General features: G+C 42.2%; 9 protein-coding genes across 15 annotated transcripts; 4 read left to right on the top strand and 5 right to left on the bottom strand.

The window, feature by feature from the left end:
- Positions 1-25,110: 25,110 nt before the first annotated feature.
- Positions 25,111-42,153, bottom strand: LOC108923479 (coagulation factor XIII A chain-like). Its single transcript, XM_029254822.1, has 14 exons — positions 42,012-42,153; positions 33,626-33,805; positions 33,098-33,343; positions 32,538-32,656; positions 32,041-32,148; positions 31,326-31,500; positions 30,495-30,633; positions 29,740-29,843; positions 29,071-29,159; positions 28,785-28,938; positions 28,160-28,435; positions 27,545-27,705; positions 25,955-26,091; positions 25,111-25,252 (listed from the first exon to the last, which is right to left on the bottom strand). Exons 1-14 carry the CDS (start codon positions 42,151-42,153, stop codon positions 25,111-25,113), a joined length of 2,172 nt encoding a protein of 723 aa, XP_029110655.1.
- Positions 42,154-44,905: 2,752 nt separating this feature from the next.
- pcsk9 (proprotein convertase subtilisin/kexin type 9) lies at positions 44,906-51,965 on the bottom strand. Its single transcript, XM_029255013.1, has 12 exons — positions 51,641-51,965; positions 50,826-51,017; positions 50,140-50,263; positions 49,455-49,588; positions 48,191-48,332; positions 47,875-48,074; positions 47,604-47,787; positions 46,694-46,864; positions 46,424-46,572; positions 46,006-46,171; positions 45,650-45,822; positions 44,906-45,378 (listed from the first exon to the last, which is right to left on the bottom strand). Exons 1-12 carry the CDS (start codon positions 51,800-51,802, stop codon positions 45,208-45,210), a joined length of 1,968 nt encoding a protein of 655 aa, XP_029110846.1. The 5' UTR covers positions 51,803-51,965; the 3' UTR covers positions 44,906-45,207.
- A 3,683-nt stretch (positions 51,966-55,648) lies between these two features.
- On the bottom strand, positions 55,649-58,213 carry bsnd (barttin CLCNK type accessory subunit beta). Its single transcript, XM_018734246.1, has 3 exons — positions 58,037-58,213; positions 57,245-57,330; positions 55,649-56,129 (listed from the first exon to the last, which is right to left on the bottom strand). Exons 1-3 carry the CDS (start codon positions 58,211-58,213, stop codon positions 55,739-55,741), a joined length of 654 nt encoding a protein of 217 aa, XP_018589762.1. The 3' UTR covers positions 55,649-55,738.
- A 19,464-nt stretch (positions 58,214-77,677) lies between these two features.
- LOC108923495 (transmembrane protein 205) lies at positions 77,678-86,745 on the top strand. 3 transcript variants are annotated; one of them, XM_018734265.2, is made up of 4 exons: positions 77,678-77,938; positions 84,442-84,654; positions 85,081-85,244; positions 85,501-86,745. In XM_018734265.2, exons 2-4 carry the CDS (start codon positions 84,534-84,536, stop codon positions 85,801-85,803), a joined length of 588 nt encoding a protein of 195 aa, XP_018589781.1. In that variant the 5' UTR covers positions 77,678-77,938; positions 84,442-84,533; the 3' UTR covers positions 85,804-86,745. The 3 variants fall into 3 exon arrangements, with proteins under 3 accessions (XP_018589781.1, XP_018589780.1, XP_018589782.1); XM_018734264.2 differs by lacking the exon at positions 77,678-77,938 and adding an exon at positions 83,255-83,298; XM_018734266.2 differs by lacking the exon at positions 77,678-77,938 and adding an exon at positions 83,393-83,497.
- Positions 86,746-95,542: 8,797 nt separating this feature from the next.
- On the bottom strand, positions 95,543-100,909 carry LOC114911275 (lymphocyte expansion molecule-like; the record flags this gene model as incomplete). The annotated part of the gene is made up of 10 exons (XM_029254821.1): positions 100,860-100,909; positions 100,498-100,582; positions 100,068-100,238; positions 99,686-99,808; positions 97,594-97,716; positions 97,180-97,320; positions 96,712-96,834; positions 96,065-96,238; positions 95,717-95,845; positions 95,543-95,605 (listed from the first exon to the last, which is right to left on the bottom strand). Coding segments are annotated over exons 1-10 (1,182 nt in total), but the record flags the coding sequence as incomplete, so codon positions are not given.
- Positions 100,910-103,953: 3,044 nt separating this feature from the next.
- pars2 (prolyl-tRNA synthetase 2, mitochondrial) lies at positions 103,954-107,613 on the top strand. Of its 3 annotated transcripts, XR_001965233.2 has the most exons (4): positions 103,954-104,124; positions 104,483-105,075; positions 105,182-106,757; positions 107,547-107,613. XR_001965233.2 is itself a non-coding variant. In XM_018734325.2 (3 exons), the coding sequence occupies exons 2-3, from the start codon at positions 104,722-104,724 to the stop codon at positions 106,058-106,060; spliced, it is 1,233 nt and encodes a 410-aa protein (XP_018589841.2). In that variant the 5' UTR covers positions 103,954-104,124; positions 104,668-104,721; the 3' UTR covers positions 106,061-106,988. The 3 variants fall into 3 exon arrangements, 2 of the variants coding, with proteins under 2 accessions (XP_018589841.2, XP_018589840.2); XM_018734325.2 differs by lacking the exon at positions 107,547-107,613 and having other exon boundaries at positions 104,668-105,075; positions 105,182-106,988; XM_018734324.2 differs by lacking the exon at positions 107,547-107,613 and having other exon boundaries at positions 105,182-106,988.
- A 52-nt stretch (positions 107,614-107,665) lies between these two features.
- Positions 107,666-116,036, top strand: ttc4 (tetratricopeptide repeat domain 4). The gene is made up of 10 exons (XM_018734326.2): positions 107,666-108,082; positions 108,257-108,374; positions 109,267-109,428; positions 112,388-112,465; positions 112,778-112,902; positions 113,161-113,247; positions 114,257-114,498; positions 114,755-114,839; positions 114,981-115,060; positions 115,182-116,036. Exons 1-10 carry the CDS (start codon positions 107,975-107,977, stop codon positions 115,282-115,284), a joined length of 1,188 nt encoding a protein of 395 aa, XP_018589842.1. The 5' UTR covers positions 107,666-107,974; the 3' UTR covers positions 115,285-116,036.
- Positions 116,037-116,425: 389 nt separating this feature from the next.
- On the bottom strand, positions 116,426-124,283 carry ttc22 (tetratricopeptide repeat domain 22). The gene is made up of 7 exons (XM_018734260.2): positions 123,695-124,283; positions 123,407-123,462; positions 123,061-123,176; positions 122,220-122,338; positions 121,330-121,491; positions 118,797-118,949; positions 116,426-118,613 (listed from the first exon to the last, which is right to left on the bottom strand). Exons 1-7 carry the CDS (start codon positions 124,259-124,261, stop codon positions 118,080-118,082), a joined length of 1,707 nt encoding a protein of 568 aa, XP_018589776.2. The 5' UTR covers positions 124,262-124,283; the 3' UTR covers positions 116,426-118,079.
- Positions 124,284-129,678: 5,395 nt separating this feature from the next.
- On the top strand, positions 129,679-141,561 carry LOC114911243 (leucine rich adaptor protein 1). Of its 3 annotated transcripts, none has more exons than XM_029254595.1 (3): positions 129,679-130,083; positions 130,444-130,697; positions 140,748-141,561. In XM_029254595.1, exons 1-3 carry the CDS (start codon positions 130,005-130,007, stop codon positions 141,429-141,431), a joined length of 1,017 nt encoding a protein of 338 aa, XP_029110428.1. In that variant the 5' UTR covers positions 129,679-130,004; the 3' UTR covers positions 141,432-141,561. The 3 variants fall into 3 exon arrangements, with proteins under 3 accessions (XP_029110428.1, XP_029110429.1, XP_029110430.1); XM_029254597.1 differs by lacking the exon at positions 129,679-130,083 and adding an exon at positions 130,244-130,249; XM_029254596.1 differs by having other exon boundaries at positions 130,006-130,697.
- The last annotated feature ends 936 nt before the right edge of the window (positions 141,562-142,497 follow it).

Here is a 142,497-nt window from a genome sequence, read left to right as displayed (position 1 = left end):
AGCATTTTTCTTTCTCACAAAAAGGGGTTTGCAAGCTTCTCCACTTTAAACTTCAAAGATGCTTGTAAATATATTATCATAAGCATAGAAAATAAGTGGTGAATTTAATCACAAATTAAGTGTACTTTTAAGTCATTATAATATGAAATATTAGACCATATTTTTGCATTTTTATGCATTCAAGATAATAATATATTTTTTAAATTAGCTCTTTATCTCTGTACTACTGTCTCAGTAACAACAATATGTTTCAGACCAGTCACATAAACTTTATATCATACTGCAGTTGTGAGCAGAACATCAAGGAGAAGGGTGAAGAATTATAAGGGTTCATGTCCCACATAAGAAAAGGTGTGAGGAGGGTTTGCCATGATATTTTGCCATTCAAGGCTGAGTACCATGAGTTTAGTCTTCCTGTTTTCTTGTTTCAGAATGTTTGAATGGTTTAGGTCTGATGTTACTTGTTTCTAAAGTCACTGTATAAGTTACTGATGGAAAGGTTGAAGGTGACAGAATTAATTATGGTTTGACGGGGAGTGGGTGGAGGTCTCATTTCTTTTGGTGCAAAGATAACTCCACCACACTTGAACCGTCACCGCATGGACATATCTCAAATATCTCTCATATCTCAAAGCACATGTGTCTGTCTGTTACCACAACATCTAAACCTCAAGTGTCAGCTACTTCTGGCTTATGGTTTTTCATATTGCTGAAGAGTGCCAGTACTCTTGGTGATATGTATGCTCTTATATCTACTCTTCAAGGAAAATGTTATGTTTCTACCTAGGGGGCAGCTGAGCTGCGAGGGCCGTTTGGAAACATGAAGCAAGATTTCTCAGGTTACCTGCGTAACCAGGGTAACATCTGTCAACATTAAAATGGTCAAAATTGAACTATAAAGTATAATTCTAAAATTGTACCTTCTGGAAATCCAGATTTTTCTCTGAATTCTGAATTTTCATGGCTTGGCTTTGCGAATGAAGATTTAGGAAGGGGGCTGTCCACGTCTGTTGAAGGCTCGCTGGTGGCTGGCAAGGCAGGTCCGGCTGCAGCAACTGCAAGGGAAAGTCTGTTCTGAGTCTGGTGCTCCAGCGTCACCCTTCTTCCTCAATCTCCTCTTGTCCTCAAGACCAGCCCTGCGTGCGTTCTCAATGAAGGAGACAGCCTGGTGAATGGTGTGTCTCCAGGCCTCGCAATCGGAGGCTACAGAAGGATTTCTTCAGAGAGTCCTTGTACCTCTTCTATGATGCCCCTCTGTCACGGTGACCAGTGGTGAGTTCACCACACAATACAATCTTGGGCAGGCGATGGTCCTCCATCCTGGAGATGCGCCCTGCCCAGCACAGCTGCGTCTTCAACAGCATGGCCTGTTTGAGGATTTCAGTGTTGATGATGAAGTCATTGCAGTGGATGTTGAGGATGGTGCGGAGGCAGCACTGGTGGAAGCACTCAAGGAGTTGCAGGTGGTGATGTAGGTGACCCACGACTCAGAGCTGTACAAGAGGGTGGTCAGTACAACGGCTCTGTACACACTGATGTTTTGCCTTTCTTCAAATGTTTGTTGTTCCTGACTCTTTTGTACAGTTTACCGAATGCATTGTTTGCCTTTGCCAGTCTGTTGTCAATCTCTTTGTCGACCTTGGCGTCCAAGGAGATGATGCATCCTGGGTAGCTGAACTGGTGGACTGTCTTCAGCTCTGACTTGCCAGTGAAGATGCGGGGAGGGTGGTAATCTTCCTGAGGTGCCGGCTGGAGGAGAACTTCTGTCTTCCTCAAGCTGACTTCTAGACCGAAGAGCTTGGCAGCCTCTGCAAAGCAGGATGTTATATACTGCAGAGCTGTCACCATGTGGGAAACAAGGGCAGCATCATGTGCAAAGAGTAGCCCTTCGATGAGATGCTCCATTGTCTTGGTGTGGGCCTTTAGTCGCCTAAGGTTGAACCAGCTGCCATTGGTGCGGTATCAGATGTAGACACTGCTCTTGTCATCAAGGTCTACTGTGGCCCTTTGGAACATCATGCTGAAAAAGATTGTAAAGAGAGTCGGCGCGAGGATGCAGCCTTGCTTTACACTATTGCCTGTTGGGAAGGGCTCTGACAGGTCGTTGCTGTGTCTGACTTGGCCACGCTGTCTTCATGTAGCTGGATGATCATGTTGAAGAACTGTGAAGGACATCCTAGGCGTTCCTTGATTTGCCACAGACCTTTTCTGCTCACAGTATCGAACGCTTTGGTAAGGTCAACAAACATTATTTACAGTTCCTTGTTCTGTCCCCTACGTTTCTCTTGGAGCGGTCTGAGAACAAATACCATGTCGGTTGGCATTGAAGAGAGTCTGAAAATGTTCCGACCGCTGGTTCAAAATGGACGCCTTGTCTGTGAAGAGCGTTTGGCTGTCTGTACTCCACAAGAGACTGTGGACCTGGTGCGAAGGGCTATATAATGCCTTCAGGGCTTCATAAAACCCTCTGTAGTCACCAATGTCTGTGCAAAGCTGAGTTCTCTCTGTGAGGTTGGTCACCAATACTGAATTTTATTCTCCGATTAGTTGGATAACTGATTGCTCATTTACTTTCACTCACCTAATATCAACAACTATTTATCCTAAGGCAGAGCTGCAGAGGTCTTAACCTGCTCGAGAAGTATAGGGTTCTCAGCGAGGCAGGGTATACCCTGATTAGGACCACAGTCAATTGCATTGTTCCATTATTGTTATTGTTGTTGCCATTGTTGTGTTGTTATTATTATTATCATTATTATTATTGTATGAATTAGCAAATTTTGAGGTTCATGTTATTTTATAGACATTATTCATTATTTATTTGGTCAACAACATAATTTCTTTTGCAGTTTCATATATTCTACAAAAGGGGGTGCAGTGGCGCAGTGGGTTGGGCCACAGTCCTGCTTTCCAGTGGGTCTGGGGTTCGAGTCCCGCTTGGGGTGCCTTGCGATGGACTGGCGTCCTGTCCTGGGTATGTCCCCTCCCCCTCCGGCCTTACGCCCTGTGTCACCGGGTAGGCTCCGGTTCCCCGTGACCCCGTATGGGACAAGCGGTTCTGAAAATGTGTGTGTGTGTGTATATTCTACAATGAGTAAGTCTATAAATATCTTAATTTTATTACAGTGCCCCAAGTATTAAGATGTTCCCTTTGACCAGGGGGTCTGCTTCAAGAAGCTAAAAAACTTAAAAAAAAAAAAAAAAAAAACTGAATACTGCAGAATTAAATTGATCTACTATGGACGGATACTTTTCTCTCTTTCCACGACATACCATACACTCAAATTGCAGTCGGAAGCATCCCTCTGGAAGTTCTGGGGGCCGAGGGGATGCCGGGTTCTCTAAACAAGCTAACGTCTCCTTATCAAAGACCAGCCCTTGTGCACTGCGGGGAGGGACTGTGGGGGTGCTGTGCGAATCTCTCTTCGTGCTGCAGCAAAACAACAGGTGTGCCGTGCAGGCCTCTACTTTTAAACACTGACAGCGCATTGTCAGAGTGGCCGCAGGGACACTGCACCATTTTTATAGTTCATAAACCATCATTTGTTTACACAGGCACTCCTCTGCGTTTCCTCTGCCTCTTCTGGTTCTCCTCACCATGAACACCTCTAAAGCCTTGTTTTCTGGAGACAGCGCACCTCCCACAGCACAGCTGGAGGCCGTTTCCTATGAACTAGTGGGAGTTTGAGTTCAGGTGAGGGGGGGGTCTGCATACAGACTAATAGGTACATCTGACAAAACTGTGACATTCATTCTAACATCAACTGCCTTGTCCATTGAGAAGCATGCCTTGTGTTTTTAAGTTTTTGTCAACAAAAAGCACTCAAATTTCTTATTTAGGCAACTTTCTTTCCCAGCTAATTAAAATCAAGTTATAAAGAAAATAATGGCTAGTGGTATTATAGTATCTGCCATAGAGAGTTTCTATCTATCTAAAGAATTGTGAAATAAAGCTGGCCAGTGCCTAGTCTGCTAGTCACTGATTTGTATTTAGCAGCCTCTTTTTTCACAACACCATTGTTGCAGCGAAAAGAGAACATGTCTTCTGTAACAGGAAAATTTCCACTGAAATATTCCCTTGCTGTTCAGCGCAAGTAACCGCTGCAAACATAAAAAGTCTGTGTAGTGACATGTTTGTCACAACTGTGACCATCCTTTCCCAAACACAAAAGCAGCGCAGCAAAGCAGGAGGCAAACATAATTCTCCTACTTCTCCATTCTCTTTGGTTTCAAGCTTCAGATGAATCACTGCGTTAAATAAAGTGATTTGTTACAATGATAAAATGTTGCTCTTATTTTTCCGTACGGTTTTTGGAAAAAGTGTCAGAAATACTCAGCTTAGCAAAATCATGAAGTGAAAGGAATGTCGCATTTAAAAAAAAATTGAAATATATCTGTTTGTGTACCGGATAAGAACTGGCAGCAGGAGAGGTAATACTGTGACCTAGATGGTAAACTGGGTTGAAAGCAAGCAGGACCAGCTTGGGCTGCCCCTTGATCTCATTAAGAGAAAGCAGCTTGGTTCCGACCATGCCAGGTCCTCAGCAGGTTCCTATTACAGGCCAGTTCTCTGATCTTCTCTCCTGGCTCCACAGCACAGGAATGTCCCACAGCTCGCCAGTCCTCCTGCTCTCCCTTTATTGTGATACATGACAGGGCTGTTATCAAAAGCAACTTAGATTTTTACACTTGATTCTTTTTAGAAAAGGTTAAATGCCATGGTTTGAGGTTGCTAACAGCAGGGCTCTCCTTCATCTGGGACCTGAACAAGTTACTCATCCAGGAATTTAACCTTGACACTGCCTTTGGCTCTCGGCTCTGAAGATCACATGGTGGATTGTGTTGGTCATACCAGCCATCGGATGTGTCAGCTTTTATTACCAATCCTCCGCTATTAGAAAACTTAAAAATACTGCACACCTGACTGTTGTTATTACACTGCTGTCCTTATTTCCTCTTTTTGTGAAGCCTGCTGTCCATAGATCTGTGACTCATGCAGTAAATGCCAAGCTGTTAAGTTCTCTGCGGTGTGAATTGTTAGCTCCAGGAGAGCTCCCGGAGCACAATAGGGGCCAGCACTCTGTGTGGCAGCCAGCAGGGTCCAGGGTCCAGGGTCCTGGGGCTGGGACAGAAAGCATGGAAAAATCCAGCGGAAGGCTGCTGCCCTATTATCATGTGCTTTGGGACTCTACGATAGTCAAAGAGGTGATCATCGAAACACACTCTGTTATAATTGTGGTAGTGCTTTTTCCTCTTGGTTATGACACATTTCGTACATGTTCCTGTCTTTTATTTTATGCAAGCCCATTCTTTCAAATTGAAGAAATAAAGATTTTTTTTGGGATACAAGCTGTTTAACGGTTCTTGACTGAAAAATTTCTTACAAATATACAGTGCTTATTAGGAATGTGAAAAAGGTTCTTAGTAATTTTAGGATACTTTATTGCCTATGTGTAAGCAATAGGCCTAAATCTGAGTCAAAAGTAAATGGTTTTAAAAAGAGCACTGGACTTATTGCTAAGTAACATCTAGTGGTGGTGCAGATGGTTGGGGGGCGCATTTGTGCATTTCTTCAAGAACCTGCTCCTGGACAAATAACCGCCCTACGAATTCATTGACTGTATATGGACATCCAAATGGATTTTGGTGTTAATGTGACTTGCAGACATCTTCTTTTTTGTTGTCTGTTTGGGAGTGTGGCAGTGTACATGGGTCCAGGAGAGTCTGCCCCTGGACACGGACTATGGGTTCCTTCTGAGTGGAGGAAGACAGGGGCCCCTCCTTGTGGATCCCGTGCTGATAGACCCACACAGCCTGTGTCAGAGGGACCCGACACACCAAAGGGGATAGACACGGCTTGCTGGTGAGTTTTAGGTGTGCTAATGATCTCAGTATGTGGAAAGAAAACAGCCCCTGCCAGCAGGGTTGGGTAATGCTGGGAAAGGGACCCAAGGCACCAGTCCAGTTTTAACTAACATTCAGGGAAAGCTTTACAGCCTGTCACCCTTTTTGAAGAGCTCTGTGTTCCAGTTAATGAAAAAAGGTATTTAACAATGAAAAGGACCCACAAAATAAATACTATGAAAGGCTGATCACACTGGAATAATTGTGTGACTGAACTTTGCATACACAACGTCTGTTTGTGAACTTCACAGAGCGAATAATACTGATAGCTTCAGTAGAGCTTCATTCTTTAGGCATATTCTGGATATACGATACATGCTACAGAGGAAGCGGGTGGTTTAGCCTTTCTGCAGTGATGTTTATTGTCAGCAATCTGCTCTGATGTTGGAACAGTGTCTGCAAGACAGTCAAGGACAACATTCGGTACCAGGTGCAAGAAGGAAGTGTGCAGAAGTGAGACATGCTTAGTCCACAATTAAAAGGAAAGCTATAGGATATTTAGCAGTGAGCATTACTGGTAGGAAACATTGTAAAATCTGATTGTTTTGGAAAACCAATAGATGCAATAAAGCATGTTAATGACTTGTTAACCAAAAACACAATCCATGCCTAATTAGATTTCAACATCTCTGGAACAAGCAGAATAAACAAGATGCACATTAACACGTTGTTTGATGTTAATTATGGTTGCTGTGAAAACCTTATTTTCACCAGTCATGAGCTGCAGGACATAGCTGTAGAATCTAGCTTGAAACTTATTACTTCTTACTATTCTTTTCAGTAATATCTCGGGCAATTTCTGATTCAGTCCCCAAGGACTGCATGTTGCTTTGAATAATACTGAATAATTTAATATTAATATTCCTAAAACTAGGGGTTAACTTTGTTTTGCTGTGGAAGCGTTAAACTACTCTTCAGAAATAATTTAGACCCGTTGAGATATCAACTACATATCATCACTGCTTAAAGTAAATGTTCATTTATTATAGGTCCATCACTACAGTAACTACAGTATGTAGTAACAGACAGTATATTGAAGTTTGTACTAAATGTGCTGGAGTAGAATAAACCAGCTCTGCCTAGTGACTGTCACGCCCACGACATCGGACAGGACGAGCACACTTGCAGCACAACAGGAAGATGAGACATTAAAGGGCTGCTCGGACGCACCGGATCACAGAACCTCACCTGAGCCACGGCGGATGTAGCGAATACTCACCATGCTCCTCAACTCCCTGTTGCCTCGTTTCCTGTCTCACTGTTCTTCCCTTGTACCCTTCAGATTGGTTCTTCTGGCTCTCTGACATTCGGCACTGTTTCACGGACTCCGACTCTGGTTTTCCCCCCGTTACTGTGTCTGCCCTCTGGTGACCTCTGCCTGTTTCAACTTCGCCTCTGTCTGCCCCTTTGGTTTTCAATGCTACAATAAACACCTGCAATTGGGTCCGACGACTCCCCTCCTTGTGTTCAAATATGACAGCGATGAGCTCAAATCTGTCAAATTCTGCTTGCTTCCCTGCCCTAGCACTGCCAAGAAACTTAAGCTGACTATATCCATGAATGTAAAAGTTGTTTTTTTTTAAAACCAAACTAACAGATCTAGTTGGTAACATAGTGGTTAGAGCTCCTGCCTTTGTAGCTGAAGGTTGCAAGTTTAAATCTTGCTTCCTACTCTAGTACCCTTGAGGAAGGTACTTACCCTCAGTTTCTCCAGTAAAGTTACCCAATTGTGTTAATGGATAAATAATTGTAAGTAAAGCTGGAAAAAAACATGAGCTAAATGAGTAAATACAACACTTTAAAAACACCTTCTTGCCATAAAATGGTCCACCTTCTCCCAACATATAAGACTACTGCAACAGAGTGAACAAGTAACATCTTTTGTTTGCCTGCATTTATTATATTTCTTCAGCATTTTGTCACAAACAAATAAAAGGTTTATAGTGAAAGAATGGATGTAATGGCTTTGCTGAAGAGGGCATGGAGGAGTTAATGCCCTTTCGAAACAGGGGGATGTCTCTCTGCAAGCGTGCTCAGTTCTGGGGCAGAGCTGGGCCCACAGTGCCAAACACAACACTCCGCACTGATGGGCCCTAAGAACAAGGTTTTAGGGTGTCAAAACAAGTCAACCACCCGAAGGGCTGATCATATGTTCTCACAGAGGATGTTTACAGACAAATCGTAGCTGTTCTCTGCCTCAATAACCATTGTCCTGTAGACCTCAGGATATGATTTATTCCCTTGTGCTTGGATTGCCAGTTTGTTAAATGCAGGATATACAATATATTGTGCATCCAGAGCTTTGGAGATGTGTAGGTCTTTTACTGAGACCTTTGCTAAGAGCCTCTTTAAGTCAGTTAGAGAATACATCAATGCTGTACCGTTGCTGTGCCATATCATTTATTTTATCAGGGTTTTGACATTGTTTTCTTTCTCTTTTTTTATCTTACTTGGCTCCATATACTGAACTGCATCCCTATACACCTAATGTTTCAACTATGTTAAAGGGAAAGATTGTAATTACAAATATCTTCTTGGATATGCAGTGGACACACAGTGTCACTTCAGACCTCTCATTAATAAATGAAGTGGTAAAAACACAAGTGTGGACAAGTGATGTGTAAAAACTGCAAAATATACATTTTGGTGTATATTAAGTTCTTGTATATTTCACTTTCTGTAAAGTTCTATATGCTATCATTAAAAATGTAATGGAGTATAGCAACTTTTGATATTCAACCATCAAAGTACACTTACTTGTTAAGAGTCAGTTTATTTCCAATGAAGTAATTTTTTTCTTCTGAAGTTGAAAAAAAAAAAAAAAAGAACTTTGAATAAAACTGGAATCTCTAAATTCTCTAAAGGCAAAATAATACCATGAATTTCTCAGTCAGAGAAGTGTGTTTGTCTTTGTGATTAACATGAAACAAACCACATAAAATGTCTGGCCTGTCTGTGGACTGTGGAAGATAAATGAACTGGATTGTGTTTTAATGACACTTCCTTGAAACTGCAGAGGAATCGTTTATTAAAACAGAGAAAATTATGCAGCTGAAGAAGACCATGAGGTAGATATTACAAATGTTTGAAGAAAGAAAGAAGCAAAGTCTCATCTGGACCCAAGAAGGTGTGATTGCTCCCTTTCACTGAGAATGATGAACACCTGCCCTTAGTGTTAATTCATTCAAAAATGTGCATCTCTGAGTATTTGTTAATTCAATCTTCACTCATTTAGCAGTGGTTTGGTTAGGCAATTTGCACACACCACCTCAGCAATAATGTTCACCTCTGCCAAAGAAAAAAGGGTGATAACATTCACGTACACAGTAAAAACAAGCCATTACATACACTTCTTTTTAGGTAAGTGTATGTAGTTTTTTTCTCTGCAATAAACAATATTGTCCTCCTTAGAGGGGCGTAGTGGTGTGGCAGGTTTGATCACTACCTGCTGTGTGACGGTCTGGGGTTAGGGCCTTGCTTGGGGTATCTTGCGACAAACTGGTGTCCTATCCAGGGTGTGTCTCGCCCTCCTTCAGCTTTGCACCCTGTGTTGCCAGGAAGGCTCTGGCTCATTGCGACCCTACTCGGGACAAGCGGCTATAGACATTGGTTGGTTGGTTCTCGTTAGAGATTAATTAGAGATTGTGGATTAAAGAAAATATTTTTGATGTTTTATTAATATTTTACAGATATTTGCTTAACTCTGACAAGACATCACTAATCACCTGAATTTCTGCCTTCCATAAAACCTTTAATCCTCACACATGACCCCAAAATCTTGTTGCTCCATTTCAGATCACTTCCACATTGACGTGAAAATTTTTTTAAGTGTACTTCCCAGTTACACTTAAGAAAGCGCCGTCATCCAGTGATATCATGGCCATTAGGTATGGCAGCTCTTGAACTCATACAATTCCACATATGAAAGTGATTTACTGCCTTAAGAGCCCAGAGCCAAGTTTACAGCAAAACTACAGTAAGTGTGTGCCATCTAACAGGCGAGAAGGAAAGAATGAAAACTAAATATAACCATCTCTTTCCTGGAAAAAAAGTATTTTTCATCCACATCAGCCATCCAAGAAGAACCAAGCGGGGGGCCTACAGACGTTAACTATTATAAATTCAACCAACTGAAGACTTGCATAAGCACAAATCCGAATCATGTAGCTTATAAGAAATTGAGAAACAACATGTGGGCACTGAAGGGACTGCAATTATTTCCTAAAGATGGGTCTCTTGTGCATCTAGAATAAAGCGACCTGGTGCATTTATCTCATTAAACACAACTGTACTGCAAACTGGTTTCCCTAACAAAATGTATTTAAGTTTCAACTTAACTGTTTTTAAGGAATGTGAGCTCACAGTTGTGTTACCATATACGTTACTGTTAAAACTGGAAATTGCAGGAAAATATAGAAAGTTCATATTACCCAGCTTGAAATATGAGGTTGGGTTGAGAGTGGCTAAGGTCTTTGTAGGTTAAAAAAAAACTCACACAAAGTAAAGAAGCTGACCCGTGAAACTTCTTGAAAACTATTGCACAATTATTTTCCAAAATACACTTATCTGAGTTACGAGAATCTTGGTGCCACGCCCAGACCACGGGAGCAACGAGGCACACCTGGGGCTCAGCAAGGATGGAGGCATGAAAGGCTGTGGCAGAGCCTCGGTTGACGCGAAACCTTGTTTGCCTAGTGCTCGCTCACCTTGGAAGTCAGCAATCTTGTTCTTCCCGTCCTTGTCCCAGTTGCCTGCTCCTCACCCCATCCTGATCTGTTCTCCTGACTTCTCCTGTTCTGAACTCTCACCTGTCCCACGACCTCGCCCTTTGGATCTCCCTCATGACAATGAACGTACTTCGAAGACCCACGCCTGCCTACGGCCATGTTTCTAGGAACATCCCCAAAATAAAAGCCGGTTCAACCTGCGCTTGGGTCTGTCGGATCATTTCCGGAACGGAACATGGCACTTAGTTTTAACATGCCAAATTTGACTAAGCATTTCTTTGTGTTTACAAGGAATTTCAGAGTTGTGGGGGGGTGGAGGGGTATTTATATGTATTTTTATTCTGTGCATATTGGTGTTTTTGTGGTTTCTTCTTTAAATTTATGATGATTACAACATTTTTACTAACATGTTCAGTATTATATGTTTAATTAATTTTTGTGTAAATGTAGGTTTTCTGTAGCATATTCAATAAGATTCATGTGCTGACAGCATTCAACATGGGTTTTGTCTTTATGTACGGTGTCAGCAGAGCAATGTAACTGTCATGGTCGCGTCAGAGGGAAGCGGCGGACCCAAGTGCAGAGCGGTAATCGTGGTGTCTTCGGGGAAATCCAAGAGAGGAGGTCAGAGGACGGGCAAAGGGTCTTCGAGGTGCGAACGTCGTAACAGGGAGGATCCAAAAGGCGAGGTCAGTGTGCAGGCAAGAGGTCGATAATCCGAAGGAGGCAGTAGATCGGGGGAACAAGGGACGGGTTTGGGGAAGGCGTTCAGGAACAGGAAATGGCTGGAGAAGGTCGCTAATGAGGAGGCAGATCAAGGTTCCGCATCAGCTGGTTGTCCGACGCAGCCTTTTATGCTGCGGTCTGCGTTGGGTCACAGGTGTTCCGTGTTGGTCCGAAGGTGTGGGGGTGGCAGTAACACACACACAATGGGCAATTTAGAGTCACCAGTCCACCTGAAACACATGTCTTTGGACTGTGGAAGGAAACAAGCACCCAGAAAAAAAATCCATGTTTCATTAAGTGTAACATATGTAATAACTATAAAAGAGATGAAAGAGTGCAGGTAGACAGCCATCCAGTGTTAGAGTAATTATATGAATAATATGAATTAATACAATAATTGTTATGTTATGATAACTACCATTAACTTTTGAACTAACTGTCTATTTGAGTGGGATTTGGTGATGTTTTAGCCTAAATGGATGTTATTTTGGAGGCCCCTCCTCCTTCAGCCTTATGCCCTGTGTTGCCCAGTTAGGCTCTGGCTCCCCGCAACCCCATATGGGACAAGTGGTCTCAGATGGTGTGTGTGTAAATATCCTCATAAAGGGGAGAAAATACATAATGAAATATAAATTGTGTCAAAGCTAAACTGTGAGGCATAACAAAAATTGGAATCCCTATATTAAGCTGACCATGGTATCTGCGCTAGGTATTGGATGAGTGCCTTCAGTAGATCTATTAAATACCTATAGTTTTGGATTCCCAACAGCAACATATGTACTTTTGCTGGTGTTTTACATTGCACTGTCTCAAGCATAATGTGAAAAAAAAGCCCCTGGAGTGGCAGAGAGGCTATGTCAGAGGTTAAGATCTTGTTCTACAGATAGCCTGCAGGCATGGGGGAAATGCAGGTCACTGAATCTCATACTGGAATGGAAATAATTGAGTTGTGGTGAAAATGAAGGCAGATATTTGAGTACGGGAATTTCTAGATGAAATTCACTGCAGAGCAGATGGTTTCTCACACACTCTGTTTCACCCATTGTGAATGGGGTACTCAGCATGAAAAAGCTAGCCTTTACAATTAAATGTCACTGTTGGAGGTGTGGGCGTCAATGGGTCATCGTGTGGGTATCGTCGTTCCTGACTGTTTATTTTATGTTCTCCATAAAGAGCATCTGTGTGGCAGAATCTGCTGGGAGCTGAGGGCTTGAAAGGCAACCACCTGCCTGGTTCTCAGAAAGCCCTGTCTTTGAAGGGCATTGTCACCACGATTTATTGGTGACTCATCAAAGCCATCTCATCTACCACAGACCCAACTCAATGGCTTATCCAAACCACAGTGACATCTTTTCTGCCTGATTAGGTAATGGGGCACCGAAGACCTTCTGAAGAAGCTGGATTCCCCTGCAAGGGTTTCTAACAAAGGTCATTTCTGCAGTTAAACAGTTTAGACACAGAAAAAAACAACAGACCATTTCTGAATTGCAACTCTCATTCAAACACTTCACTGAGTTTTCAGTGTTTGTCTCCTTTTTGGTTTAATGTATGCAGCATCTGTGTTTATGTCAGAGAGGAGTGCTATTGCCCTTAAAGGGGAAGGTGTTTTAAGCATCAGAATTCTTTATTTAGCTGTTGCATGTGTCCAAAGTGACTTGCAATGTTTAGATGGTTTGCATGTTGTATTTTAATGGTTAAACAAAAAGACCTTGGTTTCATGATTGCTTGTCAGAATTAGTTTTGTGAGCATAAAAGACACTGCTGCTGAAATGTCTACTATCCCAAAGGCAGGATATTATGTACTGCCATTGTTAAGTATTCAGTAAATGCTCATTTAGTGCATGCTAGTTGAAGATGTACAAAATCAGGATTTGGACTGAGGTTGAGAAGATTATGTAATGTTGCATTTCCTTGTTTTGTGTCATTATGATAGATGACGGTTCTGAATGTTAACAAAACACTCAGTAAAAAGCATAGAAAGAGGGTTGCAGAATATCGTGTCGTGGAAAGGATATTTCCATACATGTCCTATGCACTGAGCTGCACAGTTGTGAACTGTTAAATTATTTGAAAAATCTTATATCAACTTTTAATGCCAGAATAAGTCAGATTTAAAAAAGATCACATATCCACTTCCTGATGTCAATCTTGCATATCAAAACAAATTAAAATGTTGTTCTTCACAGAAGAAAATGCAGTGTTTCAACATATGATGATGTTTACAGACTCCTGTTAACTACTTTAACCAGGAAGAAAACCTTGTAGAACTCCACGATTTGGTCAACACCCTTCCCCTCTTCGTTCCCTTGGGAGATCTTAATGATTTCATGTGAAGCAGACTTGCATTTGTTTATGTATGCTCACTTGAAGGGTTAAAGGCTCAAGATGAATCTCAAAAGTTATTAGCTTGTAATCCTACAAGCCACAACAATGAGTGCAATGTTAGGGGAATCATCACATGAGATACTCATTTACTGTCAGCAAATAAAAGTGACCTTTGTTCATTCTCACTGGCTTTCTCTGAGAAAAAGCAAGTCTCCGGATATACGTGTTGAATGTATATAGATGTTCAACAGATTTCCTTTAGAATCTGGTTATATAAACATAATCAAAACATAAAAACTATCCACATGCTACCTGACAGCCTCATTTCACACACACACTTTCTGAACCGCTTGTCCCTTACGGGGTCGCGGGGGACCGGAGCCTACCCGGCAACTCAGGGCGTAAGCCGGAGGGGACACACCCAGGACGGGACACCAGTCCATCACAAGGCACCCCAAGTGGGATTCAAACCCCAGACCCACTGGAGAGCAGGACCCGGTTCAACTCACTGCGCCACCGCACCCCCAGCCTCATTTCAATAAACCACAATTTTCTTGTTAAAACTTGTAAGCCTTTTGAATTCATCTTGTTGGAACTGGACTTAAAATTGAATCTTTGTCATATTCTCTACCTTCGCTTTCCCTGTCATACTGTGTTCTTTTGCCATTGCTACTGACGGCCCTCTGTCCCTCATCTTTAAACCAAATAGGCTGACACTGGTTCTTTCACGAGTCATTAAGTCATGTACATTTACTGTAAAATGAAAAATAAAGGTTGACAAAAGAGAAAGATAGGCCCAAATATATATGGCTGGTCATATTTTTCTTGGGTTAAGCAATGTGCAAGCCAGTTAATGTACAGAGGTGTTTTTTTGGAAACACTGCGAAATGTCAGCGTAAGATCATAGTTATGCTGATATTTGTAGAAGTCCTTGCAGTTACTATTGTATTACTTGAACTGGAATAAAAAAATTAAGCAAATATGCAACACTTTTCTTCAAGAAAAAACATACATGTGTAACAAAACCCATGAAGAATTTTGTACTGCTCTTTTACATGCACATGTATGATGTTACAAAATTACTGCAGCTGATTTCAGGAACTGCGCAGTTTTTGCAGACAAGAGAACCTTCGGATTCTTATGATTTTGTCAAATCGGAGAAATGAACATGAAACTTTTCTGCCTTTTTTTTAACCTCACAGTTCAGTTTTAGCAGTTCCAGAAAAATCAACTTGAGCTTTCAAAACAGGCTCAGCAGCATCATTTAGCCCTAAACTAAACCAGGTGCCCAGCACTGGGCCAAAAGTTTGTTTGACGAATAACAGTCTGTAAATGGATATGTGAGCCAGATCAAAAATGATCTATTACTGCACTGACTGTACAGCCATAGCAGTGCAACAGGAAGAATCAGGGGACAGGAGGTTGACATAAAGAACACAAAATCCCAACTGGTTAACATACAAATGTGTCCAGTGTAGCTGTAGTTTTCAAGAGAGCGCAACTAGAGGTAAAGACGTTGAGTGGTGTAATGATACGACTCGGGCTGGGAGGGAGGAGGCCACAGCTCACACCTACTTTGTTGAGAACGCGGTGTAGGAAGACTGTTTAGGAAAATATCAGGAAAGGCAAGACTGGGAGGCGACAAAAACAGTTAACTTAAGTACTGGCTGCCATAAGAAAGCACATAATAATAGCCTCCATAGTAGTACATTAGTAAAATTGCCATGTGTACTACAGTATGGATTCAAGTTTGAATCCCTACCATTTTAATCTGTAGTAAACTTCAGTGGCAAAGGGACCCAAAAATCATAAATATGGTCCTTGTTTCCTTGGGTTTTCCCCCTTGTTACTCACAATGACACCTTTTAGCCAGTTAGCTATGAGAATGCAGGTGGAACTGAGGAGGTTTCTTTTTTTCCTAAGGCTGCTGAGTCACCCAATGAGTCCTGCAGATGAACTGAGCAAAAAGAAACAGGTAGCTTGCTGTATGCACAATGGGAAAGGTGTGGACCTCTGTTCACAAGTGACTGGCATTGGTGTCTGCAGCAAAAATAAGACTTAACATTGGGTAATTGGCTACAACTAAATTGGGAGGAAAAGGCAAACTCCAAAGTGTGTGATCTAAAAAAAGCATTATGTCTGCTACCAGACTGAAGGTTGCCATTCTGTCCAGACCTTACGGCTAAATGGTAATGAGTGAATAGCAGGGTGTGATAGGTAAACTCTAACACTTTAAATACAAATGCCTGTGTTTTCAGATCATGATGAGATTTGGAGATCGGAGATTAGAGGTCATTGCTTGGAGATTGCCAGTTATTTTGGCAAAACTGACAAATGACAGATGAGGTTAGCAAGTAGGCAGACTAAAGAGGCCTATCTAGTTCTGATTGCAGGATTGCAAGTTTCAAAATCAAAAGGCTGCCTTTGCATGTGTGGCCAAGTTTACTCCAACATCTCAGACCAACCTCTGATTTTATTTTGCTGTTAGCAAATATGCCAGCTCAAGAGCCAAAAGCAATTGCTATATCCTTAGTAAAGAAACCCACGAAGATTCCTGCAGCGCTAACCCAACTGTGCTAATGATGCTATAGAAATACCCCCTGGGACTTAACACATTGACTATAAGCACCAATGGGTATGATGCCATTGACATTTTAACAACATGCGGCTAACACATGATTTTGTGTAATTGTTTGCAGGCTGTAGTTAAAGAGATTTCCGCCTCTGCAGAATTTCCTACCCCATGCACCTTTAAGAAGCCGGCTACTTATGTCCTCCAAAGTTAAACTTGTGTTCATGGCAAAGCACAAGTGCCAAACTTGGAAGTACAGGGTGTTCATGATTCTGTATATTGGCTATCAGTTGCATGAGCTTTAACTGGTACACATGAAGTTATAACATCCCTTGACGTGTTTGCCTGTAATAAATATCTTTCCTTGGTAATATAGTAATTGCTGACCTCTAGCCTCCCCTGTCCGGCCTGCTGTGGGCCCCCCAGGTTCAGCATGCCTGGGAAGTGATCGAGGAGTTAATCGGGCCAGGTCACGCCTAGCAGGGGAGACTACAGCAAGTCCATGCAGAATGGGAGACTGGAGAGGGAGATGTGTCACCCAGGGACATGTCCTCTATTAGCACTGCCGGCATCATGGTAAATGGTTGGAGGGAGATCCTTTTGTGTGAGGTGCTGACACAGTTATCGGCACCTAATTGATGTCAGGCCTGTGTCACCTTGTTAATGTTTGGTTTTACAAAAGATTTCAGAGTGAAAAGGAACCCAGCATGAAGCTTCTTGGTTTCACTGTGAAAGCCAGGCTCAGCAAGACAAGTTGTGTTTTCGGTCCCGTCGAAAGCGCTCTTTCCATCATGCCAAAGGCATCATTTCAATAAAGATAATTTAAGGCCAGATACTATGGCTAGTGTGTGGGAGCAGCTCTAGCAGCAAAAGAGACACAATTTAATTTTCAGTATTTACTGTAAAGGTGCAATAAATGTTAACAGCAATACATATTGGCCCGAATGATGGTGACAGTACTGTTTATCTGGACTGGACCCTTACAGACACTCTTAAGATGTTTTCTTGCACAGAACCGCATTCATCTGTATCCATTTCAAACACACTAATAAAGGGAAAAAATATGCATGGGGTTGTGTGGGGCGGCTAGGACCATAGCAGTTGGAGCTACTGACTTAGAACCCAAAGATCACAGAGCTGAATCCCACCTGCTGTTGTAGTACCCTTGAGCAAGGTACTTACACTAAATTGCTCACCTGATTAAATGGGTAGATAACTGTAAGTTGTTTTGGAGAAAAGCATCAGCTAAATTAAATTATGTTCAGAGTTAAAAACAGCAGTATTTGCATATTTCTTTCTAACTACATTATTTAGACTATTTAAATATATTTAAATAAACACCTCTCCTGGGTGTATTTAAATTTGGTTTTTTTGTGGTGTTGTCAGTCACCACCCATAGAATAAACACATGTCATATTGTTTAGAAAGCTCAGAATTTTCTTGTCCATCCTTGGGTAATGATGGCAGAGGCTCCAGACCCTCTGAGCCACATTTCGGTGTTAAGACACAGCTGTTCTGTTCACGGTGTTCTGGTGATTGATGAGGATAGAAGATTGTCCAGTGGCATGTGTTGGAGATAAAATGTTTGTTTTTTTTTCCTTTTTTGTATATGTTGGCTTGCCAGACACATAATCATGATTATTTTTCCCCCACATATTATAAACGACAAATCACATGCCCTACAACTGCTGTCAAAAGGGGATAAAAATCTTTACAAGAAAAGCACTGAAAAAAATAAGGAACTATATAGGGAACACATTGGATAAATTAAATAAATTTATGGTGCTTTTTAAATTTTGGGTTTTTGTTTCATTGTTTAATGTTGTCTTGAAAACACAGCTTCCTATACATGGATCATATAGTACATATTTTTTACTGGCAAGTTTTTTTCCTCTAAAGAAAATACACACACACACACACACACTTTCAGAACCGCTTGTCCCATACGGGGTCGCGGGGAACCAGAGCCTACCCGGTGACACAGGGCGTAAGGCTGGAGGGGGAGGGGACACACCCAGGACGGTACGCCAGTCCATCACAAGGCACCCCAAGCAGGACTCGAACCCCAGACCCACCGGAAAGCAGGACTGTGGTCCAACCCACTGCGCCACTGCGCCACTGCACCCCCTCCTAAAGAAAATATATTTTTAAATTTAAATTTAAATGCAAAAGATGAGATTTAAGGAGTTATATATTACTTCTTTACTAAAATGTTATTTCAGGTTGCATTTGACTTCATATAATTCTAAATCTGTGAGCAGAAAAGCACCGATTGAGTAGAATGTAATAGTTAAACTAAAGACAACACACCACAATGCTGTTATCTGTATTTTCAGCAGCTTTAACTGATATTTTATGTGGTGTGTTAGGTGGAAAAGGTGAAGAAACTCCAAACTGAATAAGCAATGTAACAAACAGAAGGCGTGGAGGGGTCGACTTGCTCCATGATGTAATGCTGCCACCTTTTGGTCTCATCTTCTCTGGTATTTTCTAAAAATCTCTGCCTTGCTCCACTTATATTGTGAGAGCTTGCTCTCCTGCCGCAACCCCTGCCTTTGACTTTGTAAGCAGACGCACAGTAGATCCTCAAATTACTTACACATTCAAAAACGTAGAAAACTTCATACATCATTTTGTACTGGAGTCATTTTGACCAGTAACAATCAACAGCTTAACAATACAGACATCCCTTGTATTGATTTATGGGTTAACATTTGTTTAAGCCTTGAATAGCCACAATAACTATAAAATTAACCGTGAAAGCCTTTTAAATTATTTGTTCTGTTTTTTCAACACCTCCAGCTGTGTTAAAATTAAAAATAATTTAAAACATTATCTCCATAAACTCCTGTTCATCCCCAAGTGTTGACAGTTGTCATCCTTTTATTGATCACCAAAAGAAACACAAGACGACAGCTATAAATCAGGTAGCTTCTCTGTATTACAATAATAATTTTTAGAAATTATATGTAATACACACACACACACACACACTTTCAGAACCGCTTGTCCCACACAGGGTCATGGGGAACCGGAGCCTACCCGGTGACACAGGGCGTAAGGCCAGAGGGGGAGGGGACACACCCAGGACGGGATGCCAGTCCGTCACAAGGCACCCCAAGCGGGACTCGAACCCCAAACCCACCGGAGAGCAGGACTGTGGTCCAACCCACTGCACCACCACACCCCCCATTATATGTAATAAGAAATGTTTAAAATGTGATTTATAAAGTATACTGCAGAGAGCATGGCTTTGGATTCCAACAGGGTAAAGAACGATGCACAAGAATTGTTCATGATTGACCATTCATTGTAACACTGGAACCAGCAACAGATAGGTACAGGTTCAGAAACAAATAATACTTCCGGTGCAGACTTTGATCTTAGTCAACAGACTGAAAAGTGATCCAGACCACTCCTCTTTTCTATTATCTACTTCTGCAATCAGCCTGATTCATCAACCTACAAATGCTAACCCCTTCCAGTTCCTCACAAACTCCTCCACGGTTGCACAGATATTTACATTTCCCATAATTCTTGAATTACACACATTTTTTTTCAGAACCGCTTGTCCCATACGGGGTTGCGGGGAACCGGAGCCTACCCGGCAACTCAGGGCGTAAGGCCAGAGGAGGAGGGGACACACCCAGGACGGGACGCCAGTCCGTCGCAAGGCACCCCAAGCGGGACTCAAACCCCAGACCCACTGGAGAGCAGGACCTGGTCCAACCCACTGTGCCACTGCGCCCCCCCAGAGATGTACAATTCCATGTCCCATACTCACTACAAGGGGGCTCAATTCAGTAGCTCAGGATGCCAGAATACTGAAAAAAAATTAAACTTTAAACATATTTAACTTTGTTGTTCACAGCTGATGCAGTCTGTGTACTAGTTTTCTTGAAATCTGGGTATTTTTGAAAATTAGCATTTCTCCTTAAGTGCTACAAATACTGTAAAATTAAAGTTTTGAAAATAAAAAACATAGCATTAATGTGATTCTTACCCGCAGTGTTCAAACAAGCAAAATGTTTATATTTCTTATTGTTTATATTTCTGTATAAGTCATTTAATACTTATTTTTTGTCACTACCAATACTTGGTGAGATATGGGGAGGACAGCGAACTGTAACCATGCACAGTTAATGTCACCACTATCGAGTGCTGCAAGGTGGACATAAGTGAGAAGTGCCACTACACCACTGTAAACCAATTCTCAGTTTTTCAGTTTGTCACACTTTCTATGAGCTCGGGGGGCTTTTTACTCTGTACTGTGTTTTGGCCTGACACCATGACCATGATAAGGACACATCAGTCTGTTCAGGTAGCACTTTGTCGTCATGGTTCTCTACGCCTTTGAATTGCCCAAAATGGGCTTGTTACCTTCCCTGAACTCCGCAGGGTTAAAAGCAGTGGTAACAGTTTCCTTCTTTGGTCACCATTAACCCCCACCCTCTTCCTACAGGAAAAGTCTACTTACCAGACCCATCGGGTTCCGGGAATGGAAGTGCGAATGAGTCTGAAATAACACTGAAAATGACTGTCTCGTGTTACAGACACACCTGAACCAATCATGCCCACTTCCTTTACAGCCACTTCAAAAACTATGAATATTTCCAAACTTACAGGTGTCACTGGGTGTGGAAGAATGTCTGTCACTGAGGAATTTCTCTACTTATTTTACGCATGCAATTAAAACAAAGCCATATTTTTTAGAAGAAGGATCTGTGGAAATTTCCACGGCATGAATGGCCTCTGAGCCTCTGAGTGCAGGCATTTTGAAAGCATGTTTTTCTCATCTTCTGTATAAAAACACATTTGCATAATTCCGACTCCCCAAGTCCCACTCAAATAAATAGGACAACGAAAAGAACATTTTTTCTCACAAAACAGAAATTTCTTTCCTTTTTAGTTTATGTATACTAACACATATATTCCTGGAGGGCCTGCAGGTATCATTGTTAAAGATACAGTATGTATATGTAAAAGCAGTATCATTGTTAAGAAAAAGCACTTATCCCTTGGTTGCTACTTTATTCGGGTTTAAAGTACTGAAATTCAGATAAGATTTTAATCTATTTTTGTTTCCATTTAACCTCAGCAATTATAATCATTGGCAGTGGCTTCAGAAATCATTTTGAGCTCTTCCTGGATGACACTGAAGAAGTTTTGCAGTATATAGAGTTCTGGTCTTGTCTATGTCAGTCCTCCATACTCGTGTCCTGTGTCCCAGTCTTGTTTAAGTCACATTTCTGTGTTCTAGTTCAGTTCCACTTATTGTCCTTATGAGAACACTCCGTGCGTCTCTGTGTTCCATGCTCTTCATAGCACACCAGTACTTAATTCTTCTTTGCACTATGCACTTGTGTGTGTGTGTGTGTGTGTGTGTGTGTGCGCATCCACTCCGCACTTTCAAATTTCACCCTTTTTGTCCATATTTAGACATCGCATTAGTACAAGTCCGTGTCTGTGTTACCGTCGGATATGACAATTATTTGGTGAACTGGAGTATACATGTTCTCGTTTTGAGGTAGATACTGTATGTACCTTAGCTTTTGGCTGCATAATAATGCAATTTTTAAGGAGGTTAAGCTGTTTCATTTCAAATTACAGTGCCGTACACCGCTGTTTCCTGTGATGTGAATCACTATAACCATCAATAGAGAATTTATTGTCTCCTTCTGTGTCTCAGACCTTAATACTGTATCTTTAATGACGGCAGACATGCTAATAAGCTCAGTCAAATTAGGTCTCTTAAATGTGAACTGTGTGACAAGCAAAATTTCTCTTTAGCAGTAAACTGCTATAACTATTCGAACTTGCACTGCCTCTGCTCCAAGTGTACACATGTGCCGTAAGTACAGCAAATGAAGAGTAAAGCCATAAAAATACAGCCCGAAATATCTGTCTACCCCGGCAATACAGGGCGTAAGGCCGGAGGGGAGGGGACACACCCAGGACGGGATGCCAGTCCATCACAAGGCACCCCAAGCAGGACTTGAACCCCAGACTCACTAGAGAGCAGGACCCGGTCAATCCCACTGTGTCACCACGCCCCCCTGTGTACATGTATTTACGCATTATCAGGAGCAAGGACAACCTAGCAAAATTATATAGAGGGTGCTGGCATTAATAACATGGTGTATAAGTAACTTAACTGGTGCTTTATACATCTAGTGATAGGCTTTAGGCTAGATTCTGTATATCACCTGTAACATGTCAGAGCACACGGTGGCATAACAAGTAGCATTGTTGTCTCATAGCACCTAGACCGGGGTCGGCAACCCACGGCTCCGGAGCCGCGTGCGGCTCTTTCATCTCTCTGCTGTGGCTCCCCGCGGCTTTGATAAAATAATGTGAATAAATGGCTATTTTATTTAAATTCTTTTGTTATTTAGTTAGTTTTATCAATGTAATAGTTATTATTTTGGAGATTAAGGTGATCTTGTAGCATTAAAATAAAACGTTGTAATATTTTGTCGATCAAAATTTGCGTCCCAGCTCTGTATTGGTTGATACCATTGTATGCATCACCTGTCGCCGCCCGGCAAGTGACGTGTCTTGAACTTTTGACCCCCTCAAGGACGACAGCTTGAAATCCTGCGTGAAGATCAAAGTGACGTCTTACAGCCCTGATATTAATCAGCTGTGCAGTGAGGTTCAGGAGCAGAGGTCACATTAACCAAGTGTACGAAATCATTTAATGAGTTATTATTTTGCAAATATATATTTTTATATTGGACCCTGAACTGATGTAGTTATGTTTTATGTTCAGGTTGGCGGTTGACTGCTGTAGCTACGCGACTGAGGAAATCAACCGATGACGGCGACCTTTAGAATAAACTGGCATTTTTTTTGTTTGCTCTTTTGATTTCTTTTAAAAAAATCCACAAATAAGGGATAAATAAACTTATACATGCCAGTGTCTTTTTTTTAAGAGTTCAATAGAATTTGTTGTTTTGGTTGTTACAAATAATTTAGAAAGAAAATGTCAGTCGTTTTCTCTTTGTAGTTCCTTTATTTCATAAATGTAACAAATCATAGTCTTTATATACATAGAATAAGTGTGATGAAACTATATATGCTGTGTGTTCTTCATTTTAGGGATCAAACTGGGTTTGCGGCTTCAGATGGGTTTTATTTGGTGGGAAACAGGCCAAAATGGCTCTTTTAATACGGAAGGTTGCCGACCCCTGACCTAGACCATACAAGAGGACACGGGTTCAACCCCACTGCATCTATGCTGAGTTTATGTGTTCTCCTTGTGTTCATGTGGGTTTCTTACCAGAGTCCAAAGACACGTGTCTGAAAGGATTTGCTCACTCTAGGTGTCAGACCCTGTGTGTGTGGATGAATGAATGACTGCAGGCAGTGTATTGCAATGAATCTTTTACTGTAAGTCACCTTGGGTGGAAAAGGTGTCAGCTAAAAACTGTACAGTATTCACTGTAAGTTGTTTTGGAGAAAAATATTTGCTAAATGAATAAAAGTAATGTGAGTCTTGATGTATTGTACTATGTAAAATGTGATTCCACTGACCTTACTGATCTGACTCTTTTCACCATTGGGTGTGAGAGCGATGGCTCTGCTTTTTCAAAATCATTGACTACTGTAACTTTTGTTACCAGGACCTTGGATATTGTACTAGAGCAATTCAGACTTATTATTGCACCATATTCCTTGAAGGAAATATCACAGAAAACATTCTTTCATTATGCTATGTCATATCGGATCATCTGCATGTTTAAAATTAATAATGAGATCCTCACAATCAAGTCAGATATGCTTCTGTGATTTTTTTAATGTTAGTCAAAATTTCTCAAAAGCAAAGCTCAGCATTATTATCTTACGCACGCCTGTTGACAGAGAAAAAAAAAATGGTGATTAAATTGTATGGCAAAATACCAGTAATCATGGTGGTTTGTCAACATAATATAGACCCTCTTTCACAGTATGGCCATGGTAGGGAACAAGATGTTATCCAGTTATCCTTTATATTTAAATATTAGTAATGTGTTTTCTTCCAGAAACTAATAGAGAACTGAAAGGATACATTTACACTGAATCACACACACACAGTTTCAGAACCGCTTGTCCCATACGGGGTCGTGGGGAACCGGAGCCTAACCTGGCAACACAGGGCGTAAGGCCAGAGGGGGAGGGGACACACCCAGGACGGGACGCCAGTCCGTCGCAAGACACCCCAAGCAGGACTTGAACCCCAGACCCACTGGAGAGCAGGACTGTGGTCCAACCCACTGCGCTACCGCACCCCCCTCCACACTGAATCAACCTTATCAAAAGTTTCAGAGACCTAAAATTTATTTGACATAATGACTTTTTTTAATTTCATTTTGTTATAATGTCTCAAGGGTGGCGCAGTGGGTTGGACCGGGTCCTGCTCTCCGGTGGGTCTGGGGTTCGAATCCCGCTTGGGGTGCCTTGCGACGGACTGGCGTCCCGTCCTGGGTGTGTCCCCTCCCCCTCTGGCCTTACGCCCTGTGTTACCAGGTAGGCTCCGGTTCCCTGCGACCCCGTATGGGACAAGCGGTTCTGAAAGTGTGTGTGTGTGTGTGTATATATATATATATAATGTCTCATCAGATTTGCTTAAAAATACTTCAGATTATAGAGCTATAAACTTTCAGGCAGCACTGCACAGCTACTTTTAAAAAATCTAACAAAAGTATGTAGCTCACTGATTCTGATATATATTGAATGTGCAATAAAAATAATTTTGTGGAGAATTCATGTATATTTTAGGTGGGAAAAATTACTGTGTGACCAGTGATCAAATAAAAATAAAATAAGGAATACAGCGAAAGCAATGCTGTTTGCACATGACTTGCTAGCTGAAACTCAAACATTAATGTAGACACTCGCCGTGCCGCAGACCTGCCTCAAGTATTCGCAGTCCAGGCAGGCCATCAGCATCTTTAGCCCTGGATCCATTGGGATGAAGGACTGAGTCCAGGTGATGGTTGAGGCTGGAGCAATTGAGCTGCAGTGCAAAGAAAAAGGTGTGTATAGGACTATATCCAGCTGCATTGCAATACCAAGAAACACTGTACTTAGGGATGCTCAGTGACAGACTCATGGTATGTTCTTAGATTATGGTATGTGCATAAATGATAAAAAGTGCATGATGCAATACATAACACAACATGATAATAAGAACACTTCAAGTTATCGAATTGAAAATGTAAAAAAAATGTTGACTGTGCTTATGGCATGGCATCAGTTTTAGCTAGGTTCCAAAATTAAGAGAATTTATCATTTAAATGTAAAGTTTTTGGTCAATTCCTTTTAAGTTTAATTGTCTGTGAAGACATATTAAGCTGGCCTCCAGGTGTGATTGTTAAGGAATCAACCAAAGTACTTTTCAGCAATGAATAGAATATAACTCTAAGCTAAGAAGGTTTTCTTTTTTTCAGTTTGGTGTAGTATGCACTTTGTGCACTTTGGCTACAGTTGTTTCTTCAGCAAAGTGTGGGTCATATAATCCTTTCAGATGAAGACAGGAAACAGCACAAGAGATCACAAGCATTTAGAATTGGTGGACACCCCTTCTGCAAATACAGGCATTAACATAAATTAAGAAAGTTTAGAGAATTAGAAAAATCTAAATTTAAGTAAACATGTGAAACACTTTTGGAGTACACCTTAATGTGCTGGCGTTTGAATTTCATCTATAATGTTTTACCTGTATGTTTTAGTCTTGGGTGGTAGAACCCATGTTCCTTCCACAGTTAGGGTAACATCCTTCAGACTGAATCCAAAATTGTTTGTAAATTCCACTGTAACAAACATTCTCTGATTGACCTGCGGAACCCCAGTCACCTGTATAAAAAAAAATTATACATTTACATTTACATTTATTCATTTAACAGATGCTTTTCTACAAAGCAACATACATCTCATAGAAAATACAATTTGTGAATTACATTAGGAGAAAGAGGCATAGTTGCAGACATGTGATTCTTAAGTTAACTTAGGTTGTTTCTTTCCTCTTTATGCACTGATGTTCATCGCAATACAGGAGTAGCAGCTGTGTAAAGACTTATCTGGGCATGATGATAAAGTTACTATGCATTTACACCATACATGAGTTTAAGAGATCATTGGCGAAGTGAGTTCGGAAAAGATGAGTTTTCAGACCCTTATTGAATATAGGCAGAGATTCAGCAGTTCTCAGTGATAGGGGAGCCAGAACTGAGAACCTCTGCGCTTTACCTTTCGTTTAGATACATTGTACTGCATTTCAACAGCTTTTTTGACATTGAGTTTGATCAAAGTACTTATTCTAGTAGTATGTATATGAGAAAGAAGAAATGTCAGAAATATTGTTCTTATTTTCATTTTGCCCAATACTAAATGCAGAACTCTAATCATAAGGTGTCAAATTGCCATTATACTCCAAATTTAATGAAAATAATTAAGGGAGTAATTAAGATAATCTTTTTCTTTTTAAATAAACATTCAGGCCCAATTTAGGAGCCCTGATTCATATAATACAGTATTTGCCAACTTTTGCCAATTTTTTAAAAAGTCAAATTTCCAAAACACAACTCCTTAGAGGTGCAGAAGTCTTGAAAACCTCTGAAGAACAGTTGCTGAAGGCTATGGGTTTGGAAAGGGTCACAGAGCCAGTCTTAAGGTTCCAAACCTCAACCAAACCATGGTGAGAGCCATGTTTTTGACAGTGGTGAGTCTACCTAGTAGTGTCTGTGCTGCCAAAACTCTCCACAAGCAAGGCATAATGATGTCAATAGATTCCTCGATCATAATGCAATAAGGTGTAACGTTCTTTTCTCAACTAAAATCAGGGATCATGACTCAAAAATAAAAAATACACTGTGCAAAATGAGATCCATGGGAATGTAAGATGGTGAAAAGTGGAACCACTGCTGAATTCAAAAACCTGAAAAATCAACCCTCGTTTGCAAGTATCTAGATGACTTTCAGGACTCCCAGAAGAATGTTCTGTGGACCAATGACTCAAAAGTGGATTTTTTCGGCCAAATGGGCCATGTTATATCTACAACACACCATTTCACACTTTGAACCTCCTATCAAAAATGAAGCATTCTGGTGATAGAATGATGGTCTGATGATGTTTTGGTACCTCAGATCCTGCATTGTAACATCAGTAGCTTTTACAGTTCTCTGTACCTGCAGAACTGGCATAGCATGTGCAACTGAGAGGTAAGTCCTTACACCATTTCAATATATTTTATTAACCACCATTTGTTGTCTAAGAAAAATCACCATACATGAGAACAATTGCTCTGACCTTAACCGTAAGCTGGGGGCTGATCAGGCTAACTGGGTGCATGATGTTGAGCATATGGCCTGTTTCTTTTACTTTTCCTGTGATGAAGAAATGCAGATTCCCATGACCGAACAGCTTGTTCATGTATTCTTCAGAACGCACATCCACGGTAGCTGTTGTTTCTGCAAGACATCAAGTGTTTATCAATTAACAGAGTCCGCATCTGTATCTCTAGCTGGAAGGCACTTTTGTTTTCTCTGAGTTGTACATTGCTTTGGGTGCAAGGGTCTCCTAAATGAATAAACATAAGTGTAAATATAACAGAGCGGAGAGGCCCAAGACTAAGATATAGGACATTTCTGTTTTAAACCTAAAATATAGCTGGAAATTGACGTAAGAGCTATGAACACCAAATTTTCAGGCATTATATAGAAGATACACACACACACACACACACACACACACACACACACAGAGAGAGAAACTGTTTGTCCCAAAAGTATATATATAACTTTTTAAATTGCTTTTTTATGTACATCGGCATCTTGATTTTCATGATTGCTGGAAGTGAGAACCTGAATATTTGTGAAGTAGAGAGAATCAGATTTGCATCATTTGTTGTTGATTCCTACTTACGCCTTGAAGGATCCACCTGCACCTGTAAGGTAGTGGACATGAATTCAGGACCAGAGACACCTGTGTAGTACATCACATTGCCAGAGACAAAGACATCAACGTTGTAGAGGGATCTGCCCAAGCTCTGGAAAATCAAGACTAGCTGAAAGTCTTCTCCCAATGTCACGGGTTTTACTGTGACTTTCATCTCCACATCCACTTTCGGCAGAACCGATCGATCCTTCTCAGTACCATAGGATTCTGCCATTTGAAGGGCCAGGCGCTCCTGCATGGTCCCTGCATTGGAACAATGATTCATATACAACAGTCTAAGATTGTAGTTCAGGCATGTGGTTGAGGAGACAAATATCTTTCTGATGCACTAATACTGTATAATTGACAATATGCCCAGTACAGACCCATTTTGTTCACTTATAGGATAGAGCTGCTGAAGCATATAACAATTTAGAAATGTTACATTTATTTTGTTGTCAGTGTAAAATGTTTAAAATGAAAGGATGCAACTCTTCAATGCCTCTTCACCTCTTTTTATTGATATAGATGGTGGACAATTTGATTTTTAACAAGTTCATTGAATGATATTTACATATGTTGCTTAGAGTACACTGAACCCCTTCAAACTTACCTTCTGGAAATTTGTACAATTCAGTGATGTTTATTGGCACATCCTGACCAATCGCTTTGGTCAGCAACATTTTGCCCACATACGTCTCATTTACAGACACTTTTGTCAGTTTTCCGTACTTGTCCCTTTTGTAAAAGATGACATCACTGTTCACCTGAAGGCAGTAAAAGAAGTCAAAATTTAAAGTCAAATTTAATACCATAATATCATCATGAAACTGTGTCACCTAAACAACCAAAAACAAACAGCTAAACTTCTGCATTAAAGCATCCCTAAATTGGTTTACCTCTGCAAACACAAATGGAGAATCATAGGGGTAGCATATAACGCCCTGCTTGATGCCATAGAGAGGGGCAGGACCACATCTGTACAATCCTGTGGGGTTAGGGTAGTAAAACATTCTTTCAGCACAGAGACCTACTAATGTGTAATATGTTCATGTCATTGAAATGCGAAAATACAGCTTTTGTCATACTACAAAACCTGTCTGACGAACCTAGACATTTCAGTATATGAAACATGGAAATTGGTACTTTAAATGTTTTTCAGTCTTGATATGAATCAATTATCTGAACCACATAATATGTGCTTGCTGAGAAGTCCTGCCTATCAAATAGTGCAGTGAATCTGAAACAGTTACATTACATTAAGCTGACACTTTTCTCCAGAGCAATTGACAATGTAAGGTATTTACCCAGTTACAGAGATGGGCAATTTTACTGGAGCAATTTAGCATAAATACCTTGTTCAAGGGTACTACAGCTGGAGGGAAGGTTTGAACCTGTAACCTTTGGGTCTAAAGAAAGCAGTTCTAGGCACTTTGCTACCAGAGTTTGTTCATATTACTAAAAAAAGAGTTTTTTTTTTTTAAAAAATTGACAAGACCACATCTTCAAACTATGATTCCACTGAATCAAAAATGCTGCTGTCTTGAACAAGTAGAGGCAATCCTTACCATCACTAGTTTCTTGAGGGGTGGCATCTACAACCTGCCAGCCGCCAAAGTCCAGAGGGAGGTCAGGTCTGGCCATGTAGCATTCGTTCCAGCAGTGGAAGTTCCTGCAGGGACAGCATCTGCACATGACTTTTGGGCCCATGGCAGCCAAGAAACGCATAGACAACATTGCATTACAACAACAGCAGGGTTCCTCATAAATTCTTACCTTGGACTTGGGATTTACATTTATTTATCTAGCAGAAACTTTTCTCCAGAGCAACTTAGAATAGATATGCTGTAGTATTTAGCTGACACAATTTCATCCAAGGTGCTTTGCAATGCTACATACACTAGTGTACTCTGCAATACATGTCATGCAGTTAGTCACTACACCAGAACGATGTCACACGCTGTCATGCACATACATGAGGAGCAATTTAAAGTCACCAATTCACTTGAAACACATGTCTTTGGAGGAAACCAGAGCACCTGCAGAAACATCCATGTAAAGGCCAACTTACAAAACACAGACACCTCAATTGGTGTGACCCGGATTCAAACGGGTTTGTTGCAGCCATAACACAAAGTACTGATTGCTATACACCACCGCAAGCCACCACAGATACCTACAGTTATTACTAGAAAATATTTGGGGATAATTTTCATTGTAAATGGCAAAGGTTTGCAAACAAGTTTTGTAGAAAGGAATAACAAAGATTTGTCATGGTATAATAAAGTTTAAACAATTCTGCAATATTTCATTGAGAACATACCAGATAGAGTCCTTGGTGTATTTTTTGTCTATTTTTCCATTGCAGTCAACAATGATGTCCGTTTTTAAGCTTCTATCATTGTCATGGGCAGAATTGTAGTTGGTGATGACCCTGGATGGAATCCCCAAGCAACGGAGAACTATGATGAAGGAGGGGAAAACATTATACAAAGCACTAAGCATTTCAGCACAAGTATATAAAAAGAAAAAATTCTTTACAGATCATGTATACTCTATTAAAGTTTTGGGCATAAGGTAGAGTACACCCTGTATAGGCTGAGAGCAATTTAAATTAACTACTTCTTTGAACTGTCAGAGGAAATCCATGCAGTCATGTAAAGAACATGAAAACTTCACACGAAACAGAACTGGATTTCAACCCGAATTTATAGCCATAGCCCAGGAACAAAGAGGAACTAATATTGTCTGCTATATCAAACTTATCTTACATCATATAGCTGATTTTATGTACAGTTTTCTTAATAATAGTGAAGTAAGGAGTGAATGAACATTATGGATCACTAATGGATAATAGTACTACAGTAATTGGATTATTAAGAATTTTCTAATCCATATTTTTACTTCTTACAAAAATTGGTGAAATTCAAGAGTTTTTTTGTACATTTCTTATGGCATTCAAAGTCAAAGATCAATGAGATTAATTTTAAGTGCAGTACATTTTTGTTTTAGGAGAGGAGGTTTTAGTCTCTGATATATATATATAATTCTGACTCAAGAATTTTTATCCCATTTAATACATTTGGAAAGGTCACATATTTCACTCATCTATATAATAACGCTTTAACTATAAGTATATGAATGTTTAACTAACAGGTGTTGAAGACACCAGCGTAGACCCAGCACTGCGCATAATTGACGGGCACTCCATTGCTGGCGTAGAGATGTAGAATTTCAACGCTGCCTGTCCAGGAGGTGGGTGCCCGACCATGGGAATAGTCTTCACTCCACTTTCCCGTCAACACGCCATTGTCATCCTGTGAGTTCAACTAGAAACACAGAGTCAGTGCCCAAAGCTGCTATATTTCGAGGCTTCCATGAAACAACATGGCAAATATTATTCCAGCCACACATTAATATTTCATTGCTTCCCAGCACGTCTACCTAGATTGACTTACAATAGTGATTATTTACATATGTAGAGATTTTTACACAAATACTTTACTTAAAGACAGCACAGCATCCTTTGGGACTTTAAATGACTGCTTTTGGAAGGGGATAGTGTAGGGTATTGTTGAGAGCTGATGCCTTTAGACCCAAAAGTTGCAGGTTTGAATCCTGCTGCCAGCTATAGTACCCTTGGTCAAAGTACTACTCCTAAATTGTTCCAGTAAAATTACCCAGTTGTATAAATGGGTAAATAACTGTAGGCAGCTTGACATTCCAATGTCACTCTGGAGAAAAGTATCAGATAAATGTAAACATGGAAGTTCCACACAAGCTGAGCTGGATTTGAATAGTAAAGTAGCATCTAACCCCATGAAGTGTTTAAAATAATGTGTAGCAAGTGAAGAATAAGTTCCAGTCACCTTTGCAGAACCCTGCCGGGCCACAACAACTGGGTCACCTCTGCTGATGAGTGGTATGGTGGCATCATCCATGAGATAGAGACAAGCATCCAGAATTCCATTCTCAAACTGAAAATAAAAACCCATGTACTCAGTGAATACCTGAATACTGGAAATAACTGAAAGATGTTTTGAGGAATAACAAATGAAACCTAAATACTAGACAAATGTGCAAAATATAAATATGACTTTAAAAGAGAATCAGAATGAAGAAATGAAAATACAGACTTGGCTGGTTGGTCCAAAATCTTCCAAGAGAAAAGCACAGCATGTATAGCTTTCTAACATGCAATGACAAATCACTAGTACAAAGTACCTGAATCTAAAAACTAGCATTAATCTAATTTAAAGTAACAGCCCTGTTACAGCCACTCATAAAAACCATAAAAACCTAGAATGTATGTTGATTTATTCAGCGAGGACAGGAGCACAGGTAAGAGGTCTGAAAGCAGCATCACCTGGCCATAATGCCAAGGCCTTTTCATCACATTGCTGATGCTCCCACAGTAGATGGTGCCCACTTGGTTCAGCACATATTCCATTCTCTCGGTATCATCATGCATGAACACTGTGTCATCTGTGAGAGAGAAGCCAAGTAAGGAACTTAGACCAGTGTTCTATCAGAGCAATCTAAATAATTGTTTATGTTTGAGAAAAAGGTTCATGGATTAGTAAGAAAGAACATAATAGAGCTGACTTGAGATGTTAAGTAATTTGTTGTTCCTAAAAAAAGATCCCGGGAGCATAGGGTGAATGGCTGGTCCATTATACAGCAGTAACACTCATTCTTTCACACACGCAAGTACAGGTCACAGTCACCGATATGCCGGAAACATGTGTCTTTTGACTGTGGAAGGAAACTGGAGCATCTTAAGGAAATCTACACAAACAGCAGGCTTCAAACCTATGCCCAAAACCACAGCCAAGGGTCAGTGCCCCTTCTCTACCATCTCACACCTAAGTTGTTTCAACCATTAAATAGTAAAACACAAGTTGAATCATTGCTGATGGTTCTCACCTGGAGCCCAGGAGTTAAATAAAATGTAGATTTCACTGGAATTTTCCTTGTCCCTAATCAGGCCAGTAGGTGCTACAACAACTGCATACATGAGGAATTTTCCCACAATGCAATTCGCTGAAGGGGTGATACCCATTTCGATAATATTTCCCTTGTTTTCCAGCAACTGGCTTTGCCATGGACCTTTGTTATCCTGATTAGGAGAGACAATGATGGCGGTTTGCTTGTGGATTTGTGGATTAACACCTTTAAAAGGAAGAAAATGAATGATGAACTGAAACAATATAAACGACAAATTTTATCACAGCTTCTATTGTATGGTTTTCTCAAAATGAACTTCTAAACTGCATGTATTACTAATGCAACTACCTCTAGCCAAAATATAAATCTTTCAACAAGGTAATGAGGACTGGTGAGTATGGAAGCTAAACTGGCAAGATATGAATGCCAATGACATCAACAATTTATTCTCTGTCACCTACGGACTGATTTTGACAACAACAGACTGTGAATTAACACTAAACTTACCAATTCGGAATTCCACGTAGAATCCATCCTTACTAGGGTTATAGGGACCGTCAAAAGTGATGCTTATTCGAAACTCTTGACCCCTTCGCACAATCAAGTTTGGGCTGGCAAACAAGTCAGTGTGGTGCTCTCTCCGGTTTTGCTCCTCCTGCAGGTCTATTTGCAACACCTTCAGGAATCCTGCATGATAAAGCAATTTTTGCATTGAGAGAATGCAAGAATGTGCTATACGGTCCTTTGTGCCAAGACCTTTGAGCTTTTGTTTCACAAAAGAATTGAATTTTGAAGAAGTTAGAGAGCTGTTTAAAAACTTTACAAATTAACGTGCTTCCGGTTGAGGTAAATTCATACCAAATCAGGTAGCTGGGCTTTAAAATTGCTTGTTGAAAGTCAGCAATCAATTAAAAAAAAAACCTCTCAACAGACTACATTTTAAAAGAAAGATATACAGATTTCTGTTATACCATTTTTACTCTTGTAGACAGAGTTAGTGAGTTGATCAGAAAGTATGCTGTTGAACACAGATTTAATTAAAAATCAGGATGACTAAACAGGCCTGCAGAAACACATCCAATGAAAACATCAGAAACTTTAATTTTAGATGTAATGGTGTTCAAAGACTCCTTTTCACCATCGGGCATTTGGCTACGGGGTGTTCCATCATAAGCCTGAAATTCAGGGACATCATCTGCCAAAGCGTTGGAGTTTTCCTTATTGTGGCGCCACTCATGATGGGAAGATGACCTGCGGGGGTGCTCAGATCTGAACATTGTGCTGAAAGTCACAGCTTCTGATCTGGAAGACAAGACAGAGTTTTTGATTTTTTCATTTACATCCCTACTTTTGGTGTGTTTCAGTATTCATTGGAGATGAATATAGGAAACCAGCACTCAGGACACTTTGGACAGTACTGTATTTATAAACGTTTAAAATATTTATTCTGAATATTTTTGTGCAGTTTTATTTTAGCTTTCTTGCATCTGCAGAGATTAACATTTCCGATATTGCTATTGTCCTAAACAGCTATAATTTATCACTTATTGTGAATGATTTCAGTTATAATACATTATGTAGAAGACAGCATGGTACCTAAACTTGTACTTGTAATACTGGGTGGTACAATTTATGTCTTGGTACACTACTAGTATTATATACTCCATGCTGAGTAAAATCACCTGTTAAAAGTGCAGGTTCGCCTGTGTGACTGAGGAACAAAACCATCTTTTAATTTACAGTGACTCTGTCTGGGACATGATACCCATTAAGTTATGGTGAAGAAACAAACACCTTGTTCTGCCTCACCGTTTTGTCATAGACACGCAAAGTATAGAGAATGATCAGAAATCTGCAGACTCTTACAAATTAAAATGTGAAACAGCTGGAAAAAGGAAAGAAATGAAAACTGGAAAGCAAACTATTATGTACACAATCACTGGCAAGTTGAGTCAAAATTTGAACTGTTGAATGTAAATGGCATTTAACAAGTGAAACCACATCAAAATTTGTACTTACCTTTTCTGGAAAAATGTGGAGTTCTTTGCTGGACAGATCTTCAACTTGTGGCTCAATGATTCATGCTTGGGTTTTTATTGGGGCAAAACAGGATCTACAGAGCTGGATTTCCTCTTTTCCAGACCCCATTTGCGCTGGACTTCTGTCATTCTCAAAATAATAATAGGCATCTGGAATTCTTGCGATAATAGAAATAATACATGATAATTCAGCATTGTTGTCTTGAGAAGCTTTTCCTATAGTTAAGGATACATTTACCGACATAGTTCAGTCATAACACTTTTGTTCATTAAAGGTGGCAATAAATTTATCTTATTGTGCAGATTAAATATATGTTAATTGTATGATAACAAATATCAAAGAAATGTATAATATAGTGCAAGTATTACATTTCTCTGTATTTTGTAAAGTTTCTAAAAATACCTCAAACACCCAGGTAAAAAAAATATTCCATTTTTAAAAATAATCCAACATTACACATTTGAAAGGTATTTGCAGTATATGGGCAAATGGGCAATTTGTTTTTGTCCTACACACTCCTTAAACAATTTATGTGATTATATATAAAGTAAATTTTTTTAGGGGTGCGGTGGCGCAGTGGGTTGGACCACAGTCCTGCTGTCCGGTGGGTCTGGGGTTCGAGTCCCACTTGGGGTGCCTTGCGACGGACTGGTGTCCCGTCCTGGGTGTGACCCCTCCCCCTCCGGCCTTACGCCCTGTGTTGCCGGGTAGGCTCCGGTTCCCCGTGACCCCATATGGGACAAGCGGCTCTGAAGGTGTGTGTGTGTAAATTTTTTTTTCAGAATTAACTGATTGGCAGGGAAGGCAAGAAAACAGTAGTCCAGAGTCTACTCTGGAAACAGGGGTGCTTGAGTAGTCAGAATACACCCCAGAGGGGTCTGCTGTCTATCACAGGGTAGCCACTGACACACAGTCACATACTACCACATACACAAATTATTTTGGTACACACAGATAAACTTACTAGATTTTGAGTCATAAGTTGTTCTAAAATGGAATGTCATGTAGCATCCACTTTCTCCTGTGTCAAGAAATACTTAGAAGTGTGTACACACAAGCACACTGTCTGAAACCGCTTGTCCCGAGCAGGGTCGCGGCAAACCGGAGCCTAACCCCGAAACACAAGGCGCGAGGTTGGAGGGGGAGGGGACACACCCAGGATGGGACGCCAGTCCATCACAAGGCACCCCAAGCAGGACTCGAACCCCAGACCCACCAGAGAGCAGGCCCCAGCCAAACCTGCTGCACCACAGCGCCCCCCTCAAAAAGTGTAATGAAACCCAAATAAACTGCGACATTACACCCATCTGCAAAATACGTGTTTCAATGGATACTGCTGTCAAAATGGGATTTTGAAAAGGAAAAAGACTGCTGCCACAAGGTACTACTCTGTTTTAAGTGAATTACTTGAACCTTCTGTCGTTCTGAAGTTTGTTAATAGAGAAACAACTGTATCCTCACCGCAAAAAAAATATTAGCAATGAAATTTATAGATGTTTTTATTTTTGCCTCAAAAATAAATTGTTACTGCATATAAGTTATTCATCAGAGGTATTCTTTCATAAGTCAGTACTGAATGAATACCAGAACTGAGCAACATATCATACCCATTTATTCTATGTTGTTTTAATTTCATAGATGAAGGGTACATATGTTATTAGCATAAACAGTAACTCCTATCATAACTCCTCAAGTTTTGACTTCGCCAATTGAAGAAATGCAAAAAACAGTGTGCGATGTAACAATGAGTCAGGGTCCAGGGTGGGCATAAGATGGTCAGGCACATCAAATGTACAGAGCTGCAAAGTTAAAATTATACTTTCAGAGCAAGTTTCTGTGTCACAGCGTTTCCTGAGTCTACTGAAGGAAGTGAGAACGTGCAAAATTTTCAAGAATGAGAATCACTTCTTTTTTCTGATTCCGTGTTCTGCCTTCATTTAGCAAGAAAAAAAAAAAAAAGACACATCCTCCAGGTCAAAGCAAAATCAGTTTTTGGTCATTCAATGCAATTAAGATATGATATCCAAACTTGGATATGACCCCTGGTCATGCAAGGCGATAAAATTTATTCAGTGTTTTAAAAGATCCTCTGTAAAACTCTTTACTTTTAATAAGTGTTTGTTTACGTGCTGTATTGTAAGTGTACCGGGTTCTTGCTTTTTCCTTCTTAATGGCTCACAAAAGCAAGCTGTGCAGAGATTCAACCCTGCCATTCCTCCTGTATGTGTCCGACCAGGTTTGTCTCACCACGTTTGTACGGAAAAGGCTTAAAGCATCTTTGAGAAACCCATCTTACACAGTCGCACTGTCATGAAAACAGTATTGTGTCACACTTTGCAGATTCGGCCAGATGTCCCGTCTCTTTCATGATTTACTTAATCTCATCTGAACTGCTGTGTTTCTTACAACTGCACATCAGCTCCTCTCAGCACTTCACTCTGCTTACTGGCCACTTTACACACATGTAGGCCTTTCTGCCTTCACGTTTAAACGTTATAAATTTCTTATTTGTCCGTCATAATTAAATGCACACTATCAGAATACACATCTAGTCCTTGAAGTATACATTCTCTATTAAAGCACTGAATAATTTAATCTCCAGTTATTACAAAACACTAAAATGCACTTAATAACTAATCCTTTTTATTTTCAGAACTGCAAAAATCTTCCTTATGCTTTCAACTTTGGGAGCTATAAGTTAACAGGAACACTTGGGGCATGAATTTAAGCTTCTGAAAGCTGTGATGACCTGATTTGGCTTGTTACCAAAAAACTGCAGGTTCACATCTAATATGAAGGATTGGAGTGACAAATGTGAACATACACTACACACAAACACATTGTCTGAAAATGCTTGTCCCAGGCCGTCTGAGGACACACCAAGCAGGCCTCGAACCCCAGACCCACTTGAGAGCAGGACCCGGTCAAACCCGCTGCACCACCACACCCCCCAAGCATACAGGAGTTGAACAAATTTCACTTTATGTAAATAAGATATCTCTGGGATAGTTTGCATTTACTCAATATTTCCAGAGCAACTTAAAATGTTAACCTTCTTATAATCCTTTTATAGAGCAGGGTGGTTTTACCTGTGTCATTTAGGGTAAGTACCTTGCTCAAAGGCACTACAGCTGGGATTCAAACCTGCAGCTTTTACACCCAAAAGCAACAGCTCTGACCACTACACTATTATCTGCCCCACACTTCAACAAAAATCTCTGAACATAATCATGACAATAGTCTTCAGAAAAGTGCATAACACAGCCCCGGTGTACAGTACATGATATCTGCCTAACACTTATTCATTTTTCCACTGGAAAATTTGTGGTTCTTCTTCTGCACGGGACTGTAATGGTTGTTATTGTTGTCTCTGAGCCTGAAAATCTTGGGTTCTAGCCCTGTTCCGACTGTTGAACCCTTAATGAAGCTCCTTACTATGAATTGTACCATTAAAGTTACGCTGCTGTTTCAATGGGTGAACACACACACACACACACACACACACACATTTTCAGAACCGCTCGTCCCATACGGGGTCACGGAGCCTAACCCGGCAACACAGGGCGTAAGGCCGGAGGGGGAGAGGACACACCCAGGACGGGACGCCAGTCCGTCACAAGGCACCCCAAGCGGGACTCGAACCCCAGACCCACCGGAGAGCAGGACTGCGGTCCAACCCACTGCGCCACCGCACCCCCCCATGGGTGAAACATTGTCCGTTAAATATTTAGCACTGTAAGTAACTTTGGTGAAAAGCAGCATAAAGATAAAACATGCTGTTTTATCTTTTCTCTTGAAAAATGTGCTTTTTTAAAGCAATTGTTAGTATACATATATGTATATTGTCACAGGTTTAGTGAATAGTTCACCATGCTTTGTGTACAATTAAAAATTTGTGTAAATTTCGTTCATTTCATTGTTTTCAACTGAACTGTTACACTACTCTGCTGGTATTTTTGGGGAAATCGACTAAATGGCAACAGAATGTCAGGTCATCCTGACACTGGTACAAGATAGAATTGACCTTCCCTCCCTGTTTTTTTGGCAGCAACATGCTAGTGTCAGCATGCATAACTCATCTGATGTTTACATCTGATGTTGCTGACAATGCTTTAAAACATTTATTATTTGATACACAAGAAAGGGAATCTCTTTCTGTTATACCGATCTCACGTAAATATACGCTATATGTGACAATGCCCTATTCAAATGGTGCTAAATCCTCCAACACAAATTTTATCCCATACATGTGTTTTACATATTTTAGCAGGTTTTGCTGTGCATGCATTAAATAATTCTAGATAGAGTATATTAGCCTTGCTTGGATACAGCTGATTATTTTTATTTCTTAAACGGTACAAGAATATGAAACATTTTAGTGGAATTAAATCCTTAATGTTGAAATGTTGTGCAGGGACTCGAAGTAAGCTGTACATTCACCAAATACACAGTTGAAGCAGTGTGGAGGGGGGGGACCATGCCAAAATTCACACACATCAGCTGAAACCACTTGTCCCATACAGGGTCATGGGGAGCCAGAGCCTAACCTGGCAACACAGGGTGTAAGGCTGGAGGGGGAGGAGACACACCCAGGACAGGACGCCAGTCCATTGCAAGGCACCCCAAGCGGTTCTTGAACCCCAGATCTGCCAGAGAGCAGGACCCAGTCCAACCCAGTCCAACCCACTGCACCACCACACCCTCCCTCATGCCAAAATTCATCTCAATTTATTTAAGAGGCTGAAAGATAGCTACAAAAATCACTGCTACCTGTTCATTTTGACCAAATGGGGACTATATGGTACAGAACCCAGAGGTGTACTTACTTTTGCCAATCTAGGAAATTGCACTTCTCTTAAATGTTGTTGAATAAATACAGAAAAAAAAAACATACATTTCCAGTTTTATCAGATGTGGTTTCCTTGACCCATTAATCACGTTTAAATGAGGATCAGATATCTAGATATTTTCTTCTTCAACCGTACCACAACATTACCCTTACTGTGCGTGGTCGTGTGTGTGATTTCCTGCAGAGCACCGGCATCCCATCCGAAGAGCACAATGGCTCTTTTCCTGTGCTTCAAAGATAGGTGCCACACCACCCTGTACCACATACCCAGTTCTTCAAAGAATCAAAGGAATGTCTTTAAAACTTTGTCATAAATGTCTTTCCACTAGATGGCAACAGACACATTGTATATATCTTCTCTTGGTGAATAAACAGCAACACGGCAAATGAGTGGATTTTTCCTTGATGTTTTAACAAAAGTATTTTTACTATTTCTTTACTTGTTCCTTTGGAGTTGAACAATAATGTACTGCTTGTCTTCTTCAGTTACGTAGCAGCTATGTGAGAATTGTTTCCCTACGGCCCAGAACGCCCTCTATTCGCTCAGGAAGAGCAATATAAACATGATGAGGCAAGAGCTAGGTGACCGTCCTCCGGCGGCAGCATGGGCCAAGTCACAGCTTACTATATACTGGGATGCATTTGTACCAGACCATCTGTGTACAATTTTTCATTTGTTCTCAGGTGCACTTCCTCTTCCAATAAAATCAACTGCACTTCCTCATCCAAATGGTGAGTCAGCAACAATCGCTTTACCTGCTCATCCGTCTACTTAGGGGTTATTTGAGGGTCAGTCGGGTAGAGTAAAATCCTTCGGTGTTACTAACTACTAATAAAATGACAGAACATTATGGAAGGTTATACACATACTATGGAATACCCAAAATATGTTCAGCATCCAACGCAGCATTTTTCAAAGTTCTTAGCTCTGCTAATTTTTGCGTTGATTATGATTAGTTAAAGTTTACTGATTAAAAAAAAAAACATATCTTGTCCTTTCTGCAATGTTTGTTTTAGTTTGGTACTTTGCAGCCATTGGAAGATTCTAGAAGGCATCTGAGTCAGGGTTTTTTATTTGTCATTTGCACAGTACACCAGGCATTGAAATGCTTGTGACAAGGCTCAGATTCAGACATTGACAGTACAAGCTTGTATTATGACATGACATGACACACACACACACACACACACACACACACACACACACACACACACACACACTGAAACTGCTAGTCCCAAGTGGGGTCACGACGAACCGGAGCCTAACCCGGCAACACAGGGTGTAAGGCTGGAGGGGACACACCCAGGAAGGGACGCCAGTCCATCACAAGGCATCCCAAACAGGATTCGAACCCCAGACCCGCTAGGGAGCGAGACCTGGCCAAGTGCCACCGCACCCCCCCCCCATATTAGACATGAACAAACGCATATTTGAACAAACACGTATTTAGACAGGACGTGCTAATAAGTAAGGCAGAACAATAAATACAAGTACAATAAATAGTAAATAGTAAAACTGAATAATAGATAGCGAATACTGAATAGTAAATATCTAGGTGTCGGGAAGTGGCAGTAATAAAGTGTCGCAGTGCTAGGTGAAAGACTGCTGGCTGTTAAGTAGTGTGATGGCTCGTAGGTAAAAGCTGTCCTTCAGTCTTGTTGTCCTTGACTGGATGCAACTGTAGAGTTTGCCTGACAGCAGAGTCGCAAACAGGCGGTGAGATGGGTGAGTGCAGTCCTTAATGATATTCCGGGCCTTTCTCAAACAGCGTTCTTGGTAAATGTCTTGGAAGGCTGGAAGTTTATTTCCAGTTCAGCCGTTCTCAGCACTCTCTGAAGGGCTTTGCGGTCGGAAGAAGAGCAGCTGCCATACCATACAGCGATGCAGCCGGTTAGAATGCTCTCTGTGGTGCAGCGGTAGAAGTTGAACATGATGCCAGAGGAGATGCCAAACCTCTTAAGCCACCGCAGGAAGTAGAGAGGCTGATGGGCTGCTCTCATTACTGTATATGTGGAGGCTCCAGGAGAGATCCTCGGAGATGTGTACACCCAGGAACTTGTAGCTCTTAACCCTCTCCACCTCCACCCCGTTGATGTGGACAGGAGCGTGACCCCCTCTCTGTGACTTCCTGTAATTCACGATCATCTCCTTGGCCTTGTTCGCATTCAGAGAGAAATTGTTGTCATCAAACCATGTTGAAAGTGTTCTGACCTCCTCTCTGTAGGATGTCTCGCACAGTACACTTGGATGTACAGCACATTCTGGAAAGTACCAAAACATTTTAGAACGCATCAGCTCCTAAAAGGTACTGGAATATTTGGTGCTTGGAGCCTGTTGCTAAAATTTGCTAATATCAAGAATGTGGATATTTTTCTAAAAACTCTCATATAGTACAAACTAACATCAAAAGTATGCTTGACCTAACAGAACTGAATGAAGAATGCAAAAAAAAAAAAATCAACATAATAAAATTTTTGTTACATTATGTAATTTGCGGCCATGCTGACATGTCTTTTATTTCTCATTTACTTCTTGCTATCTAAGACGTGTTCTCCTGTCAGTAGTGTTTGTAGTTAAATCAGATGTGTTGGTTGGCCTGAATGTTAGAAACCAAAAAGATGTTCATGATAGTTACTACTGCAACTCTGAGCTCACTGGCCTCTGCGAAACCTGTGTTATTGATGAAGTGAAAAATCAAAGTCTGTCCAGACCTGATAACTCCGTGCAGTTAAATACATGATGGTATGAAATGACCACTTTGGTGCCTCTCTTTTAATGAAAGATCTCCTGGTGGGTTTTTGAGATCTCCAGCCATGCACTGGTACTTCCCTTCTGAAGTTTTGAAGAAGGATCTCCTTCCCAATGGATCCACACTCTTCTTGGATCACCTGCCGCTCTAGACGGGTGTCAATTTTCCTTGACATGCACACAAACTTCAGGCAGTGGAGAAACGTGTTGCCCCTGTATGGAGAGCAGGTGTGGCTCCTCCTTGTGCTTGGACTTCTTGACGAACTTGGAAGCGCAGTCAGTCCTTTTCAGGAATCTAAATATGCAAAAGCACTGAGAAGAAAACATGGCAACTGGCAGGATTGGCCATAGAAGGAGGGGGTGCCTCCATCACGATTGGCTGGAAAGATCGAACGTTTGGGCAGACCTGCTGTCACGCCATGTTTATGTAAAGGACAGGAGACGTGTGTAAGTGTTTAGAAAGCCGAGCCCTTTCGTAGCAGCCCTGCTTGCCTGTACGTGCGCAGACGTGAGCTCAGCGGAACCTTCACTGGCTTTGTAATCCACCAGTTCCAGCCTGGGAACTGTAAGAGTTGTGGTGCTACTAATTTTAATATACTGTACTAGTGAAAGTCTTTGTCAAGTCTGATTTCCCATGTTACTGCAGAGGTTCATCGAATTTGAGAAGACAAATCTTTTTTTTTGTTTCCTGGTTGTTGTTGGGATGAAATGCAGAGTAATTATTTGAAGAGAGGCACCGTAACTTCGTTTTCACCACACTGAGAGTGTTGGTGCAAGGTTTCCTTCCTTAAGGATCTCAGCTACTTTAATGATTTTAATGTCCACCTTTTTCCTACTTCAGTTTTACAGGAAATTGTAGTTCATGAGTTAGACATTTTCTAAGGGTTATATGGTGGAAAGATGTGGCCAAACATGACTTTTTCCATTATTACTATTTTTTATCTTAGAGTTTTTATCATTTAGCTTTCACACACGAGACATTTTCTAGCATTTATTTGCACATTTTTAAGCTTTCCTCACAACTTAAAAAAAAAAGTAAGGAGTAAAAACACAAATCTTCATTTGCAATGTATCTGTTAGATGTTAGTTGCTTAAAAATTACACTTTGAGTGTACAGTATTTCTAAAACAATTTTACATCTTAACTGTTGGATAATTTGATTACAACATAGGAAAGAGTTTCTCTTTTTTTCATCGTTTCAGCAGTTATGTTCTGCAAAATCCCTTCCGGATCTACTTTCCATTATTGTTCTTTACTGCTTTATGTGTGTTTGAAAGTATTGAAATATTAATTTAAAAAACTTACCTTCCACATTCTTGTTGCTATCACTCAAAACATTTCCAACACTGGCACAAATCCAGAATCCAGGAACGTTTGACAAAAACAGAATTGTATGGTTTGTCCTACATTTCAAGCACACACACACACACAATTTCAGAACCGCTTGTCCCTTACGGGGTCACGGGGAACCGGAGCCTACCCGGCAACACAGGGCGTAAGGCCAGAGGGGGAAGGGGACACACCCAGGACGGGACGCCAGTCCGCCACAAGGCACCCCAAGTGGGACTCGAACCCCAGACCCACCGGACAGCAGGACTGCGGTCCAACCCACTGCGCCACCGCGCCCCCCACATTTCAAGCAGTTCCCGTTATTTTTTTTTCTACATCATATGACCTTCTTTTGTATTACCTTAATAACACTGCACACTGCAGCTTCATTAAAAAGAGATTTTATTTTAAAAATTCAAACATGAAAAAAATATATACGTATACACATACAAAACAAAGACTAAATTCTTACAAAATATTATGATGATACAAAAGTTCTTAAGAAACATCTGCAAGGTATTTGTGATTAAGTAATCCTTGTGCAATACCATAAAACACAAATCACCTTGTTGTCATTTGTTTTATATTTTAATTGACACAACAGTTGAAAGTAATCTATTCACATAAACATGCTGTTTTGTAGACAATTTATAAAATAGCTGTATCAGAGGTATATTAAGCAATGCACGTATCATTAACATATTAAAAAAGTAATATAATATTTATTGTTGTACAAAATAGTTACCCTCCACACATCCATACAGTACATAACCAGCCACAGGCTCATCTTTGCATTGACAAAAGTGTCTGTGTGGTTGATTTTATATGTTGTTACATGTTAAATTTAATGACACCTTTGTGGTTGAATTCCAAAAAAGCAAAATCGCTATAATTCAATTATACAGGAGAGAATGAATATCAGGTTGCTATCTAGACAACTCAATGTCATTGTAAAAAAATTGATACAATACTATTATATTTACATGTGTACATTTCATCTGTGGTGCTTCCATACGCTTGTGAAAGCAGAAAGTCCTGAAGTGGAAAATAAGGCATGATTCTGAAGGTGCGAATGATGTCCGGCAGTGGACAGACCTATTTGTGGTTACTGCCGGGGTCACCCTAGGCCTGGCTGCTGCGGCAGCAAATTGCGACCACTGTGGTTCCCTTGCCTCCACCGGAGCTTTTCACCAGGCAGGTGTTCTCTCTGGGATACGCCCCGTGAGTGACGGACCCGCGTGACAGGGCAGTGCAGCCCGTCAGGGTCCAGCCCTCCTCGCAGGACAGCTCCACCTGCCGCAGAAGGAGAGTCATATCTCTCTATTCATCTACTGATGATTGTGGGACATTGGATCTAAACATCTTATGCCTGGGTTATATGCGCTAATATAATGATCATAGTTCAATAGAATTGTGAAGAGCTTTCAATTATCATAACGCTATGGTATTCAGCAGCCCTCCCTAACAGAGCACATCCGAACCAAAAAAATGACCTGGTCAAGAAGCACCTCTCCAGAGACAACCTCTACATGGCCAACAGACCCAGCACACACAGCCCACAGACCTGCTCAGTGAAGGCAGAAGGTGAATGTTCCTTCACTTGGCATTCTAAGTCAGGAGCCTGGCAGCACAAGGCGTGGGATCGTACTCCCGCTCTCCCAGAGCATCCCTTCTGGTGACCGCGGAGAGGGTGGATGGTGTCTGTCGCATCCCCGCTGACAGAGTGAGAGCTGCATCCTGGGTGGGAGAAGTCCTTTCTTGTCAACAGCATTCACGGTGATGTGATATAATGTGATGTTTTTGATGGGATCAGACGGCTGCTCAGATCAGATTACATTTTTAATGATCCTTTAGTATTTTAAGCAGCTGATGAGTACTTACAAAAGATTAAGTTTAACAAATCCTGCATTAACGTCTTACCTGTGAGGCGGTGATCTGAGCTGGGGCATACCGCCAATTCACCATCCTGAACACCTGAATGCGCCTGGCACCGTGCCCCGCTCCAGGTGCAGCAGCGAGCGATGGCATACACCCCCTGGCCTCCAAACGTGTTGTGAGCCACACATTCTTTCTGCCCTTCCAGAATCTGGCCAAGGCAAGACATTCAGGCATCAGGAGAACTACCGCTGTGGTTTCCTTAAACGCACTTCCCCCATCATCCTCCCAGGACCCAAGGAAGGCCTCCTATCATGCTGGCACTTTGCCCAAATGCACTTCACCTCTGCATCGGTCTAAAGATGCAAACCAGAGCGACTTGCACACACTGACACTGAGCAGGTCGATAGCTTTACACCACGGCATTGGGACTCCACCAGTGAGGCGTCTCCGTGGAACTCACACTGATGGATTCTCCTGCTCGAACACCACTGGGAGAGAAACTAGAGCAGCTAAACATCTCCTCCCCGGGAAGGCAGCGGGCGGCCGACGTGTCCGAGTACGAAGAGCCGGACTTTGCAGACCACTCAGAACGGCACAGCAAGCCCCCACCTGGGACAACACACAGGTCAGCACCTCAGGCGGAAATCTCGGAAATTTACAGCGCTGCTTCCCACTGCAGCGATTCAGTCGCGTCACAGCTGTATGCTGCCGAACCATTGTGCAATAAGACCTTTGGATGTGGAGGTGGGCAGCGCAGCCACCATGCTGGGGGTAGCTAGGCGATGCTCCTCTGGGAACGCGCTGGGGTTGATGGCGTGCTTGACTGAGTACTGCAGCAATCGCTGCAAGACTTCAGTGGATGTGAGGTTGGGGCTGGAGTTGAGGATTACTGCTGCTATTCCTAGGGGGCAACACAGAAGCCAACGGATAATGTTACACACGATATAACAAAAATTTCATTATGTCGATTTTTTTGCATTTTCCATTCAGATCTGTTAGATTAAGAGTACTTTTCGCCTTAGTTCGTACTATGTATCAGTTTTTAGAAAAATATTCCACATTCTTGAAATGAGCAAACTTTGGCTAATTTTGCACTAAATATTGCTTTCTCGAATGTTTTGGTCCTTTCTACAATACAGTGGTACCTTCTAGAACCTTCCAATGGCTGTAAAGTACCAATGTAAAACTGGCACTCTAGGAAAGCTAAAATTGGTATTTTGCAATAAGTAAACTTTAATCAATCATAGTCAATGCAAAAACTGACATTGTGTAATCTATTAAATAATTCATAGTATTAAAATGCAGATGGAGAATATCATCTTGGAAACTTTAATAACCCAGGATCCCTGTAATTGCTGTAAAAGAGAAGCGAACATCAAGAGAGGAGTAAATGATAACTATTTTAGTCCATAAAGTCTGAAGAACTGAAACTGTTCACTAAATATGAAACCATAAATCTATCTGATACTCTGGCTCAGGGTCATATACTGTAACTCACGATCCAAGAGACTCGGCTCTAGCAGGGTTCAGCCACGTGGTTCTCTGTCCAGTTGAAACAAAAACGGCCAGAACTGCAATCTGAAAGCTCTACAGTACACACTGATTAGACCATTTTGTACATTAAGTTGTTGTCGCTTTACCGGCAACATGAGCAGCTGCCTGGGAGGTTCCACTCTTGGCAGTGAAACAGGTCGCGCAGTCGCTGGAGGCACTGACAATGTCATCTCCTGGGGCGAAAAGGTCCACGCATCGGCCGAAATTGGTACCAGTTGTTCCGATGCTCAGAGGCTGGTCCGCAAAGTCTGTGGCTCCCACAGTTATCACCTGTCGAAGAAGTGCACAGAGCGTGTCCTCACGGCGTCCCGCAGCTTTGTGGAAGCATGACTGGACCCTACCGGCCGTTGGAAATACCTGTGGTTCAGAGGCAGGCGAGTAGAGGCAGGCATCGTCACGGTAGTTTCCTGCAGCTGCTACGAGGATCGCCCCGCCGCGTGCCATCATCCGACACGCCTTGTTCAGGGTGTGGCTGAACCCCCCAGCAAAGGGCAGCAGCACAACGGGAGGCTGGCTATAGGGCTGTTCCAGCACAGAGGCGCGGACGTACTCCAGGCCTGAACGTTAACGCAAATATGCTCCTCATCACACTGACGTGTCAATGCACCGACGAGGACTAACACCAACTCGGTCTTTGGTAAGCGTTCGGAATGGCTCCGCCCAGGACACGTACCTGCCAAGGCTCCTGATACAGTGCCCTTTCCTTGACAGTTCAGCACACGCACGCTGTGCACGCTGGCACGGCGCGCCACACCTGAGCCGTGCCCGCCGACCACACCTGCCGTGTGGGTCCCGTGACTGTCGCACTTGCTGGCCTGCGAGAGAAGCACGCAAAAAAGCCCAAGGGACTTTGCACTTCAAATTATTTGCGACAATTTTGGAAAGGAAAAAAATAATTTAACTAGTCTAGATCAGTATGACTGAACAGTCTTTATAGCCGTGACATTGTGTCTCTGTCTGAGGTTCTTTACTTTCTCTACATTTACATTTATTTATTTAGCAGACGCTTTTCTCCAAAGCGACTTCCAGTGAACTCTGTGTAGCGTTACCAGCCCACACACCATATTCACCGCGGTGACTGGATTCTAGGCTACAGAGTTCATAAAGAATCTGATGAAAGCTAAGGAACCCACAAAAATGCCCGTTAAAAAAGTTTGGAGAAGATGTTGCACTCAGTTTATTGCACTGAAAATGAGCAACACAGAATTACGTGACACGTACAGCTTGTACGATCGGAACCCAAAGGCAACCTTTTTATTTTTAAGAAACTGAAATCTAGATTATTCACTAGGCAAATCAAACCAAAGGCTCACACGTGCTGTCATAGCTACATAAAGAAGGATGTATGAACACGTTCGAAACTTTTGTGCCATCTAATGATGATCCGCCACTAGGTTCAGCTCCTTGAAGGTTCAGACCCCTCAGTACATACTAATAAATATATATTTAACCTTCAGTGTTGCTACCAAAATTTAGTTTTTTTTCATTAAAGCAGACTTCAAGAAAAAAAACAATTCTAACATTGATTTCTGTCAGAGTAAATGAGTAAAATGGTGCTTTTGAAGGGTTTTAGTCAATTTGGCACAAATGAATAGTGGGTGTAGCAACTTGTGAGGTATTGGGGAGCCTGTAAAATATTACCTATAGTACTCAATAAAGTTATACAAAGGCCTGAAAACTGGGGGAACTTTTACATTTTTATATTATATTTATACAGTATATATTTATTAAAGTAAGGAACTAAGAGTCAGGTGTTTTTGACAGTAAAATCCTGCACTGAATACTGTATCTAGTAGAGAGGCTGACACAAATGAAATTACCAGATTAATTTTTTTATAATTTATCTTATGATACACAGTGATTGCCTTTTTTGGTAACTCATACACGTTTTGAAGCTCAAACAGCTTCTTCGTCACTGCCGGTGACTGAGGACACACCTGCCTATGGACACGGACCCCATCCTCTTCTGGAACACTGTTAAAGTCAGTGATCAAGACCCGACCTTCGATCTCCCGATGAGTGCTTTGCACACTGGTGTCTAGCAGATACACTCCCACCTGGTCTCCATCATCTGAGGGGGATCAAAACACAGCAATGACATATCTATTGGTATTATTTCTACTACTACTCCATTCATGCATGGGGGGGGCGCGTGTCTGCTGTGTGGTGACTCTGGGGTTCGAGTGCCGCTTGGGCTGCCTAGCGGCACACTGGCGTCCCGTCCAGGGCGTGTTCCCTCCCCTTTCGGCCCTGTGTTGCCAGGTAAGGTTCCGGCTCGCCGCGACTCCACTCGGGACAAGCAGTTGTTGATAATGGATGGATGGACCTTACAATGTTATAATATGTTATGGCATAACAACATGTCAGGTATTAGGAGACTAAAATACAGTATATTACCAGTAGTACTCAATACACAAATATTATACTTGAATACTGAAGGGACAGAGTGCCCAAACACACTGCTGTTCCTATGCAATTATTTATCCACTTATAAAGCAGGGTGTCCTTGGTCTATCTGTGCACGGGACACTGAGAACCCTGGTCAAGAGTGCTGGAGCAGTGGGGATTCGAACACACAACCTACAGGTGAGAGCAGCCCCTGCTGCGGGGTGGGACACTTACTTGGTGGGCTGTACATGCCAGCGGTGTGCTTTGACAGCACGATGCGGTCCAGGTTCCAGGGGACGGCTTGGGCAAAGATGGACGAGTCCTCCTCGATGTACTCCACATGGGGCAGCTTCATGGCCTGCCGATGGCCCAGGACACACACACACACACACACAGAAGGTACTTCAGTAGAGAACACACAGAACTGGCTCGCGCCACATTGTCGCCTTTCTTTCTTCGTCTAGTGTCTATTTTGTATATTGTGTACTTTATATATATATATACACACACACACACACACATTTTCAGAACCGCTTGTCCCATACGGGGTCGCGGGGAGCCGAAGCCTAACCCAGCAAATCAGGGCGTAAGGCCGGAGGGGTAAGGGACACATCCAGGACAGGACGCCAGTCCGTCGCAAGGCACCCCAAGCGGGACTCGAACCCCAGACCCACCGGAGAGCAGGACCTGGGCCAACCCACTCTATATATATATATTTTTTCTTTTTTTTATCTTTTATTAGCCCACTCTACTTTTATTATCTGTGTCTTGTCACTCTCATTCTGTCTGTGCTGTGGAAGTTCCTGTCACCAAGACAATTCCTTGTATGTGTAAACATACTTGGCAATAAAGTTCATTCATTCATTCATTCATTCATTCTGTCTCCCCCCTCCTCCTCCCCGTGCGTGACGCCGCATCACCATGTCCAGGACGTCGCTGCTCATCCTGACCAGGAAGCCGTGGAGCCCCCCGGAGAAGGTCTGCAGCACCTCGATGAGGTATCCCCGCCGGGCCGCCGTGGCCCGCAGCCGCCGCGCCGTGCGCTGCACGTGGCCCTCGTGGCTTCCGTCCCGCAGCACGACCAGGTACTGCCCGGGGATCCGCCACGCGTCCTGCGCGCGAGCCGCACGACACGCACACGCGCCCGTTAGTTAGTTAGTCCTGCCGCCGGCGGGCCACTGCCTGGCGCGCTCCTCTCTCTCTGAGTCTGACGGCCCAGCACTCGAACACTTTGAATCTTACACCGAAATTGAACTTAATAAAGGAGAGTCTTCGTGAAATTGTCCATAAATGTCAGTTTAATAAGCGTATATAGGCTGTTCCGTGGTCACTTTAGTCAGACACACACAGACAGACAGACAGAGTATTAGTGTCAGTAACTCAGCCGGAATTTCTCATCTGACATCTCAACGAACCGGCCCCAGTGACTCGGTAGATCGTGCGGAGGTCAATGTGTAGTTAAAAGCTACTTTGTCACCAAACCTGAAGAGGAGTTCATTGAACAAGAACAAGAAGAAGCACAATCTAGACAATAATATAAATATCGCCGGCGTGTTACACTCATGATAATTATCACTGAAATCATTTAGATTCAAATGGATTAAAAAGAAATGCATCATGATCATCCTCGCTGAATTCGATGGAGAGTAATGACAGAAGCCCGTGTTTTCAAACTGGGAAACGTAATTTTTTTTTTTCTCTTTGGAGGGGGGGTCTTGCTCAGCACGTGTCCTACCTTGGTGCACCTGTAGAAACGAGCGGACGGTTCGGCTCCGGGTTCCGGTCGGGTGTCATCCTGCAGGATCAGAGAGATGATCATCTGCTCATCCTCCGTGTAGTCCTCGGAACGCACGGCGCAGGGCAGCAGAAGGCACAGGACACACACCAGCGGTCTCATTTCAGCAGTCACTTGACTTGGGTGCAATTATTAATTATGAGTTTTTGCTACGCTGTCGGAGCGGTGAGCAGTTGTTCGGTCCAGCTGAGAAAGTAAATATTGTTCTTTCCTTCGCACGGGTGCAGCGCTTGGCTCGAGATCACTGGACACCTTCGCCAAAAAATTGTTGGCAAAAGTTGTGATCTGTTGAGAAAGGTTGGTGATACATTTTGACTGAAAGCCACCCCCCCCCCCTCCCTCCCAACCACCCCACAACCACCCCACAACCACCCCACAACCACCCAGCCACCTCCGAGGGCGGGGACTGGTGACGTCTTGGGGGGTCACGCCACTCCATGTGTATCGAACGATCCGACTTTGTTAATGAATACCTGCCAAGTGTCACACGCTGGAGTCGGGTTTCACAATTTTCCTCCCACAACTTGGATATTGGAGTGCGGGTATGAGTTTCAACCTGCAAATAAAGTGCTCTCCCTGTGTAATTGAACATGGTGTCTTTGATCTTGTTCATCCTAAATCTTCACATTATGCAATGATGCGTTGTGGCTGCCTTAAGATAATATACTGTGCATGCATACTGTTATGTTCAGAGCAGAGAGTCCAGCATCACCTATTACTGATCATTCAACCACCTGGCTGAATTTATTTTTCACCATCATGTGTCATGATGCTTAGGTATAGGCAGTGTTCGCAGCTGGTGAGAGATTGAAACTGAGATCTGTAACTGTAACTTGGTGAATAAGGTGTGTGGGCTGATAACACTACATGGAGTTCATTGGAAGTTGCTTTGCAGAAAGGCATCTGCTAAATAAATACATGTAAGTAGTCTGTAACTTTTTTGGTGCTGTATACACAAACACAATGTCTACAACCACTTGTCCCAAGCGGGGGGGTCGCAGTAAACCGGAGCCTAACCCGGCAACACAGGATGCAAGGCCGGGGGTCACCCCGGATGGGACGCCAGTCCATCACAAGGCATCCCAAGCAGGACTTGGACCCCAGACCTACCACAGAGCAGGCCCTAGTCAAACCCGCTGTGCCAGCACACCCCCTATATTTGTTATACATGTATATGTAAATGTTTATATGTATCTCAGAAAAACCTACTACGAAGGTGATAAGGAATCGGTGATATGCTGGTAAAGTTTTATGCAGCTACTTGTGTACAGTGCATATGGTGAAGGAAACTAACTCTTTCTCCTAATGTAATGCACACATTGTATTTTCTATGAGATGTACGTCGCTTTTGAGAAAAGCATCTGCTAAATGAAGAAATGTAAATAAATATAAATGCATAACCTGGGTGTTTATGCCACCACTTTTACCTTATACATCCATCATGGCGTTTTAGTACCATTGCTTATTTCAGTGTTGGCTGTTGAACACAGGCAATTGAGTTACAGTAACACTGAGCTCAGGACAAAGCGGAATGAAGACCACCAGACAGTAAATACTTCTTTGTCACCTTCTAAGGCCTTTGTCAGTATCTCCTGAAGGCCGAAGAAAATATGTTGGTAGACTAAACTTGCCTGCCCATGAATGCAGTTTAATGAAACCATACTATATCACTGGTGTCTACAGGGCTCTTTAAACAAATGACACTGAAATATTGATTTTTCTACACAAAGAAGCTTTATGGTTATGACTTGACGTTTTCAGACTCTTGTATTCTTCTGCCGCGTGCAGATACCATCTGTACATTTAGTCACGATGCATTTATTCAATCGTTTTGTAAAAAAGAGCTGAAATTTATTTTGCATTTTTACATGATTGTCCATATGGATACTCATCGTGATTGTTGCATTTTTTATGCAACAGCAGTTCTGCAGCTGAGACTGAACCTGCAGTTTACAGCCTGTATCAGAAATCGGTTTACTTGTAGTGGCACCTGGCCTCGTACTTCCTGTATCCCTTCGCAGGAGTACTACTTGCGGTTACGAATTTTGTGTTTACGAAATGTTTTTACAACTGCAGAAAACGTGTCTTCCTCAGAGCACAGGTCTGACATGAGTTATGTACACCAAAATGATGTATATTCAAGTTCGCCTCACAGCCGGCCTCTTTCATTCTGATCTGAAGGACGGATAAACAATGGAAAACTGAACTGTTAGTGTAAACCTTCTACACAGAAATACATCACCGTCTTTATCTTGAACCTGAACTCTCTTGGAGCAGAAATCAATATTTTTCCTGGTACAGCAACTAGAGGAAAAGTATCTTTTGTCTCCAATTCTTGATGCATCACTAAACACTGCCATCTGTTGAATATAAAGCAAAAGCTCAGTATACAAATGGTAAGGGCTCGGGAGAATGGTGAGCCGATAGTCATTCGGGTTACATAAATTTATGTTGGCACGTAAACTGGCATCACAACAGTGAGGAAAAGAAAGACTAGTGCTTTTCTTGCTGCTATCCATCTCAGCTAGAAAGAAACAAAATCAATAAGCCTTTCTCAACTTGCACTCCTTCGAAACTTCAGAATGGGTTTGTGAGATTGCATCTGGTTGTGTTAACATCGAAAACTAAAATATATCTATGAGATTTAGCCTAACGTGAATTTAAGACGATCTGATGGCAAACATGGCATCGCAAATCTGGGTTCTCGAACTGTTCATTTTCAGTCACTCCAAGTCAGGGTGGTGATAGTCCAGACACTACCGTGGAAGCACATGGCCTGTTAATTTGCAATATAATCTCAGTCAAATTTAGTTTAGCAGTTAAAATATTTAAGCATGAGACTAAGAATGCGTACTTGGGCAAAGCTTGCTTAAGCCATCTGGGCTTTGACTCCACTGGGGGGCTTGCTGCTGTCAAGCGAGGTTCTTGAGCCCCCATTTGTGACACCACTGGACGTGAAATAGGTAAAGATGGGATGGCTATGGGTTGCAGCCTAAGCAGAAGGATGAAGGTCTCCAGGGGACTTTCTAACTGTTTCGTGATTGATGAGTGGGTACAGGCAGGGGTTTGGTCCACTGCTTCTCTCACAGAGTGTTTTTTTTACAAAACTCCAGTAATTTGCAAAGTCATGATTGATCTACAACACATTATTATATTTTATTATTTCCTTTTCCATTTTCTCTTTGGTAAATTTGGTGCCAGTTCTGTGTTATGCCAAGGTGTCTGCAATGACGTAAACCAGACATTCCATAAGCCCTTTATGACCACCAGGAGCTCCATGAACACTGGTACTATATTTGGTAAATAATCCATCAACAATTTCAGCTGTATGAAATATGTGTATACTAGTATAGAGAGCATACACTACTGATGACTAAGTGGAGGCATCACAGAGCTGGGTGAGATACAGCACTGCTCTAAAATCGCTTCTGCGATGTCACAGACGTCAGGGGCCATCAGCCCCAAGAGACATCGTGTTAGGAGAATGGATGGGATTGCAGTGCGGACTCTCATCTCCTGTTGCTGCGGCCACTCAGAGCTCTCAGTGTAAAGCACTGATCTGATTATATGCAGCTCAGTCAGAGAGGTTGCCAGGGGCAGCAGCTTTGTTAGCAGACCTTTGCCGTTCCTCTATGTGGCTCTGTGTTTCATCCCGATCCCAGCAGGCAGCCATTCAGCCAGCCAGGGCACGGCATCAGCCTTTGATGATCACAGCCTACTGAATTCCATGCCCTTTGAGATGATCACTTCGCCACTGGAACAGTACGCACTCTACAGTTTCATGCTGCCCTCTCTCATTAACCAGAATACCTCTAAGAATGGTTGGGGGTTATATAAAATATATATACATAGGATATACCCAGAATGTTTTAATACAGCGTTGATGCATTTATTAGCTGAAATTATGGTTCAAAAAATGAACATTCATCTGAGGAGTTTGGTGTGACTTTTGGAGTAGTTTGACTGATGTGTTCAAGTATTCTAAGGTAAAACAGCCCATTGTATTTTTAAATTGCTTTGACCAAAGCCAACGTCCCACTACTGGCTGTCCAAGTCCGATTCAAAGTGGCAGGAGTCCTCCACCTTTCCATAATACAGCTCTGGCACTGAATCCAGATTTGGAGCCTTGGGTCCTGGCAGGGGGGTGCTTGTATGCAGTCGGTCTAGAGCAGGGCAGCTCCTGGTGCAGCTGAGGGTTCTGACCTGGTCCGCGTGTGCAGTGAGAACCTGGCTTCCAGTCTCCAAAGCTGGCTCGGACCGAAGGGCTTTGTCACCATCGCTGTCCTCGTCACTTTTCTCCATATCATCCTGGAAACTTGCAAGCGGGGCCCTTGCCGACTCGGAGGCACTGCCGAGACAGTCGAGACGACACAGTGCACTCACCACATCTTGTACTATTTTATTCCATGCGTGCACAAGCATATTCCAACTGTATGACAGGTAGAATGGTGGTTAAGGACAAGGTTATAACCTTTACTTTCCCAGAACAAAGTGTGATGACACAGGACTGCTGAGCAAGGTGAGTAAGTTTCTCAAATGCAAATTCCGTTACCTTCACAGTCATTCACCTAGTAGATATTCTCCAAAGCGACATAATGATTCCTAACTAGTATTTAGCCAGTATCTTTATTCAAGATGACTGGACAGTGGTAGATATATGACACCGGTCCTTTCAATCATTCACTCATCCATACACAAGAGCGGTGTAACACACATTTACATCACAGGCATTCCTGCAATTCATCTGAGGCTCATCTCTTTGGAGTGTGTGAGGAAACAGAAGCACCCAGCAGAAGGCAGCACGAACACAGGGATAACATGCAAATTCCACACAACCAAACTGGATTTGAACCTACAGTACTTCCGAACACATCCGAGGAGCTACGAGGCACCAACTCTTCCCACCGTTCTGCAGTGTCAGCCAGCCATAAAAATGGGCAATTATTATACCTAACTCTAGATTACTCTTTCCTAAACAAAATGTCACATTTCATTAATAAATGGTGTTTATGGTCCTTGTCTTGCTTTACTGCAATTTAAAATGCAACAGTTGCACTCCTTATTACAGTTAAACTAATCACATATGAAGGCCATCACATACATATTGGTAAATATAGGAGCAAATTACGTTATTTTCCCTTCCATGCTTGACACAGAATTAACTGCATGTTCTTTAGCTTTTTCTAACACAGATTTATGAGTTCTTATTGGTCTGTTATATTATCATTAATATTCCAATTACTGATAATCTTATCATTTTATTGGGAATTATTGTGCTTCAGGCTCTCTGCAGATTTGATTGTCAGTGCACAGTTGGCCATTAGAGCAGGAATAATGACCCTGATGAAGGATTCAGGCCACTGATGGGCTGTAACAGCCCAGTGCTAAAACTCCACAGTCAAGTTCCCTCCTGGAAATGAATCATTAGAGGGAGGAAAGATTGAATTAGATCTAAATCATTCCGATCACTATTTGTGTGTGAACAGCAACAGTCTTTTCAGTGGCAGTGACATGACTCATGTCCTCTGACTTTGCCCACAGTACCTCTTATTGTTGGTCTCAGTCCCATCAACAAGCCCACTTTTCTCCATGGTCCAGAACTCATCCTGGCTTTGAGTGATGAATGTCACCTGCAAGGGAGACCAGTATGGTAGCTGCACGGTATGTTGTAGTCGATGTTAAATGCAATTTGAAAAAAAATATATTTATATGATAACTAAAAAGAAGCATGAAAAACTAATTCAATCCTTAAAATTTTCCGTGTTCAGTTTACATCCTCAGAAGATGACTGTTCATTATATTTCATTAAAAATGTAATAATATAACAGCTACACAAAACGTAGAAGACAAGACCTTTGTCACATCTCCGGGAACCAGCAGATCGGCAACACCTGCGTCTAACGAATGAGACCCGGAATAAAAGAAGTTCCGTGACCACGACACAATGCGGATTCTTGCAATCGTCCTTCTGGTCTTGCAGGTTCGGCGTCTTTACCGGTTACTGCGTGTCCTGCTTGTTCCTCGTGTTTCTGGTTTTGACCCTCGCCTGTTTTCTCTGACTACCAAGTTTTGGTTTGCCTGTGTGGAAACATCTATGCCTGAATGACCTTTGCCTGTCCCTGACTTTAATCTTGTCCTGCCCTTTGAACCTAGTAAAGAGAATAAAACCAACCCGCAGTTGGGTCCACAACCTACCTGTCTGTCTCCAGTCCGTCTGCTGCCATGACAACCTTACACTATAAATTTAAAAAATGTTATTGTGCAAGACAGGCATACTTTAGATTAGAAAATCTGTGACATACAGGAATACCTAAAAGTCTTCTCCTCCATCCCTACCTTTGGATAACATTGGCATATGCTCCACGCAATACCAATGCCGACCATGAGTAGACCAAAGGCACAGAAGGTGGCAAACACCTGGGGCTCTTCGACACTCATGATGAACAGGCCCACAGCCACAACAAAAAGCCCCAGGACGATGAGCCCGTAGCGGTAAGGCTTGTTCTCTGCCATTATGAAGATCCTGAAGCAAACACTCAGTTTAGAAGTAAGGCTGAAAGTCAAAAAGTTTCGTGCTCTCACTTCTCCTTGTCAGTGACATTGCCAGAGAGCAGCACGGCTGAACAGGAACCTGCGTGCACCCAGTTCCACTCGACTGGATCTGAACGACTACAGCAATTGCCAACTGGCTGACGTCTTTCGCATTTTTGCACCTGCAATATGCCTTGGCCTGGTAACCTTGCCTCTGGCATTCCGTAATACAGACCCACAGACTTTAGTTAACCTTCCTGAGATGCAAGCACCTTAAAAGTGCTGTTTGTGCTCTTACGGGATAAAAAATCTTGCAGAATCAAGAATATAGGTATATTTTTCTAATCAAAAAGGTTTTCTAACATTATAATACCAGCTCTTTAGGTTAGGATTACACACAGTATACTGTAAATCACAACATATTCCAGAGACGTATCATTGTGTTTATTCAAGACATAGATTTTGAATACTGTATGTATATGTATAGGGGGTGCGGTGGCGCAGTGGGTTGGACCGCAGTCCTACTCTCCGGTGGGTCTGGGGTTCGAGTCCCGCTTGGGGTGCCTCGCGGCGGACTGGCGTCCCGTCCTGGGTGTGTCCCCTCCCCCTCTGGCCCTACGCCCTGTGTTGCCGGGTTAGGCTCCGGTTCCCCGTGACCCCGTCAAGGACAAGCGGTTCTGAAATGTGTGTGTGTGTGTGTGTGTGTGTATATGTATATGCATGTACAGAGATTTTGAATATTGATTTTAGATACTGCATGTATATGTGTGTGTATATATATGTATACACACATTCAACATTTAAATATGTACTGTATATATCTGTATAGAGGGGGTGCGGTGGCGCAGTGGGTTGGACCGCAGTCCTACTCTCCGGTGGGTCTGGGGTTCATGTCCCGCTTGGGGTGCCTTGCGGCGGACTGGCGTCCCGTCCTGGGTGTGTCCCCTTCCCCCTCCGGCCTTACGCCCTGTGTTGCCGGGTAGGCTCCGGTTCCCCGTGACCCCGTAAGGGACAAGCAGTTCTGAAAATGTGTGTGTGTGTGTGTGTGTATATCTGTATATATGTCATGACCCTTGGGATTTAAACACCTGATTTACAACCCCTATCAAAGCTGTTAACTTTTCCTTGCACAAAGGTGAAATGCTGGAAGACCATTCAATTCGATTTATTTTACAGAGTGCTTTTCTCACCAGCATGACACAGTGCACTAGACAAGGTCCAAAATGACCATTATAACACATATAAATAACAATACAGTAAGCCAGTTGGCAAAGGTGGAAAAGAAAACAAAAAACTGCCAATCACAAACAAAGGGAGAACAATAAACCTCTGGGGATTCCAGTACTTGTGGCTGCCCTCCCCTCCTGGGCATTCTACTGTGGGGACATACGGGATGTGTGGATTTGTCAATACAAAAAAGAGCAGTACAACTCTCAAGAGTATGGTACAGTATATAGAGGCTATACATATATTTGCTGTCCAGGTCCAAGGCTGCTGGTCCTGTCAATCTCAATGGATACCAGCAGCAAAGTATACAAAGCATTCTGGATCGGCAGTGGCTTCTGGACTACAACAGGGTACCAGGAAAAGGGAGAAAGAAAAAAGGGGATGCAACTAACAAAATACAAAGGTAATAATGCTGGTAAACAGCAAACAACAGTGCACAACGAACAGATCAAAAGTAACTCCAAAGCATGTATGCAAAGGAAAAACAGTAAGCCTTAAACCTGGATTTAAAGGCTTAGACAGAAAGATCCTTCCTGACACTATGTGGCAAATTATTCCCGAGTTTAGGTGCTTTAGAGCTAAAGATATGCCCTCCCACTGAAATCTTTTTAACTGTGGTTACCCTAAGTTGTTTGCAGACAACATTCAGAAATATAAGAATTAATATCACTAAGGTATGCTGACTACCATGTGGCCTAAGAGGAGGATTTTATGATCTGCCTTAAATTTAACTGAAGCTACAGCAACAATTTAAGAACCGGTGGTATATGGTCACATTTCCTGGTTCCAGTGACAATCCTAGCAGCAGTACTCTGAATCAATGGCAAGCTGAACAGAATTCTATACAGACACCATGTTGACAAAGTACAACAATAATCAATTTGGCCAGAAACAAAAGCATGGACCAACTTTTCCTTATCTTGTCTAGATAATGGCCTCAGTTTACCTATAGTTCTCATCTGAAATGCACAAGACCAAGATAATGCAGCAATATGAAAGCCAAAAGATAGGTGAGTAAAATTCCCAAATTTCCAATGCAACTGCACAGTTAAAAATTAGAACGGAAATTATTTATTTACAGGTTACAACATCCTCACCAACCCAGTATTTCTGTTTGATCAGAGCTTAGAGATAAGAAAAGGTATTGCTCATTCACTCTTGTAATTCAATGACGCAATTAGTTAAAGACAAAGCAGATAAGGGCTCATTTGGTATGACGGAAACATAAACCAGAATATCATCAACCTAAGAAGGAAAACTAATATTGTTTTCATATAATGTCACCCAATGGCAGCATATCCGACAAGAATAGTAATGAACCCAACTATGAACTTTGGGGAACACCATAACTGAACTTGGTGTTATATGGTTATTTGAGATAAGAAAAAAGTGGCAGTGTCATTGAACTGCATAACTTGTTGAAGATTTGATAAATAAGAATGGAAGCTCTTAAGAATAAAACTTATAATCAACAAATATTCCAACCAGATATTCAAGCTTACTAAGTAAAATATTGTGTTTAGCAATATCAAACACTACATCTACAACTAACAACCTAATAACTCAGGTATATCCAGCATCTGATAATATTAAAATGTGAGTTGTGTCACAAGATAATGTGGTTCCTGTGCTATGACTAAGGTGGAACGTGTTTCAAATTCAAATTCAAATTTTATTTGTCACATACACAATTATACACAGTACGACGTGCAGTGAAATGCTTTATACAGCTGTCCGACATAATCTAAAAAGAAAAATAACAGGTACTAAAATCTAAAAAAAGTATGCAATCATTTTATGTTGGCTGAAGTAAATCCAAATTTGTGATTTTCTCTCTTCCCAATGAAATTCCAGAAATGCATTACCAACACCTTGAGCTGACTTTTAAATAACTTATTTCTTCTTAATCCATTAACATTTGCCGCAGTCAAATAGTTACCACAGTAATTAAGAGCTTGCCATACTAGGAATACTTTCCCAGTGTGTTGGTTTGACAGTCAGTTACTACAATGTTTACTGCGCTACATAACCTTACTAACGCACATTTTTATGATTTAAGACTGTCACTGTGTTCCCCTGAGCGGGTGTGTCGGACCCAAGCGCGGAGCACAGGAAGGGTTGTTCAAGGGGCGATCCAGAAGACTTGGTCGAGGAGACAGGCAAGAGAAACCGATGTGCGAACGTACTCCGAAGGGGGAATCCGAGAAACGTAATCCAGGAGACAGGCAAGGAGTCGTGGCAAACCAGGAAGTCGAGTACGAGGAGCAGGGCAAGGAGCAGGGCAAGGAGCAGGGCGAGGAGCAATTACTAGGAGCGCGAGTGAGTAACGAGGCTGAACAAGGTTCCGCAGCTTCCTATGGTCCAGGATGCCCTTTTATGTGCCCGGACCCTGATCAGCTGCCAGTGTTGCTTGTTACCGAGTTGGCGGGCGTGACAAAGGCATACAAATGTAATACAGATATATGACAAATATATACACTAAGTGGTATACAGCACAATAAATTTCCGCCTCAAAATTTTCCTGAGTGCTTCAGTTGTATTGCTGTTTATGACTTCAGTTGTCACTTCCTCTGGTTTCTTTGTGGGGGGGTGTGGTGGCACAGCAGGTTTGGCTGGGTCCTGCTCTCTGGTGGGTCTGGGGTTTGAGCCCCAGTTGGGGTGCCTTGTGATGGACCGGTGTCCTGAGTGTGTCACCCCCCCCTCCTGCCCTACAACCCCTCGTTGCCAGGCTAGGCTCTGGCTTGCCGCGACCCCACTTGGGACAAGCAGCTTCATCCTCTGTGTGTGTGTGTGTGTGTGTGTGTGTTTTGTTTACCTGATTAATTTCTCCAGAGCTACATCGAATATCTTCAGTTTTTACAGCTGCATCTTTAACTGAGGGGGGTGCGGTGGCGCAGTGGGTTGGACCACAGTCCTCCTCTCCGGTGGGTCTGGGGTTCGAGTCCCGCTTGGGGTGCCTTGTGACAGACTGGCATCCCGTCCTGGGTGTGTCCCCTCCGGCCTTGCGTCCTGTGTTGCTGGGTTGGCTCCGGTTCCCCGCGACCCCGTATGGGACAAGCGGTTCTGAAAATGTGTGTGTGTATTTAACTGAACTCAACTTTACTGAACCAATTCAGAAAAATTACTTTTCTTACTTGTACAACAACAGGGCACCTCCTAGGACTTGAAGTTACAAAAATCTGCTATGGTTGACGGAATACCTATACCAAAATTATAATGTACAACTATGAGACAACTTACACGAATTGACTGAAACCACTCGTCCCAGGCAGGGTCGAGGCGAACCGGAGCTTAACCCGGCAACACAGGGCGCAAGGCTGGACGGGGAGGGGACACGTCCCGGACAGGACACCAGTCCGTCACAAGGCACCCCAAGCAGGATTTGAATGCCAGACCCACCACAGAGCAAGCTCCACCCAAACCCGCTGCACCGCCGCACCCCCCCCCCCCCCCCCATGAAACACCTGTAAAATATAATTACCCAGAAAAAATTAGATATTTTAAATTCATATTTGAAGATGCAGAAAAGTTTTCTTTATTCATCTCTGTCACGGCATCCATTTTTTCCGTAAATGAAAAACATTATATTCAATGGTCATTTTACAGGCAACTCAGTTTCTCTCTGGCATACTTAGCGGATTGCAACAGAAGAATTTTAACAACAAACACTCACCACATTCCATTTTATATTTACATTTACATTTGTTCATTTAGCAGATGCTTTTCTCCAAAGCAATGTACATCTCATAGAAAATAAAATGTGTGCATTACATTAACAGAGAGAGACTTGGGTGCAGATGTGTAATTCTGAAGTACAGTTAGTTACTTTCCACCATCATAACCAAAGTACATCACACGAGTAACTGCATAAAACTTTATCAGAATATCGAGAATTCGTAATCACCTTAATAATATTTATATATACTATATATAAACATTTGCGTTACATTACAGGAGTGGCTACATGAAGGTTTATCTGGTTAATACGTATGATCTCTCAAAGTTATTGTGCATGAACATTTACACATTGTAAGAACTTAGCTCATGGGTGACGTGAGTCTGGAAGAGGTAAATTTTAAGACCCTTTTAAATCTGGACAGAGATTCAGCAGTTATGAGTTAGAAAGGGAGGTCATTCCACCACATCAGAGCCAGAACTGAGAACCTTTGTGCTTTTGCTTTTGGACCTTTCATACATGGGACCACCAAGCGGACAGAGGTGGAGGAGCGTAGCAGTCTGATTGGGGTGTAGCGGATGATGAAGTCTTTAGATATCTGAGAGCAGTTCCATTGATGCATTTGTAGGCCATAACCAGGGTCTTGAATTTGATCCAGACAGCTATAGGAAGCCAATGCAGAGAGACGAGGAAGGGAGATACGTGGAAACACTTCAGCAAGTCAAACACAACTCGGGCAGCAGCGTTCTGTATCAGCTGTACAGGTTTGATGGCAGTAGCCGGAAGGCCAGACAGGAGACAGTTGCAACTGGACTACTGACAGGCGAGAGTTACAGTAGTCCAGACGAGATGTTACCATGGCCTGGACAAGTAGTTGCACAGAGTCTGCTGGTAGATAAGGATGGATCCTGTGGATGTTATGCAGGATGTATCTGCAGGTCTGAGTTGTGCTTCAATGTGCTGAGAGAAAGACAGATTTGAGTCAATCATGACTTCCAGACTCTTGGCCGAGGAGGTAAGCAAAATCAGTGAATTGTCCAATTGTGGAACAGCAAAATCGTGTATCTATACAGTGATCTGCACTCAACACCTGTATTCTTCTTACTGACCAGAGGTTACCAATTCACACAGTAAATTGAGAGACACACAGGTTCCATATGGTTTCACACTGAACTTAGAATTTCTCACACCCTGAATCAGTTATGTCCTGTACTGTGTTGTATATGAATAGTTTACTTGAACAAAAACATTTCAATCACTTGTGACAGGCAGCCACAAAACTGCGTGATTTAAGAAGCTGAACTGTTAAGTCATATGAAGTAGTTAATTATTAAACTGACAGCATAGAAAAGCAGTTTGCTTACATCCTCGGTGCAGTAATTTAAATCTCATACGATGGTTTTGTCACAAGCTGGCAACTGTGCTAACCAGTTCAGTTGTTTCAGTTAGGACCTCTCAAGAACAACATACACCATTTTTGGATGGAATAAATAACATAATAACTTATTTGCAATTACCAAAACTGTGTCAAGAGTCAGGTTTTGAGTGCTGAATATTTTGAATGTGCTGGGTCTTGCTTGGTCCTGCAATTTCGAATGTGTACTCCTCTCTAATGAGGCTTCACTTCTCAGATGTCTTGTTTTCAGTCACAGTGAAGAAGTCATGCACCCTTGGGGCATCAAAGGTGCTGTTCATTACCCAGTACACTGTTCACGACAGTCTCGTAGGAAGGTGGTGGCTCTATGTCTGAGGGTGGTGGGGTTCCTGAGAGGGTGTGCAGGCTGGTGTTTGGTAGCGGGAGTCTTGTTGATTCAATGTCTTCAGACACAGCCCTGCGAAGCCTATCAAGTCTCCTGGAGGAAAACACCAGTTTAGATAGGACTTCAACTGCAGGAGATACACTGCTATGTATTTTTCACCTTAGACAGTATGATTTTAAAAATTAAGATAACTGTGTAAACGTTGGCTGTATACACACATACACTTTGGATAATCCCTCACGTGACACTTTTGAATGACATCTGGGAAGAAACCTGGCTTGTTGCTTTCTCTGTCAAGTTATTTTAATTTTTAAATCCCAGAAAAAAACACTACCTCATTTTAAAGCTTTGTTTTCAACACTGCCTGCCCATGCACTCATAATACTGGCCACAGTCTATTATCTTTAAAACTGTGTTTCCTATTAACATGGGTAGAAGTGAAGTAACAGCTGTTTTTGGCTGTTTTCTTTCTTTCCAAATGCGCTAAATGAATATGAATTATATAGCACTCATGCAGTATAGCCATGTGTTTAATCCATTCACATGAATTGCTTCTCTGAAGAGGCCTTCACCCCAAATGGCCTCATTATTACAGCTTGTTCACCACACCAACAGCCTTGATTTTAAGGAAAACGCTTTTGTTGACTGTTAATCTATTTTCCCTGCTTCTCTCCTGTTTACATTATTATACTATACAAATGTCTCTTACTGAGATTTGAAAGATCCAAATCGCATATTATTCTGCATTGCAAATACTTCTGAGTCTAATACAGAGAAAAATTAAATACAAAGAAAACAAAATATGTCAACCTCCAGCCAATCTGATAAATACGTTTCATGAATCTGTGTTGTTGTTGCTGACACTTATGGTCAGGCCAAGTATTCAATATTTCCATATTTGCTAAATCAATTATTTCACCTACTTTAATTACTTCATGAAACTTTATGACACTGACACTATGTACCCCAGAGCACCAAAGTCTTGCAGGGTATTTAGCAGTGCTGGTTTATAATGTAAACAGTGGTGACAGATATAGATTAAAAACAGAGCAGGGTTAGGGGTTGGTGAGCAGAACCTTCATAGCTTCTTTCACCTACTTCATAATCAGCATGTTCGTTTTGTTCCATCAAAAAAACATGCTGTAGAGAACAGACAGACACTAGAGATACAGCTGATTTGTAAGAACACATTCCTACACATTTCCCTACATTTACATTACATTGATTCATCTAGCAGACGCTTTTCTCCAAAGCAACGTACATCTCAGATATCAGATTCTCTAATATGTTAGAAAATTTTGAAGCTTTTCTGTTAACCAAACAAAGCCCTGTGCAAACAATTTAATCTGCTTGCTAGTGTTTATTTGAGAAGCTGACACTGCATCGTGCACCATACCTCTGTATAACCGTGGCCTGATGGTGAGTGTAGCGTGTCCCTGTGCGGGGTTGCAAAAGGAAGTGACCCGGGAATGCCATGTGATGAGATTTCATGGCCAGGCAGAGACCCAGCACCATAAAGAAGAGACCCATTGTCCCGAGTGCCAGGCCAAACCAGGTCACCACCTGACCAGCACAAAGAAACATCAAGGCCCCCACTGTCATGCAGAGGACACCCAAGGACACCACTGCACCATGGGGGGATGGCATCCCTACCACTGAGGTTACCACACCCAGGATGTCGTCGCCTCTGGCCTTGGCTTTAAGGAGATCTCCTGATGGGGAACAGATACACAACATCAAGTCAACTGGCTCTGCTTCTCTACTTGCTCTCATTGTCGGTGAAAGGGTTTGGCCAAAATAAGAGGATCAGCAATTTAAAAATCAACAGGTAAGGTTTGCTCTTCTTTCTCATCTGTCTTTTAAGCGACCAAAGCCATGTACTATTCATTTCAAGCAGATTATGGTTTCTATTAAAACGTCATACTAACTGTCACTCATCCACCAAACTGGCATACTTGGTGTGTTTTATTTCTTCTTTAGACCATTAGGTGATCTGTTCAATTTGATAATCTCTGTTCCCTCTGTTATGAGGAAAGTGCTTTTATTTAAAGAAATCTATTCTTATAGTGGATGAATGATCAGTGACTTCGGCCACTCTGCTATTGTTTTAAGTATCATGCTTCTTTTGACACATCACATATGAATCTACTTGCAAAAATATTTGGACCCTTGCCCAAATGTCACTTTACTAAATAATACATATTACACTGAAAATTTGTTCTCTGTGATACTTTATTTAAAAAAAAAAAAAAACTGAAGCATGTTTTCCTATTATATGGCAACATTGTTTTTTTGACAGAAAATATTTTAAGAAAGGGGGCGTGGTGGCACAGTGGGTTGGACCAGGTCCTGCTCTCTGGTTCGAGTCCCGCTTGGGGTGCCTTGCGACGGACTGGCATCCCGTCCTGGGTGTGTCCCCTCCCCCTCCAGCTTTGCGTCCTGAGTTGTCGGGTTAGGCCCCGGTTCCCCGCGACCCCGTATGGGACAAGTGGTTCAGAAACTGTGTGTGTGTATATTTGTGTGCATTTTAAGAAAACTAAAAACTGAATTATGCAATTTGAATAAGTATTTAACCCCACACAGTAGTACTTGGTAGAGCCACTGTTTGCTGCAGTAAAAGCTTTAAGTTTTTTTGTGGCTATGCATCAGATTTGTGCACTGCTCTGGAGTGACTTTGGCCCATTCTTGCAGGATGATTTGCTCCAGGTTGTTCATGTTAGATTGATGATGTGTGTGGGATACAGTTTTCATATAGTATCACAGATTCTCAATGGGTTTGAGATCCAAACTTTGATTGGGCCACTGTAGGACATTCACTTTTTGAAGTCACTTCAGTATTGTTTTGGCCTTGTGCTTTGGATCATTGTCCTGCTGAAAGGTGAACTTTTGCCCAAGCTTCCGTTTTTTTTTTTTTTTTTTTAAATAAAGCAATGCCTCCTATAGTATTTCAATGCATTTTGCTCCATCCATTCTTGCATCTATTTTAAAAAAGATGCCTAATCAGTGTTGATGAAAACCACCCCCACAGCATGATGTTGCCACCTTACTTCACTAAGGCAGGGGCTTTGCTAAGTTATAATGTACTGTACTGGTTAGAGCTGTGTGGTCTTAATACTTTTGCAAACAGCATATTTCAGCTTTTTATTTTTTGTGAAAATATTTTCTAATACACATTTATGTTACATTGAAATAATTCCTTTTCGCAGTGCCTGGGTTGCTGTGGTCAGATCGGCCTGACTAGAGTCTGCATTTTCTCCCTGCATCAGCTTGAGTTTTATCCAGGTGCATCAGTTTCCTCCCACAGTCCAAAAACATGCAGGTTCAGGTGAACTGAACACTCAAAATGTCCCAGAGTGTATTACTGTAACGCTACTGGCTACAATGCAATGCAACTGGTGTCCTGCCCAGGGTGTGCCCCAAAGCCTTGTACCCAGCGATTCTGGGATAAGCTTTGGGTTATATTTATATCAGAGAACAAAATGTCAATGTATCATTTGCAATTTAGTAAAACAAGGAAATTGATCTAAAGTCTACATACTTTTGTGAGGCACTGTATATACTCAAAGCCTTTAAATATTTTAGTTATTTTATCATGGGCAATGTACTGCTCATAATGGGAAGTACTGTTTTAAAACATTTCAAAAGTAGCTACTTTTAAAAGTACTGTAATGACCCGCATTACTGGGAGTTTGAGTGGGAAATGAGTTTATTGCAAACAGTTGAATTGTGGGTAAAATGGAATTGTGTTCAACCATTGTGGAAACTCACGGGGAATATAAGGGAGTAAGTGTGTTGGCCAGCGAAAGAGAGATGAAAGCCTAAGGACTGCTAAGCAGGCTGGGAAGGTTTAATTGAGGAGTAGGTCCTTGAGGAAAAGGTGTTCTAGGACCAAGAACATTATATTCTTGTGTTCACAGCTGTATCTCTTGCTGCATTCTAATAAACGTTTGTAGTGAACAGTGTCCCTGCGTCATTTTTCACACCATCTAAACCCTGAGCGCAGTACATAATGTCAGTGTTAGAAGTGGGATTCAGGAGCTGTGGAACACTGAGGATGGAATTGGCACTAAGAAAGAAGGCAGGGGGACAACAGAGTTGCAACTGGTAGAAAAAAGAGTCTGTGGTGGTGGAAGTCAAGGAGGAGAAACTGTCACGAAGCAGGGGTGTCTAGGAGGATCCCAGGAAAGTGCATGCTATGGCCAAGATGGCGGAGAGGAGCTGCGAGGTGCTGCTGAAGGCAGGTGAGCAGGTGGAGTGGAATCTCTCTGTGCCCAGGGTAGAAGCAGCAAAAGGCAGTGAATCGCGCTAAGCACGGGTGTTTGGGAAAGTCCCCTTAATGTCAGACGATGTGCTAGATTGCGTGGGACAGCATACCCCATCTACGCAGGGTGGGCTTCATAGGCGAGCAAACCCGCAAATGGAAGACAGCCCACGTTTAACGATGTCATCACTTTTGTTGAGAGAGCCCCCAGTTCGTCCGAAGCCTCGTCGAGCTTTCTTAAAAAAGGGCAGAACAAGTGATGCCCCAAAAGCAGGAGTGCTCTGCAACCAGAAGCAGCCGGTCTCACAAGCATCGCTGCGCTCAACGGGCAGCATGGCGGCAGCAATGCGAGCGGCAAGCAGATTGGCCTGTCCAGATCCTTTGCGAGATAACTGGGCACACAAGAGGGGTGTTCACCACTGACAACAGAGCTGGGACAGTGCGGAGCGTCTGCAGAGGGTCAACCCAGTGTTCCTGCAAAAGTCTGTCAGCTGCGGGGAGCCCAAAATGGTGAAAACCACATTGGTGCTACCACGCCTGGCAATGTGCTTGTGAAAGGGCAAGGATGAGGATGGCCGCCTCAATAACTTTCCCCGCCCCAACAACCAGCGGTGAGTGTCCAGGACCTGCGCTCCTGACTGGGGCACATTTGAGACAGCGACAGACAGCAGGACATTTCTGGGGCAGGTAGCAGGGGGGACACTGCTATTTTTTTTGACGGGGGGCAATGTAACAGCCCGCGTTACTGGGAGTTTGAGCAAGAAATGGGTTCACTGTACATGGTTGAATTGTGGGTAAAATGGAATTGTGTTCAACCGCTGTGGGGACTCACAGGGAATATTAGGGGGTTAGTGTGTTGCCCAGTGGAAAAAAGGAAGAAAGGCTGCGGGATACTAAGCAGGCTGGAAAGGCTGGCTTTAGGGGCAAGTCCTTGCGGAAAAGGGGTTTTAGGACTAAAAGCATTATTTCCTTGTGTTTGCTACAGTACAATAATACTTATATTTAACACACACACATTTTCTGAACTGCTTGTCCCATTTGGGTTCGCGGGGAACCGGAGCCTACCTGGCAACACAGGGCGTAAGGCCAGAAGGAGAGGGGACACACCCAGGACAGGACGCCAGTCCGCCACCCCAAGCGGGACTCGAACCCCAGACCCACCGGAGAGCAGGACCCGGTCCAACCCACTGCACCACTGCACCACCGCACCCCCTCTATAGTTAACATTTTCAATTAAAAATGCAATGCCACAACACTGAAGACTATCCTGACTTTCAAAAGACACTCAAGTTCTCATAATTACCTGGTGATCTTGTTAGTGCTTTTTCTTTGCACAAATCCAAATGTAACCTAACAAAACTTCAAAAGGATCATCATCAACAACAATAATACTAATACTAATAATAATAATAATAATAATAATAATAATGTCAAGGCTGCACAAAGGCCCCCGAGTCAGAGCAACGAAGGCCTGCTGTAAGTCACACAAAAAAGTCTTAAAAAAAAAACGGAAACTTACCAGCAGTGATAAATGTCCACTTTGAGGAAACATGAAAGAACAGTTATGTTGATGTATTTTCAGACTTCCTCGTTTATCTCTCTTCGTTTTTTTTTTTTCAAAAACGCCTTGACACCAACGAGGTTGTTTCCTTCGCTGTTGTCAGAAGTTTTTGCCGGTTTGTCACAAAAACGCGATTCCACTTGCGCTCCCGATGCGCGGTGTTCTGAGCGCCCAGCGCCCAGGCCCAGGGACTGAAAACCCGCAAACGGAGCCACAGCCGGGTTCGCGTTTTACAGCGCTCGGTATGGTAAACGGAGTAAATTGGTGAGGTGCTGCGAGAAGGCGGAGAGGTGGCCGCTGCTGGGTTAGAGCTGAGTTCAGGATGTCTAAAGTGCCCCTCCCATGTCCCCTCTCGCGCTGGTTCTCCACTCCGCCTCAGTGAAGCCCGTTGGTTCCGCTGTAGCCTCGTGCCGAGGACGCTCCTCCCCCGCCGCGAGGACACTGACTGAGCTTCCCTAATTGTAAAATATCTTAATCATCGTAATATGTGAAAAATTTCAGTCTGGTTTCTGCACTGGTCTCAGTACTGAATCGGCACTCACGCGTGTTGTTAATGATATTCTCATCTCTTCTGATGCTGGTCGGATGTCTACTGTTATGTTACTGGACTTGATGCTGCGTTTGATTGTGTGAACCAGGGTAGGATGGGACAGTTTTTACTTATCTTGTCTTCTAGGCAAGGAAAAATGAGAAAGAAGTAAAATAAACACATCTACTTATATTTCAGGATGTCTGCTATCAACCAAAATTATAAGAATGCATCTGGCAAGCAGCCTTAGAAATATGACTTCTGAAAACAAGGAAAGTGTTGCCCCAGGTTGGGGGTTAGTAGATCCAACTCACTGGGTTAGTTGAGCCATCAGGGGGTAAATTGACAATCAGACTTTTTAAGTTCAAACTTGAACATAATTTAATTAACAAGCAGTTTCTCAGTTTTGAACTTGTGAAAACAACGCACCAGAGCTTAACAAACACACATGCCACAGTTAGAGTATCAAGACCACTGCACAACAAAAACAACTGTTCAACATTCCATTTATCAAGGTTACAAGGAAATATGAACTGTTGCTTGCTCCTTGCAGCTCCTGCAGCCTTTTGAGGTTGAGGTAGCTTCATCACCACATCACTCAGTGGGAAAGATGCTTCATCACTTTCTTTGAATGCAAAGGTAGGTTTCTCACTGCCAGTGCTACCCTGGTTTCTTCTCAGAAATCTTGGACTCACTTCGTCAAACTCAAGGCTCTCAACCAAGCTAATGTAAGGGTAGCTCCTGCATCTGCTCGCAGAATTCACTATTGCAAAGTCACCAACTGACAGATCTGAGATGTCAGGTTCATAAATTTCAATTTTTTTAATCTCTAAATGCCACTGAAACAGAGGTACTTTTGGTGGGTGTGATGCCAAAACTCTTGTCACTGTCACACCAATCTTTACCACAAATGGTATAAGCTTCAAGCATACAGATTGTGTTTAGGATTTGGGTGTCTTGTTGGATGCAAAGCTGTCATTTGTGTCTCATATAAATGCTTTGACTCAGTTGTGCTTCCTTCATCTGAGAAATATAGCTAAATTAAGGCGATGCCTATGTAGGCAGGATGCTGAAAAACTGGTTCATGCTTTAGTTTCAAGCAGGCTGGACTATTGTAATGCTTTATTATCGGGTTGTCCATACCAGATTGTATCCAGGCTACAGCTGGAACAAAATGCTGCTGCGAGAATTGTCACTAGAGCTAGGAAGTGCAACCATATAACACCAGTACTCAAATTGCAGCATTGGCTCCCGGTTACACTTAGACTTAATTATAAAATCCTACTTCTGACCTATAAGGCAGTACGTACATGGCATTGCGCCAACTTACCTTTGTGAGATTATTGATTCTTATATCTCAGGAAAATATGATGGATGGCACAACGAGTAGCACTACTGTCTCACAGCACCTGGGTGGTGTGACAGGACGTGGGTTTGATCCCCACTCAGTCTGTGTGGTGTTTGCATGTTCTCCCCGTGTCTGTGTAGGTTTCCTCCGGGTGCTCTGGTTTCCTCCCACATTCCAAAGGCATGCTGTTCAGGTTCACCTGTAGTGTGACAGTGAGAGTGTGTTCCTCTGATGTATGGATGAGAGGCCCATTGTAAGTAGTGTATCTAGCAGTGTAAATCACCTTGGTGAATAAGGTGTGTGGGCTGATAACACTACATGGAGTTTGTTGGAAGTCGCTCTGGAGAAAAGTGTCTGCTAAATAAATGTAAATGATATCTTTCTTCATTGGATGCAGGTTACCTTAAAGTATTTGTGGTCAATAAGACCTCAGCAGAAGATCACACCTTTATTTATAGAGCACCTAAACTGTGGATTAGTCTACCAGTTACTGCCAGAAATGCCCCGTCTGTATCAGTCTTCAAATCCACACTAAAGACTTACATGTTCACTCAGGCATATCACCACAAAATTTAATTCCACTTGGCTGTGTTTCTGTTTTTCCCACCTCTGTATGAAAACATATTGAACTTATTTTTTAAGTTATAAATTACTAACAATTTCTTCTTGTTGAGCATTGTCTCGCTACATAAGACTTGAGGAGGCTGGCCAGCGGTCACAGACGAATCCCATGCTGACTGAAGATGATGAACAACTGCCATGATGGATGAAATATACCTTTCTGAACTGGGAAATCAAGCTAGCATACAGCAACAATGCCATTATTACGTGCAAACTGACCTAGAAGTCTTATTTGATCTAGAATGCCCAGGACGGATGAGAAGCCACTGCCACTTCGACCCCCAGAGGATTTTTTTCTCCCTCGACTTTCAGTTGGGAGTTTTTTGTTCCTTTCCTCTGTGGCCAGTAGGCATACTTATAGCTCTATAAAAGCATTGATAATGTATCATGCTAGTCTGTCATAAGATGTCTTCTTTGTTTTTTTGTCTGATGTATTTGTTTTGTTGCCTTATGCCTGTGTTCAAGCGTTCTGTGTTTCTGCATGAGAAGAGCGCTCTATAAAAATGAACTGAATTGAATTGAATTGAATTGATGCGATAACGAGATGGTGGTGGTGGACGGGTGCATGGCAAGCGGTAGCCATCACACCAGCACAGCGCCTCCTCCAAATCATACCACATAGGCTACATACATAAACTAGAAACATATATAAGCTGACAACTGGAATACTTGTAGAAATCTTATTTTTTTGCTCTTTGAGGATTTCCGCTTTTCATCCTTATCAACAACAACAACAACAACCATAATAATAATAATAATAGTAGTAGTAGGAGTAGTAGGAGTAATTCTGCTTTTCAGCATTCAGTTTATTATCAAAATTAATTATGATGCCAGTGGTGCATCTCTTGAAGGAGAGTGTACTGAAATGAAGTATACCATGGTAGTACTGCCGAAAGGCTTGGTGTCTCACTCCTGATGGGCCGCAGGTGCAGACGAGGGTTTGAATCAAGTCCAGTCAGGAAAGAGTTTGCTTGTTTCCCGTGTTTGAGTAGGTTTTCTCCCGCAGTTGTAAGACATGTGAATTGCTGACTCACACTTGCTTGGAGTCGATGTTTCAGTGAATGAGTGTGTGTGTGTGTGCTTGGCCTGTGATGGAGTGTAGTGTTGTCCAGGGTGTACCGCTCCTCATGCTCTGTCTTTCTGGGATACGCTGTGGACCACCATGAAAAAGACTTTTCTAATAATGAATGAATAAATGGATGGATGGATGGATGGATGAAAATTATTTTAACTTCTGAAGATGCTCAATAAATTGTTTAAAAAAATCACATCAATTTCCAATAGGTAGTGAACTGAAAGCAGCCATTTTTATTTGCATGAAAATATCAAAGCACATGCCTTTTTCATAGTTTAATCACAAGGGTATAATCAGCAATATACCAAAGCATATGTATATATTATTTAATTAACTTTTGTTTGATTTGTCTCCAAAGTTGCAGCATTTTTACGCAAAAGTCTAGTTATATCTGTGCAGTAGTATCAGCTGAGTCAACTGTGGGTTTTTATTTTAAAAGGCAACTGGTGGTAAACTTACTTTCTAATTGCACTTTTTAAATTCCCTGTGTGAAGTCATGCATATTTAGTTTGTTCTCACTGCTATGGCATTATATGCTTTCTTTCTTTTTTACACAAATTCATCACTTTGTAGGAACAGTATACTTGACAAAGGGAGCTTGCTCAGTATACTGTGAACATATTTTTTGAATAATTGTTTACGGTCTTGGAAATAAGTGGTAGACTTAAAAAAATGTGCTCCTTATATTCAGACACAATGGTACTGAATTAGTCATAACATCTGTTCATGAACAATAAAAGCATAATTTCTCTTAAACATTTCTGTGCTTTAAGTATGTTAGATTCCAGTTTCATTTAGTCTTTAAGAACTCATAAGACAGGTTTTTAAATACAAAGTTACTCATTTTCGTCCAAGGATGGTCATTGTGATAGTGTGGTGTTTCCAAGAAGGGTAGGCGCCATCATTCCAATCTAGGGAGGGTCCCACTGAGCATCTGGAAGCACGGCAAAGGCAGGTAGAACGTCATACTTCAAAACTAATCTCCCGAGAGCGGGAAAAGAGAGGCTCTGTGGGGAGGAGTGTGTCTGAGTAGCTGCGCCGCAGTTGTGTGGAGCTCCTGGTGGTTCGAATGGCTATTTCATAGGGAGGAGGGGCCTCCAGGTCCCAGTGGGGTGGATGACCTGGAGGGCTAAAACAGTAGGGCTCCATGGGAGGGTAATCAAAGTCTTCTCCATAAACTCCACACCTTTGCCTCTCCAATGTCCTTGAAGAAATGAAATCGAAAAAGCAGAAAAAAAAAAAAACAGTTAAGCATTTTTCAAAGAAACAAAAAATAGCAGGATCCTAAGGGTATTTAATATTTTTAATTCTAATGCTCAAAATAAGAATGCAATTCCGCTGCTAAACAGTAGGTGACGTAAAGACCTTTTGCAACAATATCAATCACAAATTCGTCCCTGCAGCGTAATTTCTCAAAAAAAGAAGAGTCGATTATTCAAATTTAATTTTTTTTTCAGTTTTGTAACTTCTAAATAAGTTATATTTACAGTTCTGCAGGGAAGTTCGAACAAATTTTCTTAATATTTCTCACAAGATACACTGAAAATGTGTCTGTGTACGGAACAAAAAAAAATACCCTAAAATAAAATCTAGACCAAACTAAAGACGATATGACTAAAATAAGATTATCTTTATCGAAACTCACTATGCAAGCTTCTCAGGGGGGCAAATCCTCATCAAAAATGATTTCCAAAACATTTCACTTGGGGAATTGTCTTCTCATAGAATGAACAAAGAAATTAGAATACATACAAATAATTACAGTAATACCGGCAATAATTAAAAATAACTGTAATTACCCCGATACTGAATTACATCCTGTTATAACATTTATAACGTAATTTCAAAGGGGAAACAAGGTAATCTTGACTTTGTCAGAGCATCTAGACTTTATTATCATATGGATACATTACTAAATAACTAAAAATGCAATGTTGATGGAGTATTCGGCTCAGATGAAATGTGAGCACTCCTAGTACGGTTCGATTCGGCTCCTGGTGCTGGGTTTTGCGGTGGAGAGAGCACACCGACTGAGCAGCGCATCTTTCGGACCTGGGGGCAGGGGACGTGGAGGAGGAGGAGGCGGCCCGACCGGGATACGAACCTCTGCAGCAGCACTGACTGGGACTCGGGCAAGTGGCTGCCGGCCGGAGGGGTGAAGAGGACGTGGCTGTAATCGCTGCCGTACGAGCTGCGGGTGCTCTTGCCATTCATGGCCCAGAAAAGGCCCAGGATGAGCAGCACGGCGCCCAGGACCACGCAGCAGAGGCTGAAGGCTTGCAGCCGGCCCTGACTGGAGGCCAGGAAGGCGGTGGTCCCTCCGGTCACTATGAGGAACACGCCGATGAAGATGGCCCCATGGTGTAGGGAAGGCATCGTCCTCCGAGGATGTAGGGCCGAGAGTCATGCGCGTCAGGGACCTGCGGGGGGTCTCCTCTTGTAGGTGCGCTCTGCGCTTCTCGCTGCCATAGGCGGCTGGTCTCGCGGCGCACAGACTTCAGCTCTTAGGCATCTTCTGTGCAGAGTATTGACTGTGATTCCTTCTTCTTATAATCTTACGCAGATTTGCTTTATAAAGTTAAGATGTTACAAATTATCACTTTTTTTTTTTCCCGCCGCGCATGCTGTGTTTTGTTTTCCCGTTCCCTTTTTATGTTGCTTTTCTTTTTCTTCCCAGCGTGTCAAATAAAAAGTTGGAATATGTTCAGCAAGAAAGTCCAGACACAATTCCATATTTCAGAATTCCGAAACGAAATGGAAAACTTTCAGTCGTTTTATTTGTCACTCGATCACGAAGAATCTCCTCGGTTGAATCGCACATGGTAAAATGTGAGGTACGGGGGGAAAATAAAAGCAACTGTCAATTTGTCCTTATGCCGATGCGTAACAGAAGCGCCCCTCAAGGAAAAATACACTCACTTGGCGACAATTTGTTGTTTGTCTGCCGTGTTGTTGCCCCGCCCTGATGACTAATTCACGCGCGTCTACTGTCATCTAACTGACCGTCAGTCACGGACAAACATGAACTGACTATGGAACTTCCATCGACTTAACCCACTGGCTCTATCAGCGTTCCCAAAACTAAAGGGGACGATCAAATTTACCATAAGGGACAAAATGTTCTCACCGCCGGCTGTATTGTATCTTTAATTATAGTTTGCGATAGCAGCGGCAGTAAAGTATCTGGTATAAGTCCGCTATTTTTTCAGGTGGTATTTAACCCATCATTACCTGGAGGCTAGAAGGCTTCTCCCTATCGCTATTGGATAAATACGTGCGTCTCTCCAGATTGGCAGCTCTCGGGCCAATGGCGAAAGGCGAGGGGGCGGGACTCGTTTTCACGCTCGCTGTCATCCGCCGCGTGTTTGACACGCGCTTTCGGCGAATCTGTAGCGCGGAGACGCGTGGAAGGTATTTTAAATGAGAAGTTAAAATACATGTGCATACCGTTCATCTAGTTACTATGTTTCGAATTTTCGAAGGACCGACGTATGTGCTGTTTACTTTTAAGTAAACAAAATTATGGAATCTATGGATATTGTTTTGCCTGCTCTGTCCACAATGGTCCCCGATGGGTCAACAAGTCTACAAGAAGTTCGCAGAGAAAACTTACAAGTTACAAGGCGATCACGGTGACGTCCAGAGGCAGGTAAAGTGATCAAAGCAGTGTTTCGCTTTCTACGACTAAAAAGAATACACTTTCATTTAAATTTAAGAGCAAACTTGTATTTATGGTACCTAGACTTTTCATCTGTGGGCTTTTCTTTCTTTCTGGTATCTCAGTTTGTGGATGAAACAGCTTCATCATGATTTAATCATTGATTTCTGCCAGAAATATTTGTTTTTATCCGTTACGTCTGAATATCTACCCACTTTGTGGTCTTTAAACATTAAATTGAATTGAGGTTTTACCTCTTCGTCAGTTACACACCTGCCGTCAGTCTGTTTTGAAGTAACCTTTACTTTTCGTCTATGTGACCATGTTAAAGGACTAATCATATTCGTGCGATATATATAAATGTATAAATAAAACATTACATATAATGTTCTATCAGTACTCATATTATATTTGCATGTACATTTCAAAACTTAAAATATTAATTTCCAATTTTGTCTCCATAATGGCAACATGTAAAATATTTGGGATTTTTAGAGAGGTGACCTTCAAACATCTGCCAGATACCATCATTATGCAAACATCAGCGAAATGAGTGTAAACAAGTATGATATGAGTCACACATTAAATATTAAACAAATTGCTGTATATAGAAGAAACATTCATGACAATTGTTTTCTTGCAATGCTCTCTAACCCAGCTTTTGATGTAATATTGATCATGACAAGACTTGGCTGTGTAATAACTGAAATTTATGTTTGCTCAGTGTTGATATGCTTTATGTTGGAAATATTAGTGCTTGCTCAAAAGTGCTTCCAGATGAGTTACCAGTGATAAGTCAGTTACTGGGACTGAAATTGGCAAGGAAATGGCTATTGGGTCGAGACATTTCCTGGATCACTTTCCTAAATGGTTTCTAGATTCCAGAAATTGTGGAGATCAACAACATAATGCATTGCTGTTGCACAGCTACACATTCATTTGGAGGTCTTCTGAGACTGGCCTCTAGAAATGTCTGTAAAGTGAGACTCAACTGTATTAAGCTGAATTTTTAATATATTGCTTGGGGTGCCTTGCGACGGACTGGCGTCCCGTCCTGGGTGTGTCCCCTCCCCCTCCAGCCTTACGCCCTGTGTTACCGGGTAGGCTCCGGTTCCCCGTGACCCCCTATGGGACAAGCGGTTCTGAAAATGTGTGTGTGTGTGTGTGTGTGTGATTTCAGTCATAATTGAACTGAATGATTTTCTTTTATTCTAACATTTAATTCAGATATACTGTATGTGAATAGTTCTTGCTTGGTTGATGCTTTTATCCAAAGCAAATTGCAGTATTTGACCCATTTATACCGATGAGTATTTTTAATAGAACAGTTCACAGTGTATCTTTGACCATAGTATTTTATTGTGCTTTAAAATATGTGTTTCCATAAGTATCTGACAATAAAGACAAGTTTGCTGGAGCTGTAAAAATCACTGTGGGGCTAATGGTTAAAAATACAGCATAAGTGAAATGGGAAGAGACCTAATTTGAATCCTAAGAGAACTGTGCTTATAGGTTGGTAGAAGAATTGCACAGCTTTGGTCCGGAAGCTGATAAACTGCTGATTGTCGTTTCAAGTCCAAGAAAGTACCCTCATCTAGTACCATTCAGTGAGGTGGTGAACCTGAATTTCTTAATTAAAACGCTAAGCTTTGTAAAAGGGTGCATTTGTAATCTGCCTTGGTAACTGTATTGGCTAAGCAACAAATTTAAGTCTGTTAATTCCAATTATTTTGGTGCTCTTCAGTTACTGTGCAGAGTCCAGTGAACTGATTATACAGGGATCTTTGCTTTCTTTGTACAGTGGCACAGCATGGAACTTTGTTTACACAAACATTAAGAACTTTCTTTACTGCAAAAATGGATTCGATGTAAAAGTAAACAGTTTTTATGTAGCAGCTGCTCGGATCTTCCCACAGAACCAGTTCTTACTGTCAATGTTCCAGACCTCATTGCCATATCTTAGAACAGGCAGTGGCTTCGCCCCCTGTAGGCAAAACTAAGAGCTGGTTATTTTTCTTTTTCCTAAGCTAAGATCAGGCAGGGGGCTCTGAAGGCAAGGCTGGATGAGCAATGGGCAGATGACCCCTTTGTGACATGAACAGCATGCAGGAACAGTTAGAAGATCACCATCCTCTGGCAAATTTGATTGCCTGGTGCTTATTGCAGCATCCTACACGTTTATTGGAAGAGTACTTTAGCTTAGATGGATGATATGCAGGTGAAAGAGTTCAATAAGGTTTATTCAATTTTTCCTTCCCATTTTTTGGTTTTTGTTGGCTTGTGCCACAATATCTGCCAAAAGCTACAGTATGTTAAAAGAATATATAGTACATGATGACAGCATATATATATACAGGTGCTACGTGTTCATAGTATGCACAGTATCTTAAGTTCTTTAAATATTAACCTGGAATGGATTTGCTATATGGTCTTAAATGTTATGGTTTTATCAGATCTGTGCACAACCACTGATTGTGACCTGCTTAAAAAGTAAACGTGTAGATTAGTCATTTTAGATTGTATTCAACCCGTTTTTTCACCCTAGCTGTTGTCGTGTTTCTTCTGTTCTTTCTGTGCTGCATTAGATGCCCCTGATGCATAATTACCGCCTGAGCATTTCATCACATCATCAACTTTTTAGCACTTTACCTCAACCCTGTCCATCCACATTTCGATCGATTAATGTCTTTTCTTACTTCCATTAGCATCAAGGAAATCAAGTGTGGTTAAGTAATTGTGCCTTTTCCCCTATTGAAAGTAGCATTGTGAATTATGTATAGGCTTTTTATCCAGGCTGGAGGGCACAGAGTTTAGTTTTTGAAACAAAGTTGTTCTGCACTTCTAGGTATTCTGTGTTTCTTGTGATGATAGTACCACATTAGGAAACAGCCCATCATTTCAATATATGAGCAGTGGGTCCCCTGCTGACAAAGTCAGGCACTTTGTAGCTCTTATAGATGATGAGAATGCCCCACAGTTTGTGGGACACATGCAGGATGTAATCTCCTGCTTCCACAGTTGCAACTTGTGATGATCCCTAGATGCAAATGAACAAGATAAGTATGAAAACTTATAACCCACTTGTAAAAATATTGCATCGATGTGCCAGTAATCAAAGCAAAAAAGTTTTAATATTTAATGTCTTGTGAAACTTAAAAATTTGTGTAAAGAGGCTGATTTATTGAAAACAGTGACACACTGGGATGTGTCTTGTCTGGGAAGCGACCGTGTTGGGAGATGACAATGATGGACTTATATTATTCATCTGATTGTCCGTGATGACAAAACTCAAGAAATTTAATCAACACTAAAGTGCTGTCCAGAAAAATAATGTATCAAGTGAAATCCTGTTTAAAAAGTTGGAAAAAATAACCCCCACCACACAAATATGTACTGTACATAAATTTATATAATGTGCCAGCCAACAGAAATGAAGAAAAGAAAAAAGTCCCCACTCTCAATCCTAAACTCAGTTTCAATAGTTGTGAGGAAGGACTGAATAGGTGTTGCACCTATTGCTTCTTTCTTCTTACCTAGCCCTCCATAATAAAAGCCTCTTTAGTAAATCTATACCAAATACTGTTAAAAAAACCATAATTGTATTAATTCAAAGGTATACACTGGCTTCACAAATTACAAATGGTCATCTTAGAAATTTTCAAAGACAAAATTTTTCTACTTTATTAAATTTTTCTTCGCGGGGGGGCGGTGGCACAGCTGGCTTGGTCGGGTCCTGCTTTCTGGCAGGTCTGGGGTTTGAGTCCCGCTTGGGATGCCCTGCAACGTACTGGCGTCCCATCCTGGGTGTGCATATATTTCTGATTTAAGTTTTATTTTCAACCAATTTCAGACATACAGAGTACACTGCTATGTCAGTATCAGAAAAAAAGGCTTTCAGGTGACTCTGTCACTATATTGGCTCACAATAAAAACAGAGAACTCTAATGCTGTGCTGCAGCCCAAAAAGTGGGTCCTTCTCCCAGACAGAAAGGTCCAGTACAGGGGAAGTCTTAGTGAATCAAGCTGGCTGCTGTCCCCGGCACCAGTCACATTTGCTCACCCGCTCCTAGATGACTTTAGCAATGTGTTTGCAAGAGTCTGCAAAATCAAACGGTATCAGAAAGTGCCATAAATATAAGCCATCCACTGTACTGTCAAGTTATTTCTTTACAAGATCAATAGATTTCTCTTGCCACAGAGTAGGTGTGTAGGTGTGTTTTCCTTACTGGATGGACACCAGACACATCAAACCTGTTAAACAAAATGAGCGGTCACTACACAAGAAGGGCAAGATAGTTTATGTAGTGGATTTTGTACTTTCTAATCAATAATATCAATAGCCTGCATCAAACAAATACATTTTAATTACTTCAGGCGCTGAAATGTTTTGTTCAGTCCATTAAATGTACGATTTGCTGATTATTACCGTTATACTAACCGTTATACAAATATCCTGTAAGAGAGGTGTTTCACTGTGTTATAGTTTTTAAAAAGTCTGCACAAAAATTTAGCTTGCCAAGTAATGTGCTCCTTTGAACTTTTCTCGGCCATTGTTTAAAATCTTTTTTTCTTTCTAAAACTCGATATAGGGTTTAGGTTGTTATTTAAAGCTCACATTTCCCCAGTATCTGAACTTAGTCATTGTTGAAAATCCATCCGTAATGCCACTGTCCGGGTAACAAAGAAACTACCTGTACTATTTCTTGTCTGTAAAGTTTTGTGGTTTCACTCCAGCAATGACCTAAAAATATAGACTACCATAAATAATATTATAAGCTTGATTATATTATAAGCTTTATGAAGAACGTCCTAATGATCGAACTAAAATACCAAGCTTCAATTCACTAAGACAAGTGTATGTTGAGTGAGTGGTGGTGTTCTGGGGGGGGAGTTAGGTTTAATCCAATTAACATTTAACATGTACATTACTTTACATTTGTGTGCGTGTGTGTGAAATTCCGTTTCTTTCAGCACCTCAATGCTCTAATATACGCTATATAAACCAGTAAACTTCGCATTAATTATTCAAAAATTAATTTCCAAAAGAGACAAAGTGTCAGTGATCACAAGGAGCGCATGAAGTTCCTTTGATGGCTTTCCATTTAAACTCGACGTAACCGCCGCTCAGCTCCCGTAAAGTGAAGTACGGCCGGACTACCAATAGAATTCAACCACGGCCCGATGCTTCGCAGTTCACCAATCAAAAGTTACATCTCGAGGAAGGGCGGCCCTCGCGAAGTTGTGAGCCAATGAGCGGTGTGGTTTGTGATAATCGACCAATGGGAAGTTAGATATTGAGAAAGGTATGCTCGGAGAAGTCCGGGAGAAGGCTGCGAAAAGAAGCCGAGCAGGTATAGCACTGAATGTTATTTATTTATTAGGCGGTTTGTAAGTGTGCAGTGTTAAACGTAGCAGCAGTCGAAGTAAAAGATAGAGAGAGTTAATTTCTATGAATATGTTAGTGACAGAGGTGTCGTTTGTACATTTGAGTGGGTTTCCCGACTGAACGACGACGGCTAGAACTTAGAAGAACCGGTCAAGACAAGTCAGGTAGCAGCGGCGACGGAGACGTTTCCCCATCGACCGACCGACCGACCGACCCTCCCTCCCTGCGCGCTATTGAGCGGGAACATACGCGCTCTTGTCTTTTCCTACTCTGTGCTACGTAAATAAATGGCTGTACCTGGCGACGCTTATGGAAATTAATACAGATATTACTAAACACAACAAGCACGAGCCGGCCTTCAAGCGCAGAGCAGAGTGTGTAGGTCTGCAGAGAAGGTCACTGTTGTGTTGTGTGTGTGAGTGAGTGAGTGAGAGTGACAGAGAGACAGGGGTGGCCGACCTTCAGTGAGTAGCTGAGCTGCTCAGTCATTTTGACTGCACAAATCCAGGTGGGACACACAAGAAAATATACACAGGAACAAAACAGTAGACAGTACACTTAAGAAATCCACTTTTGGCTATTTTATAAAACAGCTGGTTGCTATTGGATTTGGGGTCGTTCCCCTGTAATCTGAAGGTTGTTTCGAATCCCACTGCTACTTGGTCAGAACTGATACAGTGAAAATGCACAACTGTATTATATAAATTGGTAAATGATTGTTAGCATCTTAACATTGTAAGTCGCAGAGGAGAAAAGCGTCAGTTAAATGTATAAATCATGCAAATGACAGTAACAATGCCATGCTGAATCAATGGGTATATCTTTGTAAAGTTCATTTTCTGACATTCTAAGCCCCCTTGGACAAAGGCATCGGCTAAATGAAGGCTGATAAAATAACAGCATAGTAATTATCACACATTTGCCTGCTTTGCGTTGCTGTGGGCTTTCTGTTAACTCTGCTGTTAGGTTTTCTAATGAAACTGTAGTTCTTCAGGTTTCTGTTCGCTTGGGAGCGGCTGTGTTGGACTCTCTTGACCTGTGTCTGGGATCCCTGGGATCCGAGTTGATTTTTCTTTTTTTTTTTTTTTTTTTTTTTTGTGTTTCACAGGAGACGGAGCGTGAGGTCAGAGTGTTTTGGCAGCACGAGTGGCATCAGTGTGTGAGACAGGACCAAAGAGCGACACTTTGGGGGGTGTCTGCATGTCTGGACAAGGAGTGATTATGCCCACCGACAGGGAGCCTACAGTGACGGTCAAACTACTGCACCTCATCTTTCTCTCCACCTTCTGGGGCATGCAGATATGGGTCACCTTCATTTCAGGTAATTTCTTTTTTTATCTGTTTGTTTTTCCCCTTTTCCCCCCATATCATTTATTTGCGTTTTACATTTACACATTTTATTTTTTATTCTTATGTAGAAATACTAACAAACATGAAGAATGTAGCTGAAACAAAGAATGTAACTGACATATTTTTTCACTTTATCGAGATGAGCTTGGCGACGGTTGCATGATGCAATGTATGACATGAACGCGTATATAAAAATGCACAGCGTATGAGATTTTATAGATAGTGTTGCACTTGTTTCACACAACTGAAATTTGAAGAAAGGCATACGTTGTCTTTGTGCGTTATGAATGAAATACAATACACAGCTGTTTTTTTTTTTTTTTTTTTTTTTTTCTGCCTTTTTTTTGTTGTCATGTATCTGTTTAATCTGTGTGAATCTGTTGACTCTTTTGCGTAGGGTTTGTGATGGACAACAATTTAAACAGACACACATTTGGCTTCATCCAGAGCCGACTGTTTCCCTTCTACCTCCATATTGGTTCTGCTTGTGCCTTCTTCAATCTCACCATATTTGCCATGTACCACCCCAGGGACCTTCTAGATGAAAAGGAGACTTTCCAGGTACATGCAGCTAGAACAGATGTGTTTTCTGGTACAGGTGTTAAATCTATAAACTTTAATATGCATGTGAGGAAGAACTGAAAGAAAGTTGCTGAGAAACAGATGGAACATCCCATCCACCATTCACAACAATATGTATATTCTTCATACTTCAGAATATTAATGAAACCAAGAAAAATCATTGGCTTTAAGAAACTTTTTTTCTGCTGTTTCACGATGATAAATAAAATGTTAGAGTTTCTCTCTCAAATTTCAGATTGTCATTTTCTTTACCTGCGTGATGGTGGCTGCCATCAATGCTCAGTGGTTTGGCCAGATGACCTCAGAGATCATGGCAGACATGCACCTCATCGAGCAAGCCTGTGGACTTGGTCAGGACATTGGACTGTCGTCAAACCGTGAAGCCTATGCCAAACTGTGTGAGACGGATCCTAAGTACAAGAAACTGAGCAGTAGACTCTGGCACTACAATTTACTCTCCTCTCTCTGCAACCTCTGTTGCATTATCTGTAATGGGTACAGCCTCTATTATGTGGCACAGAACCTCTCCACACTGTAAAGATAGTTTGAAAGGTGCTTTGGTGAGCTCCTTATGTAATTATATTATATGAATTTTTAGTGACTGTCCTTGAGTACGGTAAAATCAGGGAACTATTCTGATGTCTGATGTGCATATTTTTATATCTAGCTCATAGACATGTGAGGGATATTTCCTTTAATCCTGAAAATAACTTGATGCATTTTGAATGATGAGGTTTAAGATGGAATGTCATGAGAGGTCTAAAACAGGATGTTTGTAATTTGTCAAACCAAACTTTTTTTTTTTTTTTTTCTTCTCCTTCCGAACTTGAACAGGTTTGTTTTAAGTTTATATATTGGGTGCTACTGTAAACAGGTCTCAGATTATTTTTAAATGCCAGTGGAACACTTTCAGCCTCAGGGACATAATGGCATTTAAAACGAAACATCAATTTCAAATGCATTGCCCAGAGATGTGCTGCAATCCAAAAATGGTTGTGCCATTTCTAAGAAGCGTTCCTGGTGGGATTTGAGTGCCTACACATTCCGCAGTAGTGGAAAACCTGTGTCTGAAATGCATGCACTCGTTAACTTCATATTCAGTTATGTAAACATGGACATTACATGTGTCCTCTTTGAATTGTACTGGAGTTAAATTGCAGAGGAAGGGAGATCTATTACTGTCTTGTTTAACCAGTTTTATATTATGCAATGCAACTTTATTCTACTTTAAAGAATCCAGCAGGTCCAGTTTTTCCTGTTTTGGTTGTCTTTTTAAGGAGACCCTTGGACCTCTTGTAGCTGTCCACACCGACACAAGCTCTCTGTCCGAGTGATGCTGCTGCCTGTGGTGAACTATGTATGAGCGTTTGAGATGTCCTTGTCATACCTGCTGCTGAAAAAAATGGTCAACAAGTTGGAGGGCTGTTAATGTATAAACATTTTAAATATACTATGAACACATGTAAGCACTGTAAGTCACTTGGAAGAAAAATTGTAGTGTATTTTTATTGATTTGAACAGACTTCACTTTTAAGCTGTTCAAAAAGCTCATTTAAAAACAGAAGCTGTAACTGCTAGAATAATACACTTGATCCTCTTGTTATAAATAGTTGAGGTCTTGAAGACACAAACGTTTTTTCCTAAAGTTATATATATTTCCATGATTTTTTGTTTAAAGTTAATGTCTAGCAGAGTACCTATGACCCATGTAGCTCCCAAAAATGCATGTAAGGCAGCAGCTTCAGTTAATTTCCACAGCTTGTGCCTGGTATCTCGTATTTCTGTTAGCAAGAAAAGGCATAATGGTAGAATGGATGTGCCAGTGAAAATATTAAATCTAACTTGCAAATAAATTGAGGGAAAGCTGTATTATGAAACCTTTTATAGGCTGTTGGTACTGGAGCTATGAACATAATTTTTGAAGACCTTGACAATTCCAGTTGTTTGTAAGTAGAGCCTGTGTACTGGGTCTTTTTCAGTTTGTTTTATACCTTATTTTAAGCATTGAAAAGTTTGTGTAGAGAAAGTACATAAAATTGTAGTTTTAAAGTTGTGTTTTGGGAGGAATACAGATTGTTTATGTTTTATACCAACAATGCATAGTCACATGTTTTCAACTTTTACGTGGATACACACGATCATTCATCATATGTGAACACATATAAAATGTTTTTTGATAACCTTTTGTTTTGACAGTTCCCCTCATTGAAGTACAGAAGTTGTGTGGACATCCCTTTTTTTAATGTCATCCATTCAAAGTGGTACAATTTCTGCCCTTCCTTGTCCTCTCAACCTTTCTATATTGAACTTTCTACTAATGTGTATGTGCAAGCAGTGGAATTATAGGGTTTAATGTATCTAGGAGATGCCTGTATTTATTATAGAACTATGTGAACTATAAGAAATGTTCAATAAATTTGTTTCTGGACCACTTTAACTGATGACACAGTTAAGAGCAAAGTGGCAAAATTCTGTGTAATCTTGTGGCAGTTAACATAAACGCTATGCAGTGTAATAATAAAAAGTAACTGTATCAATTTGAAATTACTTTTTTAAAAGATTAATGTAATTTAAAGTTAACTTAATGCACTGACTACATGGAGATATTCTTTGTAAAGTCATTATTTCCTGCATAATTGTTTTCACAGGTTTTACTGATCTTAAAGACCTAATCTGTCCATTAATGGTAATATAACACAATTACTGTGTACATATTGAACATTAAGAAGGTTTCTTGAAAAATTTGCTTCAGAATCTTTTAGAAAGGTTCTTAGGCATTTTCTGCAATCGTTTCAACTTTAAGGTTTTATGTTTATTTGCTTGTAGTTGCCAGATTTGTTATAGATTGTGTCACTTAAGATGATTATTTAATAAGTGACTGATGCATTGAATGCTAAGATGCAATAAAAGAATCTTACAGAATTTTGTTGTGTAGACATGGGGGGGCACGGTGGCGCAGTGGGTTGGCCTAGGTCCTGCTCTCTGGTGGGTCTGAGGTTCGAGTCCCGCTTGGGGTGCCTTGCGACGGACCGGCAACCCGTCCTGGGTATGTCCCTTCCCCCTCCAGCCTTGCGCCCTGTGTTGCTGGGTTAGGCTCTGGCTCCCCGTGACCCTGTATGGGACAAGCGGTTCAGACAATGTGTGTGTGTGTGTGTGTGTGTGGACATGGATGAGGTCGCAACTAGAAGTTTAAGGTGGTTTTCAGTTCATTATTATGAATGAAATTTCATTGGTGACTTTGATATGGACCATAACATAGCTGAACTGTACATTAGACATTTTAGTTAATGTTATAAAATGTTTATTTTCAATAGAGAAAAGATAGTGTGTTAATTTATCACATTAGCCTGGGAATAAATCAGGATTTTTGTTAGGGCAAAGTAAAGTATTTTGGCCCTTTTAATTTAACATGTTCACAAGTCCATATAATTAAAGGGAATCTTCAGGGATGTCATTGCGTTTGTCTAACATTCAATGTTGTAATGCCTGTCTAGTTGACTACCTAGGTGGTATCAAATATATTCAAAGACTAGTATGAAGACTTAGTTTTTAGGAAAAATGTATATATTAGCAGTCAGGGTCACAGTGGTCCAGAGCCTATCCCAGTAACACAGACAACTAGGCTACGAAACTAACTTAAGAAACATTAAACAAGTGTTACTTGGGTTAATGTGCACTGCATAGTAAGCTGACACTGCTGGCTTTTTGACCTCAATTAATCCTTAAGTTATGCATTTAGCCATTGTTTAAACGGACATGTTTAAACAGGTGTGCAGCATATTACTCAATAGATTTCTATAAAAATTTTAGGGAGGGTACACATCAGGGTTCTCAGTTCAGAGTCAGGATTAGGAATCATTAATCAACCTGAATCACATGTATTTGGACTGTGGAATGAAACCAGAGCACCCAGAAAACATGAGGAGAACATGCACAATCCACAGAGAGAGAGTGGAATTTAAACCTACGCCCAAACAGTTTAGACACTGTGACACGGCTGTGCTTCCGTGCAGTATGTTAAATAGTAAATATACATGTTAAATATACAGTAAATGTTAAATATACAGTATGTTAAATAGTTAATATGGCCCATCTAATAGGCAAAAATCCCACAGTGGTATATAAAATCAAAGTTGTCAGGCAATAAGTTTTTTGGTATGTAAGACCCCATCCTGGAGGTCTCCCTTCTGGATGTCTATATGTGTATTTATACTTTTCCATGTAAGTCTGATATTGATCCCTCAGGATAATATTAATTTATCTGATTTTTTTAAATCAGTAATTACATGCTTAGTGGCAAAATTCTGAGAATTTTTTTAAGCTAGACTAGGAAGAGGAATTCAGTAATCTGCCAGCTACCACAATGCAAACACTAGCTAAATCAGTGCAATATTTACATTTTCTTACATGCTGTATTCTGTTAGTAAGTCATATGAGTCATGCATTAAATATGAGATACTGTAAGTTGTAATATGTACAAGAAACATCAACTGCTGATAACTGTCTTCCACAATTTTTAACCTAGTTCCTTGTAAAATACTGATCATGACAAGATTTGACTATGTAACATTAAAAATGTTGTGTTTGAGGAAGGTTGACATGTTTTATGGTGGATCAATGATTGTACAAAATGCACTTCCAGATGAGTTACCAGTGATAAGTCAGTTACTGGGACTGAAATTGGCAAGGAAATGGCTATTGGCTCGAGACATTTCCTGGATCACTTTCCTAAATGGTTTCTAGATTCCAGACATTGTGGAGATCAACAACATAATGCATTGCTCTTGCACAGCTACAAATTCATTTGGAGGTCTTCTGAGACTGGCCTCTAGAAATGTCTGTAAAGTGAGAATCCAGATAATCTCCTCTGTTTTCAAGTGTTTTGCAAAGCAACATAGTTAAATGCCAACTCACCTGTATTAATTTTTCATTTTATTTACTGATTTCCCTCAGTGCTATCAGTTAAGGAATTTTTTTACATTCAAACAATGGCTGCGTGAACCTGCAGTCAGTCATTCAATAAGTCCAGGTCTGTTGCAGTACATGCTGGCCACATTGTCGATGAACTTCTGCTGTGTTTTCTCACTCTACTCATCTATGTAAATTTGTATCTTTGTCATTTATCGCTAATCCCAAATGCAAATATTACAAAACTTTTGTAAGATCTGATATTATATTTCATATCATTGAGCAGTGCATTACAAAGTGTATTTGTTTATTTTATATTCACAAAAAAAGACAAGCTTAAAAATGGAAATCATGGCTAGGGATTGAAGATTCAGTATATAAATGAGACAGAAAGAAACCTAATTTGAATCCCAAGACTGTTGTTCACATACTTGGGTGACAGAACTTGCACAGATTGAGGAAGAAGCTGGTAAAACACTAATTGTCAATTCAAGTTTTTACGTCTATGGGATGTCCATTTTGGGTTCCTATTTTTGGCTTTCCCTTCCTCTCACTTGGAATGGGTAGGACACCCATCCATCATCATCCGTCCAGGGATGATGAATGTGATTCGCTGAACCAGAAAGATGTGATTTCCTCCATGATGAAAAGGCACTTCCTGCAGGCTTCTAAGTGCTCCCTCTTGGGGAAGTAATGCTCTCTTATGAGCATCTTTGATAGTACGCTCTCATTGTTGCAGTTAATTTCTTTTTTTTTGCTTATTTCTTTGTCTGTAGTGCTTGTTTGCCTGTTTAGTTGTTTTTTCTTTTCTTTTTCCTAGTGTAAGAATCGTGTAGTCAGTCGTGGCAGAAAACCTTATTTTGGTTTTTCACCGCTTTCTGCTTCTGGGTTTTGAGTTTGCATGTTGCTTGCTGTGAGGGTTAAGTTAATTAGGTTTTTTCTTCTTTCTGAGTACACTTTGGATCCTGTTAATTTCTGCAAGGATTTCAAGTTCTCTTTCTGTGCACGTTGACTTTCTTTTGCAAGAACATGAAACACATTCCTGTTTGTTGCACACTACTTATCTTATTCGTTCAAAACAAATAACTTAGTACAAACTTTGTACCACTACACCCCTAGATGGTACTGGGGTTGCAACAAAGTCCGAGGAAATGGTATAGTACCATTGAATGAGGCAGTAATTTCTGAATTTGCCCAACAGCACATTTTGCAAAGTTGTACACTGTTATGTTATTGCTGTGATTATTATCACTGTGGTTATTTTCACACCTAACGTGTACAAATGTTTTCTTTGTAGTGGAGTACAGCGTGGAATTTTATTCATGCAGATTTAGGACTTTTCGTACTGTCAAGATGGGTTGGTTCACAAGTAGTTTTCTTAAAAAAATGAATAGATGTTGCCATTGTGGAAAAAGTACAGTAAAATGCCATGGAAATCATTGCATCCAAGAGAATACAGTAGCTGAACCATATTAGACTGGAGTAAGAACTGATTTTCCCCTCCTGATTGAGATCAGGTGAGGGGTTCTCCAGGAGAGGAACTGTTTCTGGCAGGATCAACTCTTGATGGACAATGGATGGAGAAAGGTTCCCTTAACAACCTTAACAACATGAACAGTAAATACGAACAGTTAATTCCCTTTCTCAGGTGCATTTGAAGGTGTTTCCCTTCTTGCAGACACAGACTGTCAATATCATACACAGTATATTCAACTATAAAGTTCTTCAGAGAAGGGCTCACAGCAGCACAGTGGGGGGCACTGCTGCCTCAACACCTGAGCTGTTTGGTTACAGGGCAGGTTTCCTGTGAGTGCTCTAGTTTCCTCACACGGTCCAAAGACATGTGTTTCAGATGAAACAGTGAGTCTATATTGCCCCTAGTGTGTGAATGTACCCAATGCGTGGCTATGCTGTGATGGACCAGTGTCCTATCCAGTATGAACCCCTCTTACCCTAACGCCCAGTGATTTCAGGATTCTCTTTGGATTGCTACAACCCTGACAAAGATAGAAAGCGAATGAAAGTGAGTTCTTTAGATACTGCCCTAAATTTTAATGGGCTATATACCATTTCTGTTACACACACACACACACACATTGTCTGAAGTCATTTGTCCCAAGCAGAGTCGCGGCAAACTGGAGCCTAACCTGGAAACACAGGGCTGGAGGGGGAGGGGACACACCCAGGATGGGACACCAGTCCATCGCAAGGCATTCAAAGCAGGAGTCGAACCCCAGCCCCTCCAGAGAGCAGGACCCAGCAAAGCCTGCTGTGCCACCATGGCTCTCTATTTCTGTTAAAGTTGTATGAATTCCATGCATTACCATTGCGTTTCATTTGTTTGAAAACTAAGCATGCATATGTGTGTGTATATACAGTATACACACACACACACACTCGTCATACAGCTAGATTGTATTTAAAGTGTATTTTTTACTCCAAATGTAGCTGTGTGCTTTCCATCATAACTTTACTGCATTAGATGACTTTGTGCACTACTGCCCATTGCACATTTCATCATATCATCTCCTTTTTAGCACTTTACCTCAACCCCACCCACCACATTCGATTAGCTAATGCCTCTTCTGACTTCCATTAGCATCAAGGAAATCAAATGTGGTTTGGTAATTGTGCCCTTTGCCCTGTTGAGAGTGGCATTGTAAATTATGTATAGACTTTCTATCCGGGCTCATCGGCACAGAGTTCAGTTTTTGAAAAGAAGTCTTTTAGCACTTAGTGATATTTCAGCTATCATCTGCATATTTGCACCTCACCCCTCTGCTGTCACTGCTTAGCTTGCACATTGCAAAGTAACAACACAGACAAAACATGCAATTGGCTTGTCTCTGCATCTCCAGGTCATCATCACTTATGGAAACACCCCAGTGTAACTGTATCTGGCTACAAAGTGGGTCCCTTGCTGATACAACCAGATGCTTTGCAGCCCGTACAGCTACGAGGATATTCCTTAATTTGTGTGACACATGCAAAACGCTAGATATTGTAAACTGTGTCTTGAGCCCTGAATTCTAAAACTGCCACATAGAGTCATCTCTTGAAGAATATGTGAGCATGTGTTAAATACGTGATATGATGCATTTGGATGGGTCGTAGGGGACGCTTGGGTTTTTGCAGTGTTTTGGCCTTTTGGGAATCACAGCATGTGATCTGAAGGCGGTTGTCAATTTCCTCTTTAGAGCAGAGAAGTTGCTCTCTACACTTCTGCTCTAGGGAACATCTATTGACATTGGAATCTGCTGAAAGAAGGAAAAGATAGGGGAGAAAGTAGACATCTACTTTCTCGCCCAACCCTCCCTTCTTAAGCTGATCTTTCCTACTTCCTTCCTTACTTCCCTGAAGTACTGTCATAATGCTCTCAGTTCTTGCCTTATGACATGAATCTTCAGTGCTTGGTTGTTTTGGTGTATCTTTTCCTGACATACAGAAATGCTTTTATTTTTCAGGGTGGACATGTTTCGGCAGGGAGCCTTCATCAGCATATCCATATGCTGTGAGAGCTATCATATTTATATGTATTCTGAGCTCATAAAGTAGGAAATGACATCATTGTTAATGGACCATTTCTTTTACAGAAGTTGGCTTCATGGTGTGCTGAAAAAACCTGCTACAGATGAAGGCATGGATGGTCTTTCTGGTACTGTATGTAGATAGAGGGGGTGCGGTGGCGCAGTGGGTTGGACCACAGTCCTGCTCTCCGGTGGGTCTGGGGTTCGAGTCCCGCTTGGGGTGCCTTGCGACGGACTGGCGTCCCGTCCTGGGTGTGTCCCCTGCCCCTCTGGCCTTACGCCCTGTGTTACCGGGTAGGCTCCGGTTCCCCCGTGACCCCGTATGGGATGAGCGGTTCTGAAAATGTGTGTGTGTGTGTGTATGTAGATAGAATGCTTTTTTCAATTTAGAAATTATTCTTAGGGCCTAATAAAGTAATCTCAGGAGACTGAGATGATATTAATCAAAGTTAAAACCAATTTCTCTGGCATATACTGTAAAACTATAATTTAGGCCCACTGACTTCAGCTGAGATGATATATTTCATTATCATTAGTTTATTTTGCTGTTGTGCAAGGCAACTTACATCACAAACGGCTTTACATGCAGTGGCAGTGAGACAAGCAATATGGTTCATGTTTTAAACAGATATTTAGAGCAAGTCTTTCTAAAATGCTGCTGAACCAAACCCACACCCCAATATTGACCTTAGGTATACGAAAAATGTTAGTTTTTCCATCTTGCTATAAAAATATAAAATATGTAAGACATATGCATACAGTATACATATAAAACATAGAAAAACCATTGAGAACATACTTCAGTGTTTGCGTAACATTTTACACATGATGCATAAAGAAATTCCACTTCTTAAGTACTGGGGGACATGATCCTGTCACGGTTAAAAGAAATTTCTGTTTAAAATGAATATGTTTAAAAATGTCTGCACTGTACTAATGCTGTTTAGTGCGGATTTCCAATACCGCGATAAAGGTAAGCCGAAGTATTTTTTTATCAAAATATCCTGTCGGTGTTTCACTGATGTGCAGCTCAAGGGTGAAAGTTGACGTCATCACTTTCTTGATGCAGATCCTTTGGGACCAAGATGGTGAGCACACAGGAGTCAAAGATTAACTGGAGCACACCAAGTAAGACCTCGTGGCTTTGGGAAGGTTAATGGGCTTCAGCCTCTCCCTGGGTAAACACAGAAAGTTGGACCTGTATCAAGAACATTTCAGTTTCTTCAATTCTGCGGCATCTCGCAAGCAGTATTATGCACGTCACATTCATTACATTTTACATTTACATTTACATTCATTCATTTAGCAGATGCTTTTCTCCAATGCGACATACATCTCCGCAAAAATACAATTTGTGCATCACATTAAGAGAAAGAGACATGGCTGCAGACATGTGACTTAAGTACACCTAGTTTGTTACTTTCCACTTGATGCACCGATGTTCATTGGTCAAGTAGGTGCATAAAACACAGGATAGATGAATCCTGATAACCTTTCTATGTTTTTTTTTTTTTCTTTAATAAGGTACACAAACATTTTAGAACTCTGCAAAACGTTTGGAGAACACTTGCTGTTACTTCACTGATAAATGTGAATGATTTTAATTTAGCTCAATTTTGTTTTACATTACATCCCTGTAACTCACTTTCTTACTTGCGATACTCTCATCATTCCTTCTGTTGCCTCCCTATTCTTTAAATTTACCGTAACACTTAAGTCAACATTTTGAATTTCACGAATCCATTTTGCTGCATCAGTTAGTTGAGGTTTGTCTTACTGCATGAACTTGTCTCTCTCTAGGTTGTGGAGGTATCTTTGGGAGCTTGATTTGAAAGCAGAATGGTGGCTGTTCAAGATCTTGTTGTCTGGGACAGCAAAATAATAGCGCCCTGGTCCCACCGTGTTCTGAAAAGACAGTTTACAGTCATTAGCTCTGACCATTTTAAAGCAGCATAGTGGTGAAGGACTTGTAACTCTGGACTATCTGGTGGCCTGAGAGCATGTCTAAAGACTCACAAAATTTCTGTTCATCACTGCCTGAGACCTCTTGGTGAAACGTCGGGCTGATGTGAGAAAAGGGGGTGGTTTCCGATTCTCTGTCCCGGGCAAGGGAGTCACATTGTAATGCCCAGGGCCAGGAGAAGCCTGTTGGTGTGTTTTAGAGGAAGAATAAAAGGTGATTTGGTCAGAAGAAGACAAGAAATAATAGCTGAAAACCTCTAACAAATATGGATGGAAAGTCATCTCACTTTATTGCTAGACAGAACACTTAACCCAAAATGTATTAAACGTGTAAGGTCTTCTGTCCCTTTTTGTGAAGGTTATGAACTGCTCAAGTAGGATGGTAGGCTTCGCCATACGAACCGCTGGACGAGGACACTGCGACAGGGTGCTGTGGTAGATCCTCTCTCTGGGTGTGCATGGATACTGGTCCAGTTTGCCAAATAACCCATGCATCTTCTTTTCAGGCCTTTTGAAGTCTTCACCAAATACTATAATATTCTTAGTATACTGACCTGGGTCTGGAGTCTGCTCCTTCTGCAATCAGGCCATGAAATAACATCATAAACTAGATATCATCATCATCATCATTTTTCATCCATCAGCGCTACAAAGGCATAAAAAACTTCTGCTTACTGCCACACCTTCCATAAGTGAGTGCGATCACAAATTATAAACTATGACTCACACTCATAACCAATATATGAGTAGAGCAAACTTTCAAATTTTTTTTTGTCTTTCTGCAACATGCCGTCAATGTTTCTCATAACATAAAACAGTGAAAAGTTACTGAAAAGGAGAGATGTTGCTAGTATGGTCTAGTTAAGTGGTCTTAAACTGTTTGCAATAAATGTCCTGTAAAATTCCTCAACAATAATATTTTTGACTGAATAAAATCAAACTGCAGCATAATCTAATATAAAATATCTATTTTTTGCGTGTCAAACACAAAACTATGGTGAGGCTAAGAAGATTTTTAGATGAAGAACATCCTTCTTCATTCATCTTACCAGGGAGTCAAAGGGTTTGTTTCGCCTCTCAGAAAGAGCTGACTTCCACACACCAGCTTTGCGATTAAGCAGCATATCAGTGGAGGACCTCAAGCTGTACATGCACGGACTTATGCCACTGCCCTGCAGACAAAAAACACACCGTGGATATTTGCTTATGGCAATCAAGGCCGAACCACTATCAATCACTTCACTTTAGTTCACATTTTCGTTTACACCTATTCATTCGCAAGGCAATTTTCTCCAAAGCAACATGCATCTCATAGTAAACAAAGCACATTTTAATGAGTGAAGGCGTGTGATTATACTGTTCATATCACACTGAGATACAGATGAAGATAGACTAGGAGGACAGGACAGGACAGGAAAGGATAGGATAGGTTACTATTTTATTAATCCCTGCAGGGAAATTCACTAAAGATTAGAAGCAGTATGCAATAAACTGATCAGAACATTGAATTTACAGACTATTTCAACGTATGGATAGCGTTCCACTCCATAGCTGAAGTCCATAGTAGGACACGTTCCTGCTGACTGCTTCCTTTTCTCCTCCTTCAATGCATCAGGGATGCCTCCTTTCCCATAAGTTCCCGGACCAGGCGTATCATTCTGCAAAGCATAAACCGAGCATCAGATGAACAAGTATAATGCAAACATATTCACTGAACACGTACTGTCTGCTGGAAATATCAGACATTGTATTGATAAAAAAATGATACTCCAGTCTACAAATAAAAATATGACTCAAAACAATCAAAAATAATTTCTAGCCCAGAAGGTTCTTATTTACTAAAGTGATTGTCATCTTCTAAAACCCATCCCATGTGCTTGCAGATAAGATGTATAACTCTTGTGTGAGGATGTTATGTACAGTTACAGTACCTGAACATATCCCTTGAACCTCTCCTCCCTTGTCGCACAGACCCCTCTCATACTTCTAGGCTTCTTCTGCATCAGCTCAGTGAAATCACAAATTTTGTAGCTTCCTGGACCGAGTTTGGTTTTCTATAATGCAAACAGATTCTCTCTGTTAATGCAACTCAAATAAAAGCTCAATATTTGTTTTAGGTTAAGGGAGTTACATTGGCATGATATGTCCAAGTTCTTCTCATATACACGTATACCGCATATCTCGTATATATGCTACTGAATTTGTTTATTCAAAGAAATCACAGAAACAACTGCTATCACGCTCATGTCATGATATTTAAAAAAGACTTTCAAGTCACTTTGTTACTGTATTGATCTGTAGGGTGAAATTTAGTTTCATGCTGCTCACCAGGAACTGCTCCTTCTCCCAGGTGTCAAGATACAGCACAGGAGGAGTCTTAGCAAGCTGTGCTATTTCCTGTGCTCTTTTCCAGCCGGGTCCCTTGGCCCGCTCCTGCACAGCTCGAACACTGAAACCACCCAAATCCACATTGTACGTCCCTGGTCCCAGCTTGCTCTCCTGTGATACATGCAAAAACAGTTAGATCACATCATCTGGAGTGCTTAATAAAAGCACTTATTAATACTTTTGCAGTAGTGGTTCCTCACAAAATATCAAATATTTTAAATTAAACAATAAAAAATGAAAATAAATATCTAAACATTTCTGATGTGATTGTCAGCTGAAATTTAAATTACTAATAAGGTACTAAAACTGACAAGGAACTAAAATTCAGGATAAGTTAATACAGTATATTTACGATGCAAATTTTGGCAGATTGAAAACCAGGCAATGGCAAGACTTGGAGGAATTTCATATCAAGAAAGTCCTTCTTGATTCAACTTACTGGGGCGTCAAAAGATCTGCGTTGCTTTTCGGAAAGAGTTGATTTCCACACACCGGCTTTGCGACTAAGCAATAGGTCAGTGGAGGATTTCAGATCATATGTGCATGCACTCAGACCACTGCCCTGCAGATACAGACACAACATGCTGCTCACCTTTGCTTATGACAATCACGGCCAAGCAACAAGTAATCCACTCTAGTTCACACTTACAGTTAGAAGACATTTCTCTTGAAAACAGCATACAACTCAAGTTGAAAAGTATATTTCAAAGCAGGCAAAGAATTTAAATGCAGACATGCAATAATACTGTTCATATTACACGAAGGAGCAGATAAGGATAGCATAGGATCTAATAAATTGATCAGAACATTGAATTTACAGACTATTTCAACGTATGGATAGCGTTCCACTCCATAGCTGAAGTCCATAGTAGGACACGTTCCTGCTGACTGCTTCCTTTTCTCCTCCATCAATGAATCAGGGATGCCTCCTTTCCCATAAGTTCCCGGACCAGGTGTATAACTCTGCAAAGCAGAGTTAACTGTGCATCAGATGGACAAATATAATGCAAACATAAAGCTTGAAAATTGTGCTACTGCTTGTGCCGAGTCACATATTCACCGAACATGTACTGTCTGCTGGAAATAGAAGACGTTTACATTGGTGCAGTTCAGTCATTCATTCTTTCATTCATTTTCAGTAACCGTTTGTCCAATACAGGGTCACAGTGGACTGGAGCCGATCCAAGAAGCGCGTGAGGCAGGATACACAATGGTCACCAGTTTGCTCAAAGCATTTGGACTGTTGGAAGAAACTGGAGCACCCAAAAAAACCCACAGGAGCACAGTAAATACATGTAAAATCTGAATGGACTGAGTTGAAAAGGTCTCAAACCCAGATCCAAACCCACAAACCAGAAGTTATGAGGCACTTGCACTACCCACTATGCCACTGTGCTGTCCTGGGTTGCTCTTAACAGAAATAAAATTAATAACGGTTAGCACATACTATACTATAGTGTAATATAGAGTATATTATGTTCAATAGGCTAATATTACTTGGCCTATTGATAAAAAAAATTCAAGAAAAGCCTATATAAGGCTCAGAAGATTTGAGATTTATTGAGGTGACTGTCATCTTCTTCCATTCGTTCCATGCGCTTACAGCTAAAATCTGAAACTCTTGTGTTACAGTACCTGAACATAGCCTTTGAATCTCTCCTCCCCAGTTGCACAGACCCCTCTCACACTCTGAGGTTTCTTCTGCATCACCTCAGTGAAATCATAGACTTTGTAACTTCCGGGACCCAATTTGGTTTTCTATAATTGAAACAGGTTCTTTCACATAACTGCTTGAACACAATAACGCCGTTATTTGTAGGTTAATGGAACTTCACTGGCATAGTACACATGGCTTTTTATTGTTATTACATACAGTACTAATTTATAATATTTATCATCTATGTATAACTAAAGAAATACAGAGCATTCTATTTAGATGTCAGAATTTTAAAAAACATTCAGGTCACTTGGTGACTGTTCTGGTCTGCACGGAGAACTTTGGCGTGGCACTGCTCACCACCAGCTGCTCCTTCTCCCAGGCAGCACAGAACAGGACAGGGGGAGTCTTGGAAAACTGTGCCATCTCCTGTGCCCTCTTCCAGCCAGGTCCCTTTGCTCGCTCCTGCACGGCTCTAGCGCTGAAATCGCCAGAGTCTGCATTATAAGTGCCCGGTCCCAGCTTTCTCTCCTGTGATACACATCAGCAAAGAGTCAGATGACATGATTTCAAGGGCTTAATGAAAAATATACAATATCAGCTCTTGCTTTTAGCTTGGCTGGTGACGGTACCTTTCCATTGTTTTACATAATGAAATAACAGTCAATAATCAAAATACAATATTGTAAATGTTAGAGAGCACCATAAATATGAGCTATCAAATCCACTTTCCAGCCATCCAACCCCTCCTTAAACACAAAGCAATTTATCAGTGTCAGATATTCTGTACCAGTTCAGAAGTTCTCTTCTTGCCATAGAGCATCTCTGTGTAAGTATGCGTCTTCCTTGCTGGCTGCACACCAGACACATCAAACCTGTTTGGCAAAAACTCATTTTAACTCACCTTTCCGAAGTGGCAATAAGAGCCATTTTGTATTTTCTAATAAATAATATTAATAGCCCCATAAAATAATTTCTAATTATTTTGCTAATTATGTAAAGACTTTGAAATGTTTATTCAGTCCTTTACAGATAGACTATTTTCTTATTATAAACCGCACAAATAGCTTGAAACCCAGCTTGAACAGTAGAAGTAATAAAAATAAAGCATTTCACATTTCTTCCATGCAAAAAACAGTTTAAAAAAACCACCTTGCGGACTGTGCTCCAAATGGAGATCCTTTAAACCTTTTCTCTGCCATACTCTCTAGTCTTTGCACTTCCCAGACCTTTAGGCTTCAAATAATGCTGACTTTATCCTGTTTACTTAGTATAGCAAATATGACAACAGTGATATCACAGTCCTTTCTTACTGCGTTGTTAACTTGCTGCCTAGCAACACTGACGCCATACAAAAGGGTTAACTGTGAATGTGATGTCACTTTCATTAAAGCTAAAATGTTACTTCACTTGTATCCGATGAACAAACTATTGTACTGGAACCTCTCGTCGTACCACTTGACTGATTGTGGACCAGTGGTGTTCAGACGGTGGAATTCTGCTCTAAACAAAGAGGTGCACATTTTACTACCAGGCCATTTCTGGTCCTTTCGTTAATCTGTTCATTGGGGTTCAGCACATGGAGATGCAGTTATTGTGTCTGCTGTCAAAATGCAGATTCTGCCATCTTTTATTTTCTTATTGAAATACCAGCATGTCTGGGATCCCGTCTCTTGTATTTTTCATGTACAAGTTACCTTATACGTGTGCACAACTCTTGCAATATGTTCAAATTCCCGGAAGGTTTGAAAACAATCTGAACAGACAATTTTTGCTGGAAAATTGAAGTTGAATAATAAATGAAGGATTTCTTAACTGAAGTATCTATATATTGGGGTAGTGTAGACTGATTGTGATGAGACATAACATATTCAGAAAATGTCCACATACATTTGTTTGCGACTTTTTAACACAGTTCTTTTCCAGTGGTAGTTATGGGGTATCTGTACAACTATTAGTAATTATTTTTATTAACTCTTTTGCTAATCTAGGTAAATGGACAGGGCTTTTATTCACCTCATTGAAAAGTAATAGTTGTACAGACATCTCATGGAATCGTCAGTTTCAAATGGTATCAATTTCCATTCCTTCTGTCTTTTCTTGTCCTCAAACTTTCTCTGTCCAAACCAATGAGCAAGCAATGCACTAAAAGAGTATAAGGTATTGGCTATATTTATGATAAAAATACTACACTGATGGAAATGTTGAACTGAACTGTCTGATTTCAAGTGAATTTAACTGCAGTACGAACAAGAACATAGATTACAGTAATTCTTTTGATTTCCAAATCTCAGAGCAGAGCTCCATATAACAACATGGCAATTAATTTAGACATTATGACAGCTTAATTAAATGATCATGAAAATCAAGGCTGTGTACGACACTGATCCGGGACGGTACGAAACCCTACAGCAGATCCTGGAGGTGGAGAAGGAAGTGCATCCAAAAGAGTGGCCCAAAGTGGGAGCAACATTGGCACTGATGTGGCTGAAGAGGTAAAGTAACTTGTCGATTAGTCTCATCTAAATTTCCAAATAAGAATTGGTGTAAAGAAATGGCTCAAATGGTGTTTGGCTCAGTCTGCATTACATGGGCAGTGTTTGTAGTAAAGGGGGCGCAGGTGGCGCAGGTGGCGCAGTGGGTTGGACCGGGTCCTGCTCTCCGGTGGGTCTGGGGTTTGAGTCCCGCTTGGGGTGCCTTGCGGTGGACTGGCGTCCTGTCCTGGGTGTGTCCCCTCCCCCTCCAGCCCTATGCCCTGAGTTGCCAGGTTAGGCTCCGGTTCCCTGCGACCCTGTATTAGACAAGTGGTTCAGAAAGTGTGTGTGTGTGTGTGTGTGTGTGTGTGTGTGTGTGTGTGTGTGTGTGTGTGTGTGTGTGTGTGTGTGTGAGATAACAAATTGAAATGAAAGTAAAATGGATTATCCATCCATCCAATTTCAATAATAGCTTGCTCTGAGCAGGGTCATGGTGAACGGGAGCCTATCTCCTGAGCACTGGGTGCAAAGCTGAGGTGGGTACACTCTGGATTGGACACAAGCCCATTGCAGGGTTGCCCCCCCCACACACACACACACACACACACACACATTATGGGCAATGTTTGGACTGTGGGAAAACATGGAAACTCAGGTTCCCCCATAGTGTGTGAGTGACAGAGAGAGAGTGTGTTCCATTGATGTATGGATGAGTGACCCATTGTAAGTAGTGTATCTAGCAGTGTAAGTCACCTTGGTGAATAAAGTATGTGGCCTGATAACACTACATAGAGTTCGTTGGAAGTCGCTCTGGAGAAAAGTGTCTGCTAAATAAATAAATGTAAATGTAACTCCACACACACTGAGCAGGGACTGAACACATGTTCTCTTGCACCACCCAGGTTATGCATTCAGAAGGAATGGGAACACAATGGAGGTTAAGGACTGTCCTACATTTACATTTAGCAGATGCTTTTCTCCGAAGCGATGCAGCAAGTGGAATGAGGACAGCCCCTCACCTGTGCAGGTGCGCCTCGACTTACAGCAGGGTCCGTTCTGACCTTTTAGTTGAATATTCCCTCATACTGTATTATATGACCCTTAAGGAAACATAAACAATTAGCATGCATCAAAGTCATGTTGTCACAATAGGTCTCTATTTTTCACTAATTTCAAATATATTCATATTAACATAATACTGAAATTAATAATAAGAAATAGGGGTACGGCCATCCAATTTCATCATATAACAGATAGAGAAGTCAACACTAGACATAGGTCTAAAGCAGCAGCTCTAACCACTACACTACCAGCTGTCCCCTATAATAACATCTGAATATTACATTTTATATAGGGGCAGCTCTCGCCCCAGCATTAGAAAGGAACCGGAGCAATAGGGCTCGAACCCACATCCTCTAACTGCCCTGGGGCTACCGCATCTATAAAGGGATAGATTTTTCATTAGGACAGTTATGCATCTTAGCTACAGATATTTCAATAATATATTAACAATAATTTCACATGCAAATGCATTTATATATTATTATTATACAAAAAAATACTACATAGTGATTTTATTAGAAATTAATTAATTAAAAATGTATTTTAAAAAATAAAACCCTTTAGAACGTTTTAAAAAACTATTTCTCTTCCTATGTAATTCTGAGTGAATCGAAGAACTTAGAGATTCAGATTTTGCGGTTTTTTTTTTTTTTTTTTTTTTACGTAACGCAAATTCCGCGTTCAATTTGTCCCTCCGCGGAGCCCGTTGCCAGAAACAAGAACACGATCAGGAGCAAGGACGAGGCTGACTTATTTTCAGCTCTAGCAAGGCAAAGGGATATATAATAACCATATATTCTGCGCTTATGATAACGTCAGTAAACAATATTTCTGCGAATTGAAACTTAGAAGTTCAAATAGATAACGTCAACTATAAAAAGGTGAGTCACATGATGTGTTTTGCGCCTCATCATGTCGTACTGAACTGGCGCTATGCCTATGGGGACCAACTCCACTCCAGTTTGGCTCTGAGAGTGAATTTTTATTGCGAATTTAAATACTTTATCTCCTGGTCGTCATCATGATATGTTGACCAGTACTCTGGTGTTTCTGTGCACCTGCATTTGCTTCTCTCAGTACCGGCTTAACTTAGAGAAGGCTCATGATTCTATTCATTGCCCCAGGCTAAAGTCTTCTGTAACTTAAGCTAAACTTTCTGCACATTTCCAGTGTGTCACTAAACGTGTAGAATTCACTACATGTAATGATGATGATGCCTATTTTTTTCCTCTTCCAAAGTGTTCTTACGCATGCCGTCGATGGCAACCCTGTTGCGGCCTTGTTGGCCGAAGCTACTTTCCTGTCTGCCGAGGACCCAGGTCAACCCAGGGAGGTGCCAGTCCAGCCCTGTGCGGTTGGATTCGAGAGTGGGTGGCCTCGGCTCCGCATGTAGGTCTCCGCTTCTGGTTTCTCGACTCTTCCAGCCCTCCAACCTCCGCGAGAGCAAAGACGCAGCGCTGGATATCCGGGCTGGTGAGATGACCTGCAGGAGCCAGAAGCTGATGCTCCAAGGGGGCCTCATCCACCCTTCCAGTCCCGGCTGCTACTGTTACCTCCCGGCCACTGTGCGGGCTATGGAGAAGCTGGTGCGGGTCATAGATCAGGAGATGCATGCCATTGGGGGGCAGAAGCTGGACATGCCCAGCCTTTGCTCTGCTGAGCTGTGGCGCCGTAGCGAGAGGTGGAGTCTGATGGGAAATGAGCTGTTCCGGCTTCAGGATCGACATGGAGCCGAGTTCTGCCTGGGGCCCACACATGAGGAGGCAGTCACTGACCTGCTGGCCTCTCAAGGCACTCTGTCTTACAGGCAGCTTCCTCTGCTTCTTTACCAGGTACACATAGAGAAACCACGTGGAATACGGCTTTTGCATTGATGTTTATCAAATTAAAAGTGTGCACATGTGTTAAAAATGTAAAATGTCACCGCTCTTGTCATAGGTGACAAGGAAATTTCGGGATGAGCCCAAGCCAAGATTTGGACTTTTGAGGGGACGCGAGTTCTACATGAAAGATATGTACTCCTTTGACGCAAGTGAGGAGGCTGCCCATCAGACATACCAGGCTGTGTGCCAGGCTTATGACCGGCTGTTTCACCGACTGGGGCTGCGGTGTGTTAAGGTGCAGGCTGACACTGGGAACATTGGTGGTAAACTGTCACATGAGTTCCAGCTGCCAGCAGATGTTGGCGAGGACACACTGATGATCTGTGGCAACTGTGATTTTTCTGCCAACACTGAGACCGTAGAACCTGGTCGGACAGATTGCCCGCAATGTCACAGTGGTGTTCTAATAGAGTCGAAAGGCATTGAAGTGGGGCACACGTTTTATCTTGGCACCAAGTACTCTACTATATTCAACGCCACCTACTACAATGCTCAGAACAAGCCTGTGGTTGCTGAGATGGGCTGCTTTGGATTGGGGGTCACACGTATACTTGCTGCAGCCATCGAGGTTCTGTCCTCTGAGGATGCCATTCGGTGGCCAGGGCTACTAGCACCCTACCAAGTGTGTATCTTGCCTCCCAAGAGAGGGAGTAAAGCAGAAGATGTGGGCTCTCTGGCTGAGGATCTCTGCTGTGGTCTTGAGGAGTTGCCGAATTTGAAAGGGGAGGTTGTCCTGGATGACCGAACGCAGCTTACGATTGGAAAGCGTTTGAAGGATGCCAGTCGGCTTGGGTACCCTTACGTGATTGTTATTGGACAGAGTGCTATGGAGGAGCAACCGCAGTTTGAGGTGCGCTGTCAACAAAATGAGGAAACTATGTTTCTTAGTAAAGAGGGGCTATTGGATCTCCTTGGACAGGTGGAGACAGTATAACTTTTTTCTTTTTTACTCTTGTGTTTTCTTAAAGGGAAATGTTGGGATGAGGTTGCTGGACAGTGAATTTTCTTAAAAATATAAGATTTCATACAATGGTGTGGATTTATTTATTTTTTTGTTCATTTGAGCAGCTTGAAAATGTTGCATACTTTAAAGAAATACTTTTTTATTGTGGAACATAAATACAATTCCAGGTAGGCAATAAATTAGGTGTTAAGGTTGGGTGAAAAGGTGCATTACATCATGGTGCTTGACAAATACCATTAACCAACTCACAGCTGTAGAGCTGAAGGTTCCATTGTAGTTTTTTTTTGTGTAAATGTGCATTTTCACCCTGTGTTTGTGTGGATCTCTCACAGAGTGGTTTATGCTGCCTGTTGTTTGGTCTTGGACTGCAAACAGCAGAGGTCATGTACACATGACTGCCTTGGGTGCCCTTGTTCCATCTTGTCCTGTACCCCATGTCCCTCACTCTCATGATGTACCCATGTTTTCTCTTCCTTCTGTCCTCATGCACATGTTCTTTGAAACTGCCAAATCTATCCAGTAACTGAGTGCTGTTATGTAAACGCATGAATGTGACCAATGAGAAGTTAGTAGCTTACGCCCACTCTAAATGTATGTAAGGAGTGTATTGTTTTTGTTTCAAGATCCTGCCTCCCCAGCGCTGGTCCGAGTGTTGAACTACTGTTCGGTAAACTGCTGAATAAAACTTTTTTTTAATGTTTGTTTGCTGAGTAGTGATAAGTGTTAATAGAATTCCCCAAAAAATCCTTCTGTAACTGTATGCCTACTACTGTAAGTGAGGTAACCAGATCAGGTCCTTGATGCCCATGACCCTAATTCAACAGGTTGTTACAGAACAATAAAGTGAACTGAGACATGCGATGCAGTTTTACTATAAACACAGTAAAATGTTATGACATACAGAGGTGGTATAAATAAGTATATATTATAAATTGTAGGAAGGTTATCAGGATTAATCTATCTTGCGTTTTACGCACCTACTCGAGCAATGAACATCGGTGTATCGAGTGGAAAGTAACAAACTAGGTTTACTTAAGAATCACATGTCTGTAGCCATGTCTTTCTCCTAATGTAATGCACAAATTGTGTTTTTGCTGAGATGTGTCGCTTTGGAGTAAAGCATTGCTAAATGAATAAATGTAAATGTATTCAAGCGTTTTAAATTATTTAAAAAATAGTGTTTAGATCTTAAAGTGAATATTTGGTTTAAAGTTACTTTTTACTTTAATATCATTATCAACAAAAATCATTGTCCTGTAAATGTAATTGTATACAAAGGGTGGGGGGACCTCAGTGCAAAGCTGATTATCAGTAACCATGTAAAATTTTTTAGGAGTGTGGAAATTAAGAAGTGGGCCTAATTTGTTAAATAAAAAAATCCACAGCAGACTTTTTTTTAATTTTTTTACGTCCTTTATTTTGTTGTGTTTTAAGTGACGTTGCGTTGTATTCATAGCGTGCTGGACTCGCGGTGCCCACTGCTGGCAGGCAGCGCTGCAGTGGAACTGAAGGGCTCGGCGGAACTCGAACATAGGGAGGACTGTTTCCATCCGGCCGGTTTTCAGTGCTGCACCAAACACGTTTTCTCTCAGTGTCGTGGCGGACTAAAACTGCGATGCTGCATTCCGCATTTAGCTGTGTGACAAGACTCAAGAGGTGCTCGAACAGACCGATAGTGGAGCCCAACACTAAATCTGCCTTGGAAAGTATTTCTTACACTCGCTTAGCATGTAGAATTTGCTTTAAAAGTAAATAATGCTGTTAAGCCCCTGGCTTGACCTGACCGAGCTGCTGGTAGTAAGTCCGGCTTACTTGTTGTTTGTCTGTGAGTGTGATCATCGTCAGGTTTAGGCTGAAAACCTTGGAACGAGTAGGATCATCATCATGTCACAAGCACAGGGCTACGACGATGACGACGCCATGGACGAGTTCATGGATAAATTCACTAAACACAAATACAAAGGTGCTTTTGACGAGAGCAACTGGGAGGAGGTGAGCATGATCAGGGTGGCAATGAATGTCAATGAGGAGCTGCTCTTTCTTGACTTCTCTCGGTTTAAAAATGTCATTATTCGCTGAGTCTTGTCTTAAAGAGAAGGTGTGAAAGAGGTTTCTTCGTGTTCTTGATTTTGCGTGTCCTGCTGCCTCCCCACATGACCACGCAAGGAATTTGAGAAAGTGCCCATGTTCATGAAGACGGCGCCGGAGGAAATTGACCCAGAGAAGCACCCGGAACTGGCCTGCCTGCAGTCCATCATCCATGACGACGAGAGGGGACCCGAGGGTACAGGACTGCCCGCTTCCGCTCCCACTGTGGCCCACGTGGACAGACTGTCCCGGGGAGCAGGACAGTGACTCTCGGGACGAGCCCTTGTTGTAAACCGTTTCCAAATCCTTTGGGCAAAGTAACTCACCTCTATAGTTGTGGTGAAGATGACCCTGTTTTACAAGTGTAAATGGGCAGACCACTCTAGCACTTGTCTCTCACATAAGAGTGAATTCATTCTACAACATCCCCTATTAGATGAAACCCTATTGCAAGACCATCATATCATTATTTCTTATGGGGGGGGGGGGGAGTTAGTTGGTTTCTGGATGAAAATGATCACTCCTAACCTCTAACCCCCCCTCCCCCCAGTATATCTTTCTCTGCCTTTGCACCCTTTGCCATTTTTCACTTTCCTTTCAGCCTTTATGCATGATTTTTTTTATTTTTAAATTTTGCTCATATATGTTGATGATATACAGAAATAAAGCCCCCTGGGTCATTTACAGGTTAATTCATTAGATTTAGGTGGAAAATAGCTTGTCTGACACAACACACATTTGTGTTTGAGACACCAAGTGTGTATCTTTGTCCCGAAACATCTGATGCAAGTCTTTTTACAGAAAAAAAAATACCTGCTGCAGATGTAAAATAATGACATAATGGGCAAAAACACCACTGCACGCAATAAAAAGCTGGCTGTATGAAAAGGATATATATATTTTCATAAGCAGATGCAGTGGTTTTCAGTTGTGGTGAACCATTTTATATGCTACGAATGTATTCAAAGGCCTGTTGTGACGTTTCTTGAGAAGAAAGGCATCATTTGCGCAATTCTTATGCTCTACCTAGTCTGAACTCCAGTTCTCATCTGTAGAGTAGAACAGATGCCGTATTTTTCTCTTCACAGAGCAAGCAAAAGCCCTGAAAGACGAGGGGAACGAATACTTCAAGGAGAAGAATTACAAGAAGGCTGTTGTGTCCTACACAGAGGGCCTGAAAAAGAAGTGCCAGGATTCAGACCTCCGTGCCATTCTCTTTACCAACCGGGCAGCTGCACACTTCCACCTAGGTACCTTAACACATTCTGCGCTCTCACTGACCCTCCAGTGCTACCTGTACAGTTTTTTTCAGTAGCTGGTGTCACAACTCATTTGACTGTGGCTGCAGTTGTGGGGAAGAGCACATACACGTTTAATTCTGTGATGTTACATAGTATTAGGCCATAACTAACTACATTTTAGAAATAACACATTTTACTTGTCATTATTCAACGAAAATATCAGCATGCAGAAGCCACATGTGAAAAAGTGCTCCCCTTGACTTATTAGCTTGGAGAATCATCTCAACAGTAACTCTAAGTCATAGCAACTCTGTCATAGTTTTCTCTATATCTTTATTAGCCTCTTGCATCATATTGGAGGGGTGCTGGTCCACTTCTTTTCAAAATGCCTTCAGCTTATTGGTCTTTTAAAGCATTTTTTTTATGTACAGCTCTCTTAAGGTCAGTTTAAGAGTTACACAAACCTTCAGCAGATTTGGGCGTATGTCAAGAGTTCTCACCTCAAGAAATGGATACTGCAATCAAACATCTCAAACCTGGTAAAGCTCCAGGCCCAGACAACATACACCCAGAATTCATCATAAATGCTAGCAAACAGACCATCAATTGGCTTAGGATTTTCTATAACATATGTCTTAAAGAAAAAATTCCAAAAATATGGTGACATGCAAAAGTGATTGGGGTACTTAAGCCGAATAAACCACCAGAAGATGCTAGTAGGTACCGACTGCTATCAGCCTGCTGTGCATTGCATACAAACTACTCTAGAGATTAGTTTATAACCGCATCCAGCCAATAGTCGACCCACAGCTGCCGGATGAACAAGCTGGTTTCCGACCAGGAAGATGCACCACTGACCAAGTCATGGTACTAACTGAAAACATTGAGGCTTAACTTTCAGAAAGGCCTGAAAAGTGGCGTTTTGTTCATTGACTTGTCAGCAGCATACGACACAGTTTGGCACAAAGCTTCAGCACTGAAACTCCACCAAAGAATCCCGACCAAGATGTTAGTTAGGTTTATACTTACTCTGACAACCAGCTGAAGCTTCGCAATGACAGTAGGAAGGACAGCAGTAAGAAAAGATTCCTGAAAAACGGTGTTCCCCAAGGATCGGTTCTTGCTCCCCTGCTCTTCAACATATATACTGCTGATATACCAACAGCAGTGTCCAAGAAGTTCATCTATGCAGACGACATCGCTCTATTAACGGCAGCAAAAAACTTCAAAGAAATAGAAATGTCATTAAGTTCTGATTTAAACAAACTGACTACTTTCAAAAATGGAGACTCAAGCTCAGTGCCAGTAAGACTGTATTTAGCTGCTTCCACCTTACTAATGCATTAGCAGACTACAAACTAAAAGTTACATGCAAAAGGAATGCTATTCCTTCAAACAATTTCCCAAAATACCTTGGAGTAACACTTGACAGAACACTCTCTTATAAACATCATTTAGACCGACTGTCAAAGAAAGGAAACGCAAGGAACAACTTATTGAGAAGACTAGCTGGCCTCTCATGGGGAGCAAACTTAAGAGTCCTACAAACAACATCAATAGCACTCATATTCTCTGCAGCAGAATACTGTGCACCAGTATGGGCTAGAAGCACCCACATCAACAAAGTAGACTGCATTGAACACCACAATGAGAACTGTATCTGGCTGCATCTGCTCCACACCAACGAATTACTTGCCTGTTGTAAGCGGCATACCTCCACCTGATATCAGGAGAGATGCACAGTGCATAGCACTGGCAAAACACTACTTAAATGATAAAAGCTCATTGCTTTACAGTCACCTAACCACTATTATCTCTGGCCAGCAAAAGCAACTTCGTCTGAAATCTCGAAGGCCTTTCCATCAGTACGTGGTGCAGCTGCTTGACAACAGCAATGGCATGTCACCGAAGGCCTGGGTGGAAGCTGAGTGGCAAAAGCAATGGACAAAGGACTTTGGCTCATGGCTACACAGATTTATCCCAGTGCTGTCCTCTAAACCACTTGGAAGCCAGCTACACCGACACTGCTGGGAGCGTCTAAACCGACTACGCACCGGGCGCGGCCGATTCAAGGCACACGTACAAAATGGGACTAGTCGACAGCCCTGGATGCCCATGCGGAGAGCAGCAACAAACTGCAGAACATTTGCTGACTTACTGCCCCACGTACACGCTCACGCCAGTGGATTTGACGAACATCGACGACACTGACGTTAAACTCTGGCTACATGAAACCACTTTTACAGCTTAAAGCTTGCCCTATGTTGCTGAAGATCTGTTTTTGATCATATGATAAATAAGGTCAGTTTGCAACAGCTCAGTGGAACTGAGCTCTGCACTTTTGTCATATCAAAACCATCCCAAAATCCTTTATTTCCACCAGTCCCTTGGAGATTTACTGGTGTAAGCGATCAGTCTGAATTCTTGTTACTAAAGGGGTTCTACAAGCCACTGAATCATAGGGTACAGTTACTTTTTTCATACACGGCTTCTGTATGTTGACTTACCTTTGACTTAATAAATACACACACACACACACACACACACACATTTTCAGAACCGCTTGTCCCATATGGGGTCACGGAGTCAACCCGGCAACACAGGGCGTAAGGCCGGAGGGGGAGGGGACACACCCAGGACGGGATGCCAGTCCGTTGCAAGGCACCCCAAGCAGGACTCGAACCCCAGACCCACCAGAGAGCAGGACTGTGGTCCAACCCACTGCGCCACCACACCCGACTTAATAAATAATAACAGTAAAATCTGTTATGTGTTTTTTGATGTTAGATTTACTGTATCTGCTATGATGACAGATCTATATCTACTAGATGAGTGTTAGTTTTGCCCCAGTATATAAAACAATAGAGTTGAATGAGGGTGTGTCCTCTTTTTCGTACGAGTGCACACTCAGTACAGGTGGTCTTTGTTGATATGTGACCATTGTTGTTATGAACTGTTTCCATATCAGGTAACATGCGTTCTGCTTTTAATGATGCTGTTGCTGCTAAGAAGCTGAAACCTGACCACCTAAAAGCCCTCATCAGAGGTATGCATATGTGACTTCTACCATAATACTCAGACACTGAGAGTTAATATTCATACTAATGAGTGAATGGCATAATTACTAAATTAGCCAGTTAATTCAAGAACCTTCCCTGGGTACAGAATAGGCCCTGAAAGCCAGATTCTGGTAAAAATATGCCCTCCATCATTAGCCAGTGTTGTCTGATAGCGTCTCACGATGAAAACATTTGGGATTGCAGATTTCTCATTTGTATTAATGATATGAAATGTGATTAACATCATTAATGGCATGATTATCATACAGTTAAACCCATTAATTTACGTGGCTTTGTAGGTGCTCAGTGTTGCTTGGAGTTGCGTAACTTTAGTGAGGCTCTGCAGTGGTGTGAAGAGGGATTCAGACTCCAGCCCAAGGACCTGAAGTTACAAGAGCTGAGAGCCACAGCTGATAAGCTTAAGGTATGGATGGAGCGATGCAGATGATATGCAGCTTCTATGCAAGTAGTCTCAGAGCGGCAAAGTAGTTTATTTTTTATCAGGTTAGTCATACTGTAAATCTAATAGGATAATTTGCTCATAAGAGCTGTAATCCTTATTGGATAAAGTGTATTTGGCTTTCATGCAAAGTTTTAAATACTCAGTACATTCAGTGTCTTCGTGATAAGGAGCAGGAGTAAATGAGTAGGAGAGGTGCTAAAGGAAATTCTTTGTGTTCAGAGGACAGCAGAAAGAGATGCCCGGAAGGCAAAGGTGAAAGAGAAGAAGCAGCGTGCGGAGATGGAGACTCTTCTGAAGGCTATTAAGGTGACAGTAATATTTAATGACTGCATATACTGTATACTCATGCTGCATGTGACACTGTGCATATTGGTGAGGGCTGAACATGCTTCCTCCAGATTTTATCTTTAACAGCTGATAAGTTGCAACAACTCGTTGAGTGCCAAAGGTGTTTATTAAAGTGCCAAAATAAGCGTGGAGAAAGGAGCGGATACGATACAAGGTCTTTACAAGAGTATACCATACTTTACATGTGCCTTCACCAGCCACACAGTCAGTAGATCTACAGATCTGAAGGAAGTGAAAATTGACCTAAATATTACATATTATATCAAGGTTCTTCAGTAGGTTTATGCATCACTGTGTAACAATTGCAAATAATTAAAATTGTAGGCAGCTGGTAGCATAGTGGTTAGAGCTATAGCCTTTGGACCCACAGGTTCAAGTCCCACCTTGAGCAAGGTACTTACCCCCAAATTGCTCCAGTAAAATTACCCAGCTGTATAAATGGGTAAATAATTGCAGGTGGCTTAACATTGTAAGTTGCTCTGGAGAAAAGCACCAGCTAAATGAACGAATTTAAACATAAAAAACAAAGTTCAAGGAGTTTTTTTTATATTCAGCTCCAATTGAACATGTGCACCATAGAAACCACACACGCACAGGCTGAAACCGCTTGTCCCGAGTGGGGGACTGCTGATGGGGGAGTAATATACAAGTAACATTTGAACATTACATGTGTAGAACATGAAAACGTGGCCTACTAAGTTTGTGCACCCACTAAGTTGGCTTTAGCTGTTTGGGAAGAATGAGTGAGTTTCTTACACACACTAAGTGTGGCAGACCTGCTGTTACACTGCATTGAGATCTTTGTGGGTTTTGGGTGCAGCTGATACCTCTGTTCATTCAGGTGCTCCAGTCACAGTGTAAGAGTCCAGTAGCCCTTTGCTCAAGCTGGAGATGGCCACTTTGATACTAAATGTATTGTTGGGGGTCATGAAATACTGATTCAGGTTTGCGAAAATTGTTTTTTAAGGAGCGTGGAATAAAACTGCTGAAACCAGAGAAGCCCCCCAAGCACAGTTCGGATGATGAAGACGAGGATGGAGACACAACAAGAGGAATGGCTGCGCTTGATCTTGATGGCCTGTCCTCCCAGGAAGCCACTGGGTTCAAAGTATACTTGGATGACCAAGGCATTCTGCACTGGCCTGTCCTTTTTCTGTATCCTGAGCACGGGCAGACCGACTTCATCTCTTCCTTCAAGGAGTCCGACAGGTGTGTTCATCCAGGAATCCCTCTGTAAAGGTCCTAGTCCACGATGTGGCAACATTCTCTTGAAGTCACTTTTTCATGTTGCTTAATTTGCAAAGAGATATTCTGAGCTAAATTTGCTTAGACCCAGTTTTGAACAGCTGATGCTAATCACAGAACATTTAGCACACATTTAGTACTGTGATACCCAGTCGTTTAATTTAATAGATGATGTACTGTAGCAGAACTTTGTTTGACCAGTCATGCTGTTCCTTCTCAGATTTATAGATCACCTGGCTGTAATGTTTGGCGAGGAACTTCCTCCTTGGGATACTGACAGAAAGTACCACCCCCAAAGTCTACAGGTGAGGTGTCTTTAATGTATTCAGTAATATTTTGGGGGATTTGTGAGAGCTGTAACAAAATTAGTTTCTTATTTACCCCTTCGTTTTGAGTGATGTTGTGTTTTTCCTTTCTGCCTCTGAAATGATGTCTCTGTTTTCCAGCTTTATTTTGATGATGATAAAGGAGAACTTGTTCAGTTTGACCAGGGAGTGTCCCTTCTTAGTGTTCTGAAGAATGACAGGTATTTAATCGTGACTGTGCTGTGGGCTTTTTAACTGTGAAGTCCTGCGTATGAACATGTCATACTGTAAATCCTGGATATTGCTTTTTGTAACTCAAGTGCACGTGGGCTTCTCTTTCAGGTGTTTTGTGAAAGAAGGCACACCCAGCTTTACCGTCCTCGTAAAGGGCTCTCCATTCTGCATGATGTTCTTATCAGGGAAAACTGTGCATCAGCTGAAATGAAGTCCTGACATCAGAACACATTCACTTGCATCTTGTCATTCGCGTTCCAGACAAGGAGAGGATCTTTTCGTCCGGCTTTGTGTGGACATCAGGCCCTGTTTTCATTATGACTTTGTTTTGGGCATTTAATATTTGATGAAAAAAATCATGGCAGTTGAACTTTATGCCAGGTATTGAACTTGAATAATGTCTATTGTGTATATTAGCACTGCATAAATTAATGCAGGAAAAGTGAAACATTTACTGAAGCATGTTTTATAATGATGTGACTGTATTACCATCTAGTGGATGTTCAAAAACATTTCTTGTCAGTTCTGAAGCTCAAATAAGCTTAGAAAACAACTGCTTTCAGGGTGGTAGTTTATCATCTTTTACGTTATAATAAGACAGAACATCTCAGATGAATGAAAAATAAAGGAATGAGTTTATCCAAATAGAGGACATGTTGCTTTTGCATATGGTGAGGTTGAGGTTGTATGTTAGGCTGTGCATTATTGTAAAAGTGTAACAAAGATATTTGCTGATACGTCAGAGGACAACATGCCCAACGAAAGCCTTTCACAGTGGAGAACATAATTTCGATTTGTGTGTGTAGTTGCATGTATGAGTGGAATTGTTTTACACCACCCTCATAATAGGTTGACTCTTCCGTTGTGAATTTTTTAAGCATTATATAGCTGACTGTGTAGTGTTTTAGATTGCAGTGAATTAACATTTCTTAAAAGGTTTTGCACCAGAAATAAAGTTTTAAATGTGGCTTTGTTAACTGAAAGGACGTTACTTCCTGCTGTTTTCTTTCTTGAGGAATGTCACAGATAGCTCTTGAGCTGTTTCATGGTTCTTATGTTTACTGATATTATTTTAGCTGTGATAGTTATCCATGTTGTTACATTTTTCACCCAAGGACTATCACATTTAATGAGAAAAGCTATGGCCCATAGTGGTGAGACTGGTAACGCAACATACTTGATAAACTAGTCTACTGTAGAGATCAAGTCAAAGATGACATACAGAAAATGTGGGGTTTAAAAGCTCCTCTACTTGGTCATGAAAGCTTAAAAAGGAAGTATTCAAGAAATGCAAACTTGTGAATTGAAAGGATTCATTTTTAATTGTCAATGTTTACAGATTTCACAATACACTTTCGGTTATACCAGTGGAGCTGTATGCAAAATTTAAAAGACTCGTGAAGAAAGCACAAGGGTCTAATTTTTACCTCTTGAAAGTTATGAACATAAGTTACTCTACATTTGGCTCACAGTGGCTTTTGAAGCATGTAAAAGAAGCTCTCAAAATGCAAGTAAAAGCACACTTCCATTTTTTAGATTCCATAATGTGTGGTTTTAAGAAACACGCAAATCTTTGGCTTATAAATAATCCTGAAGAAAACTGCTAATCAAGCTGCATATGTACAACAATGTGAATGATGGAGCTGTGAACACTGCATGAACTGGCACTAGAGTCAGAGGTAGAACCGAGCCGTGGGAACACAAACAGCCTGTCGAAGACTGAGCGGTCTGGAGAGACAAGCTAGCACAAGCCCTTCGTAACACCTGCCTCTGCTCAATATCTGTTTCTGTTGTGCAAACCTGTTGGCTGCTCATTTGCCACTCACTTTTAAACAAATTTTTAATGCATGGTAGTAATGTACTTACAGAATAAAGCTTTAATTAAAAGGTGCACATTGTGCACAGGCCTAAAAAACACCTAAGCTTCTAAAGTGTGAGTGAGAGAAGTCAAGGAGAGGCAGAGAAGCTTGATAGATGAAGATGCTGAAAAGTGATACCTGAAAAACACTTTTAAATAAGGCAACTGCAAAGGAAGCAAACTGCAAGCTGGTCAGTGGCAACTAAAACATGAGAAGGGTTTGCATTCATGTATGCTCTCATTTCCAGCAGAATTAAGTGGAGATAGATATTTACCCTTAACACCCACCCACTTGCCAAGTGATTCCAAGATAGTCCCTGGACCCCTGTAACCCTGATCAGGACAAACGGTTCATGAAAATGGATGAATGGATGTACTGTTGGACTCAAAGAGCACATAGTATGACAAGTTTTAAAGCATTCTCAGTATCCGGAACAGTTTAATCTCCATATCTAGAGACTATCTCATTTTTTTCTAGCCACATAACTATGTGTTAGTGTGACATTTCATTGATTTCAGAAGGCTATCTATAACAGCCACCCATGCGTGCTCGTTACCAGTGCACAAACTGAGAAAAATGTCAAGCATGACAATCAGATATGTGGAGTCTGAATTCACCTAAAGAGAATGTCTTTGGAATGTGGAAGGAAACTCATAATAAAACCGCAAGAATATATGAACTCCAGATAGTCAGAGCCAGGGCATGTCACTGCTGACAGGAGCTCTTCTCCGAAAGTGAGAAGACCTCTCTAACACCACCCCACATTCTTCCATACATTTTCAAACGCGACTGGTATTCGTCGAGCTCAGTCTACCAAATAATTCCAAACACGATAACCTACTTTCTGTCTGTACTTTTCTACAAATCCTTTTTCATGCCATTGAAAGTATTTCCAATTTTCAAAACGTTCTCTGGTTTCCTGCTGAACTTTCTATAGACATATTCCATGTAACCATAATCCATGTGGCCAATACAACAAAATAGGATTGTCTTTTTTCTCAGCACAAATACATAGTTAATGCAGGTTTTGCATCACATTATTTTCACATCCTAAATTCAGTCAGAAATAAAGACACAGCAGTATGAAGTACTGCACATTGCTAGTGTTGGTTGCCTCCCGTCCTCATTCGAAATTCTCCGACTTCTCTCACACGGATTGCGATCTGTTGAATGGTCGCTTCGTGGTCGGCCGGCTGGGCTGCACCGTTGACAGCAGGAGTCGCACGAGGTCTAGTCGGCCCGAGCGGATAAGCGCACGGGACAGCTCTGCCACTTCCTCGGTGCGGGTGCGGCAAAGCGCTCGGATCTCCGCCTGCACCACCTCGGGGGGGTGCCTCTCCTCGGCTCGTCGCACCCACACCTCCAGCTGCGTAAGGGCGGGCCCGGGGTCGGGGCCACTCTGCGCAAAGAGGGCCAGTAGGGTCTCCAGGAGACAGTGCAGAGCGGTTGTGTCCCTGCTGCCCAGCGGCTCCAACTCCAGGGCCCGCTTGAAGCACTCTGCGGCGTTGCGTTCCTCTCCCTTCAGCAGGAGGCAGCGGCCGCGCAGCAGCTGCAGCTCCGGGAGGCTGTCGCCGGGCTCACATTGCAACGCCTGCGACAGACTCACCAGGGCGTCATTGAGCGCCTCCTCATCCACCAGCAGGCTCTCCTGCAGGGCGTCCACACCCATGTAGTAAAACACCTGGAGCCGTGGCCAAAGAGCAGTTACACCGCAGGAATTCTCACACCCGAACGTTCACACCTCATCTCCACACGTCTTAACTGACGGAAGTTTCCCGATGTGGGAACGTGACCGATGCGCGGAGAAGGACGGAGCACTCCGTGGGAGCTTCTGTCTCAATCACAACACACGACGCACTCTCACCTGGCCCATCTCGAGGTGTGTCCTCAAACACGGGCGTATGCTCAGAACTCGCTCCAAGTCCGTCTTGGCCTCTGCCAGGTTCCTGCGGTCTGGGATGCCTGCCAGACCAAGCTTAGCCTTCTCTAGGTCTCTCACATATGTTGTTAGGTTGATCTGTGCACGTCACAACATTCACGTCATTTCATTCTTCGCTAAATGTCTTATGTACCTTAACCAGGCATTACCAGTGCATTTTAATTTGCATTAAATGTAACAGTTGACGTGTTCACTCCGTTTATTCCGTTCCAAAGTTTATATCTTTGAGCAGCTGGTGGTGTAGTGGTCAGAGCTGCTACCTTTGCACATGAAGGTTGCAGATTTCATTCTCACCTCCAGCCGCAATACTCTTGAGGAGGGGCGTAGCTACGTGGTGGCCGTGGGTGGCCAGTGCCACCCCTGACTGAACCTTGGCCATCCCTCTGGCCACCCCTGAAGCGCAAAGCACTCTGCCAACACTGAGGGGTGCCTTTTTTTCACCGCTCAAACTTGTACGACGCCTGCCAGACCAAGCTTAGCGTGTGCGGCGCTACTAGGCTGAGGAGCCGCGAACCGCCCGCACAGCACAAACCTCTGTGTGTAGGAGGGAGGAGTAGGACTGGAGTGGTAAAATTCAATTTCGGGAGCATTACTGCGGGCCAAGTCCAACCCCAAGAGAGCAACGCAAGAGGATACGGTGATCGGGAGAGTAAAATCAGTGTTGTTTACCTACATTTCACTACCATTTCGTGAAAGTTTGATAAAGTTGAGGTACTGCGATGTTTCATCGTGAGAAACAAACGTTAGCTTACCATTATATCGCATAACTTAGCTAATGTTAGCTAAAGTTACTGGAACTGCTAGCTAGCTAATTTTTAAAAATAATGTTACCACATTATACGCTTACATGAGTCTGTCACTGTTTTTTGTAAGTAACTATTCAGTTTAATAAAAATAAAAGTGTTTCTTGATAGGTGCGTTTGTCTAAACTGTAGAGAGCAAAAGGGAAGCAGGGGAAGATATGAAGATACTGTAACAGCGCTGAGGAGAGTAAATGTGTAAATAGTTGGCATTAGTGTTTATGTGTGTGTACATAGTTGTGTGTGGTTTCTGATTGGTTGTCGTCCTATTTATGTTCAGTGTTCGAGAGCGGAATTCTGGGGAGTCCCAGGGGGAACCCCTTAACCATGGGGTGCAGCAGGGGGGCTGGGAGTGACCCAGGGGGATTCTGAGGTGTTCTGTGTCTTATACTATCTGAAGTGTCTTTGTTAAGATTGCTGTGGAAGACATGTATGCTTTCAATAAAGAGCATGTTTCTTTTACCCTGTTTGCTAAGCTGGTTTCTAGTAGCTCTGTGTGGGGGGGGACACTACAATACTTTCCTTTCTTATAAACTGAGGACTAGTAGCAGTAAAACTGAAAATGACAAAGAAACAGGAAAATGAATGCCATAGAGAGGGAAGAAGAAGCAGGGGAATGTGCGCTGCTAAGAGAGACAAGGAGGAAGCAGAGATACAGTCCAAGAGAGAGCTTGTGGAGAAGCTCTACAGACACAACGCACATCAGACCAGAATCAGAGAACAGTAGCCACTCATGTAGTCAGTCATTGCCCACCAGGTATGTAGGTTACATCAATTGTGTCTAAAAACACACACACATTTGCAGAACCGCTTGTCCCATACAGGGTCACGGGGAACCGGAGCCTACCCAGCAACACAGGGCGTAAGGCCGGAGGGGGAGGGGACACACCCAGGACGGGACGCCAGTCCGTCGCAAGGCACCCCAAGCGGGACTTGAACCCCAGACCCACCGAAGAGCAGGACTATGGTCCAACCCACTGCACCACCACGCCCCCCGTGTCTAAAAACATTTAAAAAAAAAAATTCCAATACCCAGTTGGCATCATTAGCATCTACAAATAATGTAGAATAAGGATTGTATTAAATGATAGTATAATGTTTTTACAGACCTTTCTAAGTACTGCGCCTGTAATTTCTTGTGTACATTTGTAATAAATTCTGTAGAATTTATATAATTTCTGGCTGTAGATTTTGCTTTTGGTACAGCATATATCACAGTTGTGATTTTTTTTTTTTTTTTTAGCCACCTCAGTGAAATCACTGGGTCTTACTTGGCCACCCCTGAAAAAAAGTTCTGGCTACGCCCCTGCTCTTGAGCAACATACTTACCTGAAATTGCTCCAGTAAAATTACCCAGCTGTATAAATTGTAAGTTGATTTTAGAGAAAAGAATCAGCTAAATGAATTAATGTGCATCTAGCTGACACTTTTCTGGAAAGCATCTCATAAGTACTCACTCATTTATACTGCTGGGTAATTTTACTGGAGTACTTTGCTCATGGATACTACAGCCGGAGCTGGGAAGTCCAAAGGCAGCAGCCGTGACCACTACACTACCTGCTGCCTCTAATCAGAAGGATAGTGGTTTATGCTTGTTTACTATTATTGTTGTTAATTAAACATACTAAAATATACGGGATGATCATAGAGTGATTCACCTTGGCACGGGTGTAGTAAGCTTGCCAGTTAAGCTCCGCGTCAGGCAGTACATTCAGGGCCATGTTACAGATCCCCATGGCCATCTCATACTTCCCTAAAAGGAAGAAAACACTGGCCAGGCGGTTTAGGATGAACGCATCCTCGTTGGCAAGCTTGATAGCCTGGAAGGACAGAGAAATTTGGCTGCAGCAAGAGCGCGCACATACACACACACAGCCTTACAGGCTGAATTGTGTTGCCCAGCCTGAATCTTCTGACACCCCAATCCTTGCAGGTGTGCATGAGAACAAGGCCCAGCGTATTTACTGTGGCATGAAGCAGTAAAGAATGGTGGTATAGATGAGCATAACTGGGGGAGGGGGCAGGGTGATGTATCAGCCCAGTATATGTCTATAACTCCTCCACTGTGTACCCACACACACACATTATCTGAAATGCTTGTCCCATTTGGGGTTGCGGGGAGCCAGAACCTAACCCAGCAGCAGAGGGCATAAGGCTGGAGGGGGAGGGGACACACCCAGGACTGGACACCAGTCCGTCACAAGGCACCCAAAGCGGGACTTGAACCCCAGACCCACCAGAGAGCAGGACCCGGTCCAATCCACTGCGCCACCACACCCCCCTCCACTGTGTACCATTACTAATATTTTATGCCCCCCAGTTGTTACACCCTTGGTGTTGTATTATGAATTGACTGGCAGTCTGTGAGTTTCTCCAGCTGACTGATGCTTTAACTACCCAGAAGGAAAAAATCTTCAATCTCTTTGTCAGCAAGTGTTTCCCCTATCCACGGTAAGCCAGTACCTGGTGAAAGTGGGTGTAGGACGCCATCCATGCATTACTTTAATAAAATAGAGGCGAAAGGACAGCGTCTCATTCTCATACTCACTGTTCCGTAGCAGGACAGCGGGTCTGATCCAGAGAAGCCGCAGTCGTGGACGGACATAGGAACTATGGAGAACTCGTCCTTCCTTTCCAGCATGACCCCCACGTAACACCAGGCCAGGGCTACGGCAGCGGAGGAAGGAGAGGACAGCAGGTGAGCTTCAGCTCACTGGTAAACCTTATCTGACATTCCAAGAAGGACGTGGCCAGCGCTACAGGCTCTCGGTCCCCCATAACAGCAGTCCGGACTGGTGGGTTTTGAAAGATAGAGTGCTGCTTGAAAGTATGTGAACCCTTTAGTCATTGTTCATGTACAATATATTGAAATAAATCTATAAAATCTAAATTTTAAACTAATAAAATAAACACAGGATTATGATTTACACACCTGTTTCTACTTACCTACTTGGTTTAACCAGTGCAACCTGGGGTTCACTTATTTTTGCACCTGCACCACTTCTGTTTTTCTACACTCATGATTTCCTCTAAACAAACATATGGAATTGGTCATCACGCACCTATTGTGTCGGATGAGAAAGACTGCTTCTCATCCAATAACCATTTTGTGGTAAAACTAAGGGACACCAGGGGGTCACATACTTTCAAGCAGCACCGTACGTAGCCAAGTTCACTGAGTTTAACGATGAAAAGCAAATATCATTTTGTTTTCAGGCTTGAGAAGGTTTCTTTCAGACTTTACTCTACATGTCCAGCGTGGTATGAGGAAGGCTTGCTATTACCGAAGTAACTCCGACCCCAAACACTGATCTTATAGCACGCACGGGGGTGTACACGGTCGCTCTGCTCTGGAAGGCCTGGACCCACAGCCGTCAGCACAACCCTACCTTTGTCATGGATCTTCTCGGATTTGATGGTTTCCGTGAGGAGCTTCAACGCCTTGTTAAAGTGGGACAGTCTGGTGTACTCCAAATCCTCCTTCCCCTTCATCATGCTCTCTGCCCTAAGCAGTGAACGAAGAGAAATATCAATAAACACAGCTGTTTGCGGCAGAATAGGTGACTGCGGTCCAGAGTCCCTGCTGTGAAGCCGAGCCATGGTGGGCAGCACGTTCCGCTCCGGAAACTTCTCTAGCTCTATGAATGACTTAAAGTGCACGACACTTTCAGGAAAGCACGAGCTAATGAGCTGAAAGGACAATTGTAAACAGGCCGCATGAAAAAACACGGATACCTTATATGCAGCGTGGCCATTTTAAAGTACCAGCTCCTCTTCTCTTCAGTGGGTACCTAAGAACAAGCAAAAAAACACTGTATTTTCACCATGCACACCAGCAGTGATGGGTAGTGTTAGATGCAACACTATTGTTTCTTATAGTTAATGCAGGACAGTTGTACTATAAACTCACAGTGTAGTCTGTTTAAGCTTTTTGCGTAATCTCAGGTGGAATCGCAGGAAAACTGTTGCATTTTTATCTTTCTTTACTAGTGAACTCTCTTTTGCACAGTGAAGTGCTCTCACCAGCTGGCCGCCGTAGCGCAGCGCCTTGTTGTACAACGTGAGCGCCGCCGTCAGCCTCTCCCTCAAATCCTCATCGCTGTTGAGATCCACGTCGCACGGATGCGCGTAGGCCTGCTCGGCCAGGCAGCGTGCCGCCAGCAGCCGCGGCTCTCCCGAGCTCAGCTCGCCGTGGTCGAGCCCCATGAGCGCCGAGAGCCTCTCCACGCACTCGGCCCCCTCGGCTTCCCTCCCCAGTTGGTCGTAGACGTGGCCCAGGTTGGCCCAAGCATTCAGGTTTCCTGGGTCTTCCTCGCAGATGCTCCGGAAGGTCTCCTCGGCGACCCCCAGCTTGTCCAGGTGGAAGGACAGCAGGCCCATGAAGTTGCGCACGGCGTATTGCTGGAACCCTGCCTCGGCCTCCAGCTCGGCACGCAGGCTGTCCTGTTTGAGACGCGTGTCTCGCTGCCGCAGCTCTGCTGGTCCGCTTGGCTCGCAGTTCAGATGCAGTTCCAGATGGAAGTGGCCGGGAATGTACTCGAAGCCCTCAATCAGAGCTTCGATGTCCTCGCCCGTTCTGCCTTCCTCCATGGTTTGTTCCACTCCTCTGCAACTTGCTGTCTCTGTCTGCTCCCTGTGGACAGGTAATTCAGGTTTAGGCGGGACATCAGGGGAGGGGACAGATCAAGCTGTCGAACAAGGGCTGTCACAGTGCAGGCCTTCCCCCTTGGCAAAATATTACATTTTATTATTGCAGATGAGCATGTCTGAGACATGCATTGTGTATTTGCATGCATATTTGTTGGCAGGCATGAAGATCAGGAGCAATAATGCTGCCAAAGAGTAACGTGATCAGAGACTTCTTCTTGCTGCACTGATTCCAGCAGGCAGTGTGGGGCTGCTGAAGAAAGGGTTTCTTTCACCATGTTCTCATACTTAATATTATAAGTATAAGTATATAATTGACATTTTTGGTATTGCACCAAAGTATTATTATACATTGGAAAAAAGTCACATAAATGAATACATGTACTTTGTGAATTTGCCCGGGTTATAATTCATAACTGGCTGTTTCTTAAAACACTGTCCAGTTATGGCTTGATGCAAACATTATCAAAGACAAAGCAGAATCTTTTAATTTCATGTGCTGGGGTATCACTGTTGTATTGTGATGATGCGCTGCACACACGCACACGAGGCAGCCGTTGTTCTGACAGCTGCAGTTCCCAACGTCGCCACTAGAGGGCGAATTCATTGCACTCCTGAAATATGGATAGAAAAAGTAGGCTTTTATTATTAAACCCACACACACACACAAACACACACAGACACACGCACACACACATTGTCTGAAACCACTTGTCCCATACGGGGTCGCAGGGAGCCAGAGCCTGACCTGGCAACACAGGGCGTAAGGCTGGAGGGGAATGGGAGAGACCCAGGATAGCACGCCAGTCCGTCGAAAGGCACCCCAAGCGGGACTCAAACCCCAGACCCACTGGAGAGCAGGCCCCGGTCCAACCCACCGCACCACCATTATTAAACCAAGGAAGCATTTTAATTTACTGTAGATACACATGGTGAGATATGATTTGAAATATAACATAGTGATAAGACATAGCTGTCAATAGAGGGTATGGGAAACTGCAAACACTGAGCTGATTTCTGTCTCTGATTATGAATCAACTGACATTTTCTTCTTAATATTCCAATATTCAATAGCCTGTTCATTTTTTTCCCGTTTTACATTTTTGTGTATTTTATTTTCTCCCTTGTGCTGTTTCAATTAGTACAGCTCATAGAGACTTGAACTTACTGTTTTATTCCCATGTGGAGGCATTAGATTTAGTGGCTTCCCCCGTGCAGCAGTGTTTGATCAGGCTCATTCAGTATAGCCATCAACAGTCCCTTGTCACTGAGCTTCTCGCTCTTTTGGTCTCTTTTTTTTTTTTCCTAAAACGTTTCCCTTAGTTCATCTGGAAAATATGAGACTGTTGGATTTGTCTTCTATTTTTTTTTCTCCTTCCTGAAATGATATTATAGGCAGTGGGCTGTTTGGTGATGTCATCCCAAAGGGGCTGAAAGTAGAGAAGGTGAATGAGCTGCGTCACATACTGTGATTCCTTAGTGGGGGTGGAGGAGAGGAGATTTTAAACCAGGCTCATATGCAAAGTACTCTTGCAGTGTAGGAAAATATGTTTTCATATCAAAAGGCATCTCGTTTCACAATGCCCTGTATGCAAAGACCCTTTGCGTACTGAATGGGTACCTTTGTTAAAACAATGACTGAAGCCATCATATAAGAATTTTCTGAGTGAAATTTTACAACCTACTGACATATGAGTTATTTTTACAATTAGCCTATTTTAATCCAATGAAATAAAATATGCATAAACTATATTATACATGGAAAGGTACTGCATGACTGGTATAAACAAAAATTCAGACACATTTATTACCTATTCATTTCATCTATACAGTACTGTATACTAATATTTCTTGCAACCCACGGGGGGGCACAGTGGGGCAATGGCCTTGGTTGGGTCCTGCTCTCTGGCAGGTCTGGGGTTCGAGTCCTGCTTGGGGTGTCTTGCGACGGACTGGCATCCGGTCCTGGGTGTGTCCCCTCCCCCTCCGGCCCTGAACCCTGCGTTGCCGGGTTAGGCTTCGGTTCACCGCAACCGTGTTTGGGACCAGTGCTTTCAGACAATGTGTGTGTGAAACCCACAGCCAATAAATGTAATATATTTCTCTTGCTTTTGGTCTACTATAAACTTACTTAATTTTTAAAATATTCAAATGATTTAATAAATATTTTGAATTGATTATTTTTGGTTTGTATCAAAACACTGTAACTATATGAGTCTGATGAGGGCCAGTTCATGTAAAACCTATATCATATACTGTACTGTATATTTAGTATTTTACACACATGTATGTTGTGATCCACAATTAAGCCTGTTATCTAATGTTTTTCTGTTGTCACAGACCTGATACAGTAAACCTGTCAAGCAAGATGAATTAACTAGCCAAGGACTGGTACAATTTTCAATCAGCCACTCAAGATTAATAAGATTATAGTCATCCATGCCAGAACTCCTAGTAAAGCCTCATTCCCCACATTTCAACCCATCAAGGAAAGTGGTGTCTCTGTCCTTCTGCTATCATTCCATGACATCACCTGCTCCCTGAATCCCATCCCTTCTCCTCTCTTACATTTCCCTGCAACTCTTCTTTTATTTCTTCCTCACTATACAGTGGTATATTCAAATCTGCCTTTAAAACTGTTCACATTTCACCCTCGGGGACCCAAACTCAGTCCAGAACTACCGACCACTCTCTCTTCTCCCTTTCTTCTCATAAACTCTGGAGCATGGAGCCTACAACCAGTTATCTGTATTCCTTGTTCAGAATGATCTCCTTCACGAATCCCTGAAGGAACCTAGACTGCCTTCCTTGCAGTGACAAAAGCTCTAAAGTGAGTTGGAGGTATCTCCCTCTCCTCAGTGTCTTCTTCTTGATCTCCCTTAACCACTAGATCCTACCTTTCTCTCCAGAACAGCTTGGAATCTATGTACCGGCACTGAAATTGCTTGAATCTTACCTATCAGGTGGATCTTACTAGGTGGTTTGGCGTGGTTCCTAGTCTTCCCCTCAGTCTCTTTCAACTGGTTTTCAACAAGCCTCCATAGATATATCCACTTGCATTGCAGTTTGCCTCTTGGTCATCTTTACTTGGATAGCTAGCTATTATCTAAAGCTCAGTATCTCCAAGACTGAGAGCCTTCATCTCACACCAACTTTATCCACTTGTCAGGAACTCTCTATCAGTCTGGTGAGTTTGCTCATTTCATCCACTTCATCAGCAAAGAGTCTGGTGGTAACCACTAGTTATCTGCAGGATTCCTCCATGCCTCACAACATACTCTAGACAGCTCCTCATCCAGGATGTGGTAATATCCTGCCTGGGCAATTGCAACTCTTTGATGTCATGTTTTCCAGCTTCTGCCAGCAAGACTCTCCAGGTGACTCAGAATACCATAATACAAGTTGGGTTTGACTTACCAAAGCATTCCCATGTATCTCTTTTTGTCTCCCTTCATTGGCTTTCTATAGCTGCTGATATGAAGATCAAGAGTCTGGTCATAGCCTAGAAGACAGTCAAATGATTTGAACCCCAATACCTACATGGCCTGATGAGTCCCTACACTCCAGAGGACTGCAACACTCCTCCATCTGTGGCCACTTGGTGGTCCCACACATGAGTGTCAAAATCAAAAAGACTGTAGGTTCTTAACTGTGGCAAAATGAGCCCCTCCGAGAACTGCTGAATCCCTTGAAACAATCAAGAGGTCTCAAAACACATCTCTTTCTATCGCAATGCTTATAAATATTTAAGCAGCACAGTGGGCAGTCTTACTACTTTATATCTAAAGATTTGTGCATTAGAGTTCAGTCCAGCTCTGTCTGTTTGATGTTAACATGTTCTACATCGGTTTTCTCCTGGAGTCCAGTTTTCTCTCACAGCCTAGTGGCATGTTGTTCAGCTGAACTGGAAACTCCTCAATGCCTTGGGGCAGCACCAGGGTTCAGTTTCAATGGCACAGTTGTCTCATAGCGCCTGCACAGAGAAAGTGGATGTAGGTTGGATCCTCACTCAATCTGTATGGAGTTTGTATGTCCTCTTTGAGTTCACCTGGGTCTAAGGACATGTTTCAGATGAACTGATAGCTCTGACTTGCCCATAGTGTGAGTGTGAGCGTGAGTGGTACATTGGCCTGGAGTATTGATGAGTGATTGACTGTAGGTAGTATATGAAATACTGTGAGACACATTGGATCTAAAATGTGTTAGCAAAATATTAAATAGTGTTCCGTGTAAATTGCTTTAGAGAAAATTGTGCGCTAAATGAATAAATGTAAGTACATGAATGTGTGTTTGATGTGTACACACACAGTGACCAGTGTGTACTCTGCTCAAGGCTGCTTTACTGCCTGTGTTTTGTGGGAAACAGTCCAGGCACTACAAACTTGAGTGCATGACAGTGAAAATAGATAAATCTGTGTGATACATGTATCCAATACACCAACGTATATATAATAGTTTATAGTTCTAATCTGTTAGATTTTCATAGAACAGTTTTTTTCTGGGTGATATGCAAGCCCCACAGGAAAAACAAATCATCATTCCATAAAAGCCATTTAATGTTTCTTGATGGTATTTTAGTTTTTATGCATATTTTACTCTGATAAACAACCTAAATATGAACCATAATGGTAGCAAGTGGCATGATAAAGTATTATAATTTCATAACCAAATGTTTCTGTGTCACTTTCAAGAAAGGACTGTCCTATTCTGGAAAACACACAATAATAATGTAATAGCGCTGAGGGGAGTAAATGTGTAAATAGTTGGTATTAGTGTTTATGTGTGTGTACATAGTTGTGTGTGGTTTCTGATTGGTTGTCGTCCTATTTATGTTCAGTGTTCGAGAGTGGAATTCTGGGGAGTCCGGGGGGGAACCCCTTAACCATGGGTTGCAGCAGGGGGGCTGGGAGTGACCCAGGGGATTCTGAAGTGTTCTGTGTTTTGTACTGTTTGAAGCGTCTTTGTTAAGCTTGCCCCTGAGAGACATGTACATTTCTAGTAGCTCTGTGGGGGGCCGCTATTATTATAATAATAATGCAAACATCGCACATTCCTGCAAGTAAAATTTTGTAATGTTAAAAGTAAATTCTTATTCAGATTCTAAACACAACCTTGTCCACCGTTTACATAAATAATGGTACAACGTCCCTTCACCATCATTCATATTTGCAAAACATTCCCTTCAACGTTCAGAAAAAAATTCTGAGAACAAATTGCGCTGTGTAACAGATGGCTGTCGGTATGTTACTCGGTTTGTATCGACGCCAGTGCTTCTGTAATATAAATAATACGGTAATAGAGCACAATTACCGTAATAACGAAAAGTGTGTAGTGCGCTTTGTGAGATTTTGCGGCGGTGGCTTTCAGGCAGGTGGATCGTAGCGTCCGTGGAGTTCACCAGGCTTTGACGTCTCACGTGCGGTGTTTCTGGGGGAACAACTGAAAGTGTCAGCTGTCGACTGTACACCCCCCCCCCCCCCAGCGACGACGCGTGATTTGCGCGGGTCCGAGTTCTTTTTTGGCTGTGATGATGATGATTTATTTTGTTGCGGTCTCGTTACCTACCAGAACAGAAGAAGAGGCTGTTTACCGTGTTTACCGTGGTGGATCGCTGCGAACGCGTCTCTGGAAAGAGGCGCACAGTGAGACATTTACGGACCTGCCACTGAATACGGAATAAAAAGGAATGCGGTGGAGATTTCGCAGCGTTTTCCAGCCTAAATGGAAAGCATGGCGTTTGCAGTATCCACATGAACCAGCCGAAAGTGCGTGGGCTTTTTGGATGCGCGTGGGTCGTTGTGCAGCATCACATGCTGCCGTGATTCACTTTATGTACAGCATTTATACTCACGAAGGAACATTTTATTCCTGTTTTTTTTTAATTAATTAATTTATTTTTTTTTAAATTACGACCTTTCACGGCTTTGCACGGTAAAAGTGTGGTCACGCGCCGCCGTACTCCTCGCGCACAACACACACACACACACACACACACACACACACACACACACACACACACACACACACACACACACACACACACACACACACAGACAGACGCACAGAGAGCTGGATGAACGAATGAACGAATAAAGAAGGCGCTTGATGCAAGTTGATGGTGCCAGTTGCAGAGTGGCAGCAGGAGACGATGGAGGAAGGAGCCGTTTCTGAGACTCTGCCGGATCTGAAGGACTTGGAGGTGAAGCTCGGGAGGAAAACGCCGGACGGACTGCTGCGTTGGATGCGGGAGGAAGGCGCCGCGCATCCCGCGGGGGACGAGCGGAGCCGGGAGCGCGACGCGGATCGGGATCGGGAGCGGGAGCGCGCACCTTGCAGGAACGGCCTGGCCGAGAAGATCAGAGAGCTGCGGGGGGAAATGGTGAGGGAGGGTCACGGCCCGATAAATGTGTCCTTCTCCGCTCAATTAAAATGTTGAAATGTCACTTCAAAGACGCGTTATTGCTCGCGGCGCAGGAGGGACGAGCGCGCCGCTAACCCGTGCGCGCGAGCAGCCCCGCTGAGCTCCGCCGCCGCTTCTTTTCGGACGTCCGTACAGCAGACACTGTTGTTACTGTACTCGACCTCAGTGGATCCTTTAGCAGGGTATACCTCATCTGCACCATCTTTTACCATGCCCGTCGAGTCAAGTAGGCATCTCTTGTGTCTCATGCGCCCGCGCGCGTGTGTGTGTGTGTGTGCGCTGTGTTCTGTAAGAGGCTATCAGTACTGACAGCCTGGTGGTGGTCACATTTCATTCTGCCACTGGTGACGTGTCATCTGCTTTATAGAAGAATGTATTTTATAGTTGCCCTTTTCCTCATAGACTTTCTGTCTTATATATTCTGTTTATGTTTCTTGCCATTTCTGGCTCCAACTTTGAATAAGATGTTTTTAGGGTTTACATGGTAACAGATAGATAGATAGATAGATAGATAGATAGATAATAATATCATTATTATTGTTATTATGGGGGGTGTGGTGGCACAGCAGGTTTGGCCAGGTCCCACTCTCTGGTGGGTCTGGTGTGTCCTCACCCCCTCCAGGCCTACGCCCTGTGTTGCCGGGTTAGGCTCCGGTTTGCTGTGACTCCGCTCAGGACAAGCGGCTTCAGCCAATGTGTGTGTGTGTGTGTGTGTGTGTGTGTGTGTGTGTGTGTGAGAGTGACAGAGAAAGTGTGTTCCACTGATGTATGGATGAGTGACCCAGTGTAAGTAGTGTTTAACAGTGTAAGTTACCTTGGTGAATAAGGTGTGTGGGCTGATAACACTACATAGAGTTCGTTGGAAGTCGCTTTGGAGAAAAGTGCCTGCTAAGTGACTAAATGTGTGTGTGTGTGTGTGTGTGCTTTTATGTAAAACACTACTTCTGCTGTCACTACCAATACCACCACTACTACTACTGCTAGTAATAATAATAATAATAATAATAATAATAAAAATGCTTCTTTAACTGAGGTCTTTGTACAAGCTAGCTTGCGGTGTTGGGTGCAACAGTACCGCAAGGGAGAAATGTTAAGGCCACAAGACAACAATCAGACAACACTGAATGTCAAGGATGCAATAATGTGTCTCTGCTCAGACAAGATCGTTGTATGTCATGACTGAAGAATCATTTAATAAAGGAGAATTACACACTCTGAAGGTAAATGAAGTTGTTACAAACAAGGAAAGGTTAAGAAGATAGTGAATTACTGGGAAAGCAATGGAAGAGATGCTTAGATGATTCCAAGACAAGGACCGATGGTATGAGATCTTAACAGCTGTCAGAAGGTCAGAAGACTGGTAGCAGACATGATGCCGAGAGGAAGGTCATTCCATAGCTTATGAGTACAAAGACATGATGTGCAATCCTTGAGTGTGTGCTTGGGAATTTAATCGATACTTTATCACATAGGCTACCAGTGCTGTCCACTCACAGGTATTTACTGCAGTGAAATGGTATCAGCTAGCTGTGCCTTGTAATCTGACCTGCTCATATTTTCTTTTAGCACACATTTTTTTCTAGTCTACTCAGTCTCCTTATTTTTCTGAACTGAAAGTCAGTTCTCATTTACACATTTAAGTACTGGTTTATTTTATTCATTGCATATCGGTAAATATGTCAGTTGTGCTTTTTGTCAGTTTTCCTTTTTGCGATTTCTTAAATCATACCATTTAAGTTCCATTTTTTAAAATTTACATTTTACTTTAGTTGTCAATGCACCCAATTTTAAGTCTCATTACCTTTAATTATGGAGACCCAAGACCAAAATATTTTTACCATAATTTTGTAGAATTTTTTTTTTTGCACATTTATATACTGCTTTGTGGTGTACAAATGTTAGGTGTTTAGGGTGGTCTTGTTTGGGGCTGAACTTTAGCATCACATGTTTAGTCTAAGTGGAAGAAAATACAGGCTGGAAAGCCTGTTCTGTGTGTTGTGAAGCTGTCAAAGTTTAGGAAATATCATTCAAAGTGCAACATGTTATTGCATTCTTAAAGACAAAACACAAGTGCCTACGTGAGACCTTCCATGGAAGCAGTGTTTGTTGGTGACCTGCGGATGTTTTGTTTTCCATGTGTATGGAATGCCCTGCATTCCAAGGATGAAGACAGATGTGCTGACTGTGCCTGTGGTCATAATGACCAGACTGATGTTTAGGTGCCTCGGTTCTATAGTATTTCAGAAGGGGCCGGCGGTCTGTCTTTATGCTGTTGCTGCTGAAATAACGCAGGTGTTGCATTCACGAGTGCTGCTTCAGGTCATTTTAACTGCTTAATTCATTCAGTTTTTATTTTTATTTAAACCGAGAAGAGAAATTGCAACACAAAAGGACTTTGGTAACTCGATAAAAGCAGTAGATTCTCACTCTTACATTCACCAGCACTGACAATTTCAAGCTGCATACGTTCAGTTGAAAACAGACATTCCGCTCAGGACAAAATTTGAAATTATTGAAACCTGCAGTCAGCCCCTTCCGGAGGACCTTGTTATCATCAGAACAGTTTCCTCCTAAATTAAAATCCCTGAGGTCTCTTAAATGTTAACTTTGCTGATATCAGTATTTTTTTTTTCTCTCGACATGTAACAAATCTTGTGCACATACAAGCAGTGCAAAATAAAATAATCTTTATTTTGTGCCTAGTTTTTGTAGCAAAAAACAAAAAAAAAAATAAGAATCCCCTTATTGCAGGAGCCTCCAGAAAAGTCATAGAAAAATAGTAAAAAGCAAGCTGAACAAACTGGGACAAACATCTGAAATCCTTCATAAGAAGCATAAATGATGTGGAACATAGCTAACATCTGAAACATAACTAATCCCTATGCTGGGTGATTAAGATCACTAAATGAACTTGAATAAATGTTGGAATCTTTGAGATTGGAGCTACATGCAGAGATAGAGCTTTATGTTGACCACTTGTTCAGTGATGTCCACTGGAATTCATAATCTGCTTCATTTGGTGAAGTACAGTGGCTTGATTCTTACTCCAAAAAAAAAAAAAAAAAAACAAGCATGCACATTCCTTCTTAAATGTTATTGGACAAATTATTACCCTTTGCTCAAGCCCATGACCCCATGTGAAGGACTGTGTTGTGTCATTCTCTCTCCCCCGCTTCGCCTCCTTCTTCACCATGGTATGGGAGTCTGGCCAGGCTGTGACAATGTAATCTGTCCATGTTTCAAAGAGGTTACTTTGGGTTAAGGACAGCACTGTGTACAGTCCAGTACTGTATAAATATTTGCATTCTAAGACTGGAACATTTATTTTTATGCAGATATGGTACAAGCTTTAGTAGCTCTTACAGCTGAAATACTTCAGAAATGTTTTTAAAGAGAAAATCAGTTTTTCAGTGGCTGTAGATTCCTGACATACCTGCTGGTGTAGAGAAAGAATTCATTATCTCAGCCTCAGTCTTTTGACACCATGGGATCATGTTTCAGAATACTAATATTTGTCAAGTCCTCATTGATGCTCATACTTAGATTTCGTCGAATTAACTGTCCCAAATGCATACATGCAAAAAAATAAATAAATAGGAAAATAATGTTGTATTCTATGTGCTTTTAATCTTTTTTATTTTACATTACTTTTTAACATGCTCACATGCAGAAAAACTCCTTGCTGTACCAAGTTATCTTATGTAATTTTTCAAAAACATCTTGTTTATCATGCAAAAACATGCAAATCACAATGTACAGCCTGTCAGAAATATGTTGACAATGAATGTAGCTCAGTGCAGCCCAGTAGAAGGTGGCTCAACCTCTGACTGATTCACTGATGTTGATGCACTGTGACGGACTCTTGAGACAGAGCTTGTGGAAGATGTGAGTCCTATGTCTGCTGTCTCTGACAGTAGCTAGACAGAGGGGGTGCTGCATGTGAGGCATCCTCTTTCTGGATCATCTAATCTGCTTCCTCAGGCAGGAAGACATCATCATGCCATGTCCTGGAGGCATGTAGAGTTTTGACACCTCAGCTGTGACTCTTTCACAGAACCCATTCGGAACAGATGGACTACAGAGCCTTTTGAGACTAATGAAAATATTAGGCATGGAATAATTAGAGACTGTCTGCTTGATTATCCCTTTTATATGCTTTTCAGTGAAAACCAAAATGGTGAGTACACTTAATTAAAATGAAAGACTGATGGGAATTCATAATTTGAAGATGAGTTTTTTTTTTGATAGAAAATGAAAATGATTAAAAACTCGTGCTGTCATCTGTGATTAAGAAGTATACCCATCCAGGAGAGGAAATAATTGTCATGCGGAGCCGAGGATGCCAGGGCGACTGGACCCAAATGCAGGATTGTTTGTCTGGAACCAAGGGGTCAGGCGAGTTCTCGTTGTCGGGGACAAGCAAAGAGTCGGTCTATCAGAGGTCAGAGTGAGAGTGAGGATCCATGGATGTGGTCAGGGGACAATGCGAAGGGTGGAAAGCTGGAGAATGGATACAGGAAGCAAAGGATAAGGAAGAGCAGGACATAGCGCAGCGGGACAGTTGTCTCAGTGGGATTCCGCAGGGGAACGGAAGCAGAGGAGGGTCTTTTAAGGGTATGTGTACTTATTGGTGTCCGGTGCTTGACCTGTGTCAGGTGCTGTCGATGATGTGGGCGTGGATGTGACAGTTCCCCCCCTCCCTACGGGCGGCTCCAGCTGCCCTATGACGCCTGGAAGGGGGGTAGCCTCTGGGATGCAGATCTAGCTTATCTGGATGGTCCCACTGGAAATCGGAGATGAGGGACGGATTGAGGATATTACGTGCTGGTACCCAGCTGCATTCCTCAGGGCTGTACCCCTCCCAGTCTGTGAGGTAGTACAGGCCCCCATGCCTGCGTTTGGAGTCGAGGAGGGCGCGGACAGTGTAGGCCACTTCCCCATCTACTTCCACTGGAGGGGGTGTCAGGTCTCCCAGGGTGGCTTGGAACAGGGAGGTACTGTAAGGCTTCAGAAGGGAGATATGGAATGTGGGACAGATATGTAAATGAGGAGGCAACTGCAACCGGTACGTGACTGGGGTGATCTGGCAAAGGATTTTGTATGGGCCTATAGACCAGGGGCTGAACTTCTTGGATGGTAGTTTCAGGCAAATCTCCCTTGTAGAAAACCATACCCATTGCCCAGGCTGGAAAAGCAAGGTGCTGCGGTGTCGGTCGGCCTGTTGCTTGTACTGGTGTACGCTTTGTTGTAGATGGTCCTGTACCACTCGCCAAGCCGCCTTTCGCTGTTCAGGAACCAGTTATGCTCAGTGGGGACCTCAGAGGAACCAGGGTGCCAGGGGAATAAAGGAGGCTAGTAACCCAGGACGCACTGGAAAGGGGACAGGCCTGTAGAGGAATGTGACAAGGAGTTGTGGGCGTATTCGGCCCAGGGCAGGAACCGTGCCCACTGGGTCTGGTCTTGTGTGCAGCAGCTTCTTAGAAACCGACCAAGGTCTTGGTTCAGTCGCTCCACTTGTCCGTCAGCCTGAGGATGGTACCCGGAAGTAAGGCTAATGGACACTCCAAGGCTAACAGCCTCCATACCTGGGACATGAACTGAGGACCTCTGTCTGAGACAATGTCCTTGGGTAACCCGAAGATCCGGAACGCATTCTGAAAGACAAGCTCGGCCATGACCAGGATAGTGGGAAGTCGGGGCAAGGGAATCAGATGACAGGACTTAGAAAACCGGTCTAACACCACTAGGATCACTGTATTCCCCTTGGAGGGCGGTAAGTCGGTCAGGAAGTGTACTGCTACGTGGGAACAAGGTCTGGTTGGAACCGGTAGGGGCTCCAAAAGCCCTGTAGGTTTTTGGTTCGAGGTCCTAGCTTGAGTACATACCTCATGCACCTCCACAAACTTCTGGACATCTTCCCGAAGGGAGGGCCACCAGTCATACTTACGTTTGGCGGGCAACAGCTTACAGGAAAAATATGCACACGGATAGAGCTTGGCTGGGGTTCCCTGCCTCGGTGACAAAACCGCCCTGACACCCACAGTTGAGGCATCTACCTCAACAACAAAAGGTAGCGATGGATTGGGGTGCTTAAGGATTGGAGAGGTTGTAAACCGCCGCTTGAGATCCTGGAAAGCCTCACAGGCCTCTGTTGGCCAGGAGAGCTGGGACCATTTGCCCTTCAGGAGAAAGGTGAGGAATGCAGCGAGGCTACTGAATCTGCAAATGAACCAGCGGTTAAAGTTTGCAAACCCCAAAAACCATTGTAGGGCCTTCACGGAGGTCGGACGGGGCCAATCCAGCACCGCCTGGACCTTAGCTGGGTCCACTGCCACCATACTGTGCCCATCTGGACCAAGGATGAAACCCAGGAAAGAAACCCGCTCCTGGTGAAACAGACATTTATCCCCCTTGACGAAGAGGCCATTATCTAGGAGGCAACCAAGCACTTGTCTCACATGGGTTACATGCTCGACCATCAAAAACACCAGGATATCGTCTAGGCACACGAGTACGCATTTATTAACCAAATCACCCAGCACGTGATTAACGAAAGCCCGGAACACAGAGGGGGCTTTGGCTAACCAGAAAGGCGTAACCAGGTACTTGTAGTGACCTAGTGCTGAAGGTGGTTTTCTACGAACCCCCCTCTCTTAATCTGGATAAGGTTATACGCACAGCGGAGGTCCAGTTTGGTAAAGACCCGTGCACCGTGGACCTGTTTAAGCGCAGCCGTGATCAAAGGCAGGGGGATGTGGATATTTAATGTTGATGTCATCGAGACCTCTGTAATCAATGCAGGGGCGGAGACCACTGTCCTTTTTCTCCACAAAAAAACCTGTGGAGACTGGTGAGGTGGATGGCCTAATAATACCCAGGGATGAGGCCTCTGTCATGTATGCCTACATGACCTTCTGTTCTGGTAGAGAAAGCGTGTAAACTTAGCCCTTTGGAGGGGTGGTTCTGGGCTGGAGGTCGATGGCACAGTCTCATGGGCGGTGCGGAGGTAGGGCAGATGTGCGCGATTTACTAAAGATCTCGGCAAGGTCTGCGTAGTCCTCAGTATAGATAAGTTTTCGTATTTTAATGCCAAGTTCATAAGTATTTGAATCAAAATCAGAAACAATGAACAGATCCTCAGATTTGAGTTACGCTGGGTTGTTGCAGGGTGGGGCTAGTCTTGGCTACCAGGTCAGTGCATTTACTTTCACTACTTAAGTGTTTTTTATTTATGTTTAGCGATATGCTTGAAAATTGGTGATTCTCACTACTCTTTCAGTATTTTTTTGCACACTGCACCTCCATGTCCTTGTGCTACTGGTCAGGGCAATGCTGGACTCCACTGTTGCCTTTTTTGATGTCTGCATTTCACAGAGTTTGGCATTAACAGAGCCTGGTTTTAATATGATATTCCTTGCAGTTTGGTTTTAGCAGACCTTGAGCTGTGGTTTCTATATTGTGTCTTTTGGAAAATCATATTTGGAATCTAACTCAAAGTTCTTTCCAGCTTTACAGTGGTGTATTTTGTGGTTTGTATTATATACAGCAAAAGTGAGATTTTTTGGACTGTATGTTGGAAAATCATATTGCAGCTATGCATGTCAGCTCAAAGTCCAATACAGGGAGTCATTTATACACACACGCAGTCTGAAACCGCTTGTCTCAAGCGGGGTCGTGGCAAACCGGAGCCTAACCCAGCAACACGGGGTGAGGCTGGCGGGGACACACCCAGGATGGGACGCCAGTCTGTTGCAAGGCACCCCAAGCAAGACTTGAACCCCAGACCCACCAGAGAACAGGACCTGGCCAAGCTTGCTGCGCCACTGCACCCCCCGAGTCATTTATAGTGTTCCGTTATTATCATTGCTTTCTGTGCAACCCCTCCCATAATACTGGGTAGTGAAACTGTTCCAATGTAAAGTATTACTGTGCCCAGAGCTGTAGACCCTTCACTTTGTATAACATGTATATAAGGTACAATATCTGTATACAAATCCTGTAAATGTATAGCATCTATATAGAAATGTTGACCTTATTGCATGTATTTGTTTTGAAAATCAGGGGCGCAGTGGCGCAGTGGGTTGGACCTGGTCCTGCTCTTCAGTGGGTCTGGGGTTCGAGTCCCGCTTGGGGTGCCTTGCGACGGACTGGCGTCCCGTCCTGGGTGTGTCCCTTCCCCGTCTGGCTTTACGCCCTGTGTTACCGGGTAGGCTCTGGTTCCCCGTGACCCCGTATGGGACAAGCGGTTCTGTGTGTGTGTGTGTGTGTGTGTGTGTGTGTGTGTGTGTGTGTGTGTGTGTGTGTGTTTTGAAAATCTGTAGACATATGACTTCTGAGTATGGAGTATAGTACAGCTATATTCTAAAATGTATTCTATAACTGCAACTAACAATTTCTCTATGCTGTATACCATTTTATGGAGACCCAGCAGCACTCCCATGAAAGAACATTCATCCAAAATTCATTCAAGTAAAGTGCAGTTTGTGCAGGATAATCAATGAGTTCCATTAGGCTGGAATATTGATTGACCTGTAGGGTCACAGTAGTACTGCTGAATGTAGGGAGAACGTAATTCTGCTTAATTAACTTTTTGTTCATCAAATGGGCTCTTCCTGTGATGCTTTTTCAGCTATGTGGAGGGATTTTTTTTTATTATTTCTTGGAAACTCTTCAGCCTTAATTAATACATGAAAAACAATTAATCTGTGTGTCATTAAAAGGTCTAGTGGTCTGGCAGTACATCAGCTCTTTGGTTGGCTTCCTAAATGGTTCTTAAATAGCAAAAGCAAGTAACTAACACTGCACCACTTTACTGAGTGGTAATAACTCATTAAAACCAATTCTCCAATTAACCAGTAGTTATGTGTTTTTGATTGAAATGAACTTTATAGGAAAAAAATATTCGTACAAAATGAAGGGCTTTTTATTTGTTTTTAACAAATTCTGTGTTATGTAGTTGTTATTCATCACGTCGATCACTGATCATTCACCACATTGATCTTAGATATGTGTATCTGTGTGAAAAGAACCACCGGTTAGCAAAGTACCATTTTTTCATTAGTTCTGTTTTGTTCTGCTTGGTGCACCTGTTAAAATGGTGGGTACTCACCAGCAAGCTCATGGGAGCCAGGCTTCTCTGTATGGCAGCAGCATGCAATGTGTGTGGCACCTTCCAGATTGGCACCTTGGCCCGTGTACTCAGTTCCACCTGGACCATCACTGTGATTAGGCTGCTATTTATGAACGTGATGCGTCCAGCTGGCTGCCGTCTTGTTGGGCTGGGATATGTCCAGCAAGCATAGTTATTTGAAACGGCTGCTTCATGGACTGCTGCTCAGCCAAGGCGTCACACACTTATGCTTACTCATCATCCTCGTGTGTAGAAGTCCCTCAACATGAACGTTTTTCAGCGTAAATGTGCAAATGTAAAATTCTTGCAATCTAGGTTTTGGCACTCATCTCATGAACCCTAGGTGGGCTGGAGAGAACGCTATGGATTAAACATTATTTCTGACAAGTTGCTGTGAACTGCTGATCATTAGATGGTGGGAGGAATATAATTTTAATATAAAAGAGAATACACACAGACAGCTGGGCTGGGTTGAACCCACAACCTTAAATCTTTGAGACAGCTATACTACCCACTGCTGAGTCACTGTTTTTTTTACTCTTCAACATTCCTTGTTCTTGGCGCCTCTCTTGAGAACATACGATAATTGTCAGATACATTTATATTGTTTAATATTCCTCTTTTCCTGCTATATCATAACTTGCATCCCAGTCTCAGTACCACAGCTATTCTGTCCCTTATGTTCCCACTTCATTTTTCTTTAAAACATATAAGAATTTCACTTAGATTTTTATGTCTGAGTGTGTATTGAATCAGCAGGTTTACTATCTTACTGTGCGGTGAAATATCTTGGAATGTCGGCATTTAAACCAACAATGTTCAGATTAATTTCCTTGCATTGCATTTCACCCCTTCTCTTACCTCTTGCTTTCACTCAGGTATATCTGCGCTCCGTGGATGTGAAAATCCTGCGGCAGCTGATGGTTGTGCATGAGGGCATCGAGTCAGTCAAGTGGCTGTTGGAGGAGCGTGGTACCCTAACTAGCCGCTGCAGCAGCCTGACCAGCAGCCAATACAGCCTGGCTGAAGGTCCCGATGCTTCCCTGCGGGGCAGCTGGAGCAGCCTGCAGGACCCAAACGACAGGCTGGACAACATTTCCATTGGCAGTTATTTGGATACGCTGGCTGACGATCTGGATGAGTACTGCCAGTCCAGCTCGGAATCGGTGCCCTGCCTAACCCCTTTTGGGAAGGAGGTGTGTGGCCGGAGCGGGGGTCTGTCGGGCTCCCCATTGGTCAAGGCTGAGCGGCCCAAGGGAGAGGCTCCAGTTTGGCCTAAGATAGGACTGGAAATGTCCAAAGTTGTTGAGCCCATGAAAGCAGCCTCCAGCGCTAAGGAGACTACTCATACACAGGCCGCCATGAGTAATGGGTTCCCTGTAAGGGGTGGTGAGCAGGGGGCCGACCAAGACAAATTGAGCCAGAACCAAAGCCCGAAAGAAAAGTCACACAAGAATGGCAAAATTGACTTGGAGAGTTGCAAACTGAACAGTAAAATGCACCTGGAATACGATTCTCACTGGCACTGGGTGCAGTCACAGGACGATGTGACATTTTTGTGAGAGAAGAAATCGAGACTTCATTTTTAGTTTAGTTCCTTCAATTTTAATTTAGCTACTTTCAATTAATTCCTTATTTTCACCAGTTGCAGTGTCATATTTAGTCCACATGCAGAGCCACTAAAGATCAATGTCAGTATTGGTGGTAGTTACTGTTTCATACACTTTAAAGCATAATGCAGCATGGCAATTTTACATGACAGTCTCTTACAGCACGAGCAGCTAGAGAAAATAATAAACATCATGCAGACTTTGAGTCAGCCCATCTGCGAGAAGTGGTCGTGTTTTCAGGAGCTCACTTTCTCTGGGAATTTGCTAGCACTGTTGTCATCAAAAGCCTTGATTTGATGGCAAGAATTGGGGCCAGATTTAATCACGTTTTCCAGCTACGCACAGGCTATTAATTAGAAACCAATAAAGAATTGGCCCTCGTCATATAGCTGGCTGTGCCAAAACCTCTCTTTCTAATTGGCTGCACTAAACATTGTTTGTTTCTTTTTCTGATAGACCAACATTTTGATTCAGTGTTTTGATTCACTCTTGAAGGTCTGACACCACATTTAGTTAGTAATACCGTGTCGCTATGAAGTGTACTTATTAGCAATGGGTGTTACTGTAGATTCATATAATGTCTTAATTTTAGCGTAAGTGATAACTGCAGTACTATTTCTTTTTAAACCAGTTCGTAGTGTATGTGTTAGCAAATGTGAACATGACTCTTTTTGTTGCTTTCGGTAACCACGTTCGTTTCAGTACAGTTGTAATCGGTGTAAAGAAACTGTGCTCGTAATTCTTATTCGAGCCAACTGCACCTTTGTGTTGTGGCTTAAAGTAATCGGGTGAATATTTAGCCACTTACAGTATTTGAAGTTTCTTTATGATCATTGTGAGCTCTGAATTTATTTGTGGATGCTATGCAGCTTCTGGAGGTTATATGTACGGACGGGTAAGTCTTTACTCGGTTAGTCTTTGGGAAGTGCTGACAATCAGTAAAAAGCAAAATGTCTGTGTTTGACGAAACCGTTTGTAATAATGCAGAAAGAAGTACTGTAGGTGATGGTCCAGTGAA

Source organism: Scleropages formosus, chromosome 9 (assembly GCF_900964775.1).
Source record: "Scleropages formosus chromosome 9, fSclFor1.1, whole genome shotgun sequence".
In the NCBI taxonomy this organism is placed as follows: Eukaryota; Metazoa; Chordata; class Actinopteri; order Osteoglossiformes; family Osteoglossidae; genus Scleropages; species Scleropages formosus.
This window is presented reverse-complemented; position numbering and strand designations above follow the sequence as displayed.

Coding starts and splice junctions, on each gene's coding strand:
- ttc4 (XM_018734326.2), top strand. CDS start 107,975: ATGTCACAAGCACAGGGCTACGACGATGACGACGCCATGGACGAGTTC. Junction 108,083..108,256: donor ACGAGAGCAACTGGGAGGAG/GTGAGCATGATC, acceptor TGACCACGCAAG/GAATTTGAGAAAGTGCCCAT. Junction 109,429..112,387: donor AGCTGCACACTTCCACCTAG/GTACCTTAACAC, acceptor TTTCCATATCAG/GTAACATGCGTTCTGCTTTT.
- LOC108923479 (XM_029254822.1), bottom strand. CDS start 42,153: ATGATCGTGAATTACAGGAAGTCACAGAGAGGGGGTCACGCTCCTGTC. Junction 29,844..30,494: donor TACACCAAGGACTCTATCTG/GTATGTTCTCAA, acceptor CTGTCCCTGCAG/GAACTTCCACTGCTGGAACG. Junction 26,092..27,544: donor GCCCCCAGCTTACGGTTAAG/GTCAGAGCAATT, acceptor TTTTTTATACAG/GTGACTGGGGTTCCGCAGGT.
- bsnd (XM_018734246.1), bottom strand. CDS start 58,213: ATGGCAGAGAACAAGCCTTACCGCTACGGGCTCATCGTCCTGGGGCTT. Junction 57,331..58,036: donor TATGCCAATGTTATCCAAAG/GTAGGGATGGAG, acceptor TCTCCCTTGCAG/GTGACATTCATCACTCAAAG. Junction 56,130..57,244: donor ACTGAGACCAACAATAAGAG/GTACTGTGGGCA, acceptor CCTGTCATACAG/TTGGAATATGCTTGTGCACG.
- LOC114911243 (XM_029254595.1), top strand. CDS start 130,005: ATGCGGTGGAGATTTCGCAGCGTTTTCCAGCCTAAATGGAAAGCATGG. Junction 130,084..130,443: donor TCCACATGAACCAGCCGAAA/GTGCGTGGGCTT, acceptor TGATGGTGCCAG/TTGCAGAGTGGCAGCAGGAG. Junction 130,698..140,747: donor GAGAGCTGCGGGGGGAAATG/GTGAGGGAGGGT, acceptor GCTTTCACTCAG/GTATATCTGCGCTCCGTGGA.
- pars2 (XM_018734324.2), top strand. CDS start 104,494: ATGCCGTCGATGGCAACCCTGTTGCGGCCTTGTTGGCCGAAGCTACTT. Junction 105,076..105,181: donor TTCCTCTGCTTCTTTACCAG/GTACACATAGAG, acceptor CTCTTGTCATAG/GTGACAAGGAAATTTCGGGA.
- ttc22 (XM_018734260.2), bottom strand. CDS start 124,261: ATGGAGGAAGGCAGAACGGGCGAGGACATCGAAGCTCTGATTGAGGGC. Junction 123,177..123,406: donor ATGGCCACGCTGCATATAAG/GTATCCGTGTTT, acceptor TTCACTGCTTAG/GGCAGAGAGCATGATGAAGG. Junction 122,339..123,060: donor CGAGAAGATCCATGACAAAG/GTAGGGTTGTGC, acceptor CCGCTGCCGTAG/CCCTGGCCTGGTGTTACGTG.
- pcsk9 (XM_029255013.1), bottom strand. CDS start 51,802: ATGAGACCGCTGGTGTGTGTCCTGTGCCTTCTGCTGCCCTGCGCCGTG. Junction 48,333..49,454: donor GGGTCCGTGTCCATAGGCAG/GTGTGTCCTCAG, acceptor CTTCTCTCGCAG/GCCAGCAAGTGCGACAGTCA. Junction 47,788..47,874: donor CGCCTGCCTCTGAACCACAG/GTATTTCCAACG, acceptor CTTCTTCGACAG/GTGATAACTGTGGGAGCCAC.
- LOC108923495 (XM_018734265.2), top strand. CDS start 84,534: ATGTCTGGACAAGGAGTGATTATGCCCACCGACAGGGAGCCTACAGTG. Junction 84,655..85,080: donor ATGGGTCACCTTCATTTCAG/GTAATTTCTTTT, acceptor TCTTTTGCGTAG/GGTTTGTGATGGACAACAAT. Junction 85,245..85,500: donor ATGAAAAGGAGACTTTCCAG/GTACATGCAGCT, acceptor CTCAAATTTCAG/ATTGTCATTTTCTTTACCTG.